At 42.7% G+C, this 141,821-nt stretch overlaps 9 protein-coding genes across 36 annotated transcripts in view; 2 read left to right on the forward strand and 7 right to left on the reverse strand.

Moving 5' to 3' along the window:
- The window catches only part of LOC110487281 (ral guanine nucleotide dissociation stimulator-like 1), an 18,329-nt gene extending 13,911 nt beyond the window's left edge, over positions 1-4,418 (reverse strand). For 2 of the 4 annotated variants that reach the window (XM_036949333.2, XM_036949332.2), the window contains exons 1-2: positions 4,272-4,418; positions 2,490-2,700 (exon numbers count right to left, since the gene is read on the reverse strand). In XM_036949333.2, the coding sequence (XP_036805228.1) occupies positions 2,490-2,669 (180 nt within the window). In that variant the 5' untranslated portion in view covers positions 2,670-2,700; positions 4,272-4,418. Of the gene's footprint in view, positions 180-2,489; positions 2,701-4,271 lie in introns of those variants that run through there. The other 2 variants (XM_090204473.1, XM_036949334.2) reach the window with 1 other exon arrangement.
- A 7,898-nt stretch (positions 4,419-12,316) lies between these two features.
- On the reverse strand, positions 12,317-21,387 carry LOC110485685 (outer dynein arm-docking complex subunit 3). Of its 2 annotated transcripts, XM_036949342.2 has the most exons (14): positions 21,056-21,387; positions 20,389-20,510; positions 20,089-20,166; positions 19,775-19,954; positions 19,559-19,594; positions 19,310-19,411; positions 19,002-19,127; positions 17,830-17,952; positions 15,345-15,491; positions 14,830-14,990; positions 14,386-14,542; positions 14,089-14,238; positions 12,996-13,080; positions 12,317-12,901 (listed from the first exon to the last, which is right to left on the reverse strand). In XM_036949342.2, the coding sequence occupies exons 1-14, from the start codon at positions 21,132-21,134 to the stop codon at positions 12,771-12,773; spliced, it is 1,677 nt and encodes a 558-aa protein (XP_036805237.1). In that variant the 5' UTR covers positions 21,135-21,387; the 3' UTR covers positions 12,317-12,770. The 2 variants fall into 2 exon arrangements, with proteins under 2 accessions (XP_036805237.1, XP_036805238.1); XM_036949343.2 differs by lacking the exon at positions 19,559-19,594 and having other exon boundaries at positions 21,056-21,305.
- A 49-nt stretch (positions 21,388-21,436) lies between these two features.
- On the reverse strand, positions 21,437-46,007 carry LOC149975672 (choline transporter-like protein 2). 4 transcript variants are annotated; one of them, XM_090204476.1, is made up of 20 exons: positions 45,319-46,007; positions 37,291-37,339; positions 37,084-37,157; positions 36,607-36,691; positions 34,435-34,636; positions 34,284-34,344; positions 34,023-34,149; positions 32,285-32,368; positions 30,082-30,194; positions 29,547-29,678; positions 28,758-28,950; positions 28,326-28,410; positions 27,856-28,118; positions 27,544-27,638; positions 27,242-27,345; positions 26,727-26,800; positions 26,446-26,516; positions 26,231-26,319; positions 25,902-25,986; positions 21,437-23,358 (listed from the first exon to the last, which is right to left on the reverse strand). In XM_090204476.1, the coding sequence occupies exons 1-20, from the start codon at positions 45,359-45,361 to the stop codon at positions 23,246-23,248; spliced, it is 2,142 nt and encodes a 713-aa protein (XP_090060602.1). In that variant the 5' UTR covers positions 45,362-46,007; the 3' UTR covers positions 21,437-23,245. The 4 variants fall into 4 exon arrangements, with proteins under 4 accessions (XP_090060602.1, XP_090060600.1, XP_090060603.1 ...); XM_090204474.1 differs by having other exon boundaries at positions 21,437-25,651; XM_090204477.1 differs by lacking the exon at positions 45,319-46,007 and adding an exon at positions 38,656-41,750.
- On the forward strand, positions 44,247-56,918 carry LOC110485681 (glutaryl-CoA dehydrogenase, mitochondrial). 3 transcript variants are annotated; one of them, XM_090204478.1, is made up of 14 exons: positions 44,279-44,468; positions 47,126-47,243; positions 51,031-51,193; positions 51,671-51,789; positions 51,922-51,957; positions 52,167-52,307; positions 52,839-52,901; positions 53,023-53,193; positions 53,787-53,916; positions 54,580-54,796; positions 55,025-55,128; positions 55,349-55,474; positions 55,679-55,839; positions 56,330-56,918. In XM_090204478.1, exons 4-14 carry the CDS (start codon positions 51,681-51,683, stop codon positions 56,401-56,403), a joined length of 1,332 nt encoding a protein of 443 aa, XP_090060604.1. In that variant the 5' UTR covers positions 44,279-44,468; positions 47,126-47,243; positions 51,031-51,193; positions 51,671-51,680; the 3' UTR covers positions 56,404-56,918. The 3 variants fall into 3 exon arrangements, with proteins under 3 accessions (XP_090060605.1, XP_090060604.1, XP_036805239.1); XM_090204479.1 differs by lacking the exon at positions 47,126-47,243 and having other exon boundaries at positions 44,247-44,468; XM_036949344.2 differs by lacking the exons at positions 44,279-44,468; positions 47,126-47,243 and having other exon boundaries at positions 50,985-51,193.
- A 214-nt stretch (positions 56,919-57,132) lies between these two features.
- Positions 57,133-61,071, reverse strand: LOC118938214 (synaptonemal complex central element protein 2-like). Its single transcript, XM_036940324.2, has 5 exons — positions 60,945-61,071; positions 60,363-60,445; positions 60,128-60,249; positions 59,805-59,919; positions 57,133-57,711 (listed from the first exon to the last, which is right to left on the reverse strand). The coding sequence occupies exons 2-5, from the start codon at positions 60,435-60,437 to the stop codon at positions 57,514-57,516; spliced, it is 510 nt and encodes a 169-aa protein (XP_036796219.2). The 5' UTR covers positions 60,438-60,445; positions 60,945-61,071; the 3' UTR covers positions 57,133-57,513.
- Positions 60,565-67,024, forward strand: LOC149975673 (uncharacterized). Of its 3 annotated transcripts, XM_090204481.1 has the most exons (4): positions 60,565-60,719; positions 63,282-63,576; positions 63,764-64,132; positions 65,292-67,024. In XM_090204481.1, the coding sequence occupies exons 3-4, from the start codon at positions 63,907-63,909 to the stop codon at positions 65,582-65,584; spliced, it is 519 nt and encodes a 172-aa protein (XP_090060607.1). In that variant the 5' UTR covers positions 60,565-60,719; positions 63,282-63,576; positions 63,764-63,906; the 3' UTR covers positions 65,585-67,024. The 3 variants fall into 3 exon arrangements, with proteins under 3 accessions (XP_090060607.1, XP_090060608.1, XP_090060606.1); XM_090204480.1 differs by lacking the exon at positions 63,282-63,576 and having other exon boundaries at positions 60,590-60,719; XM_090204482.1 differs by lacking the exons at positions 63,282-63,576; positions 63,764-64,132.
- A 4,434-nt stretch (positions 67,025-71,458) lies between these two features.
- On the reverse strand, positions 71,459-76,361 carry LOC110485686 (tartrate-resistant acid phosphatase type 5). 2 transcript variants are annotated; one of them, XM_036940319.2, is made up of 9 exons: positions 76,119-76,361; positions 75,521-75,664; positions 75,230-75,320; positions 74,611-74,810; positions 74,292-74,416; positions 73,674-73,836; positions 73,210-73,392; positions 72,238-72,387; positions 71,459-72,012 (listed from the first exon to the last, which is right to left on the reverse strand). In XM_036940319.2, exons 3-9 carry the CDS (start codon positions 75,318-75,320, stop codon positions 71,893-71,895), a joined length of 1,032 nt encoding a protein of 343 aa, XP_036796214.2. In that variant the 5' UTR covers positions 75,521-75,664; positions 76,119-76,361; the 3' UTR covers positions 71,459-71,892. The 2 variants fall into 2 exon arrangements, with proteins under 2 accessions (XP_036796214.2, XP_036796213.2); XM_036940318.2 differs by lacking the exon at positions 75,521-75,664 and having other exon boundaries at positions 76,119-76,341.
- A 2,252-nt stretch (positions 76,362-78,613) lies between these two features.
- LOC110485687 (interleukin enhancer-binding factor 3) lies at positions 78,614-94,629 on the reverse strand. Of its 15 annotated transcripts, none has more exons than XM_090204490.1 (20): positions 94,543-94,629; positions 93,784-93,944; positions 92,894-93,008; positions 91,710-91,927; positions 90,585-90,759; positions 90,117-90,294; positions 88,423-88,520; positions 87,695-87,790; positions 87,436-87,547; positions 87,200-87,297; positions 86,818-86,929; positions 86,541-86,669; positions 86,154-86,362; positions 85,627-85,746; positions 85,152-85,277; positions 84,670-84,837; positions 82,983-83,100; positions 82,687-82,725; positions 80,031-80,444; positions 78,614-79,395 (listed from the first exon to the last, which is right to left on the reverse strand). In XM_090204490.1, exons 2-20 carry the CDS (start codon positions 93,906-93,908, stop codon positions 79,262-79,264), a joined length of 2,784 nt encoding a protein of 927 aa, XP_090060616.1. In that variant the 5' UTR covers positions 93,909-93,944; positions 94,543-94,629; the 3' UTR covers positions 78,614-79,261. The 15 variants fall into 15 exon arrangements, with proteins under 15 accessions (XP_090060616.1, XP_090060614.1, XP_090060612.1 ...); XM_090204488.1 differs by having other exon boundaries at positions 80,046-80,444; positions 86,836-86,929; positions 94,543-94,620; XM_090204486.1 differs by having other exon boundaries at positions 86,836-86,929; positions 94,543-94,620.
- A 3,040-nt stretch (positions 94,630-97,669) lies between these two features.
- On the reverse strand, positions 97,670-103,911 carry LOC118940357 (prostaglandin E2 receptor EP1 subtype). Of its 2 annotated transcripts, none has more exons than XM_036949357.2 (5): positions 103,344-103,911; positions 101,006-101,133; positions 100,210-100,770; positions 99,534-99,794; positions 97,670-99,144 (listed from the first exon to the last, which is right to left on the reverse strand). In XM_036949357.2, the coding sequence occupies exons 2-5, from the start codon at positions 101,090-101,092 to the stop codon at positions 98,866-98,868; spliced, it is 1,188 nt and encodes a 395-aa protein (XP_036805252.1). In that variant the 5' UTR covers positions 101,093-101,133; positions 103,344-103,911; the 3' UTR covers positions 97,670-98,865. The 2 variants fall into 2 exon arrangements, with proteins under 2 accessions (XP_036805252.1, XP_036805253.1); XM_036949358.2 differs by lacking the exon at positions 103,344-103,911 and adding an exon at positions 102,907-102,998.
- Between the last annotated feature and the right edge of the window lie 37,910 nt (positions 103,912-141,821).

Consider the following 141,821-nt stretch of genomic DNA (forward strand, 5'->3'; position numbering starts at 1 on the left):
TTCTGAATTGCGTATAATAGAGTATATTTTATATACTGTATCAACTCAAACGACATTGATAGATTAATATACTTCTAAGCAGGCGTCAAACTCGATAGCCTAACCGCTACACAGCCTGTCTGTGTGAGCTTCGCTGTGAGCTGTGCGACAGCCGGTTTCTGTTCAAAGTCGCAGTGACTAATTGCACCTGAGCGCGAGAGCAGAGGCTGTACTAGCAGGTGAGGGCAGGGCGGGAATCTTGTTACCACGCGCTTTTACGTGAACATATTTGGTGATCGCAGTGTCACAAACTGACGGTAACAGGTCATGTCCTTCACAACTTTCACACTTGTAATGTTTTTTTCTGATTATTTAGGTAAATTAAAATAATTTAAAACAATGTAATAAACAAACATTTGCACCATCTTAGTAGGTATAGACGATGTCTGGTTACTGTAGGCCTACTATTGCCATAAAGGGAACATTAGCATTTTTTCCTTAAATGCATTAATCCACTTTCTATTATCTAGGCACAGTATGAGCTTTTTGCTATTAGTGTTTTGGGAATTCTTAAACCATCACAAGTCTGAGAATTCTTCAGGCAAGAACCATGGGCATGTAATGTGCTTCTCAGGTGACTGCTCCTGGTATCTCCTTCATACCTTACTGCCACTATTCTAAAATCCAGTCGGGACAGTTCTCAGGACTGCTCTCAACCCATGGTGTCTGTAAGAGGTATGGCATGGTTGGAAATTCCACAGGAAAACTAGTCTGTTTTGTTCCTATTGAGTGTTCCAAGCGAGTGTCACCTGTTGCTGTCCTGTTCTACTGGCTGGCTGAAAGTTCCAAAATGACTTAGAAGCAGACCATATTTATCACATGTAGAAACATGTAGGGTTTCTGTTGAGCTGAACAGTAGCTCTTTAGTCCCAATGTTCTTATAGCCTTGGCTTGTGCAAGCCAGAGCTAACAGCTCATATAGCAGGATCCTATCGCCTGTTTCTGTAGCGTGAGGCAGCTTAATGTACAAGTCCCCCCCCCCCCCCCCGGGCAGGACACTAGTCTATTGCAGGGCCTTACCCCCAACATATCTCCTTAATTCTGAGTACCACTCGAGACGCATCGGGTCCCGTTTTTACAGTCTTTGGTATGACTCGGCCAGGGATCGACTTCCCAACCTTTCACTACTCACATTTGATTATAAAATTGTCACTGTAGTCTAATCTACTTTTACCCCTAAATTGTCCCAATGAGAAAGCGCCTTGACCGCCCAATGATAAAGTGTCAACCATCTCTAGCTCAGCAGATGGCGTTTGATCAATGGCAGTTTCTATTATAAACCCCCCTCATTAGCAAACATTGGGTTTCAAAAGGAGAGAATGGGTAACTGTTGCTTAATGAGTCCCCCCCCCCCCCCCTCCTCATCTGAATATCTGAACCATGGCCATCCAATGCCACACTGCCAGTCCAGAGGCACAAAGAGAATGAGAGGGGGTAGCAGAGGGGGCAGGGTGAATAATTAACGTTAATGAGACACAGTGAATTCACAACAACGCACAACAATTGTCCGATTAGATGACTTCAAAACAAATTCATCTCGATTTTGTATAATCGACGACATGAGTAAACTGTCTTTTTGGAACAATATTTTTGTTGGTATGAAATACGGTTTACAACTGTGGGATATGTCCAAATGATAGCCCTTATCAGAAGAGGCGTGTTAAAACCAACACGCTTCAGAAGTGACAGACACACTTCCTGGTGGACTTCCTTCCTCCTCAGGGTCAAAATAGCTACTGTGTTCAACAACACAAACTACTGAAGAAAAAGGAAACAAAAGCAGCAGCATACATGAGAACCACATCTGTTCTGACGTAAAACCACCTCACACCGAGGTACAACATGACAGCTGTTATACAGCACAGTGATGACCCCTCCCTCTTACCATTTACGCAGTAACCGAACCTAGACAGTAAAGCTGGCACCTATAAATCTCAACCCTAGCTCTGCAACTGACGTCACTGGAGATGTCAGGCTCTTATAAATCAATCCTGGTAAGCGGAAGCTTCCAAAAGTAAGGCAACTGGATATTCTGACACAAGAAAAGTGTTTTCATGTCATATTCAGGAGGCTCCCACTCACTGGTTTCACTTGCCAATTCCCTGTAGGTCTAATACCTGACATTTATATGGTTTTAACGGAGCTACCAATCTAACTGACTGCTCAAATGTGTATGCACAATAACTATATAGGGTATCAGTCAGACAAAACCCTTCAGCCTCTACACATTCAGACTCAAGCAACTCTTTACCTAACTGGAAGGGGGAAAACACCATGCCACCAAATCTAACCTCCTAAATGAATACATTACCATTTGATAGGTACTTTACACAATACTGAGTCAGACAGACGTTTAATCCTCTACGCATTGACACGCAATGCAACCCACTCCACTCTCTTTGGCCCTTAGCTATAACGAAAGGTCAAACATCACCTTTCCACCAACTCACCTCAGTGACCTCTGTGTCCAGCAGCTGGAAGCGCCTCAGCCAGAGCCCCGGCTCCATGTCCGTCAGGACATCCACACGGTGGGTGTGTCGAAGGCACAGCAGTCTCTTCATCCTGCCTACCCGGGCTCTCAGGCCTCTGCCCTCCCCTCCACAGAGAGATAGTGTAGAACGCATCCTCATCCACAGGTAGTAGAGTCATCAAGGTTCTCACCTGACAAGGGGAGAGTAGAGAGAGCCCTTAACCACCACACTATAGTACAGCTATGTAGGACAAGGGACAACGAATGAATGATAGGTCTACAGGACAGAATGAAAGTCATCCTTTGTTATATGTTACAGTCCGATACTTTATTGCCAATTGTCCAGGAAATTCAGTAATCTTATGTTGCAAGGAAGAGGTTCAATAAAGAAGACAAAGGAGTCATTCAACATGGGAATTTCTTAGTGGTATTTAGAGGTCTGGATAGCAATTCCTGTACATTACCCTAACATATTCATTGGTTCATAGACGCACAATGACATCCATTTTCTGACCCAATTCCATGAAAAGGGAAAGTTGTGTACTTTTAGGGAAGAGGAAAAATACCTAAATTAAATTTTAGAAAACTCCTCCAGTCAATCTATGAAACCATGACCAAGTCAATCAAGAAGTCACCGTCCGTCCGCTTTGTTAATTCTAAACCCATATAATCCTTTGTTGACTCCACACCTTTGAGGCATTAACATAAGTGACAAAATATTATGGTTACAGTTTTGTCGTCACTTAAGTTGATCTAAATAATGGTCCACAATAGTGTACTGTGTGAACATGAGTGAGGCTGGTCATACACACCAATCTGATTCACTATAGTCTTTCACATGTATCTCAACCCGTCCCTTCACCCAAACGTGTAGACAACACATAGCCTGGTGCTAGACTATGTTCTGTAGCCAACAACATGGCAATGAACACACAGAGGAGTTGACTGAAGAACAAACAGACTATATTACCAGGCTAGGAAACACAAATAGAAAGTACAGTAACTTAATGCATTTGATTGGTGAGCTTTTCCTTAACCACAGTTTAACAGATCCGCCCAGATTCCTCTTTGGAGCCATAATGGCTGTACAGTTTCTCTCTGAGTCATGAAAATAACATTCCATATAGGGAAACTGTGTTGAGATGCCATATGATTTGGCAAGACTACAAACAGATCTGAGAACCACCCAACCTTTTCTTGCTAAGACAGATGAAGTAAATACAAACAGTACAGGAGATATATGTTGTGCCAACAAGAAGATGCCAGACAACATGTGTTGTCACAACATGCCCTTTTATAAATGGGGCTTCTTTTACCAGCTTTACGGAGAAATAGGGACAGGAGGCATAGCATGACTTAGGCTACCTATAACAATAATACCACAGCCATTTTTACCCATATAATCCTTTGACTCCACGCCTCCATCTTTGAGTCATTAACATAAGTGGTGCCAAAAATAAACACAATCAAATATTTAGAAGACAAAATGGAATGCTTCACAATAATAATGCTTCACAATAATGTATGAACATGAATGACACTATTGGTCATACCAATCTGATTGACCATAATATTTCACATGCATCTCAACCTGTCCCTTCCCCCAAAAGGTCTAGACAACACATCGCCTGGACCTAGGACTTTAAGAGTTCCTTAGCCAACTCTTCATGGCAATGAATGAACACAAGAGAGGAGTTGGCTAAAGCAAAAACAGACAAGCTTCCCAAGCTAGGAAACACAAATAGACAGTACAGTAACTTACTGCGTTCGATTGGCGAGTGTTTCCTAAACCGCAGTTTGACAGATCAGCTCAGATTGATCTCTGGAGCCATGATGGTTGTACAGTTTCTCTCAGAGTGATGACAAGAGCATTCCAGACAGGGAAACTGTGTTGATGGGGAGCTTGGAGCTGGAGAGAGTGGCATTGAATGGTCACTCAGTGATTGTTGATTGTACTGGTTGGAGCTTTAACAGCTGAACTATGGAGAGAGAGAGAGGGAAAGAGAGAAAGAAGGGCGGGTGGTCCCCTTTTTCCTCTTTCCCTGCTCCCCTCTTCTCCATTGTGTAATACGGTCCTGTATAAGTAATCTGTTGATTACAGATCTGTCAGGTCCAATATCTTTCCGCTTAACTTATCTCTTCATTAAAAGTGAGCGAGCCCCCAACTCCCTTTTGTTTTCTTGTTGGCAAACCATCACCACTGGAGAGATGAGCCATGCTACTGGCTCTCTGTGTGCATCCGGCCTGTATTTCTGACAATTAATATATAAGGAAATACTAGGCCTAAGGCCTACAACTATTAAGATTAAACAGTTTTTTGACCGTCAACTATATAGACAATAGTTTGTTTCTTACCTGCGAATTTCCCCACATTACACATTTGCATTGATTTCTAACCAGGGCTGATAGCATGTTTCATTATCATTTCACATGATGGTCATTTAATAAACATTGTTTTGATTAGAAGTCCATCCATACACACTGGCCTAATTGAGGGTGTGTGGAGTGGAAAGGGTAGTTCAATTTAGGAAAACACAGGTGTACAATGACTAATTGATTGCCTAGCTAATTATCTTAAAGAGGGAGGGTACCTGTTGGTTTCCCTCTCGCTCTCTCTCAAGTCATCAGGTTGAATAAGGGCATGAGGTAGCGTGCCTTGAATGATGTTCAGACAGGTTGTTAGAACGTACTCTTCAAGAGAATGAAGACATTTGGGAGGTGTGTCTCATTGGCTACGTTCACACAGGCAGCCTAATTCACAAAATATCTGAATTAGGCTGCCTGTGTGAACCTATGAGTTTTATATCCAAAACTAAGATTCAAAGCACACAAATCATGAATATTTTGAAGCTTAGATTAACGGTATAGGCCTATACATGAAAAGTGAAAATGCTTCCAAATCTTATTCCTTATGATGTATTCGTTTACAGGTATTTTTTTGTGCCATTTATGAATGTCATTCAATTAGTTTTTATTGGCTATAGAAGAAAAGGCCAAATTCAATATATTTTTTTATACAGTTACACTTTTAAGAATGAAAAGCCTGTTGTATTAGATGAAGTGCCCTTTAACCTCTATAGACCACATGGAGAATTCAATAAAACTGCAAAAAATGTATGTCACATTCGATCTATACATTTCATGTGTAGGCTAATGGGTGTGTCTGTGTGTATGGTGTGAGAGCAACCAATGGAAATATGGCCCGAGCTCTTTATTAGGCCCTTTGACATGAAGTCAATATTGTTTCCTGTTAGGAGAAAAAATATCAAGAATAACAAATATACACACCCATTATGCCCTGGCCTTTGTTCTGTCTCTCTGCTTGACATTCAGCTCTTACCCTCTGTAACTGCGTCATAACTTCAGAAACGTCAAACGCCCAATCTAAAGCGAGCACATCCTTCTTTCTTGTTGCGTCTTTCTTGTACCTCTTAAACATTGGTTGCTAAGGCCTGTTCCAGCCCTTTGAGTATCAATAATGAAATATCAGATAGATTTGCCGGTGCTACAAAACTACAAAAACTACTAATTGAAGCCTGTTCTCATTAACCAAGCAGGACTAAAGCGATTTCCAAGTACGTTTCTCCTCTGTACTCTTACAGTACACTGTCTGAAACATGTTGTGCACCATGCATGCCAGACACTCATACTGTCATACTGTCAAACTCACACAAACACACACAACAAAGAATGCTTAATCCCAATGACTCATTGTGCTGGTTTGAAAAAGCTTTTGTCCCTCTGCATGTCCCTCACCCCCAGCTGTCTGTCTGTCTGTTTCGTTACATAAGTCACACAGCCAGCATCATGTGAGCGAGCATGGAGAGAAGAAGGAAGAGAGAGAGGGACGGAGGGGAAGAGAGAGAGGGAAGGAGGGGAAGAGATAGGGAAGGAGGGGAAGAGAGAGAGAGAGAGGGAAGGAGGGGAAGAGAGATAGAGCACAACTCAAGCACAAACAACTGGGTTGTTACACCAAATGAGTGCCTTTGCATCCCTTTGATATTTTAAGTAGACATTGTGCATCAATATTGAATTTTAAAAGCCTGTTATATTAAATGAAGTGCCCTTTAGTATAGACCACATGGAGAATTCAATAAATCTGACTCACTAGTGCCAAAATGTCTCTCCGTGCATCCTCTGTGACATCTAGGAAGATTTTAACTCACTTAACCCCAACATTTCAAGTTTCTCTTGTTTTAATATGGTGAAACTTTAAATAAAAATATATATAAATACAATTCTCCAAAGAAACATTGAACATCTAATAGTCAAATCATAGTGTAAAAGTGGAGGCCTCCCGAGTGGAGCACTAGTGCCACTAGAGATCCTGGTTTGAGTCCAGGCTCAGTCACAGCCATCCGCAAACGGGAGACCCATGTGCTGTACACAATTGGCCCAGTGTCATCTGGGTTAGGGGATGGTCTGTCCTGCAGGGATGCTCTTGTCCCATTGTGCACTAGAGACTCCTGTGGCGGGCTGGGTGCAATGCACCCAATGCCAGGTGTACAGTGTTTCCTCTGACACATTGGTGCGGCTGGCTTCCGGGTTAAGCGGGTAATGTGTCAAGAAGCAATGTGGCTTGGCTGGGTTGTGTTTCTGAGGACACACACCTCCCCAAGTCTGTACGGGAGTTGCAGCGATGGGACGAGACTGTAACTACCAATTGGATACCACAAAAAAGGGGTAAAAATAAACGAAAGTAGAAGAGCTTTGTAGTAACCTGGTATATTTATGTTTACCAATAGATGGCAGTATTGACTCAAGACAGGTTTCTTTCCGCATCAGTAGCCGTTTTCTGTCTGTCATATATACCCATGCTTGAGAAAGCCTCAGGTAGCTTACGCCAGGTGCATTAGGGAATGTTATTCTAAGTTACAATTAAATACTAAATGTACTTATGTGTCCGGTGTCATCAATCTAAGAAGCATTTTAAGATACTGTTATACTCTTTTTGGCCAATTTTTGGGTGTTTTGTGGTGGAAAACTGAGTGGCTCAAGCAATAACACATCAACCCTCTTACCCAACTTGCATTCAATTGCACCTCCCTGTGGTTCACAACAAGCTTCCATTCCCCCTGCCACAAGGGAATATATGGCTGATTTAAGATGAAATTGTCAACCCTGTCACGGTCGACCCTGTTACTTTATTTGGCACTTAATAGGCATTTAGTATAGTATTCTTATGGTGGGAAAATGTGTTTTTATGAAGTTTTTATGAAGTTTTTATGAAGTTGAAAATGTTCAAATTAGGTGACCAAGTTACACTTCTCAAAAGGCAACGGATTGGTGGAACGACCCGCTTTAGATCAGTAGCGCGAGGTTCCCTGTAGTTCCTCAGAGGTGAGGTGTGTGTCTTTCCCGTAAGCCCACTGATGTTATACAGGATCTCATGTCAAACATGGACAACGGCACTCGTTTGTTAAGTAGTGTAGTGCATTGGATCGTAAGGTGACCCCTTTATTCACAATAGATGTGTTTAGACCATAAAGAGAGAAAAAGTCAAGAACAGAAAGAGGTGACCTGTTCTTATGAAACCAAGTGATGCTTTCATACTATTCACAATACCTTAGGTATATAGTGGATGTGTCAATATACTTGGTACCGGTAGTTTCATTCAAATACAGTATATTGTCAGGGTAAACACTTATTCAATTATTTTCAGTTTCAGAGTGTGTACAGTACACTAATTAAAGTTGGTGTTTGGTTTCATATTGTAAAGACATACAGTACAGAATGGCGTGATTGATGTGTAAAGACAGTGGGTCCAACATTCTAATGAAGCCAGAATATTATTTATATGTTTTATTTATTTAACCAGGCAAGTCAGTTAAGAACAAATGATTATTTACAATGACGGCCTACCCCGCCCAAACTCGGACAATTGTACGCCGCCCTATGGGACTCCCTATCACGGCCGGATGTGATTTGAACGAGGGACTCGCTGTGACGCCTCTTGCACTGAGATGCAGTGCCTTAGACCGCCGGGCCACTCCAGAGACCCAAGTGTGAGTAATAGTGAAGGAAATGTTTTCGTGGGTAGGCTACCATGTTTGGCATGACAATGACCATATGATTTGGCAAGACAGTACAAACAGATCTGAGAACAGCCTAGCTTTTCTTGCTAAAACAGAGGAAGTAAATAAGCAGTACAAAATAGAGAGAATATCTGTTGTGCCAACAAGATGCCGTATAACATTTCTGTTGTAACAACATGGCCTGTTATAAATGGAGTTTCTTTTACCAACTTTACGGAGAAATAGGGAAATGAACAGTGGTGGGCCGTCAGGGCCAGCAAGGCCTTCTCTGCTGGCCTAAACATCATCAGAATATATATATATTTTTAAATATATTTTCCCACAAATATGTATTAAATTATTCCCCAGAGTAAGAGCTATACTCTTAATTTCATAGCTTTCCTCTTGGTTGCACTGCTTCCAGCCCCAGGTTGAGATTTGGAGGGCTGGTCTTTATGTTAGATCTTTTATCCAATCATATTCAGCCATCATGTGTTGCCAGGGGTCTAAAATCTGCCCTCAGGCCTTCAGAATCAACAGTGCGGGCGCTTGTGGCTTAAAGTGAATGGAAATGAAAATTTAGTGTCAACCAATCAGCTTTAGAGTTGGCTATTGTACGCCTGCTGGCTGGCTCCAGTGTTACACAGGAGCCAGCTAGCAGGCGTAGTGCGTTGATTGGATTACCAATATTGAGAGGCAGGTCCTATATGGGCAGGTCTATGCAGAACCTCAGAACTAGGAAACTGAATTTGATAAACAAATTCATTTGCGTACTACTAAACTGTTTTTTCAACCCACAATGGCGGAAGGAGGAGAAGATATCGATTTGGTCGAGGATATAATTATAACGCCATTCTCAAGACAAACATTTCAAGAAAAGTTAGACATTGTCAGGAGAGGTCGCCCGACGCCGACGCTACAAAGCCTGTCACAGGCGGGAAAGGGGTTCGTTCACCACTTTCAAAGTTCCAACTACGAGCGCTATCAATGGCTTGCAGGCTCCGAGAAGCACTGCAAACTGTACTGCTGGGAATGCCTGTTATTTGCAAGTGATTGATTTGGTGTTTGGAGCCACACTGGCTTTGCAAACTTGAGTTGTCTAACCAAGGCAGCAACGAGACACCAAAGTACGGCTGGGCACTTACAAGCAATGGTGCTTTTGAAAACTTTTGGGGACACCCGAGTGGATCTACAGCTCAACGAACAAGCGCGCAGGGCAACGGAGCTGCACAATGAAAAGGTATTGTACTCTTCCCCTGCAATTCTCTGAATAAAAATGTCAATTTCAAGGTGACGCAACGTCTGGTTATACTGTGTTTCTGTCTAAATGTATAGTTTCTAGAGCCATGGCATCATAATGATGGTAATAAGAGGTGGATTAATTCGGGTGGGACTGTGTAGGACCTCACTGAAGGCCCAGGCCCCTGGCCCACGGCACGCCACTGGAACTTAAGCATAGCATGACTAATTCAACCGTTTTTTCTATTGTATATTCTACTAAATGAGGGATCATCAAGTAGATTCAGCCGCAGGAAGATTTTTTTCCTGAGTGGATGGTCAGGAGATCGGAACATAATTACAAATAAATTGAGGACCCGCAGTTGGGAAACCCTGTACAAAATTAGAGCAGGAGTGCCGCATTCAGTCTTCCCCGAGGTCAAGAGGGCCTCACTTTAAATTGATTATGTTTCCTCGCAGTCAAATTAGCAAAAATCTCTATCCATTGCTTTTGGAATTTTCCCATGCTCCCTGACTGTCTAGCTTTCGTTTCCGATGACGGTTATGAATCTGGGCAGAGTGAAGAGACTTCAGATGTAGGGCCATTATCATTTCCAAGGCTCAACTTTAAGGTTTGTCCACTTGCATGGTGCAAGTTTTAAAAAATCGGACAACCAGAATATATAGATTTCAGTAAAAAAATCACAATATCAAACCATTACTCCGATCAGAATTGGATCAGACAGCAGGGTATTTGCTATAGCCTATTTCAATAAATGTTATATTTACAAAAAGCAAGAGGACAATGTAGACAGCTAAGAGTCAGAATCTTTTTTTTAATCTTTATTGAATATCAGATGATCTGGGCCAATAGTCAAAGTATTTTTTTATAGCGGACACTCCGGTGTTTTATTGTTACAGAATCCCAAATGTTCTATTTCCTCTCCATTTTATATGAATATGACTTGGCCTAGTACACCATTCTTTCAGCTAAATGCATGCTAGGTTTCTCCTGCCGCGCAATTTCATGATCAAACATTGAATTCATCTAACGGAGTTCTAGGCTATCTCAGAAAGTTTGAAGTTGTTTTTGAATAACCCAAACACGTGGAAGGCCTAAGGTAATAATGAGAGAGATATAAGATACAATAGAAAGATATAAAAATCGAATGAGAATTTCGAACAAACCTTGACAGTTGACCAACGCATTATAAGACAGAAATGATGCATGCATTCTAGGAATGCGAACCCGAACGACCAAAAGCCTAATCCTACTAAGTGAAATATCATAAAAGCATGGACAAATTAAAGTTATGAAGAGTATTTTCCAAACGATTCTAATGAAGTGTTTAATGTCCTAAAGTTGCAGCTTTCAAATGGGAATAATTATGAAAGTCGGAGTCTATGCTATTTTCATTCTTAGCTTTATTTTGAATTACATATATTTTAGGCCACAAGAACAGAAATTGAGCAATACCAAGATGGACAAATATAATGAGTCAAAAGAAAACTTAGGCTTCCGCTGAGGAAAGCTTATGAAAGAAATGATGCATAGTTGGCCTAGACCTATTTCCATGTTATCCTAGCAATGTGAAACCTACCTACAACACATACTGGCATATAGTAAGTAGCCGAGATGTGAATCAGTGTATAGTTATCCAGTTGTGAGGAGAGCAGAGTTGCTCTGCAGTCCATGATGATTTACAACCCATCACAAGACCCACAGCCAGCGATCCTTGACTGTGTCACTGCTCCATCTGCACACTTCCGCACACACAGGGTCATACAGCAGTAATCATACAGGAGTAATCATACAGCATTAATCATACAACAGTAATCATACAGCAGTATTCATACAGCAGTAATCATACAGCAGTAATCATACAGCAGTAATCATACAGGAGTAATCATACAGGAGTAATCATACAGCAGTAATCATACAGCAGTAATCATACAGCAGTAATCATACAGGAGTAATCATACAGCATTAATCATACAACAGTAATCATACAGCAGTATTCATACAGCAGTAATCATACAGCAGTAATCATACAGCAGTAATCATACAGGAGTAATCATACAGGAGTAATCATACAGCAGTAATCATACAGCAGTAATCATACAGCAGTAATCATACAGCAGTAATCATACAGGAGTAATCATACAGGAGTAATCATACAGGAGTAATCAAAGAGGAGTAATAAAGGCCTAGTGCACTAATTTAATCACTCATTTATTAATAAAGTGATTTATTAGGGGGTGCTGCTGCACCCTCAGCACCCCTAATTCCCACGGATATGTGTACTTCACTCATTTTCACTCACCCTTTTGGCCTGTGATAAAGACCTTTTTGGGGGGGGACAAGTGACTTCAGTAAACAAGTAAAAAAATCTGTCCTACTTGTCCAAAGGCTAAAAAGGTTCATGTCAAGCCCTGATTCCTACAGTTTCAATATTTAAGTCATTTCAATGCAGATTAAAAAAAAGATATATTATACAAAAAAACCATCCCACGGGCTGTGTGTATGACACCCCTGCATTAGAGCGGTCTTACCTATCCAAAGATTGAGTCATTCTTCAAATCAAGCTTTTTATTGATTTTCATTCCTATTTTGATTACAATTTTATAATCTACAAATCAGTGGTGCAAGTGGGAAATTATTTTGTGTTGAACTGCTGTGTGATAAAATCAAATCTTGCTTCCATAAAGTAGGTAATGTGATGACTGCAAGGTACTATATGATCTGCCACCACAACGTTCCCCTAGCTACAGTATCATCCCAAATATACAATATACATTTACTGTGCATTCCATTAGTTAATAAGGAATATAATTATTTAGCTAACTGAAGAATTATATGTGAGGAGTAAGATTTCACTCAAGTCCCCTATGCCATCTAAGCAAATGTATTTTCACTCAATCCAGGGCATAAATATGACCTATGACCTCACACTAAACACAAACTCCCCATTCTAGCAATTATATTTCTATGGCTCTTGTGGCCTCTAGCCAGCCTAACTGATCTAGGATCAGAGCTTGCCCTTTTTCTTCTTGGTCCTGGTCTTCCTCTTAGTCTTGGAGTCGATGATGAGCTGAGACTGGTGCTTCAGTATCGCCCTGGTGATAATGTCACCTTCATCGTCCCCGCTCTCCTCCTCTTCTGAAAGAGAGGGAAAAGGGAGAGGGATCGCGAGATAAAGTGTGTCTGTGTATCTGTGGGTGTGTATGCAATTATGCGTCTGATCCCATCTCACCATCATATGGGTCCTGTCTCTGAGCCTCAGGCAGCTTGATGCGGGTGTTGCAATGGGGCAGCTTCCCCTCGATGCTGGCATGGAACTGACAGACACAAAACCACAGACACAGAGAGACATTTGTTCTCATCATAATAAGATGTCAAAGGGAACATGTTAGTCAAGAAGATCTGTTTATTCAACCATAGGAGTTGGCTATAAAGCACAAAGATCTGGGACCAGGGCTTATGCCTTAAAAATGTAAAGGCATACAACTTGAGACCAGTCAAAGCCAGCGTCATTAGAGAATCCCAGACAGACATTGCTACATCACAAGAGCTAATGGTGTACCACTACCCGCACCCTCTGACTCCTGAACAAACCGTACCCTCTGACTCCTGAACAAACCGTACCCTCTGACTCCTGAACAAACCGTACCCTCTGACTCCTGAACAAACCGTACCCTCTGACTCCTGAACAACCCGCACCCTCTGACTCCTGAACAACCCGCACCCTCTGACTCCTGAACAACCCGTACCCTCTGACTCCTGAACACAGTGTTCTCAAACACACACCAGGGGGTGACTTCAAGGTGGCCGGCTGGCTGTGACTCGTTAATAATCAAGATCAAACACCTAATGGCCGTATTTCCATCCAGGAACAGATAAGCTATTCAAGCACCAGTGCACAGATTAAAGAACATGGTCTGTATGTAGCATCTAGTCTGCCTGGCGTGGCTGGCAAAAACCTTGGAGTACAGTAGCGAATGGACGGAAAATAAGAAGATGGTTTCAGGTCACAAAGCTTTACCCTGGCAGGACCTATTTGAGTAGATGCTCCATGTACTGTCTGAAACACCTGTCTGTCTCTACAATACCACATTCACTGTTGGGAGCAGCAACCACCGAAAAAATAATGAGTTTACACATGTGTACTGTCAAATTGCCCTGGTCTAAGGGGCTTTTCCATTCATTCAATTTCTATGGCAACAACAGTCAATGTTTAACGAATAAGGAAGAGTCCTATCTCTGATCCTCTCCTCCATCATGGCAGCCATGTCCTTCCCTTCTCCCTCCCCTTACCCCCACCTCTCCTCCTCTCCCCTCCTCCTCACCTCCTCTTCCTCCATCTCCTTCATGATGGCGGCCAGGTCCTTCCCCTGGAGCTCCTCCTGCAATAACAGCAGCTTCTGCTCTGACTGGGACAGCAGTTCCACCACGTACTCCTCTGAGCCGGGGGGCAGCTGGGGCTCCGGTCGCTCACCCTGGAGGAGGGGAGGTGTTTGAGGACACAATTGACGTAATGTTTCTGAGCACCTTCACATTTATTTACGAGGTTTCAACTTGATCTAAAGAATCTGACAGGTCTCAGGTCAGTGTACATTATATTGTTAATGGAGTCTTCTCTGTACCAGCTTGATGTGCTGCAGTTTGTCAGATAGGTGTTCCACCCCGGCCCGGACCGTGTTCAGGGTACGGGTCAGCCAGTCCAGACGCTCCTTGGTGGCGTCGCGTCTCCCCTGCTCCGCCTGCAGGTGGCGCTTACAGTCCTCCAGCATCTGCTGACCACTGTAGAAGACAGTAAGAAATATCCATCAGAATGACTTTACAGACACACTCAACTCAACACTAGGAGAGGAACCTTTCAGACCAACTTCTGTACCACAAGTTGCTTGATTGGTCTTCTCCCACAAGTTCTCCCACAATTTACAATCTTCAAGGATCTGTTCTGAGGGTCACTGTTTTAATAAATAATACCTTCCATTGAAGGTGTCAGCATCCGCTTACAACTTCTCTGGTCTGCTACGTTTGCTGTGTAATCCCTAACCCTTGACCTCTAACCCCTGCCCACTGACCTGGAGAGCTTAGTCTCCCCGGAGTACTTGATGTCCTGGAAGTGTTCCTGCAGATGGTCCCTGTCCTCCTTCAGCTGTAGCAGGGTTCTCTGGTTCTCCTTCTTCAGATCCTCCAGGTGCTGCTGGGTGTCTCCCTGGGAGATGAACCTCTCCACCACCTCCTGCATAGGGACACGGATCAACACACACACACACACACACAGATATAGATTAATACACACACACACACACATACAGATATAGATTAATACACACACACACAGATATAGATTAATACACACACACACAAATATAGATTAATACACACACACATACAGATATAGATTGATACACACACACACAGATATAGATTAATACACACACACACACAAATAGCTGAAGAACACACAACACTTGCATACACACACATGGATACAGTAGGTGCATAGACAAACTAACACACATGTACCACGCACACACTTGCATACAAAGACACACAAAATGAAAGAATAATTTAAATGACCTCCTCTCCGTACCCGTGTGTCAGTGACCCCCGTGGCCTCCTTGATGCGTCTGAAGGCCTCTTCGAAGGTGGAGATGGCCCTCTCCTCCTCCCCTAGCCCGGTGGCACTGCGCTGGGCATCGCTACTCAGCTCGTCAGGCTGCATGGCTGCCCGCTGGGCCTGGAGGGAAGGGGGCAGACGTCAGGACATTTACTCTGTAGACTAAGTGATATGTAAGAAGTGTAGATACAGTGCCTTGCGAAAATATTCGGCCCCCTTGAACTTTGCGACCTTTTGCCACATTTCAGGCTTCAAACATAAAGATATAAAACAGTCTTTTTTTGTGAAGAATCAACAACAAGTGGGACACAATCATGAAGTGGAACGACATTTATTGGATATTTCAAACTTTTTTAACAATCAAAAACTGAAAAATTGGGCGTGCAAAATTATTCAGCCCCTTTACTTTCAGTGCAGCAAACTCTCTCCAGAAGTTCAGTGAGGATCTCTGAATGATCCAATGTTGACCTAAATGACTAATGATGATAAATACAATCCACCTGTGTGTAATCAAGTCTCCGTATAAATGCACCTGCACTGTGATAGTCTCAGAGGTCCGTTAAAAGCGCAGAGAGCATCATGAAGAACAAGGAACACACCAGGCAGGTCCGAGATACTGTTGTGAAGAAGTTTAAAGCCGGATTTGGATCCAAAAAGATTTCCCAAGCTTTAAACATCCCAAGGAGCACTGTGCAAGCGATAATATTGAAATGGAAGGAGTATCAGACCACTGCAAATCTACCAAGACCTGGCCGTCCCTCTAAACTTTCAGCTCATACAAGGAGAAGACTGATCAGAGATGCAGCCAAGAGGCCCATGATCACTCTGGATGAACTGCAGAGATCTACAGCTGAGGTGGGAGACTCTGTCCATAGGACAACAATCAGTCGTATATTGCACAAATCTGGCCTTTATGGAAGAGTGGCAAGAAGAAAGACATTTCTTAAAGATATCCATAAAAAGTGTAGTTTAAAGTTTGCCACAAGCCACCTGGGAGACACACCAAACATGTGGAAGAAGGTGCTCTGGTCAGATGAAACCAAAATTGAACTTTTTGGCAACAATGCAAAACGTTATGTTTGGCGTAAAAGCAACACAGCTGAACACACCATCCCCACTGTCAAACATGGTGGTGGCAGCATCATGGTTTGGGCCTGCTTTTCTTCAGCAGGGACAGTGAAGATGGTTAAAATTGATGGGAAGATGTATGGAGCCAAATACAGGACCATTCTGGAAGAAAACCTGATGGAGTCTGCAAAAGACCTGAGACTGGGACGGAGATTTGTCTTCCAACAAGACAATGATCCAAAACATAAAGCAAAATCTACAATGGAATGGTTCAAAAATAAACATATCCAGGCGTTAGAATGGCCAAGTCAAAGTCCAGACCTGAATCCAATCGAGAATCTGTGGAAAGAACTGAAAACTGCTGTTCACAAATGCTCTCCATCCAACCTCACTGAGCTCGAGCTGTTTTGCAAGGAGGAATGGGAAAAAATGTCTGTCTCTCGATGTGCAAAACTGATAGAGACATACCCCAAGCTACTTACAGCTGTAATCACAGCAAAAGGTGGCGCTACAAAGTATTAACTTAAGGGGGCTGAATAATTTTGCACGCCCAATTTTTCAGTTTTTGATTTGTTAAAAAAGTTTGAAATATCCAATAAATGTCGTTCCACTTCATGATTGTGTCCCACTTGTTGTTGATTCTTCACAAAAAAATACAGTTTTATATCTTTGTTTGAAGCCTGAAATGTGGCAAAAGGTCGCAAAGTTCAAGGGGGCCGAATACTTTCGCAAGGCACTGTATATAGCTAAATAGAATGGACACAGCACCTCATGTTATATTCCTTGATATGGGTACACCCAGTGCCGCGTCTCTATGCATAACACAACATTTATTTAGATTTGTTTTAGGAAGTCAGTCGGGGTCTTAACTTACTGTTAGTTACAATAGTAGAACACACAAGGTGCAATTTTGATATGTGGTTGTGTATCAGCAGTTTTTCTCTTGTTATGTCAGTCACTGACAGTCACTCAATTATCCATGTCAGCTAACATGTTAAGATTGTTAGGTAAGTTTCTATCTAAACCTTGTAGTATTCCTGGCTGAATTACTGACCGGGCACGCAAGGCACCTGCCCAGGGGCCAAAATTAGTAGAATCACATAAGTTTTAAAACGGCTAAATATTCTCTCTGCCCCATGGAAAAACATGTAGAATTGCAGGTCATTAACTTGACAATTTTCCAAGAGGGTGGCCACTGAAATGTTTTGCCCGCTAGGTGGGGGAAGCCCCCAACCAAATCTCGCATAGGGCCCCCGAAATGCTAGAAACGGCCCTGGGTACACCGTATATGGCAGCCGGTCCAGCCATCATGGAACGTTGACTTGAATAGGAAAATCCCTTCTTGTCATTGTTATTCTATGGATGTAAGTGTAAAGTGGTGGGGACCAACCCTTCTCTCCACTCTCTCAGCCTGAGCCTTACGGTCCTCTGCCTCTTTCTTGTAACGGGTGAGGATACACTCTCTGTCCTTCCTCTCCCTATACATCTGTTCTTCTTGACGCTGCAGCTCTGCCTGAGAGAGAGAGAAAGAGAGAGACCGAGAGAGTCAATTAACTACTGTCAATCGTACAAACAGCAAAGAAAAGCATTCAACTCACAACAAATAGCCGTAAACTCAGACAGCTGGACTTTACACGATGGACACATCAATGACTGTACGGTGATGCATGAGGGGGAGAGGTACGGGACAGTCCTCAGTTACAATAATAATACCCATGCTGGTCACCTTGGCAGTGTCTTTGGAGAGGAGTGTGTATGTGTGCTGGTCACCTTGGCAGTGTCTTTGGAGAGGCGTGTGTATGTGTGCTGGTCACCTTGACAGTGTCCCTGGAGAGGAGTGTGCATGTGTGCTGGTCACCTTGGCAGTGTCTTTGGAGAGGAGTGTGTATGTGTGCTGGTCACCTTGGCAGTGTCTTTGGAGAGGAGTGTGTATGTGTGCTGGTCACCTTGACAGTGTCTTTGGAGAGGAGTATGTATGTGTGCTGGTCACCTTGGCAGTGTATTTGGAGAGGAGTGTGTATGTGTGCTGGTCACCTTGGCAGTGTCTTTGGAGAGGAGTGTGTATGTGTGCTGGTCACCTTGGCAGTGTCTTTAGAGAGGAGTGTGTATGTGTGCTGGTCACCTTGGCAGTGTCTTTGGAGAGGAGTGTGTATGTGTGCTGGTCACCTTGGCAGTGTCTTTGGAGAGGAGTGTGTATGTGTGCTGGTCACCTTGGCAGTGTCTTTGGAGAGGAGTGTGTATGTGTGCTGGTCACCTTGCCAGTGTCTTTAGAGAGGAGTGTGTATGTGTGCTGGTCACCTTGGCAGTGTCTTTGGCGAGGAGTGTGTATGTGTGCTGGTCACCTTGACAGTGTCTTTAGAGAGGAGTGTGTATGTGTGCTGGTCACCTTGGCAGTGTCTTTGGAGAGGAGTGTGTATGTGTGCTGGTCACCTTGGCAGTGTCTTTGGAGAGGAGTGTGTATGTGTGCTGGTCACCTTGGCAGTGTCTTTGGAGAGGAGTGTGTATGTGTGCTGGTCACCTTGGCAGTGTCTTTAGAGAGGAGTGTGTATGTGTGCTGGTCACCTTGGCAGTGTCTTTGGAGAGCAGTGCGTCACTGTTCAGGACCTGCAGGTCCTTCAGCTCCTGTCTCTGTCTCAGGATCTCAGCCTCTAGTTTATCCAGCTGGGACTGGAAGGTCAGGCTCTCCTCCTAATTATAATATATGCCAATTAGCACACGCCTTTCTCCAAAGCTACTTACGTAAGTGAGTGCATACGTTTCCGTATGGGTAGCCCCAGCGGGAATTGAACCCACGACTTAGCCACTGAGCCACACAGGACAAAGAGATCTGGGACCAGCACAAAGAGATCTGGGACCAGGCTAGGACTAACCTGTAGGTGGGCCTTTAGTTTCAGATAGCCTCTCATGATGTGTTCAGCCTCCTGGCACTTCAGCTGGGCTTTCTCCAGACGATTCTCCAGCACCCGCAAGTTCTGGAAGACGACACACACACACACACACACTTATAGACGGTTGATTGATCCTGAGCAAGGCATGCTAAGTGTTTGAAAAGTTTCTGATTGTAGATAAGACTGGCTAGAATCAGAGGGGTGAGGCAGCGTGGAAGGAAAGAGCGTAACCTTTTGGGGATGCTCCTCAGCCGCCTCTCCTTCACTCTGTGGACCAAGGGCAACACATCAGTCACCTCCACTATATTTACTATTTTGTGTGTGTGTGTGTCTGTCAGTCAGTCTGTCAGTTAATCAATCAGTCAGTCAGTCGGTCCTGCACTACATAGAGAATAGGGTTCCATTCCAGTCGCACCCTCTGCTGCACTGTTTGTCTCTAAATAGTACCTTGGCCTCCTCGCTGCGTCTCTCCGTGTCTCTCTCTGGTCCCCTGTTCTCTAGCTTCATACTCTGGTACAGTGTCTGTAGGTCCTCCAGGCGACGACGGTGCGTCTGGGTGGTGTGCTTTAGAGCGTTCAGCTTCTTCATCTTGTCACACACCTTCTGGTCCAGCACCTTGAGAGCAGCCTGCTCACCAGGATGTAAAGTAGATCATCTTGATTATCCCCAATGGGCAATTTGCATTACAGATGATAGTCAATAATACATAAAAAATACACATACATCAAACTAACACAGCTATGTGTTTGCGATGTCCCCACCTTCCCTGACATGTTTCTGAAGGCAGCTTTCTCCATGCCTCGGCTTTGGAAGGCCTCCTTTATCACCTGCTCGTCCCCCTGGAAGAGAGAAAGAAAACGGTCTGTAACAGGGAAGGACTACCTCAACTTTTCCAATAATAAAGGCTTCTTTTCATTTTCAGTTCCAAAATGTTTTGTTACGATGTGCACTATTGAATATGACCATGCACTCCAACATTCTAACAGGGAAAAACAACCTGGGAAGTACAAGCTGGGCATTGAAACCAAAACATTTTTGATAGAATAACCGGTTTTACTTACAGCAAGAGCGTTAGCCAACTTCTTATGTAGTCTCTTGTTCTCCTGCCTCAGCTGAAGGATAGAATTCCTGTTTTTCTTGATGCTTGACTGAGACATTTCATAGTATGCACTTCTGTCGCCCTCTGTTGGGCGAATTCACAAATTCGTTATTTCAGCATTCTCTGACTGACTTTTGGCCTTCTCTTAGCCTTATTCAAAGAAACAGGGAACTTAACTAGCTGTTACATAAAAAGTTGAATGCCATTTATATTGTTGTGTCTCAAACTGTTCTCCATTACTCAGGGGGTGTTAATGGCTAGAAAGGTAGGCTAAATATCTCAACAGGCATTTTACTATTTCTAGCTAAGCCCATTTTGCTGGCAACATAGCCTACACATCACCTGACCTTGCAAAATGATTGCAACAAAGTAGCTAGTAGTTAACGTTCTATCGTTCATCATAGCTTCATGTGGCCATACATTTCTCAGCGAGAGTAAATGAACCTGTAAGTAACCTCACAGATGGAGGTAACGTTGGCGAAGAATCTTTAGTATAATGTTAGCAAGATAGCGCTAATGCAAAGTCTGAATTTGCTATTCAACATGGCGTTTACACACACAACTAGGCCTAGCTAGTTAACAAGCATAAGTTACCGGTCCTAGCTAGCCTGCTGCAAGTCTTAACCTACCAAGAAGTTGAATTTTCCTCTGCAGTTCTGTTATTTGGTCATGAAGGGGCAGCTTAATGGCCTCGGCGCTAAACGGCATTGTCAGTGTGCACTAGTCACAAACTAATAGTCGACTTTAGAAGTAGCTAGCTAGCATTAGATGCAAACTGACGCACTTTTAGGTAGTTTTGTCCTTGTATGAGCGGAATTCGCGTGAAAACACCGTCGTTCGGATGGCCTCTCGTTGCCTAGCAACATGTACACTGACTTTCCTATCAGGTCGAGGCTGGAGACCGAACACGAACCTGGAGAGCAAACCACAAAGCAGCACCGACTTGACTTCAGCTCACTTTAATTATGTATTTTTCTAGATACAATAACTTTAAATAATAATTTAGTATGTAGCAGTAAAAAAAACAACTTTATTATTTACAACACATCCTGCTCCAAAAACACACGTTAACACAATCCTTCTCTTGAAAATGAAATATACAAAAGCTTGCATTTGAGGTTAAGTAAATAGTCCATGGGCCAGCAGGCCAAATTTCACATATTTGTCTACTTTGGGGTGGCAAAGTCTAATGAGGATTTTCATTTAGGTTACATGTTGGTATGATACCCATGATTCTGAGGTAGGTAAATGTGTGCATTTTATGTTTTGACTTCTATGTGGTTAGTTGGTGCCACAGGATTGATGGTATGAAATAATGTTGTATTATCGGGGAACAATCTTTTCAAACAAATGGAATTTTCTACGTTATTCACTTCATAATACAACATATTAAGGTATGAAAAAAATGGAATGGTAATGACATCTCTATGGTCCAATCTTTCGGGGGTCAAAGGTCATAAATGTATGCATTTTGGGGTATATCAGGACAGAATGGGAAGTATAGAAATATCTAGTTCCGCCATTTGTAACAGTGTTGTTTCAACGATGAGTCAGTCTAGGTAAATCATTTCGAAGAGATGGCAAAAATGTACCAAATACCATGTTTTTACGATGAGATCCACCCAATGGAATGTTCTATTGTTGTTTGGTACAGTCATTTTCAATGAGCATGTGAACATTCCAACTTGCCTTAAAATGTATTTATCAGCCTGCAAACATTCTATTGCATAGATTCCCAAACAACAAGACATATAAAGGTGTGAAAAGCTTGGAAAGCTACTCTTTTGGAGTGGGCATCATATCTATTTGTTCTTAGGAATGGGGGGAATAAGATGAGACTATTAAACCTTTACCACTCCAAAGTGGACTACATTTTTCACTGGCCCATGGACTCCTTAACAAACCTTCAGTCCCAAAACTAATACTGCATTAGAACATGTTTTCTTTACTTTGGTAAGTTACAGTAAATCTACACTGCAATATGCAGCCATTATGCAAAGATCAACAGCAGCAATAGTGACAAATAATATTATTAACAAACCTGATGCAAAAATGATTTAGCATTTAAGCAAAACATTTTTGTAAATTAAACGTGAGAAAATCTATGTAATTCATTATACATTTGAGAAAACTGACAAAAACTTGGAGAATTCTCATGTAAAACGTGTGCTCAAATTGAACACATTATACAGAGTCAGCCACAAAACCCCAAAAAGGTAGCAAAGTTTTGTATATTCAAAGAGAGTTTCAAGAGGACTGCAGAAAGTAAAACGGCCTAGCCAAAGTAAAACGGCCTAGCCAAAGTAAAACGGCCTAGCCAAAGTAAAACGGCCTAGCCAAAGTAAAACGGCCTAGCCAAAGTAAAACGGCCTAGCCAAAGTAAAACGGCCTAGCCAAAGTAAAACGGCCTAGCCAAAGTAAAACAGCCTAGCCAAAGTAAAACAGCCTAGCCAAAGTAAAACGGCCTAGCCAAAGTAAAACGGCCTAGCCAAAGTAAAACAGCCTAGCCAAAGTAAAACAGCCTAGCCAAACAAAAGGCACAACAAAAAGCAACAACAAAAATGATAATAAAACAAGAACAGATTTACATCTTTTAAAAAAACCAAATACTATAAGCTCTGTCATAGACACCTTCTGTGGGAAACACAACGGATTATGTTGGCTACTCATTCAGCCCTCTCCGTTTGTGACGATGGCATCCTTCTGTAGCCGTACAGTATCATGATCACATTCGACACACACAGCACACTGCGCAGGCAAGGCGGCTTGACCGCATCTTTCTCTGTTCTCCTCACACGTACGCACGCACACACCAACAGCTAGTCTACAGTCTTGGCCTGATCCTCGTTGGACTTCTTCAGAATGGTGAGAAGGTTCTGAGACATGAAGTAGGGTCTCTCTGCAGTTCCGTCATTGCGTTCCAGGTCTTCCACTGGAAAATCAATGGATTGATGAGACAACAATAAGAGAAGCAACCATTGTCAAACTCAACATCTCTTCAGGTAAAACAGCATCCTATTCCTAACAACATAAAGGTTACCCAGACACCGTCTAAACTTAATCCTGTACTGAAAAGCATACGTTGATGAAAGTGCTTGTGTAGTCCAGGACTAAATTTATTAAATCTGTATCTGGGAAACTGTCCCAAAGTGAATAGAAACTCACCATTGTGTCATTCTCCCACTGTCCTATCGTCATTCAACATGATTACATTTGTCATTTACATGCAAAAAAAAAAACTATATATTGATCCATACAACAAACTTTAATCAACAGCTGCACCCAACAGAAGCAAACTGAGTGGAATGTATCATATATAAGTGAAATACTACATCAGCTAACATGTTTACAATGTGACACACACTGACAGAAACAGGTAGAAAACATTGACAGAAGGTTGCAAGGTTAGTTTTGATAAAGCACTCAAAGGCAATGTTACTGAAACACCATGCAGCACAGAGATAGGAAGAAGAGAAAGAGAGAGAGAGAGCGAGCGAGAAGGAGAGACAGATCGAGAGAAAGAAGAAAACAAAGGCAAATAGGGTCAGTAAACATTGAACAGGGCTTGCAGGGTCGTATTCATTAGGCCATGCAGCGGAAAACGTTTAAAAACATTTTGCAACGGGAAACAAAAACAAGTTCAGGTACGCCTCATAATGAGGCCGGAATGGAGTAAATGGAATGGCATCAAATACATGGAAACAATGTTTTTGATGTATTTGATACCATTCCACTGATTCCGCTCCAGCTATTACCAAGAGTCTGTCCTCCCCAATTAAGGTGCCACCAACCTCCTGTGGTTAATACGACCTAGATCTGAGAGGTTAAAACGATTGCGTCACAGCAACACAATCACAGCAGTTAAGCCAGTCTGAAATTCCAAGGCAAGTAGTTTGTGGAATTTCCCTACAATACATGTGTTCTTGGCTGGAAGAATCGTCTATATAATTGATACAGAACTTAATAAGCTAAATAAATAATTACACACAGATGTAATAAGACATAATAAGCATACCCTATTAATAAATACATACTATACATACACATTGATTCCATTGGAAATCACATTTTCATATCAAAGGATATCAAAGGATTTACCATTTGGTGTCAGCTGGTATCAATGTAAACATTGCTCATTTTCACCGTTAGTTGAAGTTTTGTTTTGATTGACTGTAAACATTGTAATAGTGAATTCATAGTGCATTCATTACTCATTACTTCATGATATTAAGACAATTAAATATTCATAATAACAATTGTAGTAGTCAGGCACAGGTTCAGCACTCACATATCTACAGATCCTCACGATAAAAAAAAACATCACTGTCTAAAACCAAACCAACACAATAAATGAATAATCAATAAATAAACATTATATTTTCAAGCTACAGAGATGCACTGGGTTTTTGATCAGCCTTTTACAACCACAGGACCTTATTAAAACCATCTACCTTTATGTTAAAACAACCCTATGTGTGAATACAATACATTAGCACTGTGAAAAGTCTTGCATTTAAAAGCTGGTCACACATTTAACTGGTTCAAATCACACAGTCGTTAGCATAGAATTACATATTAGCATAGAATTACATATTACGTCGTTAGTAACAGGTAGTGTATACTGGCTCCATACGGCACATGTTATATGAGGAAGGCCAGGAGCATTTCCTGACCTAGTTATGAGGTTTACCAAGCTTCACGTCTCCATGACAACGTAAACCACTACTCCTGGGGTGTAGAAGGATGGTCTTTAGGCTCCGCCTCTTGAGGTTTCTTTTCCTCTATCTCTTCCTTTTTAGGTTTTGTCGGCTGGTGATCCTTCTCTCCAGGCTTGCCCTCCTTTGATCCCTTTTCTTCCACTTCTTCCTCCTCTTCTGGTCCCTTCTCTTCCTCCTCCTCCTTCACTTCAGATTTCTCCTCTTGTGTTTCTTCCACTTCCGCCTCTTCGGTCTTCTCCTTCAGAGGTTGCTCCTCTTCGTTGGCCTGCATGAACACATCTTGGTGTTTCAGTTGTATCTCTCCATCTTGTTCTTTCAGCGGTACTTCCTCCTCCAGGCGAACTTCGTCCATCAGTGTAGGTTCTCTTGGGTCAGCGTCTGGCTGTTCCGTACCATCTTTGTTGTCCTCTTCCTCCGCCATTTTGGTTTTGGAGAGAATCTCGTGAAGCTCCGGAGACATGAAGTACGGCCTTTCTGGAGAGCCGTCGTTTCTCTCCAGGTCTTCGCCTTCGTTGTGTGTGTGTTTGATGAGTATTATGGGGTTATGTTTGTTCGGGTTAGTGGAAAAAAATAACAGAAGCAAAAAGTGTGGAATAAGAAATAGTGAAGTGTGGAATAAGGAGGGAAGAGACAAAGAGAAGGAAAAGTCAGAAACATGGCAGGCAAAAGAGGAATCTCAGGTAAAAAAGAGCATTTCCGATTTGGAAAGTTGTGTGAGTGACTAAAGAGTATACCAATAAAATAGGATATTACTTACAGAAGCAGAGGAAGAGTGTGTCCACACACATAGCATACACACTGAAGAATCCATGGGCAATCAGGTAGGATCCCACCACCACCGTCTAGGAAGAGAGAAACAGGCACACACACAGTGTTGGAATCAATACAAACAACACTTAGACACTCAAAGGCAGTATTTCTCAGCCTTGAGTCAGTAGACCGGCCCTGGGATAATGTTGACCAGTTTTAATGTAAGGATCCTATAAATAAGTATGACCTTTAGCTTACCAATCCCTAGCACAAAAAAACATTGAGAAACATGGATTGAAGTAACAGTATAAGAGTTCATTCAGGCTTGTCTCTCACCAGAATGGGAACCCAGTAGTAGTTGAGAGAGGGGGCAGTCTGCTCCACAGCCTTAATCCTCCCAGAGAAGAAGAAGAAAGAACAGATTCCTAGCAAGAGAAGAAGAGATGCATATTATTAGGATATGAGGGCTCACTGAAAAGTATCACAGATGGTGGGAAACTGTACAAGGTGTAAAGCAAGTCTCTCTGCTTGTGTTTCTGAGGATCACTTACCCACAATTCCAACGATGAGGAGCTTCCCCAAAAACAATAGGAAGTCAGTCACCTTGTCCAAGACAGCCACCCTGAGAAGCCAACAGAGAAATGAATCAAAAGAGACAGAAACCCAAAGAGATACATGAATACTGTCTATATGAATAGAGACGTGGAGTTAAAGATGCTATTGCTCTTCAGAAAAGGTCCCAGAGACTTGGGTTTGAGAAGGAGATGTGAAGGGTTTATGGAGGGTTTATGTAGGGTTTATGAAGGGCGTCTCAGTAGTCAACAACACTCACCTGATTATATTTCTCATGAGGAGGAAGAAGGCATCTCTGGCTGAGGTACAGAAGCTTTTACCATATATTGCCACCTAGGGGAAACGTGGTGTTACATACAGTGTCAATTCACACAGTCTTCAATTCACACAGTTCACAGTATCTTCAATTCACACAGTCTTCAATTCACACAGTCTTCAATTCACACAGTTCACACTGTCTTCAATTCACACAGTTCACACAGTCTTCAATTCACACAGTTCACAGTATCTTCAATTCACACAGTCTTCAATTCACACAGTTCACACAGTCTTCAATTCACACAGTTCACACAGTCTTCAATTCACACAGCTCACACTGCCTTCAATTCACACAGTTCACACTGCCTTTAATTCACACAGTTCACATTGCCTTCAATTCACACAGTTCACACTGTATTCAATTCACACAGTTCACATTGCCTTCAATTCACACAGTTCACACTGCCTTTAACACACAAATAACTTACATTCACACAGTTAGGTTGATGAACTCACCATGATGTAGGCGTTTCTGTTGAGGAACTTGATGAATTTCTCCAGGCACCAGAAGCAGCACTTCAGGCAGCTGAGCAGGAACTTGGCAAAGCGATTCTGGGCAGCTAGCGTGGTACATAACAACAAACAGGAGATCATGACATCTGTTCCTGTTCATTTAGATAACAACCACCTATTACAATGTAATAATTAGTAGTGACATTTTTTTTGTTGTCCATTTCCCACTGTATGATGTCAATGAGGAAGTATCCCAGTCATTCACATCTGAGAATGGAACAGGATATGTGAGAACACCACCTTACCTTTCAGCTTCTGGTCCAGGTACTCCAGCAGAACCCTGATGACCTGAACCAGAGACAGGATGAGGGAACCGAAGGCAAGGGAGCCTGTATGGTATCTAGACAGGGGGAAGAAGGTAAAATATTGTGTCCAAATGATTGGTCTCTCACTAACTCTCCATGCAACCCTTCTTTCTTTCTTTCTATCTTTCTTTCTTTCACCCTATCACTCACTCACGCCCCCCCCGCCCCCCACCCCACCCACGTGCACTGCTTACACACACACACACATGCATCCAAACCCCCACCCCCCATCCCACACACTACCCCTCCTACCTGAGGGCTCGACCAAGTGAGGAGCAGATGGGGTTGGCTGGGATGTCGTCGGGCTTCTTGAAGGCCCAGTAGTAGGATGCGAAGGCCCCAGCCAGGGTCACCTGACCCAGCGCCGTCACAAAGTTAGCACACCAGAAGAAGAGGAACACGTTGTAGAACTGGAACAGGATGAGGTATTTATGGTAGTAGGTCTCGCCTCCGTAGAAGGCAAACAGGCACTCGGCGTCCGGGCACTGGGCTGTGATGTTGGTGGTGTTGAACGTCTGAGGAAAGAGAGGGGAAATCTCTGTGATATTAGCACTTCTGCTGGTATTAAAGGAGTAGTCCACTTATATTCAATAAATTAGAAAAAAGGCTGTTTTTGAACACTATATACAGATAGAATAGAAGGAACATATAAAAGTTTACAAAAAATAAGCCTGATGTGTAAACAGGCAGATATGGAAGAACAGAGACATCTTGTGGCTCACCTCGGGATTGCAGGTGTTTCTGGAGTAATCGCACTCAGTGGTGTTGAACACTTTGTACACCTGCTCATTGGAGGTGGACAGGAAGCTGGGAAAGGTGGTCAAGGAGGTTCCATCACTAAGGAAGTAGATACTGAGACATGTCATACAGACGTGACCATCTGCATGGAAACTTTATGGCTACATTTAGATTCCGCAGTGATGACTTGTGGAGGAGTCGTCCTAGTTATTTTCCTTGACGGTCTCAGTCTGTCCACATTTCAATCTGCACGGTTCCCTTCACCATCTACAGCTATCTAGGCTAGCGCTACAACAAAACCTATAACTAAAAGTAATCTAGCACATTTCACACCATTACAAGGACCAATACAGGAACATTTCTTTCCCTTGACAGACATGTAAACATGAATAACATGATTGACAGCTGAAGGATACACAGCGGTGATGGCCCAGTAGGCTATGACCAGGGCCAGCAGGGCAAAGGTCAACAGTGGGTAGAACAGTGATGACATCACATGGCCAACAGCCCTGCTGGCCTCCTTGATGAGGGCGATGGCGATGAGGACTCTCTTCCTGAGGAAGATGAGCAGCAGGATGACAACCACCTCCACGATGGACAGGATGATCACTGACGAAGGAGCGGAGTGCAGTTAGAGTGTTGGTGTGTGTGTGTGTCTCAACTTGAGTTGAATGAGTTGATGTGAGAGAGTGAGGGAGAAAGAGTATAGAGAGGGAGAGATAGGGAGAGAGAGAGAGTGTGTAATTTCCCCAAATTTGACATCCTTATTCAAGGTTACAAAGACCTCTCTGATGAGAGTAGGCTGCCCGTCCTGTTGGGGGAGGATGCAGAGAGCTGTGGGTTGGCAGCGCACTACATTGCTGCCTGCCATAACATGAGGGACAGTGTCTGACAGACCAACCAACCTGCACATGTCCTCTATGCTTATTGTTATTGTTCAATGTATAGTTATTTTGACCCTTGACTATGGTTGTTACTGTTGTCCTGTTGACTACATTGATTATTATTATTTTAATTATGTTTATATTGTAAATCTCCAAAGTAAGCTTTGGCAATATGTACATTGTCACATCATGCCAATGAAGCAAATTCAAATGAATTGAGAGAGAAAGAGAAAGTGAGAGAGCAGAAGAGAGAGAAAAATAAATAGAGAGGGAAAGAGAAAGAGGGAGAGAGAAAGAGGGGGAATGAGTGCATGTACTCACTGAAAGCCAGCCAGGTCTGTCTGATCTGCAGGTAAACAGAGAAGTCTGTCTGCAGTCCCAGATCACGGATAGTGACGTCAGAACCCGGCTCTCCCTTCAGGCTGCGGTACTCCATGGCACAATGGAAGATCCCTAAACGTTTTAAAGGTAAGAGTCAGTGAAATGACGTTGCACAAGCAGCACCGCAGATATTGCGATGAGCAAGATTAAATACTTGGCTCTCACACAGTGACACAGTATCTGTACACGTGTACGGGGTTTTCTTCACACCGTTACAGCCTGGTAGCCATGGGACCAAATCAGCCGAGAAGTTTAGCCTTGCACTTCAACGCTCTTAGTTGTTTTGCGGAAATTGACCCACTCTGATGTTTACTTAGTGCACCTACGTCATATCACTGAGCCTACCTCTAACATTTCTTAATGGTTAACTTGATAAAGCACAATGTTGATTTTATTATTTTTAATGGTACTTTAAATAGGTAAAACAACAGTATGTTTTCAGTTAGATAGGTTTCGGGAAAGGGGAATATAATACCATATCCGATGACCAGTATCACCATGACGATCATGACCCAGATCATGATCCCAGCCAGGTAGCGCAGGAGGATTATGAAGATGAGACTGACCACCATGGCTATCACCAGACCACTGGAGGAGAGACAGGAAACCACATTCACATTCACAGAACCTTATTAAGATGAGACTGACCCCCCTCCCACACACTGTCACCAGACCACTGGAGGAGAGACAGGAAATAACATTCACAGAACCTTATTAAGATGAGACTGACCCCCCTCCCACACACTGTCACCAGACCACTGGAGGAGAGACAGGAAATCACATTCACAGAATCTTATTAAGATGAGACTGACCCCCCTCCCACACACTGTCACCAGACCACTGGAGGAGAGACAGGAAATCCCATTCACATTCACAGAACCTTATTAAGATGAGACTGACCCCCCTCCCACACACTGTCACCAGACCACTGGAGGAGAGACAGGAAATCCCATTCACATTCACAGAACCTTATTAAGATGAGACTGACCCCCCTCCCACACACTGTCACCAGACCACTGGAGGAGAGACAGGAAATAACATTCACAGAACCTTATTAAGATGAGACTGACCCCCCTCCCACACACTGTCACCAGACCACTGGAGGAGAGACAGGAAATAACATTCACAGAACCTTATTAAGATGAGACTGACCCCCCTCCCACACACTGTCACCAGACCACTGGAGGAGAGACAGGAAATAACATTCACAGAACCTTATTAAGATGAGACTGACCCCCTCCCACACACTGTCACCAGACCACTGGAGGAGAGACAGGAAATAACATTCACAGAACCTTATTAAGATGAGACTGACCCCCTCCCACACACTGTCACCAGACCACTGGAGGAGAGACAGGAAATAACATTCACAGAATCTTATTAAGATGAGACTGACCCCCCTCCCACACACTGTCACCAGACCACTGGAGGAGAGACAGGAAATAACATTCACAGAACCTTATTAAGATGAGACTGACCCCCTCCCACACACTGTCACCAGACCACTGGAGGAGAGACAGGAAATAACATTCACAGAACCTTATTAAGATGAGACTGACCCCCTCCCACACACTGTCACCAGACCACTGGAGGAGAGACAGGAAATAACATTCACAGAACCTTATTAAGATGAGACTGACCCCCTCCCACACACTGTCACCAGACCACTGGAGGAGAGACAGGAAATCACATTCACAGAACCTTATTAAGATGAGACTGACCCCCCTCCCACACACTGTCACCAGACCACTGGAGGAGAGACAGGAAATAACATTCACAGAACCTTATTAAGATGAGACTGACCCCACTCCCACACACTGTCACCAGACCACTGGAGGAGAGACAGGAAATAACATTCACAGAACCTTATTAAGATGAGACTGACCCCCTCCCACACACTGTCACCAGACCACTGGAGGAGAGACAGGAAATAACATTCACAGAACCTTATTAAGATGAGACTGACCCCCTCCCACACACTGTCACCAGACCACTGGAGGAGAGACAGGAAATCACATTCACAGAACCTTATTAAGATGAGACTGACCCCCCTCCCACACACTGTCACCAGACCACTGGAGGAGAGACAGGAAATAACATTCACAGAACCTTATTAAGATGAGACTGACCCCCCTCCCACACACTGTCACCAGACCACTGGAGGAATACAGATAATATTCAAATTCACAGAACCTTATTAAGATGAGACTGACCCCCCTCCCACACACTGTCACCAGACCACTGGAGGAGAGACAGGAAATAACATTCACAGAACCTTATTAAGATGAGACTGACCCCCCTCCCACACACTGTCACCAGACCACTGGAGGAATACAGATAATATTCAAATTCACAGAACCTTATTAAGATGAGACTGACCCCCCTCCCACACACTGTCACCAGACCACTGGAGGAGAGACAGGAAATCCCATTCACATTCACAGAACCTTATTAAGATGAGACTGACCCCCCTCCCACACACTGTCACCAGACCACTGGAGGAATACAGATAATATTCAAATTCACAGAACTTTGTTATTCCTGTGAGGGAACATTTATCTCTATGGGGAAATGTTGGCTCAGCAATACATTATTGGGATAATACAGGTAACTATAGAGTGTGCAACTTTCTTTATTGTCTTGTGTCATGAGTGTGTTTACCACGGAGAGACACTCACATCAGTATCCAGTACCAGGACACAGTGTAGTCCTCAAAGATCCTCATGGCTACCTGGCGAGCCTCAACAACCACATTGGACTTCCTGTAAGAACAACAAGTCCACTTAACACTTTGCTAACAATTGACAGACAGACAGGCGGGCGGACAGACAGACAGATTGATAGGTTGGTTGGTGGGTAGGTTGATTGATTGATTAATTCATACAGTACCAGTCAAAAGTTTGGACACACCTACTCATTCAAGGGTTTTTCTTTATTTTTACTATTTTCGACATTGTAGAATAATAGTGAAGACATCAAAACTATGAAATAACACATATGGAATCATGTAGTAACCAAATAAGTGTTTTCAAAGTAGACACACTTTGCCTTGATGACAGCATTGCACACTCTTGGCATTCTCTCAACCAGCTTCATGAGGTAGTCACCTGGAATGTATTTCAATGAACAGGTGTGGAAAGTTAAATTGTGGAATTTCTTTCCTTCTTAATGCATTTGAACCAATCAGTTGTGTTGTGACAAGATAGGGGTGGTATACAGAAGACCAAATCCATATCATGGCAAGAACAGCTTAAATAAGCAAAGTGAAACGACAGTCCATCATTACTTTAAGGCATGAAGGTCAGTCAATCAGGAACATTTCAAGAACTTTGAAAGTTTCTTCAAGTGTAGTTGCAAAAACAATCAAGCGTTATGATGAAACTGGCTCTCATGATGACAGCCACAGGAAAGGAAGACTCAGAGGATAAAGTCATTAGAGTTAACTGCACGTCAGAATGCAGCCCAAATAAATGCTTCATAGAGTTCAAGTAACAGACACGTCTCAACATCAGCTGTTCAGAGGAGACTGCGTGAATCAGGCCTTCATGGTCAAATTGCTGCAAAGAAACCACTACTAAAATACACCAATAATAAGAAAAAACTTGCTTAGGCCAAGAAACACAAGCAATGGGCATTAGACCAGTGGAAATCTCTCCTTTGGTCTGATGAGTCCAATTTTTAGGTTTTTGGTTCCAACCTCCATGTCTTTGTGAGACGCAGAGTGGGTGAACGAATGATCTCCACATGTGTGGTTCCCACCGTGAAGCATGGAGGAGGAGGTGTGATGTTGTGGGGGTGCTTTGCTGTTGACACTGTCAGTGATTTATTTAGAATTCAAGGCACACTTATCCAGCATGGCTACCATAGCATTCGGCAGCGATTCACCATCCCATCTGGTTTGCACTTAGTGGGACTATCGTTTGTTTTTCAACAGAACAATGACCCAATACACCTCCAGGCTGCGTAAGGGCTATTTGACCAAGGAGAGTGATGGAGTGATACATTAGATGACCTGGCCTCCACAATCCCCCGACCTCAACCCAATTGAGATGGTTTGGGATGAGTTGGACCGCAGAGTGAAGGAAAAGCAGCCAACAAATGCTCAGCATATGTGGGAACTCCTTCAAGACTGTTGGAAAAGCATTGCAGGTGAAGCTGGTTAAGAGAATGCCAAGAGTGTGCAAAGCTGTCCTCAAGGCAAAGGGTGGCTACTTTGAAGAATCTAATTTGTTTTTTTTTTAAATGTTTACTACATGATTCCTTATGTGTTATTTCATAGTTTTGATGTCTTCACTATTACACTACAATGTAGAAAACAGTCAAAATAAAGAAAAACCCTTGAATGAGTAGGTGTGTCCAAACTTTTGACTGGTACTGTACATTGACGGTGTTTCAGGTTGAGGCATGAGGACTCACTTTGAAGCGTCCAGAAAATCAGTGGCGTTCACCTTCTCTCCCTCCCCGTTGTCAAAAATAGTCTCGTTGCCAACGACAACCACACCACCTTTCATGGTACTGAGAGCTGGAAGGCACCGACGAGTGACTGGAGGGAGAGGAGAGAGAGTGGAGATCAAGAATCACTAACTGTGTGGCCACTATACATTTACTAAGTCTTTATAAAAACACACACACACACATACACATACAGTGCACGCTATGGCTCCTGAGAAGACTTACATGGTTTGCTGGACATGAGCATGGAAGGACACAGGCCATCCCTCAGGATCTCGGGAGCACTCTGCGAAACAAAACAAAGTCACCCTTAGTTACACATTATTTCCCTAACTACATACTTTGCCACTGCAAATGTATCTCCTCTGTCACCCACCATTTTGGAGAAGTCCACTCCTTCCTTGCAGAACTGCTTGTAGTACTCCTGCTCTCCTTTGTTCAGGTAGGCTTTCAGCAACGTCATGTGTTTGGTAGGACAGCTTTCCACACATAACTGAGTGGTGGGGCACTGGAACTCCAGCAGGGTCAGGGGACTGGCACACTTCAGGATGTTGAAGTAGAACAGGAGAGGTTTCTTCCTGTTAGAGACAGTTACAGTTGCAGTTGGAAGTTTACATACACCTTAACCAAATACATTTCAACTCAGTTTTCACAATTCCTGACATTTAATCCCAATAAAAATTCCCTGTCTTAGGTCAGTTAGGATCACCACTTTATTTTAAGAATGTGAAATTTCAGAATAGTAGTAGAGATAATTATTTATTTCAGCTTTTATTTCTGTCATCACATTCCCAGTGGGTCAGAAGTTCACATACACTCAATTAGTATTCAGTAGCATTGCCTTTAAATTGTTTAACTGGGTCAAACATTTCGGGTAGCCTTCCACAAGCTTCCCACAATATTGTCCATTTGGAAGACCCATTTGCGACCAAGCAAATGATGTCATGGCTTTAGAAGCTTTTGATAGGCTAATTGACATCATTTGAGTGTACCTTCAGACTCAGTGCCTCTTTGCTTGACATCATGGGAAAATCAAAAGAAATCAGCCAAGACCTCAGAAAAAAAAGTTGTAGACCTCCACAAGTCCGGTTCATCCTTGGGAGCAATTTCCAAACATCTGAATGTACCACGTTCATCTGTACAAACAATAGTACGCAAGTATAAACACCATGGGACCACGCAGCCGTCATACCGCTCAGGAAGGAGATGCGTTCTGTCTCCTAGAGATTAATGTACTTTGGTGCGAAAACTGCAAATCAATCCATGATCAACAGCAAAGGACCTTGTGAAGATGCTGGAGGAAACAGGTACAAAAGTATCTATATGCACAGTAAAACAAGTCCTATATCGACATGACCTGAAAGGCCGCTTAGCAAGGAAGAAGCCACTTCTCCAAATCCGCCATAAAAAAGCCAGACGGCAGTTTGCAACGACACATGGGGACAAAGATCGTACTTTTTGGAGAAATGTCCTCTGGTCTGATGAAACAAAAATAGAACTGTTTGGTCATAATGACCATTGTTATGTTTGGAGGAAAAAGGGGGAGGCTTGCAAGCTGAAAAACACCATCCCAACCGTGAAGCACGGGGGTGGCATCATCATGTTGTGGGGATGCTTTGCCGCAGGAGGGACTGGTGCACTTCACAAAATAGATGGCTCCATGAGGAACGAAAATTATGTGGATATATTGAAGCAACATCTGAAGACATCAGTCAGGAAGTTAAAGCTTGGTCGCAAATGGGTCTTCCAAATGGACAATGACACCAAGAATACTTCCAAAGTTGTGGCAAAATGGCTTAAGGACAACAAAGTCAAGGTATTTCTGTGGCCATCACAAAGCCCTGACCTCAATCCTATAGACAATTTGTGGGCAGAACTGAAAAATCGTGTGCGAGCAAGGAGGCCTACAATCCTGACTCAGTTACACCAGCTCTGTCTGGAGGAATGAGCCAAAATTCCCCTAACTTATTGTGGGAAGCTTGTGGAAGGCTACCCGAAACGTTTGACTCAAGTTAAACAATTTTAAGGCAATGCTACCAAAAACGAATTGAGTGTATGTAAACTTCTGATCCACTGGGAATGTGATGAAAGAAATAAAAGCTGAAATAAATCATTCTCTCTACTATTATTCTGACATTTCACATTCTTAAAATAAAGTGGTGATCCTAACTGACCTAAGACAGGGAATTTTTACTAGGATTAAACGTCATGAATTGTGAAAAACTGAGTTTAAATGTATTTGGCTAAGGTGTATGTAAACTTCCGACTTCAACTGTAGTAGTTCATATGTAGAGACAGTTATATAGTAGTTCATATTTACAGGAAGTACATATACAGCGGTTATAACACATCCTTCAGGATGTTCTTTTTTATCTTCACACAACAGGCTCCCCACAGAGCATCAGGATGATACCACAAAAGTCATATTAACACAAAGAGACAGATAATATCTTGACATGTGAATGGACAAGAGGAATTCTAAAGGATCAGTATTGAAGAGAGATGTTCAAAGGCAGAATAAATAGGGGGGGTAACGGAAGGTGCTTACTCAAGGGGGGTCCCGGCCTGGCCACAGAACTGTCCTCTGCTGTCAGTCGGGTAGATAACCTTCCTGGGGTCCCCCTGAGACCAGGCTGAAGTAGGAGGAAGTATAACAACACTGTAGTTCAGATACTGTCCAGTTATCATAACGACACACGATGGAATAGAATAGAATCACTTCAAATAGAATAGAATATCACTTTACTGTGTCTTGTTTGGGCCTTGTGTTTTGGTTAACCATGTCACATGACCTGGAATTGAAACTTTATTTAAAGCTTTTTCATCAAACTGCCCCCTTTTCTTTTTATGTCCGACGGCCCAGCACCATCCTCAGACAATTTCTTACATTTTTGGTCCAATTATCATTTCTGGAAAAGGCTTACAATAAAAGTGCAAATCCAGGTCATGTGACATGATTAACCAAAACACAGGGCCCTAGAACTGATGTAATGGCCAGTAATAGTGTAGTTGTGGAGACACTGACCCAGGATCCCCACAGCAAAGTATCCCAGGATGGCCAAGATGAAGAGAATACAGCAGAACACATCTGTGCAGCCCCTGGCAACCAGAGAGGGACGGAGAGAGAGATGGTTCGACTGCTATTTTTTGACGTTGAGCTTTATTAAGCTTTGCTATGTGGGTAATTGATAGAGTGAGGTTTGGCTGTCAAAGCTGATAATGAGATGATTACCTGTTGTGGATGGGTCCTTTGAAGGTAGGGTCAAACTTCCGTGCTTCACCTGTGAACAAGCAAAGAGAGAGACTTTATTATTTGTCTTTATATTTATACACAGGTGTGTGTGTGTGTGTGTGTGTTTATATGTGTGTATCAGTATATCTGTAAGTGTGTGTACACATTAACAACGCTGAGACATATTTTCCATAACAAAAGGATTCTCCCGCAAGACTGACATGCCTAGCAACCCACAAAATGGCTCCCTGGTGACTCAGAGCTCCCGGTGGACATTCTTAGGCGCCATAGTAACGCTATGGTAACACTTCAGAGACTAGGCAGGCGCCACATCAGACAGCGCATCTACTCAATTCACCATAGTCTGGTAGCAGAGCAAGACAATTACAATGTTGTAATACAGTCTGAATGGTCCTGATACAATGTATTCTACATAACATCTAGAAACCAACACAAAAAGCTCAATCACCCAAGAACATTTTTAGTTCTTACCAAGAGTGACTTACAGTACTGAGTGCGTACAGTGTCATTCTCCCCCCCCCCCCCCCGTGGGAATTAAACCCACAACCCTGGCATTGCCAACGCCATGCTCTACTAACTGAGCTACACAGTTCCACAATACGCAAATGATGTGGGGCAACATTGTATTTCCTGTTTTGCATCTAAGATCTTGACCCTTATCCTGTTATGACATATGGCCATGTGTCTTGTTAACGAACGTGTCACATTATTTTCTGAACATAGAGCACAGTGTGACTGAGAACATTGTTGCAGCTTCTTGTGGACATGATATACTGTTCTGTCAACGTGTGATATAACAGTGAGTCAGGCTTTCCATCCTGCTCAACAAAAAAATAGGAAACACCCCTTTTCTTCAGATGGCAGAACAGTTAGTTTGACTGTACAGTATTTAAGAACATTATTGTATGAGTGTTGGAAATCCCATTGTACACAACGGCTGCAATGTGATGACACACTGTAGCCTACACTCCTTGAAAAAAGGGTTCCAAAATAGTTATTCGGCTGTCCCCATAGGAGAACCCTTTTTGGTTCCAGGTAGAACCCTTTTTGGTTCTAAGAGTGTACACTATTTCACTGTGTCATCAGATCACACACGTTGCAACCATCGAACACCCAGTGTCCCATAGAATAAACCATATTGGTTTGTAAACAAAAGTGAGTTGCCTCAATCTCATTCATTTACTGTCTTTAATTACAGCCCATAATGTTCAGTTCAAAACATAAACAACGTCACAGACAACAACTGCAAAGGCTACTCCCATCATGCCCTCAATCAGTGAGAAGTGAAAGAAACAACAGGCACAAAGAAAACCGTTACACCGCCCTCCTGAATATTTACAATACCTTTATTCTTTGTCATTCTCACTCCTCAGTCACTCCTTTTCTGTCTTTTTCATCAACAGGTTGGCTGTATTCATGTGTTGTGCTGTGTTGCCTATATTTATTTCAGTACACTTTTAATGCGTTAAGTGTGTCTCGACTCCAGACCACCACCTCAGACCTCACTTCCTTCTTCCTGTGTATTGCAAAATAAAGAACGAGTCAAATCTTGTATCTCGCAGAGATACGCTCCCTCCATTCCCTCGCTCTCTTCATTTCTCCCTCTCTTTGCCTATTTTACTGGGCTGTTATCATGGGAATGGGTGGCACACAGGAGGGTTGGAGAGGTGAGAGAGAGAGAGAGAGGTAACAGTGTTTTTCTTTTCCCTCGACCAGGCATAACTTAACCTTTTTCACTCCTAAAATGACTTTGGTGAGTTCACCCTAATAGAGGGGATTTTAAAAGCTTTACAGGACTTGCATCTATCCTAAAATAGATGGGTGTGGATGCAAAAGTCTAGAAGACTAGAAAACGAAGCTAAACATCTATCACTCTCATGTAGGTCAAGTATGTAGACACTGATATAATATGATAATTCGTAAAACTCAACTGAAGTTCCTTCCTATTCAGGGGATAGCAACAGGCTATGCACCTAACTGGGTCGACTGCAAACACACAGTGTGTGGTGCACTGTGCATGACTTAGTTAGGTCTAGTGGTTCATCCAGAATGTTCCTTCAAATAACACATGCAACCTTATATCTGTAAAAAGCCTACAGGAAGAGGATCCTTCATATGAGTCGGCAGTTCTCTCGCTAGCCAGCGATGATGGGACTTCTCTGAACTTTCTAACTTCTTGTTTCAAAGTTAAGATGTATTTTTTTAACTTTTCACTCCTGATTGCCTTCACAACCGTGCTGAAAGTATCTATAACTAGACTACATATGATTTACAAACAATTGATTAACTATCAAATATATGATCTATAAGTCTATAGTCTATAAATGAGTTTTCAACAAAACACTGGCAATGTTTGTAGTCTACCCAGCATTTTATTTTGTACTGTATTGTATTTGAATGTCTATTTTAATGTGTATTTTATATTGCATTAGACAGGGCGCATTTGGAAAAGAGAGCTCTCAATATGTCTTCCCAGTCAAAATAAAGGTTCAATCAAAAATGAAAATGCAGCCTGCATAGACCACCATACATATCTGTGTCTGTTCTAGAAGGACATATGCCCTCCTACATGCTCTCCCTGGTCTGGCCATGACACCTTCCCGCCTTCCAACCTCCAAGGCCATGTGATAGACACACAGCTGATAGACACACACAATACTGACTAGTGTGTATTGACAGACTTCAGTCTGACAATGGGACCTAGAGTGGGAGAAGCCTGGAAGCAGATCTGTGCTGTCTTGTCAATTGTCACATGACATAAGCAATAAAGTTCAAACAGATCTGAGGCCAGCCTAGAAGAAAGCTTTTATCCAAAACGCTCAGTTCAGTGAGTCCTTTCACTATGTGACCGCAGCGGGAATTGAACCCACAACCCTGACATTGCTGGCATAACGCCCTTACCAGCTGAGCCACACAGTGCTGTCATGATGGACATGTTCCAGTTAAAGACCCAGTGGGACTATTGAATGTCCACTACCTAGACACTCTTAATGGGGTTGTGGTCTTAGTGATCTAATGGTTTAGTGTCTGCTGGTCTGTTGTGGTCTTAGTGATCTAATGGTTTAGTGTCTGCTGGTCTGTTGTGGTCTTAGTGATCTAATGGTTTAGTGTCTGCTGGTCTGTTGTGGTCTTAGTGATCTAATGGTTTAGTGTCTGCTGGTCTGTTGTGGTCTAGTGATCTAATGGTTTAGTGTCTGCTGGTCTGTTGTGGTCTAGTGATCTAATGGTTTAGTGTCTGCTGGTCTGTTGTGGTCTAGTGATCTAATGGTTTAGTGTCTGCTGGTCTGTTGTGGTCTAGTGATCTAATGGTTTAGTGTCTGCTGGTCTGTTGTGGTCTAGTGATCTAATGGTTTAGTGTCTGCTGGTCTGTTGTGGTCTAGTGATCTAATGGTTTAGTGTCTGCTGGTCTGTTGTGGTCTAGTGATCTAATGGTTTAGTGTCTGCTGGTCTGTTGTGGTCTAGCACACAGAGACAGGGCATTACTGCCATGGCTGGATGGCCATCATAACAGTAGCAGCAGATAGAAAGCCTCTCGTTCCAATTTTACTCAAAAACATGGCATTTGAGTGTCGATATGAATCTTGTATATTGATGAGTTATTACTAATTCCATGTGTCTGTACAGGAATAGTTTGGAAGGACTTCGCTAATAACACAGGCTACTATAGTGGCAGGTAGCCTAGTGGTTAAATTGTTGGGTCAGTATCAAAAGGTCACTGGTTCTAATACCTGAGCAGACAAGATGAAAAATATGTTGATGTGCCCTTGAGCAATGCACTTACACCTAACTTGCTCCAGGGGTGCTGTACTACTATGGCTGACCCTGTAAAACAACCCATTTCATTGCACCTATCTGGTGTAGGTGACAATTCAACAACAGTACATCATATTGATGTGTATATGGAATAGGTCATGGTGTAGTTTATACTGCACAACTCAACTGCTTCCAGAGTAAACTCTTCTTTGGCAGTAGCCTGAGAGAAGCCATCAGATATTCCTGAGACTGAAGGGGGGGGGGGGGGGGGGCGTGTCCAATTCCCTTTTCTGAAGTGTCTATACTTGCCGCTGGTTGCCAAATAAATCCAGCCCAAATCCTGCCTGCCGCTCCCCTCTCATTCCCCTACATGGCTCACTACGATCACACTAAGCAACTCTGTCTAACAGTTTTGCTGTGACCTGACAGCCAGAAACAGCATGACAAAGGATCATTGTGAAACAACACACTCACTCATATGCTGTGTGTGTGTGTGTGCCACTTGAGTTCATGAGTTGACTCAGTGCCCCTAGACTCAGTGTGATAAGTGGGTACATCAGACACTCAGCAACAGGCCTGTGCATGCTGCTACCGGCGGGTGCTTTAGACTAGACAAGACATCCAGCCGGCACACTGGCCCACTCATACACAGTCAGAGGATATTCATATAGACAAACAACATGGCAGGAAACTAGCCTGGTCCCTGGGCTGTTTGGTCTGTTTTGCTGTCTCCAGGTTGTTGGCAAAACAGCACAATGAGACATGATACCAGGGCCTGTATGTGTGCTGATCTAGGATCAGTTTCAATACTCCTACTCCAAGATAAACACTTCTAACTCCTAAATCAACACTCCTACCTCCTAGATCAGCACTCCTCCTCCTAGATCAGCACTCCTACCTCATAGATCAGTACTCCTTCCCCTAGACCAGCACTCCTTCCCTAGATCAGCACTCCTACCTCCTAGATCAGCACTCCTACCTCCTAGATCAGTACTCCTTCGCCTAGATCAGCACTCCTACCTCCTAGATCAGCACTCCTACCTCCTAGATCAGCACTCCTACCTCCTAGATCAGCATTCTACCTCCTAGATCAGCACTCTACCTCCTAGATCAGCACTCCTACCTCCTAGATCAGCACTCCTACCTCCTAGATCAGCACTCCTTCGCCTAGATCAGCACTCCTACCTCCTAGATCAGCACTCCTACCTCCTAGATCAGCACTCTACCTCCTAGATCAGCACTCTACCTCCTAGATCAGCACTCTACCTCCTAGATCAGCACTCTTACCTCCTAGATCAGCACTCCTACCTCCTAGATCAGCACTCTGACCTCCTAGATCAGCACTCCTCCTCCTAGATCAGCACTACTACCTCCTAGATCAGCACTCCTAGCTCCTAGATCAGCACTCCTCCTCCTAGATCAGCACTCCTCCTCCTAGATCAGCACTCCTACCTCCTAGATCAGCACTCCTCCTCCTAGATCAGCACTCCTCCTCCTATATCTGCACTCCTCCTCCTAGATCAGCACTCCTCTTTCTAGATCAGCACTCCTACCTTCTAGATCAGCACTCCTACCTTCTAGATCAGCACTCCTACCTCCTAGATCAGCACTCCTACCTCCTAGATCAGCACTCCTACCTCCTAGATCAGCACTCCTCCTCCTATATCAGCACTCCTCCTCCTATATCAGCACTCCTCCTCCTATATCAGCACTCCTCCTCCTAGATCAGCACTCCTCCTCTTAGATCAGCACTCCTCCTCTTAGATCAGCACTCCTACCTCCTAGATCAGCACTCCTACCTCCTAGATCAGCACTCCTCCTCCTAGATCAGCACTCCTACCTCATAGATCAGCACTCCTCCTCCTAGAGCAGCACTCCTACCTCCTAGATCAGCACTCCTCCTCCTAGATCAGCACTCCTCCTCCTATATCTGCACTCCTCCTCCTAGATCAGCACTCCTCTTTCTAGATCAGCACTCCTACCTTCTAGATCAGCACTCCTACCTTCTAGATCAGCACTCCTACCTCCTAGATCAGCACTCCTACCTCCTAGATCAGCACTCCTACCTCCTAGATCAGCACTCCTCCTCCTATATCAGCACTCCTCCTCCTATATCAGCACTCCTCCTCCTATATCAGCACTCCTCCTCTTAGATCAGCACTCCTCCTCTTAGATCAGCACTCCTACCTCCTAGATCAGCACTCCTACCTCCTAGATCAGCACTCCTCCTCCTAGATCAGCACTCCTACCTCATAGATCAGCACTCCTCCTCCTAGAGCAGCACTCCTACCTCCTAGATCAGCACTTCTACTCTGAGACACTTTATGGATACAGGCCCAGGCTAGCAGAAAACTGGGATCCAGGCTTTGACTCTCTATAGGTACCTGAAACATTGGTTTAAAGGCCTTCTGTTCAGTTTATGACATTTCTGGCTGATGTGTGATGTGGGGGCAGGGAGCTGGCTGAGGACAAGGCCTGTTTACATGGCAACAGGAAAGTCACAAGGATACTGTACTGACATCAGTGGCTCCTTAGATAAACCATAGAGCAGGGATCATCAACTAGATTCAGGACAATGTTTTCTTGAGCGGATGGTCGGTGGGCCGGAACATAGATACAAATCCTTTGTAGACTGCAAATTGACTGCAAGAAGCCCAAACAGATAATAGCATAATAATTTCAAACCTTGCTTACATTTGTATACGATCATGTCTCTCTATTATGCGTGGGAATACTTTGTAACAGATTTCCCAAATTAAAATCACTTGGAGCTGATTTTCTGGTGTTTTTACAGTCTTATGTCCACCAATGAAAATTCCAACAAAAAATGATGATTATTCAAATACATTTTTGTTTGGCTCAGATAACTTGGGTGGCCAAATAAAATCACCTGCCAGTTGGGGAACCCTGCCATAGAGAATGTGCCTAAAAGGCAACTATTGTCTGTCTCTCACTCCCTTTCTTACAAACTAGTCATACTGAATGGATATCAGTGAATCCAATTTAACATGACTTAGATTACATTGGAATTAATGACTGTAAGTCGCTTTGGATAAAAGTGTCTGTTAAATGGCATATATATATTATATATATTATTACAAACCTAGGCCTCTATCTTCATCATAATATGACTAGGGTGGGGCCTAAATGCTGAATTACCGACAACGTATTGTAAGCCTGCTATGTTGGTAATCAGTTGAGGTTTGAAGTGCAGGTCTATTCCAACATGTGATGACATTGACTGGAGGGATTAAGGCTAAACAGGATGGAGGACCTCGATGACTCAACAAATCTTCTGAACAACAACTCAACCCAAAGTCCAACCACCATTTGGAAGTGCAACTGCAGCGAAGGACAGGCTGACTATCTGTCTACCTCTTGAGAGACATGTGACATGCCACGCAGTGAGTGACGTTTTAGAAAGTCGTTATGGCAAAACTTAAATAAATCAGTGTTAATGATGCACTATAGCTGAGGGCCAATTGTTTCCGCTGCAGTGGTGTGTGTGTGAGTGTGTGTGTGTGAGTGTGAGTGTGTGTGTGTGTGAGTGTGTGTGTGAGTAATAACCATATGGCATTCTAGATATCACCACATGGGTGTTGTCACACAAACAACTTCTGCTTCTGTGAGAGAGCAGACTGAGCAAACCTCACCGTTATAAGCTGTCAATACACATCCACTCTATTGATTATTCTGTTATAGAAATGAATTGGCAATGAATTAATCATTGCCCGCAAAGCAACATTTGACTAATAGCTTTGTCCTATATACGTGTTCAAGTCAAATGGGCAAAGGCTGTAGAATAGACTATCCGACTTTGCTTTCTGATTCTTCTGATTCCATTTAGTGGGAACAATGGACCATGTGGGAGACATACTGGCCTAGGCCATAGGGGGGTATTCATTTCCATATGATCAGTGTACATAATAGGGCAACAATGAATATCACTTAGTCCTTAAATTGAACATAAACAGCGCATCTCTTGATAGATGTAGGCTGAAGCAGCACAGCTGCAAGCCTTTGATAAATGCAGGATTGATTATTTGTAAAGGGTATTTTTAATGGGAAACGTAAAATATTTTTCTGCACGCTGATTATGATGATGTTGCGATATAAATCTGTTTGGGAGTGGGACACACGCGGCCGGTCCCCACCCATCATTCACGAGTCATTGTTTCCATTTTTTTCCACCCACAACCCTTTTTTCAAAAATAACGGTGCGAAGAGAATGCGAAGAAAGGGAACATTTCTTACCATATTTCGAGTCCGGAGTCGGGTTCTTCTCGTTTAGCTCCATGGTTGAATACTTGGGTGTTCTCGCTGCTGCCTGCGGATCAAATTTTGGACAGTTACCATGGAAATGTCGAAGAAAAAAAACATCAATAACACAGTGAGCGATTCCCTATTCGCCGTCAAAACCGAACGTACTGTGTGTGGCAAGACCCATCCCAAATCATGATACATTCCATACCACGAGAGAGAGAGACAGTGGCCAATCAGCTATAAAAACTAACAACTGACAGCTTGCTCGGCCAATTAAATAATCCTGAAGGCCGGACCAAAACTATTTATTTCTTGCTGCCACTTCAAAGGAATGTGAAGAAGGGTTGTGCTGTCAGACACTGTGAATAGCCTATTTTAATGTACAAATCACTAGGCAAAAGTATTCTTTACAACATGCAAATAACATATAGAGACTGTAAGTTGTTAAAACTTAAAGGAAATCTCTCACAGCTTTGAGTGGAAAAATTCACTTGATAGCAAACAAAATCTAAAAGAATGCAAACAGTAAAAAGGTGCATGCAGTGAAGAGAGGAAGATAGAGAGCACTTAACAGAGAGAGAGAAAGCGAGAGAGAGAGAGTGAGAGAGAGGAAGAGATAGAGCACTTGTGTTAAAATAACAGAGAGAGAGAGAGAGAGAGAGAGAGAGAGAGAGAGGGAGGGGTTTCTGAGGCTTTTCACCTAAAGAGCAGAAACCCAGACTTCACCAAGGAAATCAGGAATATAGACATTGTCATCCTGCAAGAAACATGGTATAAAGGAGATGGACCGACTGGTTGCCCTCTAGGTGTTACACAGGGAAGAGACTCAGGGGGTATGCTAATTCCCACATTTTTGGGGGTCTTGCCTGTTTTGCATGTAATTTTGTCATTAATATGTGTTACATATCAGTTTGCAAACAATGTAAAATATATATATATATAATGGAGTTAATAGAGCCACATACAAACATGGTCTATTTTTGTTTTCTTGAGTAAGGCAGCTCCATAATGACAGTGTTTCAGCCTAGCTAAGTGCTTTCTGTGGTGGTGGATCAAGCCAACAGAACATACAGAGCTTTACGCCGCGATTGGCTCAGTGTTCTGTCACTCATGGGGACACTACTTCACCTCCAAGGCTAAGGGTAGACCTCGAACATTCTAGCACTTTGGATGCTGCCATAGAGTTAAATTAGAAGTTCCCATCCAAGAAGGCTCAAGGTCATTGGCCACAGATAAAATGACATCAAATCATGTTATATCTACAGTAGCATTGATCGGACTGATCATGTCAACTTCATACTTTCAAAATCTTAGCTAGCAGTCATCATCATGAATGAAGTCAACAATCTACTAGCAAATCCTTTTTAATCCTTGTCATACAAAGATATATAATGAAGAAAAAGTATAGATGAAACGTATTGGTGCTCATCGGGCCATTGGACATAAACATTACACAACAAGTTGGAAATCGTAAATTCAACAATGAGTGGTTTGGAAGGAATCAGTGACAGTGGCTGTGGGGTCCCAATTCTGGGATTTTCCAAATTTAAAATGATAAACGTTCAACATGGTCAATGAAGTGTGATTTGTGTCGTGCTCAAAACAACTGTTAACTCGTAACTGCAAAAACTTGACTTCAGTGAGTTCAAGACAACTGGGAAGTCGGGAATAAACAAGCTCTGACTGGGAAAATAAGTTTTGAACGGTCATCCAACTCGGAATTGTAAATCTGGCCTCTTTCTAGAACTACGACCTGAAGATCAATGATGTCATCATATTTCGACTGTGTTTTTTTCAGAGTTTCCAGATGTTTTGAAAGCACCATAAATCCAGAGAATGCCAAATTTTGATAGCAAAATTTGCCCACAAAGGACCCCCACACCACCTTCCTGTTCAAGTGAGCACAGCACAACAAGGTGAGTCCAAAAATGTATTGTATGCTGCTGTTAGTAGCCAATGTGCCTCACCCTAATAATTTGGTCTATTTACCCCTCTTAATTTCGCCTACTGTTCTGACTTGGTGGTGCACATGTAGCCTATAGCCTGTTTTAGAGAAAGATTTTAGAGAATATTGTAAGAGCTTTCATTGTGTGTTTATATTCCCCCTTTATTTATTCTATGGTTCTGACTTGGTGTACAGGGAGAACACTGTAAGAACGGCCCATGTTCTGAATTCTGTCGCTGTACATTTCAAAAGTGCTTAAAAAATGGTCATATTGACTATGTCCGTCCTAGCTCGCTCATTAATGTCTTAATCGAAATCACGGATTGCCTTTTATCCACTTGTCGTCCCCTTATGCCACAGTTTGTACATCTCAATTGTCATTAAAAACCATATTTGTTTAATAGCAGCTATGTTTTTTTAAGTCAGTAAATAAAGCTGAATTAACTGTTTCGCTGCCAGACAAGGCTCCGCTGATAGCCAGGTGTAGCAGTGGTAAGGTGTTGGGACTGCTGTTGGGACAGCTTTATGTAGGCCCTAACAGTTTGTGGGAACCGTTTGTCATCGTTATAGTACAGTTAATGTATTGTTTAGTGTTGTGTTGTGGCTTTGCTGGCATGCATCCCACTTTATTTATTTTTGCCCCACCAAGATTTACATGCTAAAATCGCCACTGCAAAGAACTATACCTACCTCGCCCTAAACATCAACACCACAGGTAACTTCAACCAGGCTGTGAACAATCTAAAAGACAAGGCAAGGGCCTTCTACGCCATCAAAAGGAACATAAAACTCGACATCACAATCAGGATCTGGCTAAAAATATTTCAATCAGTTATAGAACCCATTGCCCTCTATGGTTGTGTGGTCTGGGGTCCACTCAGCAACCAATAATTCACAAAATGGAACAAACACCGCAAAATATACTTTGTGTACAACGGAAAACCCCAAACAATGCATGCAGAGTATTAGGACTATACCCACCAGAAAAGAGCTGTTCAACTATACGACCACCTAAAAGGAAACAATGTCGACACGTTCCACCACAAAGCTCTCACCTGCAGAGAGACAAAACTAAAGAAAAGTCTCCTCAGCCAGCTGGCTCTGTTCACAAACATAAAACGACCCAACAGAGCTTCAGGACAGCAACACAATTACTTGACACACTGGAAATAATCAACCAATAAACAGAGAAAATTGGAACGCTATCTGTCCCTAAACAGAGAGTAAACAGTGGCAGAATACAGGACCACTGTGACTGACCCAAAATTAAGAAAATCCTTGACTATGTACAGACATTGAGCATAGCCTTGCTATTGATAGAGGTCGCCGTAGGCAGACCTGGCTCTCTCTCTCTCTCTCTCTCAGAGAGAGAGAGAGAGAGAGGACAGGCTATGTGCTCACTGCCCACAAAATGAGGTGGAAACTAAGCTGCACTTCCTAACCTTCCAAATGAATGACCACATTAGACATACATATTTCCCACAGATCACACAGACCCACAAAGAATTTGAAAACAATCAAACATTGATAAACTCCCATATTTGGTAGGTGAAATACTGCAGTGTGCATTCATAGCAACACGATTTGTGGCCCATTGCCTTGAGAAAAGGGCAACCAGTGGAGCACAAACAACATTGTAAATACCACCAATTTCATATTTATCTTCCCCTACTATTTGTACTACAATTATTTTGCACATTGCTAAAACACTGTACATAGCTGATAATATAACACTTGAAATGTCTTTATCTTTTTTAAAACCTTTTTCAGTGCAATATTTACTGTTAAATTCAAATAGTTTTTTGTTGATGTTGTTTTGTATCTTCTCACTTTTGTTTGTTGTTTATTTCACGTGTTTTGGCAATGTAAACACATGTTTCCCATGCCAATAAAGCCCCTTTCAATTGATTTAAGAGAGAGAGAGATCCTACCTCGGCAACCGTGTAGGCCGGGTGACATAGCAATTAGAGGCTATTGTGGTCAGCCCTAACAACCCTATCCTTGCTTTCAGGGGTGTCATGTGGATGAACTATGCCAAGATTCGTCTAACATAACATACCATGAATAATGAATGAGGTTACACTTCTTATATTTAGTTTCCTGGCCTTTGAATGCTTGGAAGTAATCATGTTTGCCTAATTAATCATTTCTGCATAGTGCATTTTATGTTGTTGTTCATTTGCATTGACAACTGTAATCATTATACACACATTTCATTCAGCAAACCGATCTATTCAAAGTATCGTGTTGAGCTATTTACTTTTTCTATATGAAAATATCCCAACCACACATGTTGTTCACCAAACAAACACATTTAGGCTTATGTCATTCAATTCTGATTAATGCCACATAGCCTAATATCAGTGGCGTAAAGTACTTCAGTAAAAATACTTTAAAGTACTACTTAAGTAGTTTTTGTGGGTATCTGTACTTTACTATTTATATTTTGGACAACTTTTACTTTTACTTCACTACATTCCTAAAGAAAAGTATATCATTTTTACTCCATACATTTTCCCTGACACCCAAAAGTACTCATTACATTAGCAGGACAGGAAAATTGTTATCAAGAGAACATCCCAGGTCATCCCTACTTATCTGGAGGACTCCTTAACACAAATGCTTTGTTTGTAAACTATTGCCTAAGTGTTCGAGTGTTCCCCTGGCTATCCATAAATTTAATAAACAAGAACATCGTGCTGTCTGGTTGCTTACTGTAGGGAATTTGAAACGATTTATACTTTTACTTTTGTTTGCAATTACATGTACTTTTGATACTTAAGTATATTTATAACCAAATACTTTTAGACTTTACTCAAGTAGTATTTTACTGGGTGACTTTCACTTTTACTTGAGTAATGTTCTATTAAAGATATCATTACTTTTACTCAAGTATGACAATTGTGTACTTTTTCCACCACTGCCTAATATAAAGCCTACATTTCACTTCTCAATATGTTTAATTAAAAACGTTCAACAAATATGTTTTTTGTTTTGTTTTTTAACAAATATGTGTATGATTATGGTAAATAAACCCTATAATTGCATAATACTTTTAATATTACACTCCTATACAGTTGTGGTCTCTTCGGGCTTGGTTTAAGATACAGTATTTTGAACCTAGTCTTCAGAAGCACATGGCCATTTGGCCATTTGTCACCTGTACCTATTTTTTAAAATAATCTAGTGGTGCATTCACGACAACTGGGAACTCTGAAATATACGAGGTCAAATAATCACGTCAGTGATCTTCAAGTCGGCCCTCTAGGCCGAGTTGGAATTCCGAGTTGGATGACCGTTCAAAATAATATTTCCCAGTCGGAGATCGTTTTTTTCCGAGTTTTCAGTTTTCTTGACCCCACTGAAGTCGGAGATTTACGAATTCCCAGTTGCCAGTTGTTTTGAAGGCGGCATATGACGAACATATTTAACGAATTGGCAAATCAAAAAATTCCGAGTAGCATTTGAACGCGGCATTTATAAACTCACAGCCAATGAGATGGGAAGGAAGTGTGCCAACGCCCCTCGGTCAGATGGCTATACATTAGCGCCATTTTGAGTGTGGCATTCTTCACTTTTGGAAAAAAGTCCAAAAAGAAAAATCAATGACAAAAAGTATTTAACCCACACATAACTTTATAAATCATTACACTCTAAATAGTTTTATAATGAAAATATATATGCATTTGTTTTTATGCTTTAATTCAAGGTTAACAAAATCAAAGTTTCATAACGCACTCTGTTGCATAATCTTCTAGGTGTCGTGTCTATTGGCTTGACTCGCTTATGATGAAAAGCTGTCTTCACGCAGCCATTTGACGTCACATTGCCGCGATTACAAAACAACCAGCATTGCATGAGATAAGGCCATCATCATTCGACGTTATCAGATCCTCGGAAATAATTATCAGACAAGAACAGGTACAGTAATGATACTATGTTGTGCATGAAGTTGCTCACTGCAATGTTACATTGTTGCGGAGGAAGACTTGTTTTTACTGCTACTGTTTAGACCCTGGTGTTCAACATGTGTTATACAATGTTTTGTAACAGGCTTGTGTAATGAAGGACAGCTACCATAACACATGACATTTCTTATCTTATTCGTTCAAATAGAGCTATGGGAGGAACACCAGGAAATTGATATTAAAACAAGAATCTGTACCATAGGATTTTCCCTTTTGATTATAACTGCCATTATTGGTACAGTATCTTACAGTATTGTCACTAAAATGCTTCAAATGTGATTGTTGACCATCACATTGTTTTAAATGTCATACATTTTTCTCAAAATAAATAATTCACTTGATAATATGATAATATCATGTTTTGTAAATGTATAATCTTTACTCTCCTTAGTGTACCATTAAATGTGTCCTGTGTTGTGATTTCTTTCAGACTGTGTACCATGGCTCTCAGAGGTGCTGTGACTCGTTTGCTCTCCAACGCTAGGAAACGTGCTGCAGTCTCAGCCTCCCGGGCACAGGGCACAGCAGCAGCGTCACTAGCCCAAAACGGTGAGTTTACATGTGAGCAACAAATAACATAGAATGGGATTGTATTAAAGTGACATTTTTAAGTTTTTAGAATGTATTGCTGCTTTTGTGTTGGTCTCGGTTGATGACTTATTGTGCCGTTGACTCTTTCAGAAGCCGAAGTGGTCGCCAAGAAGCCAGTAAAAGCACGTAAGTCATTTATACAAGTTAAACTCGTAAAGCTACAGTATTGGACAAACCGCATCTTGTGTACATTACCAATGTATTACATATGTAAACTTAACCGCTAGATGCCACTGGCTACACATGGTGTATTATATTATGAAACGTGGTGGTGGACAGTATGACATCACCATGTTTGTGTCACCTCATGTTCTAATTCCCATGGCCCTCTACAGCCAAGGTGCAGTTTAACTGGCGTGACGCCCTGGAGCTGGACGGCCTGCTGACAGAGGAGGAGGTGATGATCAGAGACTCTTTCAGGACCTACTGCCAGGAGAAACTAATGCCACGCATCATCATGGCCAACAGACACGAACGTAAGAACTGGCACAGTGTGTAAGCACAGACACAGGCTGAGGCATGGTCATGGCCAACAGACACGAACGTAAGCACTGGCACAGTGTGTAAGCACAGACATAGGCTGAGGCATGGTCATGGCCAACAGACACGAACGTAAGCACTGGCACAGTGTGTAAGCACAGACATAGGCTGAGGCATGGTCATGGCCAACAGACACGAACGTAAGCACTGGCACAGTGTGTAAGCACAGACATAGGCTGAGGCATGGTCATGGCCAACAGCGACAAGCTGAGGCACTGACAAATGGCCAGCGGACACGAACGTCAGCACTGACACATGGCCAACGGAGATAAATGTCAGCACTGACACATGGCCAACAGAGACACACGTAAACACTGACATTTGGCCAACAGACACAAATGTAAACACAGGCTGAGGTGCTATTCCTGGAGAGAAGACTTCTCATGTCACACAATGAACTTCTCTATAAACTATTTATTCATGCTCACTTTTTGTTTGTTTATTTCCCCCCCCCCCCCCCCCCACAGATTTCCACCGTGAGATTGTCTCAGAGATGGGAGAGCTGGGTGTCTTGGGGCCAACCATCCAAGGTAAATAACACATGAAACATGCATCATCCTGTTATTGATGTGTTCATACTCAATCTTCATGCTCAACTCGATTAGTCCACTAACTGTCCATCTTCCTCAACTTTGTCTCTTCTTCACCCAGGTTATGGTTGTGCCGGAACCAGCTACGTGGCCTACGGGCTCATTGCCAGGGAGGTGGAGAGGGTGGACAGTGGCTACCGGTCAGTCATGAGTGTCCAGTCCTCACTGGTCATGCACCCCATCAACGCCTACGGCACAGAGGAACAGAAGGAGAAGTGGCTACCCAGGCTAGGTAAGCAATAACTACTATATATTCCATAGTAAAATGACACATAGTATAGAAACTAGATCTGGGCGATATGGAAAAAAATCCATATCCGGATAAATTGACTGAAGTATCACAATAACAATAAATTCATAACTTTTTTACATTACCCTTAAAACTACTACTTCTTTAGATGTTGTAGCTATCGATTGAAGAAAGGAAAAACCCGCACTCGCTCAACTATCAATTGTCCCATTAGCAATAGCCCATATTAGCAGACTTACTTCATTTCAAACTTCACATTCCTCTAGTAAAGGATTCTTATCGTTATTATCGATATCAATGTCCTCAATAAATGGTTGGTTCGGTCAGTATCAATAATTTTCGGTTTAGAAACGGTGTTGCGTTTCAGTTCATAAGTATGTAGAAAAATAACATAGATGAACAAACAACAAGTGTTTATACATAGTTCATATTGGCACATAGACAAAAGTCTAAGTTGTTGTACAAAGTAAATGTGGTGTGAAAGTGAGAATGAAACTAATGCAGACTGAAGCAGAGCTCATATTCCAGTTAGATAAGGCCTCTTCGTAATCCCATCTCTCTCTGTAATGCTGCAGCTCGTGGGGAGATCTTGGGCTGTTTCGGCCTGACTGAGCCCAACCACGGCAGTGACCCCGCGGGCATGGAGACCAAGGCCAAGTACAACCCCTCCAGTAGCACCTTCACCATCAGCGGAGCCAAGACATGGTAAGGTTCTTCTAACCTGGGTACCAGTCCATCTATCTGACCAGTCGGCATGTATGTCTGACTGGGGAGGTTCTAGTCTGGGTTAACATACGTTTCTGCTTTAGTTCACTTCTTTGAAAGGCCAGGCTAGGTAGGTAGAGTAGTTATGAGTCAACTATAAAATGTCCCAATGGGGAGACATATCCCTTCAGTTATATGGCTGCTGAAAAAGGCAGGTGTAACAAACAGTACTTCCACAATGTTTGTTGTCTCCACTGTGGGAACCTTAGGTGGCATGACATGAAGGTTAGATGTACGTGTGACCGTCTCATTATGGAAAGAACGCTATGAGAGGGACCTCATGCACAGCTTCATGCATAGCCATCCATATATAGATGCAGTAACCTTACACCAGTTGTTGGCAAAGCCCACGCCAGACTGTTGGCACTGTTACGTCTCTATATATGTTTCGTAATGCAAGCAGTAACCCCATTGCCCTTGTATTAAAACTCAGGGCCATAATTATGAGCTCTTCTAGTTGGCCCTTTAGCTTTTCCCTGCCTGCCCCCCCCCCCCCCACCATATTATATACGCTTACCCTCATATATGCTGTAGTTGAACCTATAATACCCTAACTCTCACTATGGGTAACTGACTTAGCGTATTCTCTCCCCTATTCCCCAGGATCACCAACTCACCCGTGGCAGACATCGCGGTGGTCTGGGCCAAGTGTGAGGATGGCAGGATCAGAGGCTTCATCCTGGAGCGTGGCATGAAGGGCCTGGCAACGCCTAAGATCGAGGGCAAGTTCTCTCTGCGGGCGTCGGCCACGGGCATGATCCTGATGGACGAGGTGGAGGTGCCCCAAGAGAATATGTTGCCCAACGTCTCTGGACTGGCTGTGAGTAAGCCTAACTGTTGGACTCAAACACATAATGCTGTTTAGAAATACTGTAAATAAAATGATGTACTATCGGAACAATTCTGACTCAATCAAAGTTACTGGCCGAGATACTGTATGTTTAGAGAACTCTTGAGATGTGACCTAGAAAACACAGTCAGTTCTCTAAAGATGAAGAAAGGGTGCTCTGTTAAAATATAATACTGTACATGTCTCATTTCTGGTCAGGGTCCCTTCGGCTGCCTGAATAACGCCCGCTACGGTATCGCCTGGGGAGCTCTAGGTGCTGCCGAGTTCTGCTTCCACGCTGCCCGCCAGTACACACTGGACAGGTAAACACCTCTCTCCCTACTCATTATGTCATCAACTCTATTCATTCAGAGCACTTTTTGGTATGAACGGATGAAGTAGCTTGTTCAGGAAGACATTAGCTCAGTAGTAAAGAGTATTGAAGGGAGTCAAGCTGCCATTCTGACTCTTCTTACAGTATTTTAGGACCCTATTCTATGTCGCTGACATCTGATTCGTTCTCTTTTGTTTTGGTCCATTCAGGATCCAGTTTGGCGTGCCCCTGGCCAGGAACCAGCTGATGCAGAAGAAGATGGCTGACATGCTGACAGAGATCACCATCGGCCTGCAGTCCTGTCTGGCCCTAGGCAGACTCATCGACGACAAGAAGTGAGTGGAGTCCCCACTGAGTGAGCGAAATGTTTGCTTTTGGATGTGAGGAGAGACTGCAGTGTGTGTTTATGCATTGGTCTGTGTACTAGTTTCAGTTTTAATATGTGAAGAGAGACTATCTCTGTGTGTGTACTGTATGTGTCCATCTTTCTTCATTATATTAAACACCGACCTCTATCCTGTGTGTCTTCCCTCCCTCAGAGCGGCCCCTGAGATGATCTCCATGCTGAAGAGGAACAGCTGTGGGAAGTCCCTGGACATCGCCAGGCAGGCCCGAGACATGTTGGGAGGCAACGGCATCGCAGACGAGTACCACATTATCAGACACGTCATGAACCTGGAGGCCGTCAACACATACGAAGGTGAGGAGAAGATTGATTGAATATGGTATTTAAAGGATGGAAAGGTTGGATAGGAGAACAGGTGATTGGAACATGAGCAGAAAGTAGTCTGGCTTGGAGAGGGACAATGAGACTGGATGACCAACAGAGGTCAGTAGTGTACAAATGAAGTGTTACAGTTACTTGTTGGTTTTGTGGTATAATTCTCAGTCAGTGGAGGCTGCTGAGGGAAGGACGGCTCATAATAATGTCTGGAACGGAGTCAATGGAATGGTATCAACCACATGGAAACCATGTCTTTGATACCATTCCACTTATTCAGCTCCAGCCATTACCACGAGCCTGTCCTCCTCAATTAAGATGCCACCAACCTCCTGTGCTCTCAGTATGTATGTATAATATAGCCCTACAATATCTAATGTAATTTAAATTAAAAAGTTTAGCCTTAATTGCACATTTCTCTTATCAAATAATCTACCCACAATGCCGTTGTGTTTGCTTGTTCTTCTAGGTACCCATGACATCCATGCCTTGATCCTGGGCCGAGCCATCACTGGACTGCAGTCATTCACTGTTGAGAAGTAAACTCTCCTCCTTGTCCTCCTATTACAACGGACTGAATAACGGACTTAAAGTAGACTGGGAAAGCCTTGAGCTGCCCATCTATCTGCCTTCTGAGAAGTAATCACTGAGGGTGTTGTGCCTGACTGCTGATGGACTTCCATCCCCAAGTGCCTCTGTTTGGTGAGAGAATATTAAAGTACAAGTCAACCTGAAAGAAACACTGGGTCCAAATATGAGACGGTTTTGTTTTGCTTATGTACCTGTACTCAATCAATCTACGATTGAAATACAATGTCAGCTTGAATGTTGATACAGTAGCTTCAGTCTCCTACTACGAAGGGATGTCACAATGGCATGTAGCATGTTGATAAGGGATCTGTATCGATTAGAAAGATATGTTATGGAATAAGTTCACTTAATGGGTGAGAGGTTGTACAGTATGTATGTGTATCTTTAGAGATTTGTTCACAACTGGTCTATTTGATTTATTTCTAGGTGAAAGAAATTAACTGTACATAAAGCATATTTTGAAATTATGAATTGTACAATTTCGTAATTGTGATACCGAAATCAGTGCCCTGTTTGAGGACAGAGAATATCCCAATTCAATGATCTGCCATATCGAAATAGTCATAGGATTAGGGACTAATTTGCAAATGATTTTTTTTCTCATTATTTCACATTATCTGGTCAAAAAAGCCATTGACACACAATCACACTAACTGAAATGACAAAGAAGCGAGCCTTGGCTTTGTAACAACACACTCAGGTTTATTAACCAAAACAGCACTTACAAAAGCACCAGACTTAAAACTACAGAGCAGGTATATTTAATCAGCTAGTTAACCCTTGAACCAGCACCGTTATACTATAACCAACCACTGCACGGGGCTGGCACAGTACAGTGGGGTCATCAATGGCTTTCCAAAGGCTGTCAAACTACATTTAGAAAAAAGGGTTCCAAAAGTGTTCTTCGGCTGTCCCCACAGGAGAACCCTTTTTGGTTTCCATGTAGAACCCTCTGTGTAAAGGGTTCTTTATGGAACCCAAAAGGGTACTACAACCAAGAAGGGTTCTCCTATGGGGACAGGCAAAGAACCCCTTTGGAACCCTTTATTTCTAAGAGTGTAGTCACTCAGTACTCCGGTGCAGAGTCAGGCCCCTGTTGAGTCCTGCCAGGGCCTGGGAGACGGTGTGGAGCTCAGTGTTGAGCTTACTGCAGCTCTCCAGCACCAGAGTCAGCTCCCGGAGCGTGGCCTGCATGGCATGGCTGTTTTCCTCATAGACAGTGTACATGTGCTCCTTCATCTGCCCGCAGATCTCACCCACCTGATGGAGAGCATTGACATGGAATAGTATGTAGAGTACGCTATAATGAAACTGTTGGACACTCTATGACAATGTAGTACAACACAACGGCCTACAAATATAACATAATATAACACTCATTTATACATATGTGCATTTAGTTACTTGAAGTAAATACACATTGGGAAAGTACATTTTGAATTGTTGAGCAACTGGTGTGATAACTATGCCCTATGTACATAGTCATTGAAAACTGGTCACTTTAATGATGTTTACATACTGTTTTACCCACTTCATATGTATATACAGTATTCTAGTCTAGGCTTTTACTATATACAGTGCCTTGCGAAAGTATTCGGCCCCCTTGAACTTTGCGACCTTTTGCCACATTTCAGGCTTCAAACATAAAGATATAAAACTGTATTTTTTTTGTGAAGAATCAACAACAAGTGGGACACAATCATGAAGTGGAACGACATTTATTGGATATTTCAAAATTTTTTAACAAATCAAAAACTGAAAAATTGGGCGTGCAAAATTATTCAGCCCCCTTAAGTTAATACTTTGTAGCGCCACCTTTTGCTGCGATTACAGCTGTAAGTCAGGTCTGGACTTCTGGACTTTGACTTGGCCATTCTAACACCTGGATATGTTTATTTTTGAACCATTCCATTGTAGATTTTGCTTTATGTTTTGGATCATTGTCTTGTTGGAAGACAACTCTCCGTCCCAGTCTCAGGTCTTTTGCAGACTCCATCAGGTTTTCTTCCAGAATGGTCCTGTATTTGGCTCCATCCATCTTCCCATCAATTTTAACCATCTTCCCTGTCCCTGCTGAAGAAAAGCAGGCCCAAACCATGATGCTGCCACCACCATGTTTGACAGTGGGGATGGTGTGTTCAGGGTGATGAGCTGTGTTGCTTTTACGCCAAACATAACGTTTTGCATTGTTGCCAAAAAGTTCAATTTTGGTTTCATCTGACCAGAGCACCTTCTTCCACATGTTTGGTGTGTCTCCCAGGTGGCTTGTGGTAAACTTTAAACAACACTTTTTATGGATATCTTTAAGAAATGGCTTTCTTCTTGCCACTCTTCCATAAAGGCCAGATTTGTGCAATATACAACTGATTGTTGTCCTATGGACAGAGTCTCCCACTTCAGTTATAGATCCTGCAGTTCATCCAGAGTGATCATGGGCCTCTTGGCTGCATCTCTGATCAGTCTTCTCCTTGTATGAGCTGAAAGTTTAGAGGGACGGCCAGGTCTTGGTAGATTTGCAGTGGTCTGATACTCCTTCCATTTCAATATTATCGCTTGCACAGTGCTCCTTGGGATGTTTAAAGCTTGGGAAATCTTTTTGTATCCAAATACGGCTTTAAACTTCTTCACAACAGTATCTCGGACCTGCCTGGTGTGTTCCTTGTTCTTCATGATGCTCTCTGCGCTTTTAACGGACCTCTGAGACTATCACAGTGCAGGTGCATTTATACGGAGACTTGATTACACACAGGTGGATTGTATTTATCATCATTAGTCATTTAGGTCAACATTGGATCATTCAGAGATCCTCACTGAACTTCTGGAGAGAGTTTGCTGCACTGAAAGTAAAGGGGCTGAATAATTTTGCACGCCCAATTTTTCAGTTTTTGATTGTTAAAAAAGTTTGAAATATCCAATAAATGTTGTTCCACTTCATGATTGTGTCCCACTTGTTGTTGATTCTTCACAAAAAAATACAGTTTTATATCTTTATGTTTGAAGCCTGAAATGTGGCAAAAGGTCGCAAAGTTCAAGGGGGCCGAATACTTTCGCAAGGCACTGTAACTACTACTTTACACACCTTTTCTATGCATATACTGTCCATAATGCCTATACACACCAACACATACATATATATTTATATTCTGGACTCTGACATTGCTCGTTGTAATATTTTTATATTTCTTAATTCCTTTTTTATTTTGGGGATTTGCGTGTATTGTTAGGTATTACTACACTGTTGGAGCTAGGAACATAAGCATTTTGCTACACCCGCAATAACATCTGCTAAATATGTGTACACGACCAATAAAATGTGGTTTGATAAACCGTGATGTTGGCAGTTAGCTACATACCTTTTCCACTAGCTTGTCCTGAAAGTTGTCCATAATCGTCTGGTCCATGGTGCGGCTGTCGTTTATCTTCCCAACCAGGTCCTGGACCTTCTTGCCAATGTCATCTATCCTGGAACTTAAAGCAAAAAAGAACATTTAGTTAATTCATCTTAAATCAACATTAACGCATTGGTTGACTTTCCACAGATGACGGGACTTTCCTTTGAGTTTCTTCCTTTACTATATGTCCCCAAACCGCGCAATAAATGAGCTGAAACGGAGACCGGAGTAGGACTTGAACTATTCATAAACAAATAAAGAGTCTTGGCTAGGGACTTAAATACCTTATCTGGTGTTCCTGACTCTCATCCGTGCTCATGGTCATGGATGAAGATCTCTCACTGGTTGAGTCGTGGTCAGTGCCAAGACCTTCATCAGGGTCCACCTGGGAGCAGGAGACATTCATCTGCAATCACAAGAACATACAGCGGAACTATTAGAATCAACGATGTAAATCCGATTTAACTATCTACTGTAACTAGATATATAATGTCAGAAAAGGTCAATCAATAGCTGTACCTGGGTCGTCTCATGTCTGGGTTTAGGAGTTGATTGTGAGGTGGAAGGCAGCTTGTCAAAGAAAAAGGCATCCATTTGCAGATCTTCAGATTACATATGAGAAGTAAATGTGAATGTTCAGACTTTCGCCTTATATCTGGAGGTACAATGGCAATGCACTTCGCGTGACAGGACAGTGGGGGTCGCTATTTCAGCTAACGTTAACTAACTGTTAGGTAGGTAACGTTAGTGGGTGGATAAGAAATGAACTAGCCAGCTGTGACAGTAGGTTGGACAGGAAACATTTGACTAAATGCACTGGAATGAAAAACGACGAACCCTATAGAAGACAGCTATTTGAAAAGTATGCTTCTACAGGTAACATTACTTAGTTGGCTAGCTTACGTTATTGCATTTTGTCTTGTACTGCCGTTACATTGATTAAAACCTGTAGCTCGCTTACAGCAACGATGCGACTTGTTTACAAGCTAACGTTAGCTAGCTAGTTTTGGTACTATATCCTGGCTTGCAAGCTAGTTAATAATGGTACGACCTTGTTACAATTCTCTGAGTATAATGTTTCAAAAATAGCTAGCTACTTACTACAAACGTCGTGTAAGAAAAATAAGCCTTTGATTTTGAGATGGAATGTCAAATTGCGCGCCTGTTTGTTTCCCGGGAAAATAGCTACCTAACATTAGCCTCGAGCGCTACTCGGGCAATACTGAGAGCCTTTCAGGGTCAGCTTTTTATTTTGAGGGAATAACATTTGATTTGAGTTAACACAACCACAGTCGGACATTATACAATTCTGCTGATTGTTAATCTAGCTTACCTATAAGTAAAATTCTGTAGTGAATGAAGTAAAACATTTCCTGTTTTACTTCTGAATAGTGTACCAAAGTATGAGACCTAATACCCATAAAACCTGGCAGCAATTGTTTTTCCACCATACATTTTTTTCCATAGGGGATTTTTAGAAACACTTAAAATAAGGGCTGTGTTTTGTGTAGGCTTAAATATTTGTGTTATTTGTTTAAGTTAACCTCTATTTAACTAGGCAAGTCAGTTTAGAACAAATTCTTATTTACAATGACGACCTATGCCAGACAGCACTGTGCAAATTGTGTACCACCCTATGGGACTATAGAATTATCACATCTATATGTGATACGGCCTGGATTTGAACCAGGGACTATAGTGAAACCTCTTGCACTGAGATGCAGTGCCTTAATCCGCTGCTCCACTCGGGCTTACCCAGGCATGACTTTTCATAACCATGTAAATCTCTCTAGGACAAGGTGACTACTATTACAACTTTCCAGAGTAAGTTGAAAGCTGGACTGAGTTCCCCCCCTGCCGAGCCCGCTCCCCACAGTTTGGGAACCGCTGGTCTAGTGGACTCCACTCCATAGTGAAGGAAGTTTATGTTGATTCCACCAACGGAGTGGTGCAGAGACCAGGCTTTGTGGAATCTAGCTCAGACTACATTGATATGCCCCAAGGTCAATAAAATAATAATGAAACGCCTACCTTGTACTTATGTTTGTCCTCTGTAGTTGCATGCCTGTATTTTTTTGGTGAAATCCATATTTTTTCAATATTTCAGCAAACAAAGAAATACACACAACTACAGAGGACAAACATAGGTACAAGGTAGTCATTTCATAATATATATATATATTTTAAGTATTCACCTTGGGGGAATCAATGTAGTCGCAGCTAGATTCCAGTCATCAGAAACTTTTCACAATGGAGTGGAGTTTAGTCCGCTATCCGTTGTCATGTGTTGCTGATAACTCAGGGTGACTTCCAGAGCGTGACGAGGGGATGAGTAAACTCATCAACTTCGAGACAGAATCGTGACTTGAATGATACAATTCATGTTCCACTTATAAATAATGAAATGAGCATGAAACTCAAATGAACAAATCCCCCCTGTCGTTTTACAAGATATAACCCTTGGAAATAGTTAATCATTTCATTTGGGAGGTATTTCATCTTTTACACGTGAAATATAGAAATATGACAGTCAAATGCACAAGGCATATAATTAGGCACACCTCTCAATTTTTGTGTGAAATTACGCAAACTCAAAAATACTGCGGTGCCTTATGGGATTCCACTTCGTTCTGGTCGAAGTGGTTGTTGGAGGGTCTAATTTAGAGCTGGGCGAAATATGGAGAAAAATCCATATTGCAAAAAATTGCCTAAATTGATGCGATAACAATACATAGAACAATAAGTTTATAATGATGTGCAGCACAGTTTTTTTTTAAATCATCCTTTAAACTACTACTAGTTTGATGGTTGTAGCCATTGTCCCATTTACAATCACACATATTAGCAAACATATTTAATTTCAAACTTCACATTTTAGTATAGGCTACTTATCATAATGAACGTTATCAGCAAAATAGCTGCGATAAGTTATCGGTATGGTCGGTGTTCGGTTTATTGTCCCAGCTCTAGTCTAATTAGGCCCTTCCGTACTCCCTACATCATTTTCACTCCCTCAGCTTTGAGGGACACTTGTGCATATGGTGGAGGCGTGTGTGAACGCAAATGGAGGCCCGAGGGGAATGGGGAAGGGGGTGATTTGGGAATCGATCATTACCTTTGTGCTAAGGAAGGAAGCAAATTTAGCCAATTCTGACTTTGTAGCTGTGGAATCTAGTGGAAATCACTGCACCATCTTAAGCACCGCCTTCAGTGAATAATAAATGACGAAAACCAAAAACCAGGAACTACTGCTGCTCGTAATCACAATTCTACGTGAGCCTTGACAGATTCTCACCGTTTCATTTGTCCACGAGAGATTATCTGATTGTCAACCGACACTACCTTCTTTTGCATTGACTTCTGTTCTGATCCTCTGGTTTGATCATGGGGGAGTGGATTAGGGGGCGGGACTACCCGAGGTTTCTTGTTCTCTCACAGTAATCCGCCAATCCTGTCTCGGTGAGCTATTCTCTCATCACTGTTACCAGAGGGTACTGCCAGAGCGCCTTCAGCACCCTGGACAGTGACCTACGCTAGATCAAGCTCTCCTGCTAAGGAACCTCCCCTGCTTGCTCACCTAGGCAACACTGGAACACTTTTTCAAAGGGTTATATGTGATCACATATCCCAATATGATCGAACATAAAAGAACAGGTGGTTGTGAAGACATGATCAAAGTTGAGGATTTTGGTGGACAGCATTCACTTTACAATTGAATAACTGGAATTCCAAGGTGAGCGTTTGATGTTTTTCCCCCAGCCTATTTGTGTTTAGAGGTGGTACTTGAAATCAGTCTCTATCAATGACTCATTTTCTTTTCATGATATTGAGTGAATAATATGCCACACATTTGCTTTTGTGTCCATTTGTTGAAATTAATACACAGTCAGTTAATGTACTTCTTATTCTGTGAATTTAAGTCTGCATGCAGCATTGACTCATTGAAAGGCTTGGATAAGAGAATCCTACAACCTCGGGACATTGTGGAGTAACTTTGTGGACGTTGTGAAGGAACTCATCGCAGAAAACATCCAGCATTACAAAGCAGCGGATCACCGCCAACATGGACGTCGTGAAAAGTTTGAACTTAACAGACAAAGCAGGACATTTGATCAAAATCCTTATTAATGATGAGGATATTCTCTATAAGGAATATAAGCCTCCTCCTAGGGACATTATCCAGCTGCCTAAATCCATGCTATATCTGCTGATGGCAGCTGTCGTGGTGGTGGCTGTGGCTTACGCTATTGTCGGTCACCTCATCAAGGACCTGGCCCTGGACATAGCAGGTAGTTGGGGGGGGTTGGGGGACTTTAAGGACAAGGGATGTTACTTGAGATTGGGATTAACCTAACGGGTTACCTGCGCTCAGTACTATATTGATCAGAGTTTTAAAGAAAATCAAGGACCTGGCCCTGCAAATAGCTGACAGTTAATCTCTTGGGGGGGAATTTAAGGACAAGGAATGTTACTCGAGATTGTGATTAGCTTAACAGGTAACCCGCACATACTGTGATAGTGTTCTAGTTTAAAGTTCCAGTACTATATTGATCAGAGTTTTAAGTAGAAAGAACATACTGTATGTAGTGTACACTGGAGTGTATCAATCTATTGATGGATAATTGTACATTTGAGATATGTTTTAGCCTATTAGGTTTCTGACTGTACAGCAGTTGAAAGGGGGTTACCTAGAGGATAAGGAATGAGATTCAGACTAACATGTTGACTGCACACATCAGCACTGTAGGTTAGAGTGGAGTATTAATAGATCATTGCAATTGCAGAATTTCTTAGAGAAGATACTTTAGCCTAGTGATACTTAGCCTAGTGGTTAGAGCGTTGGACTAGTAACCGGAAGGTTGTGAGTTCAAACCCCCGAGCTGACAAGGTACAAATCTGTCGTTCTGCCCCTGAACAGGCAGTTAACCCACTGTTCCCAGGCCGTCATTGAAAATAAGAATTTGTTCTTAACTGACTTGCCTGGTTAAAATAAAGGTAAAATAAATAAAAAAACTTTGGACCCATTGACTTTATGTTAGCAGGTCTCTGGGAAACGATTTTGACTTAAAGCAAATGTAATGCTTTTGTGGGAGAATCTACTGTATAGGAGGGATTGTGTAATACCGGCCCCCATTCGTTTCTATCCTACTAATCACAGAGAGCCGCGGATAGCCTATGCTCCTTGAGGCATGATCGGCCTAAGTAGGTTCAAAGTAGGCCCTAAATCACACCATCCACCTCTCTCTATCCAAAGACTGCCTGCTGAAGACAATTTGTACCCATTGAGTTTCTATTGTTTATCAGGCCTCTGTGAAAGATTTGGATGTGATAATAGCCTACATTTTATGAACTGCAGAAACCTAGGAGAAAGGAGTCATATCTCTAACCCCCATTCATTTATATGCTACTAATCACACCATCTATCCCCACTTCTCTCTCTCCACACAGACTGCCTTCTGGGTCCCGTGGAGCCTGATCCCCTGAAGGATGGTGACCTGAAGCCCTGTGGTCCTTCCCACATGCCCCCCATCATGACCAACTCCCACCACAACGCCTTCCACGTCTGGGACACAGACAACATCATCATCCCCATGACCCCCATCGAGGGGAGCCCTCTGGCCAGCCCGCTGCTGAATGTCATAACCCACATACCCTCCTTCTTCCCGCACTCGCTCAGCGTCAACAGCCCTGCGTTGAGCCATTCCCTACATGGCCGAGAGATGAGAGAGTCGGACGCCTAAGGCCGACCACTGGAGGCAGGTAGCCAAGCGGTATGAGCTTTGGGCCAGTAACCGAAATGTCGCTAGTAATGGCCAACTCTGGCCTTGACCCCATTCTCCGAGGGTGTCTCAGGGAAAGTGGGATATGCAAAATCACATTTTCCAATTCACACACTTGTACATGTGCGAATTAGGACAAATATTAGCACCCACCCACAAGATATGGTGAAATAGCCACAGAGAGAGCAAGAGGCCTAGGGACCACCCATGGGATGATGCAATAAGTACTTTATCAAAGGTGACCCACCTGCTCTAAAGATGGAGGATTGTTTAGCATGAGTGTCTTGTCTAAAATCATCTGAAGCCATTCAAGGCACGGTGCAATAACACTCATTTTAATGGTTATTTTGAGGACAGTAGGATTACAGTCAGAAAGGTACATTTTAATCCAGTAAACCATATTTAGTTAGCTATTCCATTAGCGGTTATTCTGGTGTTCATCTTAATTTGATTAATATGGCTCATGTCATTTCCAGTACCAAACCTGTAGCATTCTAGCAGATCTCTATGCTGTACAAATCCTGTAGCATGCTAGCAGATCCCCATAGACTTCCAGTCATTGCGCTAACGCTTGTTAGCATTGGCTTGTGAAACTACCTCTAACTTCCTTCATACTCTTACTGGACACAGACATAAAAGTGGTATCCACAAGTTCATCTAACTCGGGGGAAGTAGATAAAGGGCCTCATTTCCAAAATCCCGAAGTATAACCGTACCAAACTTCCTTGTTTAGCCTCAACACATTCCATCCCAAAATGTCAGAGGAACAAAAGAAAGACTTTTGAATGTTTTGGGCACATCATTGTGTATTCACCAGGTGAAAAGAAAATCACGGGACATCGTAGGACTGCACACAATCGATTGACGGTTTCATGACCCTTTTGTAATTTCACCAACTTGGTTGGAGAATTACAGATATCGGCCAAGCTTAATGTATATGGATGGACCTTTTCTGGAGTTGGCCCAAGTGGACATATTCTTCACATCTTTCCTATCAAGGAAACCCCAGTTGAACAGGCAGGGATACTGCCTCACTTGGCCAGGTTTCCCTTGGCAAAGAGGTCTTCTGATCTCAATGGAACAATCTGGTTAACAAAAGGTGAAACTAAAGGGGGTTCTGATTTAAAACCAAAGTTGGTGGGAGCAGTGCAATGATGGAAACGGAGTGATGGAAGCGTTACCTATCATCCCTCTTTAAAGCCTGAAGGGATAGCTTCAGATTGACTGGCTGTTGTGTATTAATGGCCATGGGACAAGGAGAGGGATGCCAGACTTCCCCTGTGAACTGTCCATCGGATTTGTGCCAAGTCACCACACTTCCTTCCTCTCTTTGACACCAACAGACTAGTGACTTCCTCCTCGAGCATTTAAACATTAAAACTACCAATAAACACAGAAAAATAGCCACATCTGAGTATTTTATAATGAATCTGTTCAGTAGGCCTATATATCTATTATCTATATCTATCTATATCTGTTATTTCTTTACCCGTTCTTTACCCGTGTCAAAGGCAGATGGTGGCATCTTCTTTGGGGAGAACGGTCTCATAACTATGTCTAGAACAGAATGAATGGAATGGTATCAACCACATGGTTTCCATGTGTTTGTTACCATTACATTGACTCCATTGCAGCCATTATTATGAGCACTCCTCCCCTCACCAGCCTCCTGTAGTCAAACGTTATGGTAAAGTGAGTGTGGGTTAGCCATTCAAAACTTTCAACTTAAAGAGGACTTTGTGTAAATATATGTTCGTGCGAATATGGTATTAGATTTGTTCTGTTTGATAACACCTGATACTAAGGTTATTTCCAGGCTTCAGCAGGATTAGATTAGTTGATTTACTAATTAACTAGTAGGGTTGAATTAATTCAGTTAGTAGGGGTGAGGTTAGGTTAAGGTGAGTCTGTGTGATTCCCATACAGGTGGCCTGGGAAGATGTTCGTGATAGGCCTATCTAAACAGTATTTTAAGTGGAAACACACTACCTTAAGCAAACAAATATTAGAGGGTAATCACACAGTAGTAGAATTAAAGTACAGTGTAGTATATTTCAATCCTGTTGCTTCCTGTGGCTAGTTATGTTCCATAATTTATGTAGTTCTCCAGAAAGGCATAGTGTTACACAACTTAAAACAAACAATTATTATTTAAGCTGGATGTTACCTGATATTGCATGTAGGATTTGATACTGTTATGCTATTTTATAGCTTTTATCGTCAAGCATGATGCCGACTGCGCTCATCCATCTGTGCGGGTCTTTCAAGTGCCTGTCTTCCTTTATTGAGAGAGCAGAAGAGGGGGATTAAAGAGTAAAGATTACACACACAGCTTAGCCCTCTATAATACAGACTCCTTTTATTACTTTTCAGCCAGGGAATTAGAGGCTCAGAGAGCAGTTTAATCTGAGGCAGAAGCTCAGAACCTCACAGACAGCTGTTATAGAATGATCTTATCAGGACTGCAGCTTAGTGTACCAACGGGAAATGAGATGTATTGTCACGTTAGTCTTGATGAATCCATACACAGTGTTCTCCCATCTCAACTATTGACTGAACTCTGGCATAGTCTGCCATCCTAACTGAGCTTCTGGAGAGGAAGGTAACTAACTGTTCAGGGATGTGACCATGAGACCAATGGTGATTAAAACGGCTGTTTCCTTCCTCTCTGGCAGCTCAGTTAGGATGGCAGAACGTCACACTATTACTATGGAGACAGAACAGAAGTTCATCTGAGTTCATTTCATCCCCAGTTTTGGAGGACAAAGCTCAATCTCATATAGGTTAAACCTATCAAACTATTAGTGTTACTGTCAATTGGATTATAAGCCTTGACTCAGCTGTTTGACCATGACCAGATGATATGAACCAACTACTCTGTGCACATTTTAATAGGAAACTATATATGAGAGAATGTGTGTAAATTGACAAGAAATATCAAAGACGACACCTGCAGGACCTCTTGGGGTGGTGAGGTATATCACATTGTCTTGGGCAGTCAGCACATGCCTGAAGCTACCTGCAGTATTAAGAGCAGATCAAGGCCTAATAAAAATCAAAAGCCCAGCAGTGACACTGTTTAGACACGTTGGTGTTGGGAATAGGTATCGCCCCACACCGCTAAAGAGGGCTTAATGCAGGACTAATGAGGACTCCGCAAAGGTCGTTCTGACTCAGACTAACTGGGACACCGCTGGAGTCCCACTTGAATGTTCTAGAACTTATTCTAGAATTTTTATGTCAAATTTCTAGAATGTCAATGTGCGAGAGACAGTCTTACTGGATTTTTAACCACTCATAAACGTGTTTATACAAGGAAAATTAATGTTAAACTTGGTTATCCAGTAAAGATCAGGCCCGGATGTCAGTCCACAGTGGGAGAATAGGCCTGCTAGGTAGAGATACAGTATAACCAAGTGCGGCAGAGGACATTTTGGGATAATCCTAAAACGGATTGGAGATTGGAACATGTGACGAGTGGATTACCGATCCCTGCAGTTTGGGACATTGTAGTGACTGGCAGGTTTGGCCAAACTGGAGGATTCACATTTTTCTACACCTGTGATGGTGCATGGAAAGTCGTGCTGTGATTTAACTATTGTAGTGACTGCCAAATTATAGAAAAAGCACAGCTGGTTTGGGGGAACATTGTGTTTAAACAAGTGGTCTTTGACATCCTCAGCTATATGAGTAATGAAAAGTCTTCATAATGTTGCAGTTAACATAATACTGGAAGAGATAAAGTTTCATGGCGTTGCAGTAAACATGCTACAGTATCTAATAATGTAAACATGCTACAGTATCTAATAATGTAAACATGCTATAGTACCTAATAATGTAAATGTTACAGTACCTAATGTAAACATTCTACAGTATCTAATAATGTAAACGTGCTACTGTATCTAATGTAAACGTGCTATAGTACCTAATAATGTAAACATGCTACAGTACCTAAATAATGTAAACTTGCTAAAGTACCTAATAATGTAGACATGCTACAGTACCTAAATAATGTAAACTTGCTAAAGTACCTAATAATGTAAACATGCTACAGTGTTTAACAATATAAGGGGCGTCAGGTAACCTAGTGGTTAGAGCGTTGGACTAGTAACCGAAAGGTTGCAAGACGGAATTCCACGAGCTGACAAGGTAAAAATCAGTTGTTCTGCACCTGAACAAGACAGTTAACCCACTGTTCCTAACCTGAACAAGACAGTTAACCCACTGTTCCTAACCTGAACAAGACAGTTAACCCACTGTTCCTAACCTGAACAAGACAGTTAACCCACTGTTCCTAACCCATCATTGAAAATAATTTGTTCTGAACTGACTTGCCTAGTTAAACATGCTACAGTATCTAATAGTGTTTCACAAGGGCTACAAAGTCAGGTTGAAAAACATTAATTAAATGTATCTATTCATTAATTACATTAACAATTCAGACATCTCGATATCGTCTCAGATTAGTCGAAACAGAATGTTGTAACAAACCCTACCCATGACCCTCAAAGGGTCATCACTCAACTCTTGTTTGGTATTTAAACTTGACTGCTGATATGCAAAACATTTTGGGACTGAATCAACAGTGGACTAATGAAAAACATACCAAAATATCATTTTGGAGTGGAATTCCACTTTAAGGTTTTGACCCCATGCTATGAGGACCTGGTTCCATGGTGTGACTGACTCAGCCATCTGGCTACATGACCTGTTCTCGGTAAGTCTCTGGCCCTATCCCGTTCTGTCCCTGTCCTGCTCTCAGGTCCACTAAGCTCAGCTCCCTACTGTACCTGCCAATACCGTGACGTGACGATTGCAACCGGATGATCCAGGCCTGCCTGGCTACTCCACAATTGGCTTATATTTAACCTCTAACCATTTTTATTTTCAAGTGTACTTCATGATTTGCATGCATACATTGGTAAACAAATGGATTGTGCAATGTGGCCAAGGATAAGACGACAAGGTATTGTAGGCTACCTCACACTAACCCACTCAACATGCATTGACATCAACCTAGGACAATACACACTATAATACTGGTACGGTGTGTTTGAGTTCAATCCTATTGGTGGGTCTTGACGGTGCCAACACCATTCAGCCCTGATCCCTATTGTTCTTCTATTGGCAGCAGAGCAGAGGCTCGCTTCATCAATGGACAAAAGTGCATGGTCAGCAGCACAACCAGACACATCCTACTCCCTCATTTTATCTGGTTCATATGCAGTCAATGAACTAAAGCAGACCAGACCCAGACGCTAAAGCATTGGTGCCTACAGTATGGGAGTGCCACCCCTTAAGAGGACAGTAACTGACCATTTTGTGCCATATTAAGACTGTGAGCGGGACATCAGTTAGCCACCATCTTTAAAAAGAGCATGGTCAGCAGCACTCACCCACCTCTGCTCCCTACAGCCAGGGGGTTCAGGGAGAGACTGAGGCATGTATTTTAGATCTAAATAGAGCAAATGTTGTTTGAAAAGAAGTGGAGCAACCGTCAATCTGTCCAACTATCTAAGACCAATTTGATCACGACGTTTGGACTTACATGAACACCCTTCAGTTGAGTTATTACAGTCATCAACCCTTGTCAGAGCCTGGCCTTTTTGAGTCAATTAATTTAGGACACTGGCAAACGCGTTTTCCCTGATTCTTAACTGCAGTGCAGTGAAATAGCCTAGTCACCAGAGGGCAGCATGTACAAGGATAAATAGATGATTTGGTCCTTCAATGCCAATGTAATGGGCTAATCCTGAGACCCAATGATCAATATAGCAAAAGCCTTGAAAGATTTAACAGATTGGCATCAATATGTACAAACTACAGGAAAACAAATCCAAAAGGTTATTTATTCTTTAAGTGAACATAAATAAAAAAAATCGTACAACATCCTTTCCTTATTTATTAAAAAACATTTTTCTCCTTCATGCTACATTCAGGCAAACTCATAATGCCTAAGTTGTTTTCTAAAAACTCAACCTGAACTCCATCCATCCACCAAACATGAGCTATAATACCTGCCCGTCTGTATCCACACCTCAGCCGTCCATCCTATTGTACATGGTCAATATCTAGCCCTTACGAAGGACTACATCTGGGTAAATTGTAATTTGACAGAATTGAACTGCTAAAGTATTGTAAAATAAATCTATGTAGTTCTTAATTTAAGGGCTCGGTCATATATATATATACACATACACACATATATATATATATACACACACACAGGTCAATTGTGACCGTCTATTTCGTCATCTCTTCCACTAGGGCTAATCCTTGTCGTCGCTGCCATTTTGGTCATTGTCGATGTCCCTGCGTGGCAAGACAGTGCGGTACAGAGACGTCCCTTTAGCCTGGATGAAGGTGAGGGTCATCTTGTTCTTGGTTACCTTCAATACAATACAACTTTATTGATCCCCCCCTCTGGGAATGGCAAATGTACGTCTGAAATGGCACCCTATTCCCCATGTAGTGCACTATTGATCAGAGACTATTGAGAATAGGCTGCCATGTGACACATCCAAAGTCAGTCTGCAAGTATCAAAACCACAAACAGTATACAGATACGACAATTCATTAAAACAGTAGAATGGACAATTCTATTTATGACTGACCTCTCCGTGGACAAAGCCTCCCAGGGTAGAGGCCTGGCCTGTAAAAAACTTGAGGGTGTCTTTGGGGACATGGTGCCAGTGACGCGTGTCTGGGTCCAGGAAGTTACCGGCACCGCTCACAACATAGCCCACACCAGACTCCTTCAGGTACTGAGGAGAGAATAGGGAGGGAGGGAGGGGGGGGGGTCAGTCAGGGTCATTCACCCTTTTTTTCAATTTTCACCTAAAATGACATACCTAACTACTTGTAGCTCAGGCCCTGAAGCAAGGATATGCATATGCATATTCATGGTACCATTTGAAAGGAAACACTTTGAAGTTTGTGGAAATGTGAAAGGAATCTAAAAGACTATAACACAATAGATCTGGTAAAAGATAATACTAAGAAGAAAAAAAGTTATTTTGTATTTTTTTGTACCTTCATCTTTGAAATGCAAAAGAAAGGCCATAATGTATTATTCCAGCCCAGGTGCAATTTAGGTGTCACTAGATTGCAGCAGTGTCTGAAAAGTTTTAGACTGATCCAATGAACCATTGCATTTCTGTTCAGAATTTTGTATCAAGACTGTCCAAATGTGCCTGATTTCTTTATTAATAACTTTATTTTCAAAATTGTGCACTCTCCTCAAACAGAATGGTATTATTTCACTGTAAAAGCTACTGTAAGTTGGTCAGTGCAGTTAGATTAACAAAAATATTTAAGCTTTCTACCAATATCAGATATGTCTATGTCCTGGGAAATGATCTTGCTAATCGCATTAGCCTACATTAGCTCAACCGTCCCGTGGAAAGGACACTGATCCCGAGGGAGTTTTAACATTATCCATCAATAAATCGAGAATGCTAAAGTGACACGCTAAAGTAAACAATCCATCTTCCATATGGCCTTCCTTTATCTAACAGCAACCCTCTGGTTGATAGAATAGTTCAGGAGAAGACTATGCGAAATTAAGTTTCAAAACCTCCGCAAACCTGCAGGTTGTGATCATGACCACAGAAGTATGCAGTGGCCTTGTGCTTGACCAGAAGGGGGCGTAGTCTCTTCAGGAGGCACTCTGTGGGGCCGTGCTCGGACACTGACCACACCGGGTAGTGACCAGCCACAAGCAGGAAGTCAGCCTTGGACTGGGCCATCCTCTTTTGCAGCCAGGTCAGCTGGTAGGTGGATACAGTAAATTAAGACTTAGTTCTTGATCATTTCCTCTATTACATTGTTTTGGGGATTTCTGATGGAGAATTTGTCAGCAGTTGGAATTAATTAACCATAAGGACAAGGAAGAATAACAAGTGTAAAAAGTACATCCAGTTGCAACAATGGTCAGGTTGACAGGGTCGGTGGAACAAAGTCAGTCAGTAGAATCTCAAATCTTAAAGTGACTTTAAAAGTTCAAGCCAAAAAACATTTTATTTAACAAAGCCCAGAATAATCTGTGTACCTGTCGGTTGGCCTCAATGGTGCTGAGGGGTCCGCGAGGCTTCTCATCATCGTAGTCGTCAGAGTTACCACACAGCATCACTGTATCCAGCATCATGATGCTCAGAGTGCGCTTCGTGTTGGGGATACGGAAGTTCAGCTCGTAGTAGTAGTGAGGGAACCGCCTGAGGGGGGATTGAGGCTCAATGAATGAAGACTGATCAATGAAGGTTAAGATAGAAACAGCTCAGTGAAACAGTCTGCATCCCAAATGACACCCTAATCCCAACATAGTGTACTATTTTAGACATTTGGGATTCAGACTAGGGTTATGCAATGAAAAGACTGATTCTGCTGCATGATAAAACATTAATGATGAACAGATACGAAAAAATGTAAAGGTTTTATGCTGTCAAAGACTTGCATATGGTCTAAGCAAAGAGTGGATAAATGAAGATGTCCCACTCAGGCCGTTTACCATTGAAAAAAAGGGTCACAGTTCGGTTCTGCTGAAGGAGTGGCTGTCCCATAGGCACCAATGCATTATCAGCTGGGTCTTGTCTGCTTAGTTCATGAACCAGAAAAGAGGAGCGAGTGAGATGTCTCGCCTCTGTCTCTGGTCTAAGTGTCGGTTTCTTACCATCTGTCAGACTTGCGGCTGTAGTCGATCTGAGCCTTGACGTTGCCCGCGTGGTCGTGGTTTCCAGCCAGGATGTACCAGGGAATGTTGAGAGAGTCAGCCGTGTACACGCGCTCAAAGGTATCCTGAGAGGGCAAAGGTCATTTTAGATTGATAAACAAGCGCATTCCGTTTGCAAACCATACACATTTAAAATTCCTCAAGATGTAACACAGACACAGCAACTAACCATTCGGATCAGAAAAACATTCACAGCAAAGAAAGTAAGGATATTTGATCCATTCTGCCATAGCTGGAGTAACTCTGCTTAACAACTGACCTGGAATCTTGGGGAATCTGCACTGTTCACTCCAGAGTAGTAGAAGTTATCACCCAGGGCAAGAACAAAGTCTGCGCCCATCTGCTCTGCTATCTTGCCCATCTCCCAGGCTGTAGCCTTCTCCACCGGTGTGATGTAGGGAGGGTAGGGCACCCCGCCCCAGTCCCCCAGAGCCAGGAACCGGATGGACGTTTGGTTCTCTGGGGGAGAAACCACCATACATGTAGAATTATAACCATTTAACAGACACTTTTAACAAAAGAAATGTACAGTTCAAGTGTACGAGGCCCATGCAGGAATCAAACCCATTACATCCTCCAAATGCATAGCGTCTCAAAATGTAGTGTATACACACACACACAACTTACTATAACAGATTGATTTGTAGCCAAATGGGATGCGTCAGCAGAAGTATAACTGAAATAGCAGTGGAGACTGGTGGGAGGAGCTATAGGAGGACGGGCTCATTGTAATGTCTGGAATGGAATCAATGGAACGGAGTCGAACATGGGTTTTCCATATATTTGATACCATTCCATTTATTCCAGTCCAGCCATTACATGAGACCCGTCCTCTTATAGCACCTCCCACCAGCCACCACTGTTCTAAATGTACATACTACTGCTTTGCTCCAGGTCCTGGAAGGCAGTGGGGAGGCAGTGGACCACAGGGAGGGCAGTCAGCAGGAGGGTGAACAGGTGAAGGGCCATCTGAAGGACAAAAACAATTCATGATAACTTGCTTTGGTTTTATGTGACAAAATCCAAGTCCAATGTTAGGAATACAGATGACAAAGCACAAACTACAGATTGAAACTAAAACATGCAAACACTGCCAACTCAGCACAAGCAATAACCTTACATTGCACCAACTAAGCAAGAAAACTACCACAAGTAACCAAGGCTCTTACATCATGTGTTGACAGACTCAATTCTCTATCTTCCCCAGAGTAAGCACCACTTCTTGTAAATCCAAAATGGCTGCTTATTGATTGTTTAGTGAGTTAACCAATCCCAGCTGGGACTCGCTGTTGCCAATCAGAGTTCTAGTACCACTGTGGCAGGGAAGACAGTAATACAGCTTGTCAGAGTTGACCATTCATAGCCGGTTAGGATAATTAGGTTAATGTTAGGGTTAGCTAAAATGCTAACAAATTCAACTTTTGAATCCAATTTGACATAAGCTGTATCCGGTCGAACCATGACCCAGGGAAGGGTCATGACTCGTGATCTCATCTCTCTCATGCCCGTTGCATTAGAAGTGTCAAAGAATTGAATCTAGCAGAAGTTTTGTACCTAGCAAATTATTTTAAATAACCTACATCTCACCTACAGAACTACTTCTCCAAAACCTAGATACGGAGCAGTCAACTTTACATGGAATAAAAACAGAAAATGCAGATCAAAACAAATAGCCAGCCATATTCCTTATGAAAAAATCCTGAAAGTGCTGTTTCTCCTACACTGAAACCCTACAAGTTGATAAGAATGTAATGTAAATACACTCACTGTGATAAGTGATGGTGGTGAGTTGTCCTGAGTGTCCTACTGCAGCTGGGTCAACTCGAGTCAGTCTCCACTCTTCTTTTATCAGCTCCTGTCTGTCTGTCCTGATAGAACCAAGGTAACCCCAGGGCCAGCCCCTCCCAACCCCCAGCCACAACCCCCGCCCCACCCCCAGCCACAACCCCAGGCCAGTCTGTGATCAAACCCAGACCACAACCATGCCACTGGAGCATGACAGTTGCTCACACCCTTGTCAGTCTTGGGACCAGAGAAGGAGTGCTGGCAGCATGTGACTGACATTGGTTATAAAAGCTAATGGTCAGACTCCACATTTTCCACCTCAGTGTTTCTCCTTATCTCTCAAACTTCCTTCTTCCCCCCTCTCCTCCGTTTGCTCTCTCTCTCCTTATCCTCTGTTCACCGGTATCTTGAAGGCTTGATGGATTGCTTTTGAGCAAGGGGTCTTCTTCCTTTTCTTGGAATGCCCCCCCCCCCCAATCATATATTTACAATGCTACATGCCCCCCCCCCCCCCAATCATATGTTTAGAATCATATGTTTACAAAGTTACATGCTTATAAATCACAGCTAGTTTCACTTCACTGATGTTTACTACTGTACATTTACCTCTATGACCCCACCAGGCCCCACCTAGCAGCATTGTGTGACCTTGCCATATTCACTCATCTGTCAATGTATGGGCAGATTCTCAGAAACATGACCTGAGGTCCTGAGGTCAAAAGAGCTGCACATCAATGATCTAACATGTCAAACCACAGATTATCCATTATATTGACCAGATACTCAATTGGCCGCTCTAACAATGAAAATAAATGTCTTCAAAATGGACGGGATCAGTTGGGACCCATTCTAGCTAATGTGTTTGGACACACCTACTCATTCCAGGGTATTCTTTATTTTTACATTGTAGAATAACACTTTTCTGGCTACTACATGATTCCATGTGTTATTTCACAGTTTTTTTTGTCTTTACTATTATTCCACAATGTAGAAAATAGTAAATAAAGAAAAACACTTGAATATGGTCCAAACTAGGTGTCCAAACTTTTGATTGGTACGGTCTATCTATATATCTACACACACGTATGTAGCAGCATTGTATAGATAGATAACTATATTGATGACTTTTTCCAATGCTACTTTTAACTTATCCAATCACAGCTGTGAAACACAGGAGGGACTTACATGGTCTCCATGTTTGCAGCAGACACGATCACAGTTCAATAGAAAATGCTGGTGGCGAGTGATTGATCCGTTTGATTAACTCCAATAGTGTTTTTTTCTCAAATTTGCCAGGATGTTACCTGTCCTACTTATATCAGTAGACTCAGAACAACCTAAGCATTACAAAATGTACATTAGATCAAATAAGCAACACGCCGCAAATAAGCCATTACATTTTTTGTTAACCAAATTCGACACTCATTGACCTCCACACAAAAACTACTAGCTTGGCGAGCGAAAAAACACCACCTGATGGAGAAAACAGATTTTGGGCCGTTATCCCTCTCGCATCGCCTCTTCCTCTCTGCTCAAGCTGATTCCATGTTAGGCTGTGGATTCGTTCCTCCCTTTTACTTGATTGATTAATTAAAGGTCACTAATTAGTAAGGAACTCGCCCCACCTGGTAGTCTGGGTCTTAAACAACAAAAACAGCAGACAATAGGCCCTTCATGGAATGAGTGACACCCCTGTAGTAGTAGAACAGGACAGAGAATATGTATGGAGGTTAATCAGAATTGTGGAAAAAAGCTGTGAATAAAACAATATTGCATGTATATGGGACTATATTTAAATGTAAAATGTACACCACAATGGATGTTTTTAATTTATGTCATATGGTTTTTGAAGAATGATTAACTGATTGTTGTAAGTTGCAAATAAACTCTTCTAGCTATAGTACATACAGTGGGGTATGGTAGGCCAGGCTCTAGAACCACAATGAGGAAGTGCATTCAGTGGCTATTGGCTAAGAGTAGAAACTAAAGCATTGCATTCCTTCAAAGCATTTGGGTCATTGGCTCACAATTCATGAGCCATGATCGGCATCTTAATGTTAGTGATGAACATCCCTGGTATTTTAAAGTGATGCTCAAGATGAGCATAGTCTTTCTAGGGATTTAAAATGTAACCACTGCCAGTCAGGTCAACTATAGGATTTAGTCTATATTCAATACAGAACTAAAGGTAATAAATAACAAGTTGGCTCGCAGCATGAAAACATGTGAGGGGATCGGTCGCCATGTGGAGAAGAAGCCTAAACACAGTAGACCTGGATTCAATAACTACTTGATACCTTTCAAATACTTTGAGCGTTTGCTTTAGGCTGCCTGGAGTTTGAGTTTGCACTTTTGGGACCTTTCTATTGTTTGCATTGCAACAGGCAAGATTAATCAAGCACAGATAAAAGTATGACATTTTTTCAAATAGTATTTAAACCCAGGTCTGAAAAAAAGTGGTCAGTATGACACTTTACTCCAAAATAAAAGTAATTTATTCTTACAAACAACCAGATACAAGCCTTTTACCGAAACCTTCCAATGAAACAGCAATTAACACATTTCCATTGCTCTTTCACATAAAAATGCAAGTTACTGTCAACTTGTTTTTTTACCACACTGCTGGTTAATATAATAACAGTTAAAACATAACAGTGATTCAAATTAAAATTGAAAATAAAAATGTAAAGAAAACAAGTCTTTGAAATAAGAACAGATTCTCCGTTTACATTCACATTCAACCTCGGGTGGCTTGACAACAGAAAAAGTGTCAAAAAGAAACAGGAAAAAAAAGAAAGAAACTTGAACAAAACAAGAAGTCTATGACCCAAGACAGCATCATCCTGAAAGCACTATTATTATTATTTCCTTTTTGTAATCCCTATACAGAACTCAACTACTTGTTAGACACATGTAGGTTACATTTACCACATGGTAAATAAAGAAATAGATAGTCTGGTCTATGAAATAATGTGATGGTGAAAATGACTTGAGGGTTTAGGATTCATCAATATTAGATCAATATAATGAAAGTAGAGAAAGACATGAGGGTCTTCTTTTCCTCTGGGGGAAGGCTTTAGAGGGTTGGTGGGGGGCTTGAGAGAGGGATGTGTGTGTGGTACCCCCTATTTGTACTGATAGTTCATGTTTCCGTATGCCGTGGGGTAGGAGGTCTGCTGGGTCTGGGGAGTAGCAGCCGCCCCATAGCCCTGGGAGGAGGCGTTCCCATACATGCTGAAGCTCGATTGGTTGCCGTAGCCTACGGACCAATGAAACATCAATAAGAACAAGACATTAAATAATCAACCAATCAGATGCTCTACTAACACTCTTTAAACCATTATTAAGACCACATTTGGATATCAAGTGACTAAAGACAGAACCAATATCAGAAATAATACCAGATAAAAATCTATATATTAGTATACACACACACATACAGTGCCTTCAGAAAGTATTCCCACTCCTTGACCTTTTTCACATGTTGTTGTGTTACAGCCTGAATCTAAAATCGAATAAACGTGAATTTGTTTGTCACTGGCCTATACACAATACCCCATAATGTCAAAGTGGAATTATGTTTTTAGAAATGTAAACATTTGAAAAGCTGAAATGTCTTGAGCTAATAAGTATTCAACCCCTTCGTTATGACAAGGCTAAATTACATTCCAGTATTTAATAAGTTGCATGGACTCACTCTGTGTGCAATAATGGTGTTTAACATGATTTTTGAATGACTTCCTCATCTCTGTACCCCACACATCATTATTATCATCTGTAAGAACACTTTCTGAAGGCACTGTTACATCGAGCAGTTACCGGTATATGAATGCGTGTATGAGTGTGTGTGGCGGTAGGGGCCTCCTTTGGCCCCTTATATAGATTTCCACTCACCAAATCCCCACTCACCGTAACTGTACATTTGGCCCCCGGTGACAGAGCTGGGGTAGGCTGTACTGTACATAGAGTAGTCCACCTGTTGTTGCTGGGTCTGTTGGGCTTGAGACTGAGCTGCAGTCAGCAGACTCTTCTTATCCCCTCCGTAGCCATAACTATAGGGGCTCTGCTGGTCCAGGGGAGGGGGCACCGACTGGTAGTCACCCAGGGAAGATGCACCGACCTGGGCTTGGGCGGTCATGGCGGCCGAGGTGGCGGAGGCGGTTATGGCCGGTGTGGTGTAGGATGATTCGGGGTAGAAGGTGCCGTAGCCGGTGGTGTTGCCGCTGGCATCTGCCTCTGTGGAGGCGTCACCGGTGGAGGCGGTTGTTGTGGAAGCAGCCTCTGTTGCACCCATACTGTACAGATTGTCTGAGGGAGAGATGGACAATGACGTTACGATAGTGTGATTGGTGAAAGGAGGACATTTAGTATTGGTTGGAGGGAACACTTAGCAAATGCTTTGAAGGGGATATCTGTATAGTGATAGTGTATAGTGATCTCAGCCAAACAACTTCAAATAGGAAGTAAAAATACTGTTTATTTTCCTTTGAATTAGTCTTATTATACACTGCTCAAAAAAATAAAGGGAACACTTAAACAACACAATGTAACTCCAAGTCAATCCCACTTCTGTGAAATCAAACTGTCCACTTAGGAAGCAACACTGATTGATAATAAATTTCACATGCTGTTGTGAAAATGGAATAGACAACAGGAAATTATAGGCAAATAGCAAGACACCCCCAATAAAGGAGTGGTTCTGCAGGTGGTGACCACAGACCACTTCTCAGTTCCTATGCTTCCTGGCTGATGTTTTGGTCACTTTTGAATGCTGGCGGTGCTTTCACTCTAGTTTTAACATGAGACGGAGTCTACAACCCACACAAGTGGCTCAGGTTGTGCAGCTCATCCAGGATGGCACATCAATGCGAGCTGTGGCAAGAAGGTTTGCTGTGTCTGTCAGCGTAATGTCCAGAGCACGGAGGCGCTACCATTAGACAGGCCAGTACATCAGGAGACGTGGAGGAGGCCGTAGGAGGGCAACAACCCAGCAGCAGGACCGCTACCTCCACCTTTGTGCAAGGAGGAGCAGGAGGAGCACTGCCAGAGCCCTGCAAAATGACCTCCAGCAGGCCACAAATGTGCATATGTCTGCTCAAACGGTCAGAAACAGACTCCATGAGGGTGGTATGAGGGCCCAACGTCCACAGGTGGGGGTTGTGCTTACAGCCCAACACCGTGCAGGACATTTGGCATTTGCCAGAGAACACCAAGTTTGGCAAGATTCGCCACTGGCGCCCTGTGCTCTTCACAGATGAAAGCAGGTTCACACTGAGCACATGTGACAGACGTGACAGAGTCTGGAGACGCCGTGGAGAACGTTTTGCTGCCTATAACATCCTCCAGCATGACCTGTTTGGCGGTGGGTCAGTCATGATGTGGGGTGGCATTTCTTTGGGTGCTCGCCAGAGGTAGCCTGACTGCCATTAGGTACCGAGATGTGATCCTCAGACCCCTTGTGAGACCATATGCTGGTGTGGTTGGCCCTGGGTTCCTCCTAATGCAAGACAATGCTAGACCTCATGTGGCTGGAGTGTGTCAGCAGTTCCTGTAAGAGGAAGGCATTGATGCTATGGATTGTCCCGCCCGTTCCCCAGACCTGAATCCAATTGAGCACATCTGGGACATCATGTCTCGCTCCATCCACCAACGCCACGTTGCACCACAGACTGTCCAGGAGTTGGCGGATGCTTTAGTCCAGGTCTGGGAGGAGATCCCTCAGGAGACCATCCCCCACCTCATCAGGAGCATGCCCAGTCATTATAGGGAGGTCATACAGGCACGTGGAGGCCACACACACTACTGAGCCTCATTTTGACTTATTTTAAGGACATTACATCAAAGTTGGATCAGCCTGTAGTGTGGTTTTCCACTTTAATTTTGAGTGTGACTCCAAATCCAGACCTCCATGGGTTGATACATTTGATTTCCATTGATAATTTGTGTGATTTTGTTGTCAGCACATTCAACTATGTAAAGAAAAAAATATTTAATAAGAATATTTCATTCATTCAGATCTAGGATGTGTTATTTTAGTGTTTTAGTGTATTTTTTTGAGCAGTGTACACTATTATTATTATTATGACAAATGCTCAACATTGTGTTGCAGCCCAGCCCCAGCATTTAAGTCAACATGATGGAGAGAGATGCTAGGGTTTAAATAAGAGAAGCAATGTGTAAGTGTTAAGACTCAACTTAGAGGCCAAGGAGGACAGAAAGCAAAGCTACCAGTCAGGGCCCCCTTATCCCACTTCTGGGGCCCCATTCCTCCCTTCTTTGAAGTAGGCCTAATCACTAATTCAATCATTACACATGATTATACAGGTGATGCAAGGGGGGCACATGGCTATCTAATTCATGGATTTCTAGTGATTATACTTGAAGGAAGGAAGTACTTTTGAAGGAATTCAAATGGGTACCAGTGACTCAATAGAATATAGTGGCTATAGAATAGATAAGGCTAAATAGATAAGTTACCAAACACAAATGAACACACCTAACCTATCACTCATTAGTTCCCTTGACAACAGTGTGGAGAGAAGACACTTACGATAACCAGAGCCAGCACTGCTTCCATAACGGTAGCTTGCTGTTAACAAGAAAAGAGATATACATTTATTACCTTAACGCAAAGGAGCCCAAAAGAGTTGGACGATTTCCTAACAAGCTCTCTAGAACAGTCCGACTATAGGCTTATTGTCTAATCATAAACTTATTTACTAAATAATCTAAAATAAGCCATATTTGAATGATTTTCTGATAAGAGCATGTTCTCACAGAGATGAGGTTAAAGGCCTTAAGGCCCGTCTAGATCTTGAGACAGACAGTCCAAGTGAAGCGTCCTACTTTGGTTGTAGCTGCTGCCAGTTGTAGGCTTTCCTCGACCCCTGCCTCGCCCGCGGCCCCGGTTGTTAGGCTCCGTGTCAGTTGGAATGCCTCGAATAGTGCCAAAGCCTGGGATATGCTGTTGAGGGAGGGTCAGAGGTCACTAAAGAGTTCCTAATCATGGTGTGTGTGGATTAATTCATGGCTATTCCTAGTCATGATTCTATAGTATTGTGAGGTGCATTACAGTGTGTGTACGAAAGATAAACTCAGCAAAAAAAGAAACATCCCTTTTTCAGGACCCTGTCTTTCAAAGATATTTGGATTTTTACAAACTAACTTCACAGATCTTCATTGTAAAGGCTTTAAACACTGTTTCCCATGCTTGTTCAATGAACCATAAACAATTAATGAACATGCATCTGTGGAATGGTTGTTAAGACACTAACAGACGGAAATTAAGGTCACAGTTATGAAAACTTAGGACACTAAAGAGGCCTTTCTACTGACTCTGAAAAACACCCACAGAAAGATGCCCAGGGTCCCTGCTCATCTGTGTGAACGTGCCTTAGGCATACTGCAAGGAGGCATGAGGACTGCAGATGTGGCCAGGGCAATAAATTGTAATGTCCGTACTGTGAGACACCTAAGACAGCACGGACAGCTGATCAACCTCGCAGTGGCAGACCATGTGTAACAACACCTGCACAGGATCGGTACATCCGAACAGCACACCTGCGGGACAGATACAGGATGGCAACAACAACTGCCCGAGGAACGCACAATCCCTCCATCAGTGCTCTGACTGTCTGCAATAGGCTGAGAGAAGCTGAACTGAGGGCTTGTAGGCCTGTTGTAAGGCAGGTCCTCACCAGACATCACCGGCAACAACGTCGCCTATGGGCACAAATCCACCGTCGCTGGATCAGACAGGACTGGCAAAAAGTGCTCTTCAGTGACGAGTCCCGGTTTTGTCTCACCCGGGGAGATGGTCGGATTCGTGTTAATCATCGAAGGAATGAGCGTTACACCTAGGCCTACACTCAGGAGCAGGATCGATTTGGAGGTGGAGGGTCCGTAATGGTCTGGGGCGGTGTGTCACAGCATCATCGGACTGAGCTGGTTGTCATTGCAGGCAGACATCCTCCTCCCTCATGTGGTACCCTTCCTGCAGGCTCATCCTGACATGACCCTCTAGCATGACAATGCCAACAGCCATACAGCTCGTTCTGTGCGTGATTTTCCTGCAAGACAGGAAGGTCAGTGTTCTGCCAAGGCCAGCGAAGAGCCCAGATCTCAATCCCATTGAGCACATCTGGGACCTGTTGGATCGGAGGGAGAGGGCTAGGGCCATTCCCCGCAGAAATGTCCGGGAACTTGCAGGTGCCTTGGTGGAAGAGTGGGGTAACATCTCACAACAAGAACTGGCAAATCTGGTGCAGTCCATTAGGAGATGCACTGCAGTACTTAATGCAGCTGGTGGCCACACCAGATACTGAATGTTACTTTTGATTTTGACCCCCCCCTTTGTTCAGGGACACATTACTCCATTTCTGTTAGTCACATGCCTGTGGAACTTGTTCAGTTTATATCTCAGTTGTTGAATCTTATGTTCATACAAATATTTACATGTTAAGTTTGCTGAAAATAAACGCAGTTGACAGTGAGAGGACATTTATTTTTTTGCTGAGTTTATATAATGTCTTACCATGGAAGTGTATGTGACTGGTTTCTTCTTCTTGGGGTCAGAGTGAGGGTTATAGTAGGGCCCCGCCCCCTCTGGGAAAAGTTTGTCCAAAGCAGCTAAGGCTGCGTAGGCTTTGGCCTCCTTCTTGTTGGAGCCTCGACCTTTGAACTTCTGTCCATCTACCTCCACCTGTGAGTGGCAGAGGTGGTAACAAAGAGACATGCTGGTTACTGTGTTTCCACATCCTGCTCTGTCAACTACATCTGGGCCCATATTCATAAAGCGTCTCAGAGTGGTAGTGCTGATCTAAGATCGTAATGAATAAGATTCTACATAAACATGGGGGACCTGATCCTAGATCACTATTTCTACTCTGAGATGCTTTGTTGATACAAGCCCCGACCTTACTGGTTATTCATCTACTGTAGTTTCCAAATCCTTGCGCAATGAATCAATAGAATTGTCCCAAGCGTGCAAACCCCGCCCCTCTGCCACTGACTGACCTCCATGACGAAGCACTTGTCATGGCTGCCCCCGGTCTCAGCAGAGAGCTCGTACTTCAGGCTGCGTCTCTTCTCGTTCAGCTCCATCACTGGGTTCTTCCCGTGCTTAGTGAGGATGGGACCGTTCTGATAGTATGGAAGACATAGCAGAACAGTCAAGTCCAATGAACATCATCAACAACAACTCTATTGCAACATAACTGCTTTATGAAAGTATACTGTGAGATTCTGGCATTTAAGACCTTGTTCTACGTACCCAGAGGCAGATAAACTCACGGATACCATTTTTATGTTGTTACATGCAGTAGGAAGGAAGGAAGTGGTGGTTTCACAAGCTAATGCTAACTATCGTTAGCGCAATGACTGGAAGTCTACAGGTACAGTAGCAATGCTTTGTGCTGCTTTATGAAAGTATATTAAGTCAACGATTTAAAAAAGTAACAGGGAAAAGCCAGAGAACATAGAGAATGACTACCTCGTCAGATGCCATGGACGCATCACTTGCTGTAGGTGTGGATGGTACGTTGGCTCCTCCCTCTTCGCCTGGTTCAATCTTCACATCCGCCCCAGTGGGCAGGCCCAACTTCTGCAGGACCTGAGACGGACAGAGAGAGAGAGGACTTGGTGGACGGCAGCCATTATAAAACAGAGTCAATACAGACGACAAGGCATTCAATGCAAAATCAGTGGATTACATTCTTGGAGAACAACGACATAACACTTTGATGAAAGCAAGCGAAGGTTACAGAGAGAGGAGAAACACTACTCTTTCTTTCAAAGAGAGTAACATTTGATTCCAGGGACCATCTTGTGTTGTACCAGTTAACCATCATCTTAAAGGGATAGTGCGAGATGTGTCTAGTTACCCAGATACCATTTCTACGTGCAGTATGAAGGAACTTGCAGGTAGATTTGCACGCTAATGCTAACTAGTGTTAGCGCAATGACTGGAAGTCTATTGGTACAGCTAGCATGTTTTCGCCTAGGCATACAACCCCTTACCTTGGCAGCTAGGTGGAGTTTGGCGGTGCGTTTGGACGGCCCTGAGGCCTCGTATGTATCGCCGTCCACGTCTACAGACATGGTGAACACCGGGAAGTGCACTGGACCGCTCTGACCCGTCAGACGGTACTGCAGACCAGGCTTGTGCTGGTTGAGACGCATCAGGGCGTTCATGGCCATAGGAGAGTCCCCGGGCTTCTCTTCTGTGGCTGGGGGAAGGGAGGGTGACAGAAAGAGAGACCGGGAGGGATAGTGAGAAAGAAATAGATGGGGGAGAAAGAGGGAGAGAGCATATCAGAACAGGAACAAATGTAACCTCCTCAGAAAGAGCCTCAATGGTAGAATAGCTATGAAATATCCCATTCGAAGACCACTTCGGATACATACACGACTTCCTAGGAAATTTTGGATATTTCTGGAACTTCTGAGACTTCCTCTTCTTGCTGTCATCTCCCCCTTTGTCCGCGGCATCATGAGGTCTCTTGGGAGGGTAGGTGGAACTGGCCAGGATCTGAGCTGGTAGGGACATTGAAAAGGAACAAGGTTCAGGAAAAGTTCAAATTCACAACACATCAAGACTACTACTAGACAGCTAATATGAAAGTCACATTTGAGAAGCATGGGACAGGCCAGGAAGATTGCCAAAAACTGAGGAGATACTAACAACCGTAGTTTCTGAGACCTGGTCCTATGGTCCTCCTTGGTTCCCTGGCAGGCAGGGAATCCATCCCTAGCACCTTGTACAGCTGTCCGAACGCAGACAACCTTAGGGCATGCTGACAGGGAAAAGCAAACATAGAACACAGTCAATCACAAAAGGAAGCACATGGGAGAGATTAACACAATTGATATTTGATATTCTACCTGGGGCGTGTTAAGGACGCAACATAACAGAACTTTCAGCGAAAAAAATCTTGTGTAGAACAGATATTATCGTTTTTCAAGTAGAGTAGGGAATCATGTCAGCTCTGTTTGTTACAATTCTACCTGGAACATTATAGGCATAAATATTTCACCTAACCGAATAAAACTAAAGCCTGTTTTACCTGGGCACTCTGTGTAATGTCCTCACGTTGCTGAGTGTCCAGGTGGCTGATGGCGTCCACCTTCTCCTTCTCACAAGGGTCCTTGATACCCGGACCGTCTTTGAACAACAGAAGAACATTTGAATTAGTTTAATTTGGTGGACGTCATTTCTATATTGTTCTGAGAGGTGTTCTGCAAGGCTAAGCTCTATTTTCTCTATTTACCCAATACAGGTCTTTAGGGATAAAAGACTTACCAGCCATCAGGATTCCAGACGCCAAGCACTCGAGAACTCTGCGGAAAGACTCTCCTGCTCCCATTGGCCGATCGCATGTTCCAATGGCCTTCTCACACAGCAGCTCTAAAGGCTTGACAGAACAGAGAGAGAACAGTAGATAATGAATCTAGTTCAGACCTGGATCCCACCGCTGCCACCCAATGTAATAATTTATTGTATGACATGTATATCATTATAGTCAATATTACATGTATTAGAGTAGTTTGACTTGACTCACCCATCCTCTGAGTGGAGCCCAGGTGGGGACGCGGTTACACAGGTCTCTCATGATACGGATCACGATGGCGGCCGACTTCAGGTCGTTGACCTTCGCCTGAGAGAGACAAGCACGGGCCGAGCGGAGTCAAAAAGGGTGCGATATCCAACAACCTACCTACCTACCTAGAGCACTGGCAAATCAAATAAATAAAAGGGGTGCAATATTCCAGTAGCCTCGCGAGCCGCATGATCCCGCGAGCTTACATGATGCAGGCAGCTCACGAGGCTAATATTCCTGGACAGCACAAAGGAAAAGCCTGATACGAGTCGAATTGAACCAGTTGTGTAAGTACTGAGTCATCAGGAATATTGCACCCAGAGGTAGCATAGGAAGGTTAGTGCAGTATTCCTCCAATATACCATTGGAGCCAAACACTTAATTAGGAGGGAAAGGGGATACCTAGTCAGCTGCACAACTTAATGTATTCAAACGAAATGTGCATTTAACCCAACCCCTCTAAACGAGCGATGGTTACATAGTGTGTAGGGACCCTTAAAAACAACGTAGCTACAATATCAGTTGTACTAGCAAATAACAGCAATATAGTTCCAAGGAAGACAGAATGAAATCATAGAAAACAATGAGGCATTGTGAGAGCATACAAACTCACAACTCATTATGGGACAAGGCAGAATAAAAAGGCACATTTGAACACTTTATTTGACAAGTAAAGACGGGATGCAAACCTGGAACCACTTGGCGTGGCGGAGAGATGCCAAGGCAGTTAGGCATTTCTGCCTGTCCAGAACGTCCGCCGGCGCATCGCTGTCGACCGTTAGCTTTTCTATTGGTCGATGGGTGGGATAAGAAGACAAGGTACGGTTTGACCAAGGGGGGTTTCTGTCTCGAGGCTTGGGGAGGAGGTAGCTTTTCCCAAGGCAGGACAATGACTTCTACATCTGCATTGCTTGCTGTTTGGGGTTTTAGACTGGGTTTCTGTACAGCACTTTGTGACATCGGCTGGTGTAAAAAGGGCTTTATGAATAAATTTGATTGAAGGGGACTCCCCGCATTTATAGAGAATGGATTTACCCACCCACCCACCCTGTAGCAAAAAACTCTATGCTAGGTCTAAGTGATGAGAGTGTACTCTAGCCATCAGATTCACAGTGGGTACCAGAGCATAATATTTCTCAATATAAGGTTTTGCTGGGGGGATTTCTTAGTCTTAATCAAGCCTAGTCTTAGTACCCCTTAACTGGGTCATGCTGCTCTGCACCTTTCCGAGACAGAATGAGAGGCCAGTTGGTCAAAGGTCCAGCGTCCCTAAAAACTGACACACTAGAAGGCTTAGTAAGAGAGAATCAATCAGGTTTGGAATTACTGTACAAGGCAGTTGGAATCAGAATGCATTTGTGGTCGGCTCGGTACTGCAGCAAAACTGATAACTGCTTGGCTTCAGCTTGGCTTCCCCCAGCAACCAAATCTGGCCTTGATCCAAGACAAGGCCATTCTCTTGGAGGACGTAGCTACTAAAGCGGATTGAACTCAAAATGCCCTTTTCCTGACTTTTAATTAGATCACATTCATCCCCTTTGCCTCTCTCACATACACCCCCATGCATCACACATATTGCTCTCTCACATACACTTTCCCTTCCATATCCTTTCCTCAACCAGGCAGGTCAAAGGAAGGATCCAAAAACATTACCTGTCATGCCGATCAGTTTTGCTGCAATACGAGCCTCACGTTACACTGTTCTGCATTAAAAACACATGCAATCAAATCTATATCCGCGCAATGGCTGGCATTCTCAGAAAAGCCTTCATTTCTTAACTTGAACAATACAATTAACTGTAAATTAAGTCGTACATTACTGTTATTAAAATCACCAAAAACATTATTACACAATGCATTATTAACGACTAAAAGAGGCATTGTATCGATGAAGATTTTCGCCGTTTTGTTACATAATTACAGCGAATAGAAGAACTCCAGTGAAGAACCAATCAGATTGTTTGTTCACTGGCATCGGTTCTAAAGCAGCCACTGTGCAGGTTCCACTAATCTCTATATTGACTGATCAGTTATTTAAATGGTGTCTCAGTGTATGGATCAGTAGGGAGCTGCACGGTAACATGCTTTAAGTGAATAGTAACACATAGATTATCAGCTGTTGCTGTAGCTGATCTGAAGTTGCCTGCTGTTAAGTGCAGTCCAGCGCTGCCTACATTCAGCAAAGCACTATGTTGTGGAACATTGCAGATAGAAGTATCACACATAATATCTATTGGTGCACATATCTATCACAAATAGATCTCTACATCATATTTCTATCCGAGACGTCCCACAACGCTGTGCCCTGAACACAGCCGTGGTTGTGCTGGGTAGTCCCAGCCTCCTGGCCAGGTTGGAGGCTGGTCCCTGGGGGGGGTCATACCTCCAGGTGGTTCCTCCAGGGGGGTGGTAGCTCCGGCACCCTCTGGCTCAGCCTCCATGCGGATCATGGGGGAGGTCAGGTGAATGGTTAGGGTCAGGACGGGCTCCTTGATGCTCTTGATCACAATCTCCGCCTCCTCTGGAATCTGGGTGACCTCATACTTGTCCTCTGTGACGAGCTTTAGTAGAGTTGGAATGATGGGAAAATAAATCAGTTAGGATTTTGGCTTACAGTACAGAAAGAGAGACAATATTAGCATAGAGGCAGCACCTTTCACAACCAAAAATACCTTTTAAATATAGGTCCTATTGCAACTCTCTCGGTCCCTCTCATACTCTCACTTCAAAATTACCAAAGAGAGACAACGTTAACATCATCGAAGGATATCGGTCTCCATTGAGAAAGTGGTCTTCTGAGTGCAATGGGACTTCCTGGTTGAGTAAAGGTTCAACAAAATAGATACACTACCTCAATCTGGGTGGAGAGGTTCTCAGCCACCTTCTTGAGCAGGGTGACGGTGGGTTTCTCAGTGCAGAGCAGCACCAGCTCCAGGTCCATGTCTCCCTTCAGCAGCAGGCCCTTGGCCACCAGGCCCACCCTCATCACCCCACGCAGGATACGCTCTGGGGGGGGAGCCACCTCGCTGGGACAGGGGAGGGAGAACCAAGGAAATGCTTATTCAGAGACAAATGCAATAAGTAATTCTACAAGATATGAAGAAGCACACATATCCAGGATTAGATATACTGTTATCCTTCACTTTCTTTCTCTCGCTCTCTAAAAATGCATCTTGTCTTCCTATATTGAAGTATTCATGACATTTTAGACTTTTAGCAGACGCTCTTATCCAGAATGACTTACAGGAGCAATTAGGGTTAAGTGCCTTGCTCAAGAGCACCAACAGATTTTTCACCTAGTCAGCTTGGGGATTCGAACCAGCGACCTTTCGGTTACTGACGAAACGCTCTTAACCACTAAGCTACCTGCAGCCTAAGAGTCACATATCTTAATTGCTTGGATTAGTGAAAGTAATAGGATGTTAATCCTGCTCTCAGCTATCCAATCATGTATCAATCTGTGCTTAACTCAAGGAAATGATGAAGGAAGCGTTTCCAAACAAATCAAATCAAACTTTGTCACATGCGCCAAATACAACAAGTGTAGACTTTAACGTGAAATGCTTACTTACAAGCCCAACAGTGCAGTTCAAGAAGAGTTAAGAAAATATTTAGTAGACTAAAGTAAAAAGTAATAATAAAAAGTAACACAATAACAAGGCTATATACAGGGGGCACTGGTACCAAGTCAGTGTGCGGGTGTACAAGTTAGTTGAGGTAATTTGTACACATAGGTGGGGGTGAAGTGACTATGCACAGATAATAAACAGCAGTGTACAAAAGGGGGGAGGGGGTAGAAGCTGTTGAGGAGCCTTTTGGTCCTAGACTTGGTGCTCCGGTACCGCTTGCCATGCGATAGCAGAGAGAACAGTCTATGACTTGGATGAATGGAGTCTCTGACAATTTTATGGGCTTTCCTCTGACACCGCCTGGCATAGGTCCTACAGTACCAGGGTCTTTGGTCAGTCTTTCTTACCTCTCCTCTGCCCCCTCCACAGGTACAGGCGCCACACCGACTCCGGCCTCCACATCCAGCAGGTCGGAGACGGTCTTGAGGGCACACTCCACGTGGGAGATGACTGTCTGCACCGCCTCCAGCTCCTCAGACGATGGATACACCGCCGCGTGCTTCGCCATCATGTGGCGGTCGTCGCTCACGAAGATACGCATGGGAGGCGTGCGCACCGGAGGGGCCTGGAAGAGAGAAGGTAAGATGGAAAAGGGTACGCGAGATGTGGGTCGTGGTCAGTTGGGCACACAGTAAGAAAACTGAAATCTATGTTCTTATTGTAATAAATCAACCGTGCGTCTTGCCTTTTTGAATGCCCAGCCATCTTTAGACAGCTGTTCGTTCCACAGCACAAAATTCTAAAACAGGCTAGTTTTGTCTCCTCTAGTCTCTCCTTATATTGGCTGTTAGTTGTGAAGCAGGCTTATTTTACTTTAATGCTTTTGGGTAAAGTTCATTAACTTTAAATAAAACATTGTGGTATTAAAACAGTTATGTTATTTTCATAGCAGTCTTCATCCATAATCGTCGGTTACACAGTCATACAGTTACCGAGCCAGCCCTAAGCACTGCTTTCATTTGTTCCAATGGAATAGGATGTGTGTGAATGATTTGGAAAACCAGTATGACTAGTAAGTACAAATAGACCGAGGGGAAAAACTGACTGGAAAATTATAGTTACTGTATCATCTACAACTTCTGCAATTACATGCCTCTTAGCAAGAGGGGAAATAAAATATTTTATTAATGGCCATCATGTTGGAAACAAATCATAGGACCATTTGTCCAACATATCAAAGTAGGTGCAATTGGCTGCTCGTGTTGGCCTATAAACAGTATGCACCGCAGAGGAGGCTGGTGAGGGGAGGACGGCTCATAGTAATGGCTAGAACAGAGTTAATGGTATTAAACACATCAAACAGTTTCCAAGTGCTGGATACCATCCCATTCACTCCATTCCAGCCATTATAATGAACCAGCCTCCTGTGCTGTACAGGTGAATTCAAGTAGAATTCAACACAACACCTAGGGATAATTCTGATTCTCCAATCCTTGTGTTCATTCGGAGGTGACAGGCATTAGCCCGGGCTACATTCACACACACAGGGAATTTGTATCGACGTGGAAACGGTCGAGGTGGAAGTTTGAACCTCAGTTTGGGGTCGGTTCTCCTCGATCTCCTGTATGGCGGCGATGTACTCATCGTACTGCCTCAGCTCCTCCTCGTAACAGAGACAGTCATACCAGTAGCGTAGCTCCTCATATCTGGGAGGGGAGAGAGACAAAGTAGTTAGAATAGAAACCAATTACAGTACTAAGTTTACCTCTGTAGATTCAACATCGACCAATTTTGGCAGAGATTAGTGCAACATTTGGAGAGAATTGAAATGCCCTGTGTGTAGAAATACTACATTGTAGTTGTCATAATGTAACATTATTATAACCAGGTGGAGTAAGAGTAAAAGTCATGGATGAGAGAAGGCACTGCTCTTCAGTCAGTGTCCCTTGCATTTCCCCCCACTAATGGTAAAAGGAAAATGCCACCCAGAAACTCTTCGTCTGTTGTTGATTTAGTCCCAAAATATTTTTTGCATGTCAGAAATATAGTTTTCCAGACATATAACTTTCAAAATACATAAATACAGCCGGTATGATGGAAAAGGGTACGTGAGATGTGGGTCGTGGTCAGTTGGGCACACAGTAAGAAAACTATTTATAAAGGAAAACTGAAATCTATGTTCTTATTGTAATAAATCAACTGTGCGTCTTGCCTTTTTGAATGCCCAGCCATCTTTAGACAGCTTTTTGCACCATATAATGCAAATCCATCATACTGGCTATATTTTTGTATTTTGAATGTTTTTGTCTGGAAAACTCTATATTTCTGACATGCATAATACTTTGGGACTATATCAACAATGGACTAATGAAACAAATAGCCAAATATAGTTTTAGGTGGAGTTTTCCTTTAAGGTTAGGATTGGGATGTGGACCCTAGAGCTGTACCTCATTGAAACTTCACCCGGGAGCGATACAGTACCTGTCAAAGTCGTGTGGTAGCAGGCGATGGCCTCGCTGTATCAGGCTGTCCCAGTACAGGAGCTCTTCATAGGCCTGGCGTTCGTCCCAGACTGCATCTGGCACTGGCTCTGCTGCCATAGCCATGAGCTTGTCTTTTAACTGCCACCTGTGTGACACCTGCTGTAGCCATGGTAACAGAAACATTGAAAATCACTCTCTCTACAATGCACCACCTCATGATAAACACATGGCAAAGAAAACTATATACAGTTTGTATAAGAACATTTGGTGAAACTTTAGTGTGACGTACGGCAGGCTTATACACCACGTGACATCCCTGCGGTAACTACCTTGCTAACATTCGTAAACATACCAGGCAGTTGCACAAAAACGTGCAGGTAATATATACAATTTAAAAATCGAAGTGTAGGTAAACTATGCTAACTAACTGTTTGTTTACCACCAAATGTGTAAGCAGCTGTCCATACAGCTTTTGGTAATTTGGTTTTAAAACTAAATTAAACACGCTGCAAACCAATTGGGCTAACATAATTTGTTTTCAACCTTCGGTGCCGACGCCATTTTTATGGCAAGATAGCTAGCATGATACTACCAGATCAGAGACCGTACCAGATGCTGTGGTTAGCAAGGTAAGCTACAACATTTTTGACGTTTAATTCAGCACATAACTGCAATTAAATGCATCGCTAGCAGAACGTTTGTGTTCATTTACAAACACTAAAGCAACAACCTTTTCTATATCGTTAAAAACACTCACCTGAGAAGGAAGGAGGCACTGTAATTGGGCTGTTTGCGCTGTTTGGGGGCGTGGAGCTGCGCGGTGTCGCGCAATAATGACGATGTTTTTTTTTTTTTTTACCTTGTTTTGGTTCTTCAACTCATCCAGTGGGTGGCGGCAATACACCTTTAGTGGTTGTAGTCCGCCATTGTCCCACAAATGAAGAATCCAGCAACACCAGGTGCATATGAAATGTTCTGGACAGTCCTGAATTTGGCCACCTCATTCTCTTAGCTTCATGGTTCCCACCACAATTGCAACATGTCACATTTTTCTCACTTTTAAAACACATGATATGATCTTTTCCACAACTTGGACATCTCGGCTTCTCCCTTCTGCAAACACTTGAAACGTGACCAAAAGCTTTACAATGGCCACACTCCATTGGTCTTGGGATAAATGCTCTGACTCTGTAGTTTATATACCCCAACTGCACTTGAGTAGGGAGAGTCTCCATATCAACAAATAAAGGAACAGATAAACTCTTCACTTTTTCACCATTCATCACACAATTCATCCGATGTGCATCAATCACCCCAGGAATATTTTGAATCTCTTCAAAATCAACTTCTCACGAGATGCCAACTATAACCCCCTTGAGGGGTGCCCGATTCCGAAGAGACACACACGACACTTCAAACTTATCAAATTGGGTGAGACGCAACACACGTTCCTTCTGATCTGCAGAAGCACAACAAATCTAAACAACAGCTAGGTGTTATTTGAGATATCTAAACTGGTGAAGATACAGTTGAATTCTGAAGTTTACATACACCTTAGCCAAATACATTTAAACTGAGTTTTTCACAATTCCTGACATTTAATCCTAGTAACAATTACCTGTCTTAGGTCAGTTAGGATCACCACTTTATTTTATGAATGTGAAATGTCAGAATTAAGTAGAGAGAAGGATTTATTTCAGATTTTCTTTCTTTCATCACATTTCCAGTGGGTCAGAAGTTTACATACACTCAATTAGTATTTGCTAGCATTGCCTTTAAATTGTTTAACTTGGGTCAAATGTTTCGGGTAGCCTTCCACAAGCTTCCCACAATAAATTTGGTGAATTTTGGCCCATTCCTCCTGACAGAGCTGGTGTAACTGAGTCAGGTTTGTAGGCCTTCTTGCTCAGACACACTTTTTTTAGTTCTGCCCACAAATTTTCTATGGGATTGAGGTCAGGGTTTTGTGATGGTCACTCCAATACCTTGACTTTGTTGTCCTTAAGCCATTTTGCCACAAATTTGGAAGTATGTTTGGGGTCAATATCCATTTGGAAGACCCATTTGCAACCAAGCTTTAACTTCCTGACTGATGTCTTGAGATGTTGCTTCAATATATCCACATGATTTTCCTCCCTCATGATGCCATCTATTTTGTGGAGTGCACCAGACCCTCCTGCAGCAAAGCACCCCCACAACATGATGCTGCCACCGCCGTGCTTCACAGTTGGGATGGTGTTCTTCTGCTTGCAAGCCTCCCCCTTTTTCCTTCAAACATAACTATGGTCATTATGGCCAAACAGTTCTATTTTGTTTCATCAGACAAGAGGACATTTCTCCAAAAAGTACAATCTTTGTCCCCATGTGCAGTTGCAAATTGTAGCCTGGCTTTTTTTATGGCGGTTTAGGAGCAGTGGCTTCTTCCTTGCTGAGCGGCCTGTCAGGTTATGTCGATATAAGACTATTTTTTACTGTGGATATAGATACTTTTGTACCTGTTTCCTCCAGCATCTTCACAAGGTCCTTTGCTGTTGTTCTGTGATTGATTTGCACTTTTCGCACCAAAGTACGTTCATCTCTAGGAGAGAGAACGTGTCTCCTTCCTGAGCAGTATGACGGCTGCGTGGTCCCATGGTGTTTATACTTGCATCCTATTGGTTGCACAGATGAATGTGGTACCTTCAGGCGTTTGGAAATTGCTCCCTCAGATCAACCAGACTTGTGGAGGTCTACAATTTTTTTCTGAGGTCTTGGCTGATTTCTTTTGATTTTCCCATGATGTCAAGCAAAGAGGCACTGAGTTTGAAGGTAGGCCTTGAAATACCTCCACAGGTACACCTCCAATTGACTCAAATTATGTCACTTAGCCCATCAAAAGCTTCTAAAGCCATGACATAATTTTCTGGAATTTTCCAAGCTATTTAAAGGCACAATCAACTTAGTGTATGTAAACTTCTGACCCACTAGAATTGTGATACAGTGAATTATAAGTGAAATATTCTGTCTGTAAACAATTGTTGGAAAAATGACTTGTGTCATGCACAAAGTAAATGTCCTAACTGACTTGCCAAAACTATAGTTTGTTAACAAAACATTTGTGGAGTGGTTGAAAAACTAGTTTTAATGACTTCAACCTAAGTGTATATAAACTTTCGACTTCAATTGTACATACGTGGCTACCACAATTTTATTCAGTGTGGCTTGGAGTCAAACATTTTATAGGAAAGAACTATGAGTGTTATTTATTGACTGCCATGGTCGATATAATTTGCTATTTAATTTACTGACTCTAAACCAGCATTCCTTTCTTGCTCTTGTCCCATGGGAATCACATTTCGAGCATAGTTTCCAGCATCTTATCATTTGAATGAAAAAAAAGACCAAGTCAGACAGAATATATGAATTGTAGACAAGACTGCGGGGCCCTGAGAAATAAATAAATCAAGTGTTGGACTTAGAACTGAACAGGGATGTTTTATGAGGTGTTATCATGACCCTCAGTCCTGGTTTGCTGGGTTGGCTTGTGTTGTTGCATGTGTTTTGGGAATTTGGTGTTTTGCTGACTTTGGCCTTTCTCCAAACGTATGATTTAAAAGCTGTGTCAAATATACAGTTATGTGAGAGGAAAGTTTTCAGAGAACTACGTAGGCGGTAAGCAGGCTGCAGCATTTATCTTCAGTTTCCTATCAAACAAAATTCACTTGAGCATAATAGTCACTGTTTACTAGAATGGACCCAGTTACACCATTTCATTTCTTTGCATCGTGTGTTTTTCCACCGTATATTCAGGATACTGTACACCGTTTGAACATACTGTATTATTGTAATACTGTATTTAATACCTTGGCGGAGAGGAGAAAAAAAAGGACAACAACGGTATCTAATTCAGTCAAAACATTCTTCTTTATTTCATCACCTTCAATTACTTTCCATAACTTCTTTACACGTCCCCAGAGAATTGAGGAAAAGCAATAAATATTTAGAACTTGTTCAATATTTGACATGAAGTAGCATTTGTATACATCAGAAGCTCAGGAAAAAATCGTAGTTCTCCCTTTACTTAACAAGCAATCTCAATCTTAGCATAACATTTACATAGCATACAACTCCGTTTTTTTTGGAGTCGTTCTGGAATCGTTAGACATCGATGATGTTAAAATGTAATTGTTAAACCTTAACCAACAGACTTCAGAATAATCAAATGTAACATTCCACAAATGAGATCCAATATGTTGAATGAATTGTGATATTCTTCTGTGCTACATTCTATTCATGAAGATATGTAGCTAGGCTTTGAACTTCTGATCTCTCAGATAGCTGCACATCTTCATAAGCTTCAAGCCTTTGACCTACTCACTATGCGAGTGTGTTTCTCAACTCTCCATCTGTGGGGTATTGTGTTTCCCAACTCTCCGTCTGTGGGGTATTGTGTTTCCCAACTCTCCGTCTGTGGGGTATTGTGTTTCCCAACTCTCCGTCTGTGGAGTAGTGTGCTTCCCAACTCTCCATCTGTGGGGTATTGTGTTTCTCAACTTTCCATCTGTGGGGTATTGTGTTTCTCAATTCTCGGTCTGTGGGATAAGGCAGACTGACTGGTCCAAAAGACCGTTTCTCGGACACCAGGTATGTCCGTACTTAATTCCTAGTTTTAATTTAAGAGATATCCAAAGGAGGATGATCTTAGCTTGCCAGTCACTGTGATAAAGAAGATTGAGAGATACTGCCATGGCTGAAGAACATGTAATCCTCATTTTTCAGAGCATCGTATCCTTCACTATACGGGATAACAGAAATGTCCTCTTTTTCTGTCGGTGACCACCACAAGTACCAAGGACCACGCTCGCTGCATGATGAGTAACCTTGCCTGAGACCTAAAGAGTTGCTTTGGCTCCCTGGTCAATACTAGGCTTTAGCTTAGCGGGCTAATGCAGTCTTCTTCTGGCATTCACTTGAACACCGTCGGTCACACAGTCATATCCTGTTGACTGTATTCTTCTCCAAGCTTTTACTCTGAAAGGGGTTCCACTCCCAGCGTAGCAGCACACTCCCCTTCAAATCGGCCTGGCGCTTGGTTATGATCTCATATCCTGTTAACGGGACTGTTCTCCGAGCTCTTGCTCTGAAACGAGTTCCCCTCCCAGCGTCGGAGCACACTCCCATTCAAATCGGCCTGGCGCTTGGTGATGAGGTAGATCTTGCGGAGGACGGCCCGACGTAGCAGTATATAGACCCAGGGGTCCAGGATCTGGTTCCAGGAAGCCAGCCTCACGCCCATCAAATTCAACGTCTCGTAGGTGGCCATGTCAGCTTTATCAATGGAGCCCCTATAGGAGCGCATCACCGACATGAGCCCGAAGATCTGGGGCATAAGAGAAGAGATATAATTGTTCATTGTTGTACTTTGATCCCGAAGCATCATGCAACCTATTTTTTTTGATGGGGCATTGATGGCCTAATTCGATTTCTTTCAAATAATTATGCGTAAAATAAACTATCCTGTGTATTTTCAGTGTACAAATGGATCAAACTGAAGGGGCCTGTGCTGGGGGACTTTTTTCTAGATGTGTAGCGGGCGTAGGGAATAGTTGTTGGGTGACTTTTTTCTAGATGTGTAGCGGGCGTAGGGAATAGTTGTTGGGTGACTTTTTTCTAGATGTGTAGCGGGCGTAGGGAATAGGCATGGTGTGGTGGATGGAATCAGTGGCATCAGCATCTACACTTGTTCATGTCCTAGATTGTCCCACTCACCAGCAGAGGGCTCCAGCAGATACAGGACGTGACCATGATGCCCACCAGCTGCACCACCATCTCTATATCATGGCTCTTGGCCACTGAGCGGTGGCTGTGGGACGATGAGTAGCCCGATGGCCTCCGTCTCAGCCTGGCCAGAACCAGGGTCAGCCCGCTGATGGTGTTACACACTAGGGCCACCCCCAGCGACGTCAGGCCCAGCCCGGAGAAGAGCGTAACAAAGGCTACGTCCGCTTCCTGGGTGTCGTTCGCTAAGACCTTGATGAAGGAGAAGACAGACATTTAGTCGTTGTTGTATATAACTCTGTACTTTATCCTGTCTTATTGTACACTAGTGTTATTTCTATTAAGCTTTTGGTGGTAGTTTTAATGGTGCTAGTTTTACTAAACGTCACATTGTTTAAATTACTGCCATAGAACTTTGAGAATGTTCAACCTAAAGCATTAGGGGAGCTCAGTATCTGGCTGCCAGGGCTGGGGTCAATTCCAATTGAATTAAATCAATAAATAATACATTAAAAAACAGCATCTATTTTTAATTACTTCTTAATAAACGGAGGAGTAGAAGCTATTTATTTCAAATGTTTTTCCATTTCTTCATTTTTTTATTAAAATCACTTTCTGAAGTGACAGCTGTCAATTTTAATTGACCCCAGCCCTGCTGGCTACTGACCTTGATAAAACACCAGCTGTTGGGGTGCTGGTAGGTGTATGACCCCAGCTGGAAACAGGGCAGCAGGGCCACGCAGAGGGCCACCAGCCAGATACCAGAGAGAGACAGCTTGGTACGGGTGGTGGTAACTAAGGAGGAGTGGAGCAGTGGCTGCGTGACACCCAGACAGCGCTCGGCGGCCATCGCACAGCCCAGGAACAGCGGGCACAGACCGAAGAACACCATAGATCCCCCCAGGAACTGGCACATGGGGTCGGTCGAGCCGTTTGAGGAAGCGGCGGCCGCCTCGGGGAACACCCCTCCAGAGAGGTAAAGCCGGAGGACCAGCGCTCCCGGGATGATGTGCCCAAAAAAGTCTGTGAGTACCAGGGAGCTGGCGAAGAGGAGGAAGGTGGCTTTGGAGCGTCGGCGCTGGTGGGAGTAGGCGTTGGCCAGGATGAACAAAGCCACGATGTTGGAGATGACGCCCAGGGTCATGGAGAGAGCGGCTGCAATCGGGCCTCCGGACATAGGTCTGTCCGAGGTGAGGTTCCCCTGGTGAGCCAGACTCTCCATTTCCACCTATACAATATGCAATATGCAATACAACTTTATGTCCAATCACAATCTGAACACAATCTGAACAATCTGAACTGTGTCTTTTTGCTGTCTTATTTTATCCAAACCACCGGACATCACACATACACACACACAGAAGTGACACCAGCCTCCCTCCATTAGCTAGTTCTGGCCCCCGGGACTTTAACCAGTGACCTTCCGGTTACTGTTCCACTTCTCTAATATCTGGCCTACCTACCATCTCCGTGTCCCACTGGCTGAGGTTGGAGAGGGGGTCGAGGGCCCCCGGGGGCCCGGAGAGGTTGTAGTGATTCATGGCTAGCATCACTGGGCTTTGAAGGTCAGGAACCCCATCACTGAGAGAGGCTGGGAAGAGAAGGCGAAAGACAATATGATTATAGTGGTATTTCAGGCTTCAATGACCTGTAAGTAACATGGGGGAATGGGGTCATCGTATAGGTAGCAATATAAATGGAAAACACACACAGTCAATACTAGAATTCAGACTCTCAAGTTTCAGCAACACATGTCTTCTTCCCTATCTAGCTAACTACTAGCTATAACATATCATGACGATGAGGAACTCATGAATGACACCACAGAATCAGATGTGTCCAAATTCACACTGTTCTCTGTCCTATTTAACCCACATAGATAGAATATGGTTTAAAGCCCATTTAAACTTAAACTTGACAAAAAAATAGCTATTTGCACCTCAGAGAACATCTGTACCTTAGATACTGTTTGCATTGACTCTCCACACATCCAACCCTTACACACAAGCACAAACACACAAGCACAAACATACACACACACACACACACACACACACACACACACACACACACACACTTAACACTGCTGTTCTATTATATACCATTTATTCAACTGCGCAACCAAGACACTCTCCACTTTATATTTGTAACACAGTCATACTTGACATAACACATTCATTATCTATACTGTACATTATATTGTGTACATATCAGTTTTACTATGAATACTACCTTCCTCTAATTACTCATTCTTTTTTATTTACTTTTTATTTTGATTGATATTGTACTGCATTGTTGAGCGTCTATCAGGCAAGCATTTCACTTCGACTTTTATACCTGCTGTAAACTGTGTACATGACGAATGATGATTTGACTTTATTTTAAATGTTTATTTGAGGTAATAGCGCCTAACCCCTAACCACAGGTCTAGGATCTGCTCATTCTACCCCAATTCCCAAACATAACTATTAAGGAATCATTAAACAATATCTGATACTGTATCAGCGGTTAGAGACACAAAACAGCTGCTCAATTCACACTAAGGTTGTACAATTGAAAAACAACGCATTTGACACAATAGTTGTGATACAACTGATATTTTTGTGATACAACTGAGAGGTTGTCTGCACACAAATATAGACACAACCATTCTGCAGTATCTCCACACACTGGTGTAATGACTTTTCTGCTGAAAAACTCTCTGTTGTCTCACACAATCTGTTGTACATCAGTCATACGCCACTGACGGCTTAGAACTAAGGGCAAGTTATAACAGTTCCCTGTTGACAAGCGCACAACTATTGAGACACATTCCATGAGCAGCTTCAATCCCTCAGGCTCTATTCTAGATCAGGGAGGCGGCAGGCAACACACGTTCTCGCTCTCTCTCTCTTGACAAAATGGTTTCCTCACATTAACACTTGTCTTTGGGAAGCATGGAAACATGGACATCACATTGAGGCTTTTTAAACCGCCTCAAATGATCTGCGTTCGTTGGTGTAAAAGCAGACTTTCAAGCAATACATCTTAAGCAAAAACACACATTTCTGACAACTCTACACACGTGTTTGTGCTTCAGCCGTGTGTCTATATTGTATTGATGTGGCAGACAGTCTAGAGGCTATGTTTCTAATACAGATCTGTCTGTTTTTTTCACTGGTCTAATGTCACTGATAGAGGTGATATATGCTGCCAAGATTATTCTACCCAACTCATTGAATAACTAGGCTGTTCTATTCTACTCAATTATATTCTATTATTTTCTGTTCTACTATAGTAAAAACAAATCCCAACAGGTCGTTTTGCACCTGTTTACATTCAGTATAAATGCATATATGCGTCATGAATAGACCTACATACTCACTAAACTTGAGGAAAACAGTTCTCCAGGCTCAGCTCACCCTTACTGTAAATGTAACTCAAATAGTTTTTCGTATCAAGACACTGAGGATGAATCAGAAAACATCCAAAGACATTTTCTGGGTTGACCTGTCACCTTTCACTATCATCCTAATCACCCTACTCGATGACTAATGATGACCTTATCACCGAGTCACCCTGTAATTATTATTGAGTTGAAGGTGTGTTTAGCTATTTTGAATATGCACTACCATGCCAAACATACCACTGACATGTCTTTGTGGCTCTGAAACATTCTTAGCATCATTTCTTTGAGGAGGGTCATTTTTTTCCAAAACTGTCCATTTGCTTACCCTTTATTAATACTGTTGCCATACACAAAAAATAAAATAAAAAGCCATAACAATTATGATAAGAAAATATTTCATGAATAATCATTACCATTACAGATAGGGATGAATAATTCCAGTCAATGGTGATGTCCACCCTGTCAACGGAATAGTCCGCGGTGTTTTTTCTAAATCCAGATTGCAGATAGATATAATCCAAAGAAACACATTCACCAAAGTCTTCCTAAACCGAGTGGGGCAGAATAAAAGTACTCTAAAAGAAGAACCATTGTTCCATGATATCTCTTCGGCAGGATGATGACATTGAGTTCATATTCCCCACTGTTCTCGGAAAACAAAAGTTCAACAACTTCCCAACAGAATTGCCTTCACTGCTTTTAAATCCGTTTGATTGGAGTTTCATGACCGGAGAGTGAGCGCGAGGAATATTCCAGCGCTGCGGAAAGGCTGAACCGCAGGTTCTCTGACGCGTGCTTCTCAATAGCGTTTTATATAGCGCAGTGTCCTAATGGATAGGTAGCCCATGGGCGGCCCCGTGAGTCAAGTTTAAGTGATATTATTTTCAGACATAGAAGAACACTTCTTCATGTCATTTGTCCATGTTTACATGTACGTTTTACGATCACTGTTATACTAGGCTACTGTAGCCAATGTGAGTCACATTACTTTTGAATGTCAGTCTGTATATCCATGGTTCCATAACCAGCTGCCAAACATCTATAGTTTAAAACAGAAATATTTAAATGTTTGGTTGTTTTTAAATAGCCATTATTGATTCATTTGATCATTATTGCTCAGTAAAAATGGCATGAACATGTGATCAATAACCCATCATTATAAGAGGTGAAACACTACATGCAGTAGGTTAGACAGTATCGTGCAGCCTGTATAGGAAAGTGTCAAATGATACTTCTACTTACTGGTATACAGTAACTCAGGCTATTTTCTGTGCTCCTGTAAAAATACATTTGTTGCAAGTGTTTTTAACTACTGCATCTCAGAGTATGCCTTGAGGTATTGTAGCAAACAATGTATATGTTTTATTGTCACATACACCAGATAGGTGCAGGGAAATGGGTTGTTTTACAGGGTCAGCCATAGTATTACGGCACCCCTGGAGCAAATGAAGGTTAACTGCCTTGCTCAAGGGCTCATAAACAGATGTCTCACCTTGTCGGCTCGGGTATTCAAAAGAGCGACCTTTCGGTTACTGGCCCAACGCTCTATTCGCTAGGCTACCTGCCGCCCTAGTGAGATCTATCTGATTTCTCTAGATCAGTGTTCTTTTTCCAGGTCCTAGGATCAATGCGTGGTTTCCAATTGATGATAAAGTGCAAACCGAGAGGAGAGGTAGCATTTCTCTCTTGCTACGCTGACGCTGCATATGAAACATGATGTTATAAATAACTAGAGGTGTCAACTATCAGGCCAGACCCAGTAAAAGTTGAATACTTTGCTGAGGACATACTGTAGGCCTATGAGGTAGGCAGACTGGTTCTCTAGTGGCTTTTTACTCTCCTATCTAAATGTATGATATAGGCTAATATTAGGCAAATCTATTCTAAACCAGACACTTAATTCATGCAGTGATTTTTTATTTTACCTTTATTTAACCAGGCAAGTCAGTTAAGAACAAATTCTTATTTTCAATGACGGCCTGGGAACAGTGGGTTAACTGCCTGTTCAGGGGCAGAACGACAGATTTGTATCTTGTCAGCTCGGGGGGTTTGAACTCACAACCTTCCGGTTACTAGTCCAACGCTCTAACCACTAGGCTACCCTGCCGCCCCGATTGATTATGACAGGCTTTATTAGCCTGCTATAGATAGCCCAGATATCAAGGGAATTAATTCACTCTGATCAGCCCAAGAATGATTAATATTTATACTACTTACTGTAGGCCTGTGTCTTATCCCACTCAGGTTTTAAATACATTGAATGTAATTTTACTACTCACTCATATGGTTACCCAGGGACCATGCAGCTTAGTTAGGGAAATATTTTCCTTCCATTACTACTAACATTATTCCTTTAGTGCTGAAACTGTCTGTCTTTCTCTCTATTTGATTGACAGCTTAGCCTAAAAAGAGGTGATAGGAGGAATGTGTCAGGTGGTCCAACCAAAGCGTGGCGCTCGTCTCGAACTGCCCACTGGAGACAGGTGCGCGTGTTTGTTTAATTAAATAATTATTTGGCAACGCCAGGGCAGACAGGCTTGTGGCTTGGCATTGGATTATGGGCAATAAGAAGTGGATGGAAAGGAGTTCAGAGAGAGAGAAAGAGAGGAGGGTGAGGAAGAGAGAAAGAGACAGAAAGAGAGAGAGACAGAAAGAGAGGAGGGCGAGGAAGAGACAGAAAGAGACAGAAAGAGAGAGAGACAGAAAGAGAGGAGGGCGAGGAAGAGACAGAAAGAGACAGAAAGAGAGAGAGAGAGAAAGAGAGGAGGGCGAGGAAGAGAGAAAGAGACAGAAAGAGAGAGAGAAAGAGAGGGCGAGGAAGAGAGAAAGAGACAGAAAGAGAGAGAGGAGAAAGAGACAAAGAGAGAGACAGAGAGAGAGGACATTCATGTTTGGTATGGTTCTGAGGGAATACTCTGAGACATTGGTTTGGTATTCCATTGGACTGGCCCAGGTCTACTAGACCTTCCAAATGATTCAAAACATCTCTCACAAAGAGAGGCTTTGTGAAGGCTGAAATGGCGAGAAAGATGTCTGGCTGAAGAGTAGTCTATCAAGAAAACCAGAGCACAACGTGAGAACCTCAACATCTGTTAGAGTGAAAGAAGGTGGGAGACGGCGAGAATGATCAAACGCACAATCAGAAAAACAACCTGCGTGTGAAAAGTAAATGGAATGCCGCATAAAAAACTGAAAAGGGAATTTAACGAGGTGCAACAAAGGAGGGTTTTGACCTTCTGATCTAAAAAATCACCGAAGCAATCTGAGGTGAAATCATCTCCTGAAATTCACTTCCCATTTCCTTTTTTAAATTCCTTATTCCATTTTAATGTGACATCGGACCTGAAAAACAACCCCTGTGTGAAAGTAAATGGAATGTAACATTGAGGTACAGTATATTAGTTGTCACCTCTTTTAATATAAAAAACGATTAACCTCCGAAGCAAGAAACATGAAAACATCTCCTTCATTTCACTTCCTACTTTCTCTTTAATTCCTTTCCCATTTTAACGTGACATTCCTGAAAATCAATCAATCAATGACATTTAATTATAAAGCCTTTTTTACATTTTTACAGCACGGTGGCTAGAAAAAGGCTCCTAGGATGAAACCTAGAGAGGAGCCAGGCTCTGAGGGGTGGCCAGTCCTCTTCTGGCTGTGCCAGGTGGAGACTATAAGAGTAGATGGCCATTAAGGCCAGAAAAGAACGACATCGGTACCAGCCAGACTACCTTCACCTCACACATCCGCACCAAACGGGCTTAACAGTGGCAGGAGGTGGTTTCTCTTTCAACGTTCCTCAGTAGGAGGCCAGGATCTGATAACACAAGCAGGAATTGCGTGACAACCGACTACCTTGATCATCAAGAAGCGCGAAACAGCGTTGGAAGGTCAAAGGATTTGAACGCCTCAAACCTTCCCCATTAGGAACATGTCTGCGTCCCAAGTGGCATCCTATTCTCCACACAGTGCCCTACTTTTGACCAGGACCCATAGGGCTCCATAGGTTGCCTTTTGCGATGCACCTCATCTCTAAGAGGGCCACAGTTGTGGGAATATTGATCTTGGAAGTTGGATTCGGAATGCAGGACCAAGAAGAAGACAACTTTCGTTATTTTTTTAACAGCTGGGGTTGTCGGAGTCAGACCCGTAGAGCAGTAGTCAAGTCAAGCACTTGGCCCCGAGGAGACGTCCCCCCCCCCCGGCCCCATTTTTCTATGAAAAATGTTCCCCATTCCGATTTTCTTGGTAATTTGCGCTCGCAAACTTTGCCATTTGGCCTGTGCATCGGCCCCGTTGTCCTTTCCAACACCCAGTCTGGCTCTGAGGCCTCCTCGGGCTCCCTCGGCTCCTCAATCTCCCCACTGACCACAAAGTGGTCCTGAAAACCACTGACTGCTCTCCTCTCTCTTCCCCCCTTTTCTTTCTCAACAGCGAACCTGCCGGCCTTTGAACCGCTCTCCGATGGAGCAGCGAAATGGAGGGTTGGAAAAGCCAGGCAAAAGGTTTCGGATAAAGATCTCTCTCTGTTCGTATCAAGTTGGAAATGCTAGACTAAAGAAAAGCACAGTTAAGTCCTCTTTGGTCACTGCATACAGCTTGCGTGCGCGGCACTTCGTCCAAATCTGCATCCCATGCGGTAAGAAAAAAACATAGTCTGTCCGTATCGCTGAACACCCCATATCTCAACCTGTCTCAGGCGTTTTAGTGTCACCCCCAAACCCAAGAATAGAGATGGTTGTGCGTCTCCGATCAGTTTCTGATGATAGTTCCTTCTGTGCAGTCTCTCCAGTCTTCATTTGCACTAAATTCTTCAATATCTTACGCAATAAACCCACCTGATGTTGAATGAATATGAATTAAATGAACCCTATCAGATGCGGTGCAGTAGCTGCTGACACCATGTCTAATGTGACTTTATAATGTGCTATTCTGTCTGTATTTTGCCTTCAGAACAACCTCTCCAACTGCAGAAGTCTTGATGCCCAGGCAACAGCAGCTGCAGTCCTAAATAATTTGAACAGCTTTGTTTGCCAAACTGTCCACATGCACACAGCACCGTGAGTGTTATTTTGAATCAAACAATATGCAGTCATTCAATTTATTCACAGAGACAAGCAGAAACCACAAACCATGTCATAATCTGTCCCGCAAACGTTTTACAGTGAGATGTTTTGCTGTCATGATTGGAAAGCCATATGCTATCTAGCCACTCTAAAATCAACAGGATAAATTGGACGCCTACTGGAATGTCTACAGTACATCACAATATGCAAATCAGCATCGTTGACGCTAAGCACTTAGTCCATTCATAAAGAGATGACAATGATGAGTGGAATGGAAGGAAGATGGAAGCTTGTTGGTTCTGGAACGGTTGGTTGGGTTCTTTCGGTTCCGCTGGCAAGCTAGGCTACCTCACTACTTTTCTCTGTGGGAGGAGGGTGACAGTCTGACAGACAGACACTCAGACAGACAGAGACAGTAGTGGTTCTTAGATTTACCACAGCGATGGATTCATGGAATATTCCACACTTTCTATCCATCACGCGGTGTTTATCTACAAGCACTGAGCACTTACACATTTCAATCCCCCGACCTGGGGTATGCTAATATAGGTGTTTATCGTGGCCAGGCCTTCTCTCCACCAGAACCCCATGTTGAAACCAAGAGCAGAGACAAAGAGGAGAAAATGGGTTTATTGATATTCTGGGCACTTAGGGCTGAAATGCACTCTGGGTAGTCTTAGGCTTTGTCCCAAATGGGCTTTCCCTATATAGTGCACTACTTTTGACCAGAGCCCTATGCACTATGTAGGGAATAGGGTGCCATTTGGGCAGTAGGCCTTGTAGTTTCTGAACAGCACTGTCAGTGATGGATTGCCTTGGCTCCCACAGCTGACCATGGAGGAATGGACATGGGCTGATACAAGACAGGTGTGCATCAAGGAAAGGCTTGCCAATTAAAAATACACCTGTGTCGAGTTCACAATCAAATTCCTTTCAAGGGCAAACATTTCCAGTAGTCAGTTTAGTTAGATCTTGTCAAAGAAAAGGGTCACGCATGTGTTTTTGATCAATCACTGCACTAATTATCAGTATATTCATATTTCAGTAACCAACAATCACACCCCAAAAAAACTATTATAATAAGATTGTACCCCCCCACAATGTTTAAAAAAAAAAATGTTTAAGATTGTACCCCCCCACAATGTTTAAAAAAAAAAATGTTTTACCTGTCTCCATTACCAATGAGAGGGGAGGTTAGCATTTGGGGGGGGGGGGGGGGTATGATCTTTGTTTTTCTCTAACTTTCTCTTTCATCATTCTTCACGATTCATTCATGGTTATCCATCCACATTAATGTAGAAGTGTTCAGAAACATAAAACAGAAATATTTACAATAAAACTGACTCCAAAATGACACAATACATGATTCACTATTCTGTTCCTATTGGGCAAAACATCATCTGAAACACAATCAAAACAAATGCATCCAACAAGTTTGAAGAGTCAACTTGAAGTAGTCATTGCGGGCTAGGAATATGGGACCAAATACTAAACTAATATACAACAAAAAATAGAAAATGAACATCAAACATATTTTAAAACCATATAATTATGTTGGAAAGCAATTACCTACATGGTAACAATTTTATTTTTTATCTTTATTTAACTAGGCAAGTCAGTTAAGAACAAATTCTTATTTTCAATGATGGCCTAGGAAGTGGGTTAACTGCTCAGGGGCAGAACAACAGAGGCCTTGTCAGCTCAGGGGTTTGAACTTGCAACCTTCTGGTTACTAGTCCAACGCTCTAACCACTAGGCTACCCTGCTGCCCCAAACATAACTCATGTACAAACCAGATGTTGAGGACAAGCGGAGGACAAGTTATGTTGTTTAGTGGGTCAGTTTAGTATTTCGCTAACACGGAAAACAGCTGTCGTCATCATCCCAAGAGGTTTGAACCCACAGATATAGATAAATAGATGTAGCTCTAGGTTTGAACCGATAGATGTAGGATCTTAATTTGATCAGTTGCAGGTGAACTTTCCTGCAATTCAGGACATTTAAAAACGTATAGTGTATTTGAGGTTTAAAAAGGCTTCTGAAATGTGTAACTTCCACATTGAAATTTCAGACTTGATTTACCCTAACGAAAAATGTACCAACCCCTTCAAAAATGTCCAACATTTACAATCCACGTAATAATTATCATTTCCTGTTGCTGCATGGATTATTTTCCTGTTGTAGCAAACTGGCTCAAATTAAGATATGGCATCTGTTCAACAGCATCGACTTGATTCTAGTTTCTCTCTCCACTCCACAACGTCGCCAAGTAGAGTGATATGAGCTCAAAGCAACACAAGCTGTTACGTGGAGTCCCTGACATTTGTATAAAAGACCCGATCTCAATATTGTATTTAGCTTTCACACTAGCACACCTAACCAAAGCCCACTGTTATCCTGAACATCGCTGAAAGCTAAACCCTTTGTTCGTCTTCATACTTACTCAATGCACTGTGGCTTGTCGAAATGGTGCGCCGAAAAACGGTTTTATTATTTATTGCTTATGAATTTGGACCAAAGCCTCTGGCGCTCTTGGTGGTTCATACTTTGAATGAGGCCCAGTAGAATTTCAACGAGGGTTCGAGATGGAGGGGAGGAGAGGCCAAGATGGATTTAAGCTGTGGGTCAGTGTGGCATTTTTTCTCTCTCTTTGCAATAACAACAATTAGCCTGAAATTCCACGGATATAATAGTATGCAAACCAAATGCTTAAAATGTTTAAGCCTGACACTTTAGCCCGATTCCAGATCTGGGATCAGTCTAAAGTGTCAGGCTGCCGAGCTGCCAGAAAGGGATTTTCAACCGTTATTTAATGTGTCACTAGAGGTACTACTAGACTGATTCCAGATCTGTTTGTGCTGTCTAGCCAACTCCTATGGTCATACATGAAAACACAAACAGATCTGGGATCAGTCTAAAACACGGGTTCTCAATCCTGGTCCTGGGGACCCAAAGGGGTGCACATTTTTGTTCATTAAAATGCTTTGATGATTAGAGTCAGGTGTGTAGTGCCTGGGCAAAAACAAACATGTGCACCCCTTTGGGTCCCCAGGACCAGGATTGAGAACCATAGGTCTAAAGTGTCAGGCTGCCGAGCTGCCAGAAAGGAATTTGCATCCGTTATGAAATGTGTCACTAGAGGTACTACTAGACTGATTCCAGATCTGTGTGTGCTGTCTAGCCAACTCCTATGGTCATACATGAAAACACAAGCAGATCTGCAATCAGTCTAGTAGTCCCTCTAGTGACACATTTCATAACGGATGCAAATTCCTTTCTGGCAGCTCAGCAGCATTTTGAGGAAAACCATGAACTTGTCTTTTCTAAATATCATTAGACTGTCTTATTATGCGTGTGATTTGTGTTGTGATGGCTAACTCTCTCTAATGCCCATATGCTCCTGTCAACACATTTCATCACTTCTCACTTTTCTGGCCAAAGATCTGAAACCGAAACAAGGACTGTATCTATCTATTCTATTGTAAAATATAAACATTATTATATTGTCTTAGTATGCGTCAGATTTTTGTTGTAATAGCTAAGCTAGAGTCATTCCCACATTCCCACATGCTGTTATGTTGTCTCACATTTCTCCATCTTCACTTTCCCTTTTCTGGCAACAGACCATATCTGAGTAAACATTAGTTACATTTATCTATTGTGAAACATAAATAAACAATTCCAGAAAAGTAAGCGTGGAAGTATGTAAATCATTTCCTGTTACTCCCTTGTAGCCTACCAATAAGGCTTCAGTGTGGGCGGCAAGGTTTGAGGTCAAATTACTGTACCTTTGACCTCGAAGGTTGCACAAATGACGTTTTAGATTCAAATGAGAGAAAAGGAAACCTGAGCTGATGCCACAGTTGTTTCTCCTCCATTTGGTTACACAGCTGATCATATGGAGATGGACCTTTACAGTGAGTATATAGTGTTATCCTTCTGAACTATCCTTATCATTTAACAAGCAGGACATACAGCCATTAAACACTCCTTTAACTTGGTTATACATTTTATACCATGCCATCCATTGGCCTAGATATATGAATACTTACTTTGTAAAATACTTATGTCAAAAAATATATATATATATTTATATATATATATAAATATATATATATATTTTTTAGCAACCTATTTTCTTTTTAAATCACGTGTCAAACTCATTCCACGGAGGGCTGAGTGTCTGCAGGTTTTCCCTCCTCACCTTGAATTTGATTGATGTATTAAGGTCACTGATTAGTAAGGAACTCCCCTCACCTGGTTGTCTAGGTCTTAATTGATGTATTAAGGTCACTGATTAATAAGGAACTCCCCTCACCTGGTTGTCTAGGTCTTAATTGATGTATTAAGGTCACTGATTAATAAGGAACTCCCCTCACCTGGTTGTCTAGGTCTTAATTGATGTATTAAGGTCACTGATTAATAAGGAACTCCCCTCACCTGGTTGTCTAGGTCTTAATTGATGTATTAAGGTCACTGATTAATAAGGAACTCCCCTCACCTGGTTGTCTAGGTCTTAATTGATGTATTAAGGTCACTGATTAATAAGGAACTCCCCTCACCTGGTTGTCTAGGTCTTAATTGATGTATTAAGGTCACTGATTAATAAGGAACTCCCCTCACCTGGTTGTCTAGGTCTTAATTGATGTATTAAGGTCACTGATTAATAAGGAACTCCCCTCACCTGGTTGTCTAGGTCTTAATTGATGTATTAAGGTCACTGATTAATAAGGAACTCCCCTCACCTGGTTGTCTAGGTCTTAATTGATGTATTAAGGTCACTGATTAATAAGGAACTCCCCTCACCTGGTTGTCTAGGTCTTAATTGATGTATTAAGGTCACTGATTAATAAGGAACTCCCCTCACCTGGTTGTCTAGGTCTTAATTGAAAGGAAAAACCAAAAACCAACCGAGACTAGGCCCTCCATGGAATGAGTTGGACACCTCTGAATTTAAGTCAATCAACAATGGCAGTCAGTAATTTAATCCCAGTTCATATGCAGCAGTAGGAGAGAAGCCGTAACCCTGTTGATCCAGTGGAAGCATGTATGGCTTTGAGGTCTGTGTCTGCAGTATCACTTACCTCCTGCATGAATCAGATTTAGATCCTATACTAGGACGCATGCACACACACACACACACACACATTATGTTCTTCTAGTTGGGACCTAAAATAACACACACACAAACACACACTCCAGCATAAATCATCCCCATCCTGTACTAAGACAGACCGACCAGAGAGACAGACCGACCAGAGAGACAGACCGACCAGAGAGACCGACCAATCAGAGTGAGAAAGACCGACCACAGAGAGAGACAGACCGACCACAGAGAGAGAGACAGACCGACCAGAGAGACAGACCGACCAGAGAGACCGACCAACCAGAGAGAGACAAACCGACCACAGAGAGAGACAGACCGACCAGAGAGACAGACCGACCAGAGAGACAGACCGACCAGAAAGACAGACCAACCAGAGAGACAAACCGAGCAGAGAGACAGACTGACCAGAGAGACAGACTGACCAGAGAGACAGACTGACCAGAGAGACAGACCGACCAGAGAGACAGACCGACCAGAGAGACAGACCGACCACAGCTGGGAGATCTTCAGAAGAATTCTTCACAGTTAATATTTTTCCACTGTTGAGACCACAGATTATGGGTTTGAAGGAGGGGGGGGTCAAAAGTGCAAAGTGTGTGTGTGTGTGCGCATGTGTGTTGAAGCTGACAGTCAAAGCTGAAACAGGGGAGTGATTGGGAGGTCAATAGCCCCAGCTCATCCCTCTATCCTTCCATCCCCAAATTCCTTTTTTCCGTTCATCTCTCCATCCAAAAACCGCTGTCTAGTACGCCACACGCACATAAAAATATCAGGATTTCTGAAAAAAGAAAACATCCCTTCTTCCCCCTTTTCCTTCCACATCTCTGTCCTCCAGATGGAAAGGCCATGTGGGGCTTGTGGGTTTGGATGGTGTGGGATAAGCGGAGCTTGGAACATGGAATGCCAGCGCCTCCGAGAGAATAATAACTGATTGATATTGGTGACGTGCCACCAGGCGGTTTGTGAAGTGTTGAGAGAGAGAGAGATGGGGATAACATGGTCAACAAACTAGTGGGATGATGAAGACTAAATAAGACGTAGCTAAGAACAGACAGACAAAAATAGCTCTCAATCCGTCACGGCAATCCTGGATAATATATCTAGATCAGGCCACTTGTCTTCAAGCGGTTGACTCATTTGTTGCTTTCCTCATGGATCGACCTGTGATCTTTATAGCGATGTGGTCGTTTTAGAAAGCAGGCACGTGATCAATCGATACAGAACCCGTGGCATCAAGAAGTTACTGGTGTGTGTGAGGTGTTCGCGTTCCTCTAATTGACATGATGAAGACAGTTCCTGCTGGCAGTTGCCTTCCCTCCTGAGACATACAGTACAGTACGTTGACCTATAGGTGGGTTGATAACTCTCCACCAATCACTGAAGATGAGTGTGACTGTGAATTGTAATAATAAGTAAACCCATCCTTCAAGGACAAGAACAGAACTTATCCAATGTGAACAACGTAAACAAGGACCCAACAAGCTTTTGGTTTTGCTATTCAGGTCTCATATAAACCAGGCATCTTTTGATGAGCTTCATTGACCTTTACTTTCAGTTTAACAGCCATTTGACAGCCACCGGAGTGCTCCAATATCACACTTCCACTCTATGCTTTATAAAGTCACTGACTGGCTCTTTATCTTTCCAGACTAAACCAATAATAGCTTTTCACATACTTCCATAGCTTTCTAATGGGCACCATCTTCCTTAAACATTGGTTCATTATTGTCGGTCATCTTGGCCCTCGCCAAACAAAACCTAACCAGCATCCCTAAACAAACACACCACATCTCTCTCTTTCTCTATCTCGCTCTCTCAGTTTTTATCCTTCTCTCTCTCCTGCTCTCTCACTCTCTCCCTCCCTCTCTCTTCCTTTCACTCTCAATATCTTTCTTTCTGTCTCTTTATCGATCTCTCTCTGCCTCTCCTTCTCCTTTCTCCATGAGAACTTGACTCTCATAATGTTTACTGTTCACACTGAACAGTTTGGCTCATGAAATGGCAGCAACCACTATTGTTTTGCTTTTCTTGGCCCCATGCATTAGCCCCAGGCAGACCTGGGTTCAAATACTATTCGAAATCATTGAAATGACTTCAGCTGGACTTGATTGAGATTGCCTGACGCAATGGAACCAAAAGAATAGTCGTAAAAGTGCAACCTGCAAACCCCGCCCTTCTGGCACTTCAGGACGAAGAAGATTAAAAATAGTATTTGAACCCAGATCTGGCTGGCATTGCTTAAAAATCCTTCACAGATTACCTATTGGCTATTACACGTTGTTCATGTGTGGATCGGCATGCCAGTAGAAAGAGACTTGGAAGTGGAACATGGAGTCAGAACGTAGGACAAGAATTGGAGTTTAAAGATTTTTGTTGTTGTTGCCTTTCTCTGCAGTCTTGACATATCTTCCTTCCCCATTCAGGAAGACAGCCCAGAAGAAGGAAATACATTAAGAATACATTGCCAATCTGCCTTCACAGCAGAGATAAGAGTGAATTGCTTTTGCAGTAAATGTCAGAGGGTGCGTTGATGCATGACACCCCCCCACCGCTATACCTTATGGTCGTGCCGTGTTTGACTTCTCCATCGGTGGCTTTGCTGACGTTGGTAAGAACAACATTGGTGGTAACGGTCTGTGGGAGGTAGGAGGTGGCAGTGACTAAGGAATGTCCTGTCGACACACACACAAACACACACTCTGTCAAGGAATATAAAGGTAGGAGGTGGCAGTGACTAAGGAATGTCCTGTCGACACACACACAAACACACACACTGTCAAGGGATATAAAGGTAGAGGAAGCAGTGATTCAAGTGGACCTGCAGAACAGAGAGATTTAAGAACTGAAAGCTGCCTGCTAGCAGAGTCAACATTCAGCTAATTAATGACTAATGCCATGGTACCAACACACGTAGAAACACACACACACACACAGGAATGCACATGCCCTACACTACATGCACGGCGCCGAACACACACTACACACACACAATATTACACACATATTTGTAGGCATGCACATAGGCGACAGAGAGCAAATATAGTATATATTATCGACCTAAATATAGTATCGACTCAAATATAGTATAGACTCAAATATAGTATCGACTCAAATATAGTATCGACTCAAATATAGTATCGACTCAAATATAGTATAAACTCAATTATATACCACGGGTATGACAAAACATTTATTTTTACTGCTCTAATTACGTTAGTAACCAGTTTATAATAGCAATAAGGCACCTCTGGGTTTGTGATATATGGCCTAAGAACATCCCTTAGCCGTGGTATATTGGCCATATACAGTGCCTTGCGAAAGTATTCGGCCCCCTTGAACTTTGCGACCTTTTGCCACATTTCAGGCTTCAAACATAAAGATCTAAAACTGTATTTTTTTGTGAAGAATCAACAACAAGTGGGACACAATCATGAAGTGGAACGACATTTATTGGATATTTCAAACTTTTTTAACAAATCAAAAACTGAAAAATTGGGCGTGCAAAATTATTCAGCCCCCTTAAGTTAATACTTTGTAGCACCACCTTTTGCTGTGATTACAGCTGTAAGTCGCTTGGGGTATGTCTCTATCAGTTTTGCACATCGAGAGACTGACATTTTTTCCCATTCCTCCTTGCAAAACAGCTCGAGCTCAGTGAGGTTGGATGGAGAGCATTTGTGAACAGCAGTTTTCAGTTCTTTCCACAGATTCTCGATTTGATTCAGGTCTGGACTTTGACTTGGCCATTCTAACACCTGGATATGTTTATTTTTGAACCATTCCATTGTAGATTTTGCTTTATGTTTTGGATCATTGTCTTGTTGGAAGACAAATCTCCGTCCCAGTCTCAGGTCTTTTGCAGACTCCATCAGGTTTTCTTCCAGAATGGTCCTGTATTTGGCTCCATCCATCTTCCCATTCATTTTTAACCATCTTCCCTGTCCCTGCTGAAGAAAAGCAGGCCCAAACCATGATGCTGCCACCACCATGTTTGACAGTGGGGATGGTGTGTTCAGCTGTGTTACTTTTACGCCAAACATAAAGTTTTGCATTGTTGCCAAAAAGTTCAATTTTGGTTTCATCTGACCAGAGCACCTTCTTCCACATGTTTGGTGTGTCTCCCAGGTGGCTTGTGGCAAACTTTAAACGACACTTTTTATGGATATCTTTAAGAAATGGCTTTCTTCTTGCCACTCTTCCATAAAGGCCAGATTTGTGGAATATACGACTGACTGATTGTTGTCCTATGGACAGAGTCTCCCACCTCAGCTGTAGATCTCTGCAGTTCATCCAGAGTGATCATGGGCCTCTTAGCTGCATCTCTGATCAGTCTTCTCCTTGTATGAGCTGAAAGTTTAGAGGGACGGCCAGGTCTTGGTAGATTTGCAGTGGTCTGATACTCCTTCCATTTCAATATTAGCGCTTGCACAGTGCTCCTTGGGATGTTTAAAGCTTGGGAAATCTTTTTGTATCCAAATCCGGCTTTAAACTTCTTCACAACAGTATCTCGGACCTGCCTGGTGTGTTCCTTGTTCTTCATGATGCTCTCTGCGCTTTTAACGGACCTCTGAGACTATCACAGTACAGGTGCATTTATACAGAGACTTGATTACACACAGGTGGATTGTATTTATCATCATTAGTCATTTAGGTCAACATTGGATCATTCAGAGATCCTCACTGAACTTCTGGAGAGAGTTTGCTGCACTGAAAGTAAAGGGGCTGAATAATTTTGCACGGCCAATTTTTCCATTTTTGATTTGTTAAAAAAGTTTGAAATATCCAATAAATGTCGTTCCACTTCATGACTGTGTCCCACTTGTTGTTGATTCTTCACAAAAAAATACAATTTTATATCTTTATGTTTGAAGCCTGAAATGTGGCAAAATGTCGCAAAGTTCAAGGGGGCCGAATACTTTCGCAAGGCACTGTACCACACCTCCTCAGGCCTTATTGGTTAATTATCCATTAGGCCATTCTCCATGGGGAGACAAACAAGATCGATGACGAGGCACTCAGACATCAATGTAGAATAATTACTGAAATAAGCCCCTGCGAGTATCTTATGAAAACAAAGAGACTGAACCTGGCCTGAAATGACCATGACATACACACACGCGCACACACACACAAGCATTAGTGTGTGCACACACACACACGAACTCACACACTAACACAGGAACCATTAGCCAAGAACACTGAGAGCCAGACGGTATCGAACGTGTCCCGAATCCAAGTGGAACGGTTACTGTGTAAATCTGCAGGACAGAAATGAGATGAGAATTAGAGCTCAGAGGTAGAAGGAGATGTAATGAGATAGTTACAGATGTAGGATCTTAATTTGATCGCCCTGTCGCAGGAGAACTTTCCTGCAAAGCATGAAATTTAAAAACTTGGAATGAATTTGTGTTTCAAAAAGGCTTCTGAAGTTTGACATTTCAGACTTGATTTTCCCTTATGAAAAATGTATCGACCCATACAAAAATGTCCATGAATGATAATCCACAAATATAATTCACATTTCCTGTTGCTGCAGGATTATTTTCCTGCTGTAGCAAACTGGCTCAAATGAAGATCCTATGTCTGTAAGGGGATAATTATGAAGACTCATAAGAACATGGGTCTAATGATCAGTTGCTCATGAGGGGGCACTTTGGGCAGAGCAAAACGTGATTGAGGGTTGAATACCAAAAAGGTTGAAAAACACTAGTACAGCCGTATCAACAACTTAACAATTCAACTTGATTATCTTTTTCAAAACTAATTTATCTTTTCCTTTGCCCCATTAGTAAGCCATTTGTTTGAATGACCACTACACTTGAGATGAATGGCCACTACACTTGAGATGAATGACCACTACACTTGAGATGAATGACCACTACACTTGAGATGAATGACCACTACACTTGAGATGAATGACCACTACACTTGAGATGAATGACCACTATACTTGAGATGAATGACCACTACACTTGAGATGAATGACCACTACACTTGAGATGAATGACCACTACACTTGAGATGAATGACCACTACACTTGAGATGAATGACCACTACACTTGAGATGAAAAAAAATCGGAATTATTTTGTGGATTATAATTAGTGGACATTTATGTAGGTGAAGATACATTTTTAGTTAGGGCAAATTAAGCCCAACATTTTTATTTAGAAATTACACATTTTAGAAGCCTTTTAAAACTTTGAAAACACTACAGGTTTGCATTTCCTGCTGTACAGCAAATTAGGATCTGACACCTGTAGCATATTGTGAAACTGTCTGTTCTCAACACCACTGGTCTGTCCCTGAAATTGAGCCCTGTTGACAAAATTAGTCTGCAGGGGTGTGCCAGAGACCGTGTTTGCCTCAGTTTGGCAGTAATCAGTGTTGAGTTGAGCCCTAATGGTAGACATGTGTCTATTGGTTCTCTTGTTGATTTGACACACTCGTGTTCTGGTTTCACTTACTTATATCCAGTTTGTCTTAAACTGCATTATGTGGATCGGCTAACGATGTCCTCTGATTATCTCCATTTGATTGTGATTCTATTTAATAATTAGGGTGTGCTTATATAGTTCAGTTTCATTGTATGTACAAGTGGGTAACCTGTACTGGTGTGAGGTGTGAAATTGGAATGTGTTTTTGGCATATCCCATTCCCCCCGGAGACACCGTCAGTGAGTGGGGTCACAGCCAGGGATCAGCCATTATTGATGGTCGACCCTGGAGCAATAAGGGTTCATTTCCTTGCTCAAGGGCAGAATGACATTATGTTGTCGGCTCAAGGATTCGATCCAGAATCCTTTGGGTTACTGGCCCAACGCTCCTAACCTGCCAGGTTACCTGCCACTAAATCACATACAGAGTGAGATCTATCACTAGATTTCTTTGACAGTACTCCTCTATGCTTTCTGATACTCCCAACATGTTTTGGTGAGATATTTAGCCTATGCTCAGATCCGCAGATATATTGTAATGAAGCCTCTGAACTAATGAGCGAGACCGAAACTGATGTTCTTTTAACGTTCCCGAATTTCCATAAATAACCACAGGAAGATGTCTCCCACCCTGTCTAAGAATGTGTCTAAGAATTCTGTAAGGATTGCCGCAGTACAATAACATTGGCAAGCTAGTGACTTGAAGATGATGTCCTCTTGTAGCCTACCATTGACATTGATGTGTCTTTAATACCAGTGCCAGCAGTGCAAGAAATCATACTTCCCTACATTTGATCCACTTCACCAGCTGTACTTGGAATTGAGTGGCAATTTGCCTCACAAATAGTTTGATCATGATAGTAGATCCAGGCAATTGGCTGTATCAGAATTGGTGGCTGCAGGCTAAGTGTATCATGTGTCAACCTGGTCTCAGACCATTTAGTATTATTCTGTACGTAAATCCAAGACAAACAATATGTTACGTTTTGTATGGTATGTATTAATTTGAAGATGTGGCCAATTACAATTCATATTAAATGAGGTTACGAATTTACAAACATACAATAATGTTACGAATTTGCTGAACGTATGATATGTTACGAATTGTATGATATGTTATGACTGCTGAAAAATTAATCAAAAGGCCACCGGCCTATTTACATCCACCCCTTTTTATACTGCTGCTACTCGCTGTTTATTATCTATGTATAGTCACTTTACCCCAACCTACATGTAATAACTACCTCGACTAACCTGTACCCCCGCACATTGACACATTGACCAGTACCCCCCTGAATATAGCCCTGTTATTGTTATGTAATTTTATTGTGTAACTTTTTTTTTTTTTACTTTAGTTAATTTAGAAAATATATTCTTAATTCAATTTCTTGAACTGCATTGTTGGTTAAGGGCTTGTAAGTAAGCATTTCTCGGTAAGGTCTGTTGTATTCGTCTGTTGTATTCGGCACATGTGACAAATAAAATTTGATTTGATTTGAATTCTAGCTAGGTGGCTAACGTTAGGTAGGTGGCTAACGGTAGCGGGGCTAGGGGTTAGGGTTAGGGGTTAGGGTTGAGTTTAGGAGTTAAGTTAAAGTGTTAAGGTTAGGGTTAGGGGAAGGGTTAGCTAAAAGGATTAGGGTTAGGATTAGGGGAAGGGTGAGCTAACATTCTAAGTAGTTGCAAAGTAGCTAAAAAGTAGTAAGTAGTAGAAAAGTTGCTAATTAGCTAAAATGCTAAAGTTGTCCATTATGAAATTCGAACTTGCAACCTTTGGGTTATACGCCCATCCATCCACCCGACCAATCACCTTCTTTTTGTTTTTTCTTTAAGTAACTATCTGTCTTATGTAACCATACCAAACATAACATAGCATACTTTTATTTTTATTTAATTTGCTAAATGAAGTTTCTCAGATTTACGTATACAATAATATGAAATTCTCTGAGACCAGGTTGCATGTGGATGCAGGCAATGGTCCATATCATCACATAGAGATGAGAACGCATAGCTCACTATTCTCCACCACTTCCAAGGTCCATATCATCACATAGAGATGAGAACGCATAGCTCACTATTCTCCACAACTTCCAAGGTCCATATCATCACATAGAGATGAGAACGCATAGCTCACTATTCTCCACCACTTCCAAGGTCAAGCTGTAACACGCGTCTCTTAGGACACCCATTTGAACATGTTCAAAATAGCCCCCCCACCCCCCCATCTCTCTCGTTCTCTCTCCCTCTCTCTCTGAAGATAGACTAAGCTGTGTTAAACTAATGTTCACTGATTTTAATAACACAGAGTATGTTGACATCTATCATGCTGTGTTGAGCTTACCTCAGCCCAAGTTTATTCTCTCTCTCTCTCTCTTTCTCTCTCTCTCTCTCTCTCTGTCTCTCTCGCTCTCTCTCTCTCTCAATATTTATCATGCTGTGTTGAGCTTACCTCAGCCCAAGTTTATTCTCTTTCTCTCTCTCTCTCTCTCTCTCTCTCTCTCTCTCTCTCTCTCTCTCTCTCTCTCTCTCTCTCTCTCTCTCTCTCTCTCAATATTTATCATGCTGTGTTGAGCTTACCTCAGCCCAAGTTTATTCTCTCTCTCTCTCTCTTTCTCTCTCTCTCTCTCTCAATATTTATCATGCTGTGTTGAGCTTACCTCAGCTCACGTTCATTCTCTCAATTCAATTTAAGGGCTTTATGGCATGGGAAACATATGCTTACATTGTCAAAGCAAGTGGAATAGATAATAAACACTTTGTGAAATAAACAATAAAACAAATTACAGTAAACATTACACTTACAAAAGTTCCAAAAGAATGAAGACATTTCAAATGTCATATTATGTCTATATTTTTTATATAATTTTTTACTTAACCTTTATTTATTTATTTACAGTGTTGTAATGATGTGCAAATATTTAAAGTACAAAAGGGAGAGTTTATCAAAATTTGGATTTGTTTTTGAATTCTTTCTGAGTCTGTAATCTGAGGGAAATATGTGTCTCTAATATGGTCATACATTTGGCAGAAGATTAGGAAGTGCAGCTCAGTTTCCACCTCATTTTGTGGGGAGTGGGCACCTAGCTTGTCTTCTCTTGAAGATGCCTATCCCACGGTAGTTATTGGGGTCAAATTTGTCTCCGCTTTTGTGGATTGGGGTGATCAGTCCTTGGTTCCTAATATTGGGGAATATGCCAGAACCAAGGACCATGTTAAAGAGGTTTAGTATAAAAGAGGTTTAGTATAAAAGAGGTTTAGTTTCATTTCATTTAGGATACCATCAACCCCACAGGCCTTTTTGGGTTGGAGGGTTTGTATTTTGTCCTGTAGTTCATTCAATGTCATTGGAGAGTCCAATGGGTTCTCGTAGTCTTTAATAGTTGATTCTAAGATTTGTATTTGATCATGTACGTACATGTTTTTGCTGTTTGTTCTTTGTTATGGAGGCAAAAAGATTGGAGAAGTCATACGTCTCCGTTTTGGATATAACTCTTCGGGTTGTTGTTTGTTTAGAGTTTTCCAATTCTCACAGAAGTGGTTAGATTCTATGAATTATTCAGTTATGTTGACTTGATGTCTGATGTGCTGTTCCCCCATAGTGTTTTTCAAATCAAATCCAATTGTATTTGTCATATAACAGGTGAAATGCTTCCTTTACAAGCCCTTAACCAACAATGCAGTTTTAAGAAATAAAAGTAACAAATAATTAAAGAGCAGCAGTAAAATAACAATAGCGAGGCTATATACAGGGGGTACCGTTACAGAGTCAATGTCCGGGGGCACCGGTTAGTCGAGGTAATTGAGTGAATATGTGAATGTAGGTAGAGTTTTTAAAGTGACTTAAGCATAGATAATAACAGAGAGTAGCAGCAGCGTTAAAGAGGGGGGCAATGCAAATCGTCTGGGTAGCCATTTGATTAGATGTTCAGGAGTCTTATGGCTTGGAGGTAGAAGCTGTCTAGAAGCCTCTTGGACCTAGATTTGGCGCTCCGGTACCGCTTGCCGTGCGGTAGCAGAGAGAACAGTCTATGACTAGGGTGGCTGGAGTCTTTGACAATTTTTAGGGCCTTCCTCTGACACTTCCTGGTATAGAGGTCCTAGATGGCAGGAAGCTTGGCCCCAGTGATGTACTGGGCAGTACACACTACCCTCTGTAGTGCCTTGCGGTCAGTTGCCGAGCAGTTGCCATACCAGGCAGTGATGCAAATATTTGAGTGATTTACCATAGTGAAGGCGTAGGCTCAGGTTTTCTGGGTCTCCATGTTTTTGGTTGTATAGGTTTCTCAATCATTTTCTTAGGTTGTCTGCTTGAAATGTTTAGATTTGATAGGGAATCTGAGTGGTCAAATATACTGTTTAGGTTTTCTACTGCCAAATTTACACCTTCACTATTACAGTAAAATATTTTGTCCGGGAAATTGTCTGGAAGGGATTGAATTTGTTGTTGCCTAATATTTTTTGGGTAGATTTCCACACTGCTTTCCTGTCATCTACAGCATTTCTTAATACTATTCAGTTCCTTTGGCTTTGATGCCTCATGATTGAGCAAAGCTCTGTTCAAGTACTGTGATTTTGCTGTGATCTGATAGTGGTGTCAGTGGGCTGACTGTGAACGCTCTAAGAGACTCTGGGTTGAGGTCAGTGATATAGTCTACAGTACTACTGCCAAGAGATGAGCTATATGTGTACCTACCATAGGAGTCCCATCAAAGCCTACCATTGACTATGTACATACCCAGCATCCGACAGAGCTGCAGGAGTTGTGACCTATTTTTGTTGGTTATGTTGTCGTAGTTGTGTCCAGTGGGGCATATGGGGGAGGGAATGCTGTCACCTCCAGATAGGTGTTTGTCCCCTTGTGTGCTGAGGGTGTCAGGTTCTTGTCCAGTTCTGGCATTTAGGTCGCCACAGACTAGTGCATGTCCCTGGGCCTGGAAATTGTTGATCTCCCGCTCTAGGTTGGAGAAGCTGTCATCGTTAAAGTATGGGGATTCTATTGGGGGGATAAAGGTAGCACACATGAGGACATTTTTCTCTGTTGAGATCATTTCCTTATTCATTTCTAGCCAGATGTAAAATGTTCCTGTTTTGACTAATTTAATAGAGTGGTTTAGGTCTGCTCTATACCAAATAAGCATACCTCATGAGTCTCTTCCCTGTTTCACAACTGGTAGTTTGGTGGATGGGACTACCAGCTCTCTGTAACCTAGAGGGCAACCAGTGGGTCCGTCTCCTTCATACCATGTTTCTTGTAGGATGACAATGTCTGTATTTCCAATTTCTTTGATGAAATCTGTGTTCCTGCTCTTTAGGCCAAAGGAAGATGACCTCAGACTTTGTATATTCCAGGATGAGATGGTAAAAGCTTTATGTTCTATAGTGTCTAGTGTTGTTTTTGTTTGATTTAGGCCCGGACCATCCCAGTAGGTGTGAGCAGAGCATGTTGAGCATCTGATACATACCTCTTAGGTTGCAGGATGGGGGATGGGCGGGTGTAATAGTGGGGGTTGGGCCTGTTGCTCTGCTCACGGCCTGGACATTATGACCTGCTGTCATGTTGAGGTCCTTGCCTCAGGGGCGGGAGGCATGGGGTGGGCAGAAGGGGCATAGATCTGATATGGGGGGGCAATATAGAGTGTGGCCAGGGTTTGCTCTCACTCAATATTTATCATGCTTGAGCTTACCTCAGCCCAAGTTCATTCTCTCTCTCTCTCTCTCTCTCTCTCTCTCTCTCTCTCTGTCTCTCTGTCTCTCTGTCTCTCTGTCTCTCTGTCTCTCTGTCTCTCTGTCTCTGTCTCTGTCTCTCTGTCTCTCTCTCTCTGTCTCTCTCTCTCTGTCTCTCTCTCTCTGTCTCTCTCTCTCTGTCTCTCTCTCTCTGTCTCTCTCTCTGTCTCTCTGTCTCTCTCTCTCTTTCTCTCTCTCTGTCTGTGTGTCAATTCAATTCAAAGCGGCTTTATTGGCACGGGAAACATGTTTACATTGCCAAAGCAAGTGAAAAACACCAAACAATAAGAACAAAAACCAACAAAGTAAATTAAACAAAACAATCAGACATTAACAGTAAACATGACACACAATGTTTACATTACACACAATGTTTACAGCAACAAAAAACATTACACACACAATCTCTCTCTTTCTCTCTCTCTCTCACTCTCTCTCTCTGAATAAAACTGGCATCAACAGAAAGCTGGTGTTGGAGTGGACCCTTTGTAACAGAGTACAACTCACTGAACAGCACCACAATCCGGTAATAAAAACTATGCTGTGCAAGTACAACTGTCAAAGTTTGACATTGTCATTCATTTGGGATGTGAATGTAAATGAGCCTATAAGGATACTGGCTGGATAGATATTGTATGTTGTTTTAATGGAATCAGGACTATTATCGGTGAAAGGTTTCAGTTATTCAAATCTTCAAAAGACTTGGTTCACACAAGCACCTTGTTGTCGATGTTAGCTGATGTTATAATCCGTATGGAAACCCCATCGAGGACTTCAGCAGGAGTTCTCAATCACTCAACGTAGATCCCAATGATAGAATAATATTACTTCAATGTAGTGCCACCATGATTAATAACAATAGTACTGTACAATCAGAGATGCTTCTGAATTGTTTGTTGTGAGGAGGAATCTCTATTTCAGAACGTCTTTGATGATAAGGATGACACTTATCTTCTGATGCTGGGTTCTGGTGTTTATGCTCACTGCTTGTCTCTTACACACAGACTGTGGTTATCTGCCCTCTCCTCAACCCTCTTGAGGCCCTGATACAGGGTCAAAGCTGAATCCTCACTGTGCTCTGTGCCAAAACATTAGTGCTGTCCAGGGACCAAGCCTGGCGGAACCAGACTGAATGCTGCTCTGACTCACGAGCAGGCGAGTTCTGACTGGTTTAGCCAGGCTAGGGTCCAAGCCAAGGCATTGCCCTACTGAACTGGAAATCACTGTCTGCGGTTTTATTAGGTTACATATGGATATCATATATTATTGCACCATAGTCATGGTTACTGTTGCTATTATTAAGGTCACATCTCCTGGCATGTCGAATATGTCAATATTTATGTCTGCAGTTTCTATGAATAAATCTAGAAGGGAATGAACTTTATCTAATTGAACTCTCTCTAAATTATTTATGATTTATGATTTTTCTCTCATTTAGTGTCAAAATCAGTTGCTCTTATGATGTTGATGTAGAGTTGAATTAAGGATAATTTGACCCAGATTGGAAATACTACTAACCTTTTTGACAGTAAAAAGCAGTTTGAAGTCAATACAGTGGTTAGCGTAGTTGTTGTACATTGTTTTCCAGAGGACATTGTGGAGCCACGTTTATATCAGCAACGATGGAATGTGATATTAACATCTACCAGCACTTTGTCTTACATTTTAACAATATTTTTTTACTAACATGGTTCAAAAGTAAATGCGCTCTTTACATTGATTTTATGTTTTTATTTTGAGACTTTAACGTTTGTAAAACTGTTTCAAAATGTACAAAAATCAGCCAAGTGTAATTGGGAAAGGTTTAGGCCTCCCTTCATTTTATGGCTCTCATAACATTGTTTGATAAATTCTTGGCGTGCTCGACAAAACATACTTTTTTACTTTTGCTGTCCATCTTTCTTTCTTTCTTTCTGAACTCAAATCAAATCGAATCTTTTGTAGTCAACTGTTATTCAGTTCTGAACTCTCTTTGTATTGATATTTGTATTGATTCTGGGCTCCATGTTGCATTGTGTTCAGTTCCAATCCAGTCCAGGCATTTGTCAAATTTCTCTGTCTTTATTGATGAACCTTTACAGACTTGCCGCAGTGTTTTATATGTAAACCCCTAACACGTCCATGTAGGTGGCCCCGGTGGAGAGAGGCACCAGTCAGAGGAACAAGTGCTGGACTAATGTGTAAGGAAGAAATATAGAGCTGACATGTAGGTGGCCCCGGTGGAGAGAGGCACCAGTCAGAGGAACAAGTGCTGGACTAATGTGTAAGGAAGAAATATAGAGCTGACATGTAGGTGGCCCCGGTGGAGAGAGGCACCAGTCAGAGGAACAAGTGCTGGACTAATGTGTAAGGAAGAAATATAGAGCTGACATGTAGGTGGCCCCGGTGGAGAGAGGCACCAGTCTGAGGAACAAGTGCTGGACTAATGTGTAAGGAAGAAATATAGAGCTGACATGTAGGTGGCCCCGGTGGAGAGAGGCACCAGTCTGAGGAACAAGTGCTGGACTAATGTGTAAGGAAGAAATATAGAGCTGACATGTAGGTGGCCCCGGTGGAGAGAGACACCAGTCAGAGGAACAAGTGCTGGACTAATGTGTAAGGAAGAAATATAGAGCTGACATGTAGGTGGCCCCGGTGGAGAGAGGCACCAGTCTGAGGAACAAGTGCTGGACTAATGTGTAAGGAAGAAATATAGAGCTGACATGTAGGTGGCCCCGGTGGAGAGAGGCACCAGTCAGAGGAACAAGTGCTGGACTAATGTGTAAGGAAGAAATATAGAGCTGACATGTAGGTGGCCCCGGTGGAGAGAGGCACCAGTCTGAGGAACAAGTGCTGGACTAATGTGTAAGGAAGAAATATAGAGCTGACATGTAGGTGGCCCCGGTGGAGAGAGGCACCAGTCTGAGGAACAAGTGCTGGACTAATGTGTAAGGAAGAAATATAGAGCTGACATGTAGGTGGCCCCGGTGGAGAGAGACACCAGTCAGAGGAACAAGTGCTGGACTAATGTGTAAGGAAGAAATATAGAGCTGACATGTAGGTGGCCCCGGTGGAGAGAGGCACCAGTCTGAGGAACAAGTGCTGGACTAATGTGTAAGGAAGAAATATAGAGCTGACATGTAGGTGGCCCCGGTGGAGAGAGGCACCAGTCTGAGGAACAAGTGCTGGACTAATGTGTAAGGAAGAAATATAGAGCTGACATGTAGGTGGCCCCGGTGGAGAGAGACACCAGTCAGAGGAACAAGTGCTGGACTAATGTGTAAGGAAGAAATATAGAGCTGACATGTAGGTGGCCCCGGTGGAGAGAGGCACCAGTCTGAGGAACAAGTGCTGGACTAATGTGTAAGGAAGAAATATAGAGCTGACATGTAGGTGGCCCCGGTGGAGAGAGGCACCAGTCAGAGGAACAAGTGCTGGACTAATGTGTAAGGAAGAAATATAGAGCTGACATGTAGGTGGCCCCGGTGGAGAGAGGCACCAGTCAGAGGAACAAGTGCTGGACTAATGTGTAAGGAAGAAATATAGAGCTGACATGTAGGTGGCCCCGGTGGAGAGAGGCACCAGTCAGAGGAACAAGTGCTGGACTAATGTGTAAGGAAGAAATATAGAGCTGACATGTAGGTGGCCCCGGTGGAGAGAGGCACCAGTCTGAGGAACAAGTGCTGGACTAATGTGTAAGGTAGAAATATAGAGCTGACAGTAGTGATAACAAGACGGGAAGACAGTAATACAGTAAAACTGTAGTAATACTGTAGTAAGAACACATACGGGGCTTATAGAAACTCTACACCCTCTGGAACTTTTATCACATTTTGTTGCATTAAAGTAGGATTGAAATAGATTTAATTGATCTAAACAAAATGTTCCATAATGTCAAATTGAAAAGAAAAATTGACAATTATTTACAAATTCAATTACTAAAATATAGTTGTTGCATAAATATTCACCCCTTTGTTTAGGCAAGCCCAAATTAGTTCAGAAGTCCAATTCTGCTCAACAAATCACAAAATAAGAAATGGTCCCCAGTCAAGTATTGAATTTCAAGCACAGATTCAACTACAAAGACCAGGGAGATTTTCAGAAGCCTCATAAAGAAGGGCAGATCAAATCAAATCAAATGTATTTATATAGCCCTTCTTACATCAGCTGATATCTCAAAGTGCTGTACAGAAACCCAGCCTAAAACCCCAATCAGCAAGCAATGCAGGTGTAGAAGCACGGTGGCTAGGAAAAACTCCCTAGAAAGGCCAAAACCTAGGAAGAAACCTAGAGAGGAACCAGGCTATGAGGGGTGGCCAGTCCTCTTCGGGTGGAGATTATAACAGAACATGGCCAAGATGTTCAAATGTTCATAAATGACCAGCATGGTCAAATAATAATAATTACAGTAGTTGTCGAGGGTGCAGCCAGTCAGCACCTCAGGAGTAAATGTCCGTTGGCTTTTCATAGCCGATCATTCAGAGTATCTCTACCACTCCTGTTGTCTCTAGAGAGTTGAAAACAGCAGGTCTGGGACAGGTAGCGCATCCGGTGAACAGGTCAGGATTCCATAGCCGCATGCAGAACAGTTGAAACTGGTGGACTGGGGACAGCAAGGAGTCATCATGCCAGGTATGCCTGAGGCATGGTCCTAGGGCTCAGGTTCTCCGAGAGAGAGAAGGAGAGAATTGGAGAGAGCATACATAAATTCACACAGGACACCGTATAAGACAGGAGAAGTACTCCAGATATAACAGACTGACCCTAGCCCCCCGACACATAAATTACTGCAGCATAAATACTGGAGGCTGAGACAGGAGGGGTCAGGAGACACTGTGGCCCCATCCGATGATACCCCCGGACAGGGACAAACAGGCAGGATATGATTGGTAGATGGGTAACAACAACAAATCAGACATTGAACATCTATTTTAAGCAAGGTCAAGTTAATCATTATGCTGTGGATGATGTATTAAACTACCCAGACACATTAAAGATGGCCTAAATGCAAAGTGTTATGTTTGGGGCAAATCCAACACAGTACATCACAGAGTAACTGCCTACCTATTTTCAAGCATGGTGGTGGCTGCATCATGGTTTGGGTATGCGTGACATCGGCAACGACGGGGGAGTTTTTCAGGATCAAAAGAAATGGGATGGAGCTAAGCACAGGCAAAATCCTAGAGGAAAACCTTCAGTCTGCTTTACACCAGACACTGGAAGAGGAATTCACCTTTCAGCAGGACAATAACCTACAAAACAAGGCAAAATCTACACTAGACTTGCTTAGCAAGAACACAGTAATGTTCCTGAGTGGCCAAGTTACAGTTTTAAATTTGCTTGAAAAGACTTGAAAATTGCTGTCTAGCCATGATCTCCAACACCTTGACAGAATTTTGAAAAGAATAATGGTCAAATATTGCAAAATACAGGTGTGCAAATCACGAGACTTACCCAGAAGGAATTGCTGCCAAAGGTGTTTCATATAGGCGGTGAATACTTATCTAATCAAAGTATATTGGTGCTTTATTTTGAATGAATCTTTAAAAAATGTTCACATTTTTCTTCCGCTTTGACAGTGTAATGTCAGAGTATACTTTCTATAGGCACTGTACATACGAGAGAGAAAGAGAGAGAGAGAGAGGGAGGGAGAGAGAGAGGGAGAGGGAGAGAGAGAGAGAGGGAGGGAGAGAGGGAGAGGGAGAGAGATAGAGCGCATTCATGCACACATGCTTGTGCAAGTCTGTTTCAGGTGTGTCTCTGTGTCTGTCTCTGTACAATAACAACCATGTTGCAGGTTGCCAGGCCGACACTCCTTGGCATCCCGGGACAGTGTAAACCTAAAACACATGGCCTGGCTTCGAGTCACCTGGCGCTTCGCTGGGATGGCAGAGGCTGTACAGTATGTGGGATGGGCACTGCCACAACTAGAACACTGTTCTGCTTGGCCACATGTACAGCAGTGGAGGCTGCTGAGGGGAGGACGGCTCATGATAATAGCTGGAATGGATTCAGTCGGTTCCATTCATTACTATGAGCCGTCCTCCCCTCTGCAGCCTCCTCTGATGTACTCTTGGTGTAACGTGGTCTCTGGTCTACTTTTCTGTGTTTTTCCATATGTCTATTAGCAGTTCAGCTATGGCTATGTTCCAATGTCCATACTAGCATACCACCTAGAAAGCATGAAAAATGTATTGCTTCATTCTAGGTAATAACTAGAATGGGGTGGCAGGTAGCCTAGTGGTTAGAGTGTTGCGCCAGTAACTGAAAGGTTGCTGGATCGAATCCCCGAGCTGACAGTTAACACACTGTTCCCCGGTAGGCTGTCATTGTAAATAAGAATTTGTTCTTAACTGACTTGCCTAGTTCAATAAAGATTCAATTTAATAATACAAAATAAAAAAAATAAGCTAGTATTGCGTAGTGTAAATGTTGGAAAAGAGCCTATTTCTCGATTGTTGAGATTGACACTTAGGTTGGAGTCATTAAAATGTGTTTTTCAATCACTACCAATTTCTTGTTAACAAACTATAGTTTTGGCAAGTCGGTCAGGACATCTACTTTGTGCATGACACAAGTAATTTTCCAATAATTGTTTACGGACAGATTATTTCACTTATAATTCACTGTATCACAATTCCAGTGGGTCAGAAGTTTACATACACTAAGTTGACTGTGCCTTTAAACAGCTTGGAAAATTCCAGAAAATGATGTCATGGCTTTAGAAGCTTCTGCTAGGCTAATTGACATAATTTGAGTCAATTGGAGGTGTACCTGTGGATGTATTTCAAGGCCTACCTTCCAACTCAGTGCCTCTTTGCTTTACATCATGGGAAACTTCAAAGAAATCAGCCAAGACCTCAGAATTTTTTTTTTTAGACCTCCAGAAGTCTGGTTCATCCTTGGGAGCAATTTCCAAACGCCTGAAGGTACCACGTTGATCTGTACAAACAGTAGTACACAAGTATAAACACCATGGGACCACGCAGCCATCATACCGCTCAGAAAGGAGACGCGCTCTGTCTCCTAGAGATGAACGTACTTTGGTGCGAAAAGTGCAAATCAATCCCAGAACAACAGCAAAGGACCTTGTGAAGATGCTGGAGGAAACAGGTACAACAGTATCTATATCCACAGTAAAACAATTCCTATGTTGACATAACCTGAAAGGCCATTCAGCCAGGAAGAAGCCGCTGCTCCAAAACCACCATAAAAAAGTCAGACTACGGTTTGCAACTGCACATGAGGACAAAGATTGTACATTTTGGTCTGAGGACACAAAAATAGAACTGTTTGGCCGTAATGACCATCGTTATGTTTGGAGGAAAAAGGGGGATGCTTGCAAGCCAAAGAACACCATCCCAACCGTGAAGCACGGGGGTGGCAGCATCATGTTGTGGGGGTGCTTTGCTGCAGGAGGGACTGGTGCACTTCACAAAATGTATGGCATCATGAGGATGGAAAATGATGTGGATATATTCAAGCAACATTTCAAGACACCAGTTAAAGCTTGGTCGGAAATGGGTCTTCCAAATTGACAATGACCCCAAGCATACTTCCAAAGTTTTGGCAAAATGGCTTAAGGACAACAAAGTCAAGGTATTGGAGTGGCCATCACAAAGCACTGAACTCAATCCTATAGAACATTTGAGGGCAGAACTGAAAAAGCGTGTGCGAGCAAGGAGGCCTGCAAACCTGACTCAGTTACACCAGGAGGAATGGGCCAAAATTCACCCAACTTACTGTGGGAAGCTTGTGGAAGACTACCCAAAACGTTTGACCCAAGTTAAACAATTTAAAGGCAATGCTAGCAAATACTAATTGAGTGTATGTAAACTTCTGACCCACTGGGAATGTGATGAAAGAAATAAAAGCTGAAATAAATCATTCTCTCTGCTATTATTCTGACATTTCACATTCTTAAAATAAAGTGGTGATCCTAACTGACCTAAAACAGGGAATTTTTACTGGGATTAAAAGTCAGGAATTGTGAAACTGAGTTTAAATGTATTTGGCTATGGTGTATGTAAACTTCCGACTTCAACTGCAAATAGGCTAAGCTGCTAAATTGTTGAGGGAATGAATTGAGGGAATGAAGCATAAAACAGGAGAAACACGAGATCAGATTGCATTGATTCATTACAACTTTAACAAATAAATTCATCCAAGGTGTTTCTAGCATTGCTGGCCCAGAAATGACATTATTCATATTTCACACACAAAAATGACGACTTACTCTACCGAACTCTCGTCTCTAACATTGTCTGGCAACTTCAAGCTTCAACCATTTGAAAATATGGCAGGTTTAACCCTTAGTATTTCACAGTTGCATGATAGACAAAAATGCCATGCATTTTACACTGTAAACAGTCAAATGACATGGTTTTGTAATTGAATTCAACATTGCTGGCTACAAACACCAACAACACAATTTATTGTATATCATATTACTTATAACAACATTAAATTGTGACTGCCTCCCTGTATTGATTCATTAATATAACGAAGCATTGTTTGAATCATTACTCATAACAGGGCCTGATTACAAACATGACTCACACTGTAGGCCTATCTATTGGCCCTTTCCCAAAGAGAAACCAGGAAATCTATTTCAACTCTTCCTTTCCGATAAACTCTCTGTCTATGTTGTTTTGGCTCATGAATTTTCCTCTCATGAACCATTTCACCCATGTTGGCATTCCCGCCCACAATGATTGGGTCCTTTCCATCTTATCAAAATCAAATCAAATCAAATCAAATCAAATTTTATTTGTCACATACACATGGTTAGCAGATGTTAATGCGAGTGTAGCGAAATGCTTGTGCTTCTAGTTCCGACAATGCAGTAATAACAAGTAATCTAACTAACAATTCCAAAACTACTGTCTTGTACACAGTGTAAGGGGATAAAGAATATGTACATAAGGATATATGAATGAGTGATGGTACAGAGCAGCATAGGCAAGATACAGTAGATGGTATCGGGTACAGTATGTACAAATGAGATGAGTATGTAAACAAAGTGGCATAGTATAGTATAAAGTGGCTAGTGATACATGTATTACATAAGGATACCGTCGATGCTATAGAGTACAGTATATCCGTATGCGTATGAGATGAATAATGTAGGGTAAGTAACATTTATATAAGGTAGCATTGTTTAAAGTGGCTAGTGATATATTTACATCATTTCCCATCAATTCCCATTATTAAAGTGGCTGGAGTTGAGTCAGTGTCAGTGTGTTGGCAGCAGCCACTCAGTGTTAGTGGTGGCTGTTTAACAGTCTGATGGCCTTGAGATAGAAGCTGTTTTTCAGTCTCTCGGTCCCAGCTTTGATGCACCTGTACTGACCTCGCCTTCTGGATGATAGCGGGGTGAACAGGCAGTGGCTCGGGTGGTTGATGTCCTTGATGATCTTTATGGCCTTCCTGTGACATCGGGTGGTGTAGGTGTCCTGGAGGGCAGGTAGTTTGCCCCCGGTGATGCGTTGTGCAGACCTCACTACCCTCTGGAGAGCCTTACGGTTGAGGGCGGTGCAGTTGCCATACCAGGCGGTGATACAGCCCGCCAGGATGCTCTCGATTGTGCATCTGTAGAAGTTTGTGAGTGCTTTTGGTGACAAGCCGAATTTCTTCAGCCTCCTGAGGTTGAAGAGGCGCTGCTGCGCCTTCTTCACGATGCTGTCTGTGTGAGTGGACCAATTCAGTTTGTCTGTGATGTGTATGCCGAGGAACTTAAAACTTGCTACCCTCTCCACTACTGTTCCATCGATGTGGATAGGGGGGTGTTCCCTCTGCTGTTTCCTGAAGTCCACAATCATCTCCTTAGTTTTGTTGACGTTGAGTGTGAGGTTGTTTTCCTGACACCACACTCCGAGGGCCCTCACCTCCTCCCTGTAGGCCGTCTCATCGTTGTTGGTAATCAAGCCTACCACTGTTGTGTCGTCCGCAAACTTGATGATTGAGTTGGAGGCGTGCGTGGCCACGCAGTCGTGGGTGAACAGGGAGTACAGGAGAGGGCTCAGAACGCAACCTTGTGGGGCCCCAGTGTTGAGGATACAGTTATCTCTACAGTTATCTCTATAGTAGACATGCATGCATGCACACAAGCACACACACACAATTTTGTGATTCTTTTTATACCATGCCATCCTTTGGCATAGATATATGAATACTTACTTTGTAAAAGACTTATGTCAAAATCATAATATTTGTGGTCAGCCCCCCCCCCCCCGAAAAAATCAACCTATTTTCCTTTTAAATCAACTCTTTCCACGGAGGGCTGAGTGTCTGCAGGTTTTCGTTCCTCCTTTGTACTTGATTAAAGAATTAAGGTCACTGATTAGTAAGGATCTCCCCTCACCTGGTTGTCTAGGTCTTAATTGAAAGGGAAAACCAAAAACCAGCACACACACGCACGCACACACATACACACACACACATTTTATGTACAGTACCACTGAGAGAGTTTAGTAACATAAACAGGATGGTACGATATGGATATTGGATACATGGATGATGTTCTCCAAGTAGGCCTATAGATCTAATTTACATGTCATTCAGTATACAATCAATAAAACACGTACGTTCGGCATATAAAAGATTGCACAATCTATCTGCTGATGTTGAATCCAAGTATTAGCCTGTATAATATGGAAAGCAATAAGCTCAAAACAAGGCAGCTCTGTATATAAAACATGAATATGTTTAAGATTGCACAATTCATCTGTTCTTTTTGATCACCAGTATTCATTTCAGTCAGTTTCCTACAGTTAGGGACAGTCAGCCATTCTGGGACAGATATAAGTATTCATTTCAGTCAGTTTCCTACAGTTAGGGACAGCCAGCCATTCTGGGACAGATATAAGTATTCATTTCAGTCAGTTTCCTACAGTTAGGGACAGCCAGCCATTCTGGGACAGATATAAGTATTCATTTCAGTCAGTTTCCTACAGTTAGGGACAGCCAGCCATTCTGGGACAGATATAAGTATTCATTTCAGTCAGTTTCCTACAGTTAGGGACAGCCAGCCATTCTGGGACAGATATAAGTATTCATTTCAGTCAGTTTCCTACAGTTAGGGACAGCCAGCCATTCTGGGACAGATATAAGTACTCATTTCAGTCAGTTTCCTACAGTTAGGGACAGCCAGCCATTCTGGGACAGATACACGTATTCATTTCAGTCAGTTTCCTACAGTTAGGGACAGCCAGCCATTCTGGGACAGATATAAGTATACATTTCAGTCAGTTTCCTACAGTTAGGGACAGCCAGCCATTCTGGGACAGATATAAGTATTCATTTCAGTCAGTTTCCTACAGTTAGGGACAGCCAGCCATTCTGGGACAGATATAAGTATTCATTTCAGTCAGTTTCCTGCAGTTAGGGACAGCCAGCCATTCTGGGACAGATATATATATTAATTCTAACTGAAACACTGACTACGTCTGAAATGGCACCCTTTTCGCCATGTAGTGCACTACTTTTGACTAGCACCCTGTGGGAGCCTTATGGGCCCTGGTCAAAAGAAGTGAACTACATAGGGAATAGGTTGCCATTTGAGGGGCATGCACTGTCTGAATGTACCCTCAGTAACCGAGTGGAATGAAGGTTTCTGAAGAACAATAAATCCTAAATTGAAACTCATGAATCACATTGGGATTTCCACACAGTAAACTTGTGAGCGCTTCGTCTAAAGCCCCCTCCATAAAAAAACGAACATTTAGTGTTTTTGATTAGGTCAGACAAATCAATGTCCCAATACGGCACTGCTTATTCCCGCTCCACCAGATGACCCCTATTCCAGGGGCCTTGTTCAAATCTGGAAGGAGAAAACAAGCTAATGTGCTGCCAGCATAGTTAATGCGTTGGCCTAGTTTCTGATTTTACTGGAATAAGTGGTGTAGTTTGTAATGAGCTAATATTCCCTGTTAGTGTTCCATACCATTAGCATTCCCCTTCATGAGATGTTCATACAATGGAGTTACGGGGGAGGCTATTGTGTTGAGCAAGCCCAGCTTACATAGCTTCTCACATACGTAGCTTCTCACATAAAGTACAGTTCAGGGTTGGGGGTCAATTCCATTTCGATTCAATCAATTCAGGAGGTAAATTGAAAGTCCAATGAATTTTTGTTTACTTTATGGATTGACTGAATTGAAATGGAATTGACCCCAACACTGAACTGCATCATAATGGAGAAGCTATTGACCAATGGCGTTGGGAAATGATAGGCCTATGTGATTCCCTGCACTCCTGCACACATCCTGAACTAAGAAAGGCTGTGTGAAGTATCTGGACTGAACAAGTCTGTTACTATATACTAAATTAGGAGTATTCAACTCTTACCCTACGAGGTCCGGAGCCTGCTGGTTTTCTGTTGTTACCCTACGAGGTCCGGAGCCTGCGGGTTTTCTGTTGTTACCCTACGAGGTCTGGAGCCTGCTGGTTTTCTGTTGTTACCCTACGAGGTCTGGAGCCTGCTGGTTTTCTGTTGTTACCCTACGAGGTCCGGAGCCTGCTGGTTTTCTGTTGTTACCCTACGAGGTCCGGAGCCTGCTGGTTTTCTGTTGTTACCCTACGAGGTCCGGAGCCTGCTGGTTTTCTGTTGTTACCCTACGAGGTCCGGAGCCTGCTGGTTTTCTGTTGTTACCCTACGAGGTCCGGAGCCTGCGGGTTTTCTGTTGTTACCCTACGAGGTCCGGAGCCTGCTGGTTTTCTGTTGTTACCCTACGAGGTCCGGAGCCTGCTGGTTTTCTGTTGTTACCCTACGAGGTCCGGAGCCTGCGGGTTTTCTGTTGTTACCCTACGAGGTCCGGAGCCTGCTGGTTTTCTGTTCTACCTGGTTTTCTGTTCCGGAGCCTGCTGGTTTTCTGTTCTACCTGATCATTAACTGCACACACCTGGTGTCCCAGGTCTAAATCTGTCTCTGATTAGATGGGAACAATAAAAAAAATGCAGTGGAACTGGCTTTGAGTTGAGTTTGAGGGTACTAGATGCAGACGGACAGTTAGTTGCTTAGTAGCGTAGGAGGGACGACAGGACTGGGTGGTTCTCTGCAGCTGCATCCTCCATGATCAGCCCAGAACTCTGTATGGGCTGGGGGGCTATTTACCGTCACACAGTCCCAGAAAATGAAAGATAGAAGAATGATTCATTGCAAGAGAAAATAAAAAATAAGCATGTTAGACTGTTGCATGAAGTAAAAACTATTCTTCTGGCACAACGTTGTTTGTTTTCCTGCTAGGGTAAAGGTTGAAGTTCGTCTGTCGATATGCTCCTTTTGTTACCATATATGTGTCTGGTCACGGCCTACTAGACCAGATGGAGACAACTGGATATTTTAGACAAAAATAAACAGAGAGAGAGAGAGAGATCAGCCATATTTATCTCATGACTGACGAGACACTGTTAGAGTCTCCTACCTGTTTTATCTCATGTTTTAGAACAGTCCGATTGTTTTTGACGACAGTCACCAAACTGGCTGGGGTCTGGAAAATCTGACTGCATAAATGACCATTGGCCCATGGAATTGATTTAATCAGCGTTATACCAATATAAAATACACTCGCTATCCCTCATCCCCAGTCCCAAACACTCCTCACATCATCCAACCTTCGCATCCAAGAGCAAAGAGGAAAAATTAAGGTCCCTTTGGTCAATTTACCAGGAGAGGAAATTAGATTTAGCAAGGGTCACTCAAACGTCAACGGCCGGTGCCTTGGACTATAATTCCTTAAGCATTAGGGTCACTTTTAATTTACTGAACACACAATATTTTTCTGGCTCAAGCTATCATAGCAGAGAGGGAGAGGGAGAGGGAGAGGGAGAGGGAGAGGGAGAGGGAGAGGGGGAGAGAGAGAGAGGGAGAGAGAGAGAGAGGGAGAGAGAGAGAGAGAGAGAGAGAGAGAGAGAGCCTTTAGACATAGATCAGATGATCACTACACCACAGCTGCATAATGAATGATGCCAATACGAACCTGCCTGTCTCCTTTGAACTAGACCCGCAGTCTGAGTGCTCTGGCACTCTCTGCTTTACAAGGCCAATGAAGTGAAATATGGGGTGTACAAAATCAGAATAATGCGCCCACCAAACTCTGGAGCATGTAAACCAATCGTCTCTCATGTTTCCCAAATATATTTTCAGCTTGTATGGGAATTAGGTAGCTATGTGGCTAACGTTCGTATGTATTCTTGTCTAGCTGGGTTTATTAAAAAACCTGGTATTGGAATTAAGCTCGTTGGGTTTTCATTGAAACACCTGTTGGATTTCACCATCGAGTCCCAATTATGAGATGAACCTGGTCCATTTTTAGACCACTGTCATGGTCATGGTCATGGTGTCACGCGGGACTAGGTGGGTGAAGGAATCAGACGCAGAGAGTTCCACTGGGGAAAAGTGCTCTTTACTTCGGCACACAAAATGATAAGCCCAACAATACAGGGCGCGGACAACAACGTGACAACCCAAAAAACACAGGGTGCCAAGTTCAGAAAATAAATCCACCTCTACCTAAAATGCACACACGTAACATAAAGACAATCCACCTCTACCTAAAATGCACACACGTAACATAAAGACAATCCCGCACAAAACAAGGGCGGGTCTACCTACTAAATATAGGGAAGCTCATTAAACCAAACAACAGAAACACAGGTGAAACTAATAAGACAAAACAAACAGACAAACGAAAAAGGGATTGGTGGCGGCTAGTAGCACCGCCCGAACAGGCAGGGGAGCCAACTTCGGCGGAAGTCGTGACACATGGTCATGGATACACAATTTCAGGAGATCATTTACTAACATGAGTTCAGGCCATTACCAGTTCATTAAAAATAATAATGATTCTCATAAAATAATCCAACATTACATCATTTTAGAACAGTAAAAGCAAAATTGGGTTTATTCGTTGTCCACTGGATGTGAAAAACGTGATTTTGATCATTCAGCATCTCTATCCAGCCCTTGTTTTGGTTTTCACCACGAGGAAACATACACTGAACACATATCTAAACACAACCAGACAGCAACAATAAAACCCGCATCTTCTTGTTTCTCGTTGTCTAACCTCAGTCTGTAGAACAGGGCCATAGAGCCACACACACACACACAACCTTCGCACCATAGACTGCAAACCCAAAGTGAGATGCTGTAGAAATGTGAAAGTATTTAATGCATTAGGTAAACCTTCCTCCCATTTGGAAAGGCAGGCTCATAAATCACACTTTCCCCCTGTCCTCACGGTTCGCTGTAGAGGAGTTATTAGTCCGTGGTGGCCATTACGGTCATTAGTTCATGTCCCTGGCACGAGCTGCAGCAGTTTCACAACCGTTGAGACCAACTGTCCTGAGGCTGGGTCTGGTGTTGAGGCCCCCCAGGGGGTTAGGATCAGGTCCACTGCACTAACTGAATAATTATGCATAAAAATGTAGGAGGGGGGAAAAAGAGGGGAAGAGAGAGAATGCGACAGAGAGCGAGAGAGTGAGAGTGTTTAGGAGTCTTTAGGAGTGGTTCACAAAGTATGAGACATTGGCAACAGTGTGTCTGTTGGCCTGTTTGTTTTGCTATCTAGTAGATGTCCAAATCCTTCTCCGGAGTCCCAATGGTTCATCATTTAGCCCGGAGGAAACTCAGATACCCAGATATAATCTCCAGGGCGCTCTTGCAAAATACATTTGATTTCTTAGGAATTAAACTGCACTCTGTTCTTTCAGAGCCTGACAGTTAAGAGTGGTCAACGACAAGCTCATAGAAATATAATTAGGCCTACTAGATTGGATAAAGTCCCTCCGATCAAGGCAATTTGGCTGGTACTGGTACACTTATGGGTACACTCAATATGGCTAACATGGTGTTGTGATGCATCATTACTATGGTCATTCTAAGTCTATGCACAGCCCCACGTCCCTGCTCTGCAGTGAGGGGGGGGGGGGGGGGGGGGGGGGGCAGAGAGACAGAAGGGAGAGAGACAGATAGAGGGGATGCAGAGGAAGCACATGGAAAGGCTGCTATGAGGGCTGATTTACAGTAACTGAACTGGAGAATGATGAGCGAGAAAAGAAGAGAAAACCCCATGTTTACATTGTCACCTACTCTCGTTCTCCCTGCATCCACTTCCTGCTTGGCTTCAAATTGATCCCTTCCTCTTCCCCAACGGCCATTAAGCACCTTGTAAATTACACCTTTCCAAACGAACGTATCTACCCAGAGCCCTGACATAACGTAAACACAATGTATTATTAACGCTCAATTACTGTCTCTGAGCCTCCAGTGGCTTAGGCTAGAAGTGATCTCCTGTAGACAGCAGTAAATGATCTGTAGAGCGAATTATACCCCCCCCCCCCCCCCCCCGAGTTATGGTCCTTATAAAGTGGTAGTGGCGTTCCACGTGACAGACTTTCCTATAGAGGCCTAGAAACCTTTCTATACCGAAGACGAAGAAGGTTATCTAACAGAGAAGCGGAGAGAACACTGATGAACAAATTATTCTCAAAGAACACGAGTCATCTCTAATTCAGGAGCCAAACTTTGCTTGGGTCTCCTTCTCCTCGGCCAAGTCCCCGAACAAGAGTAGGAGTCA

The sequence above is a fragment of the Oncorhynchus mykiss genome, chromosome 17 (assembly GCF_057628025.1).
Source record: "Oncorhynchus mykiss isolate SJ-2025 chromosome 17, ASM5762802v1, whole genome shotgun sequence".
In the NCBI taxonomy this organism is placed as follows: Eukaryota; Metazoa; Chordata; class Actinopteri; order Salmoniformes; family Salmonidae; genus Oncorhynchus; species Oncorhynchus mykiss.

What these genes read in the sequence shown, in the direction of transcription:
- LOC110485685 (XM_036949342.2), bottom strand. Translation starts at nt 21,134, where the DNA reads ATGCCGTTTAGCGCCGAGGCCATTAAGCTGCCCCTTCATGACCAAATA. An exon ending in GGGGAGACTAAGCTCTCCAG is followed by an intron (nt 14,543 to 14,829) that starts GTCAGTGGGCAG and finishes TGTCTTCTACAG; the next exon opens with TGGTCAGCAGATGCTGGAGG. An exon ending in AACTGCAGCACATCAAGCTG is followed by an intron (nt 14,239 to 14,385) that starts GTACAGAGAAGA and finishes CCCCTCCTCCAG; the next exon opens with GGTGAGCGACCGGAGCCCCA.
- LOC149975672 (XM_090204474.1), bottom strand. Translation starts at nt 45,361, where the DNA reads ATGGAGCTAAACGAGAAGAACCCGACTCCGGACTCGAAATATG. An exon ending in CCTGGACCAGAAGCTGAAAG is followed by an intron (nt 27,346 to 27,543) that starts GTAAGGTGGTGT and finishes GTACCACGCTAG; the next exon opens with CTGCCCAGAATCGCTTTGCC. An exon ending in ACAGAAACGCCTACATCATG is followed by an intron (nt 26,801 to 27,241) that starts GTGAGTTCATCA and finishes CGTTTCCCCTAG; the next exon opens with GTGGCAATATATGGTAAAAG.
- LOC110485681 (XM_090204479.1), top strand. Translation starts at nt 51,681, where the DNA reads ATGGCTCTCAGAGGTGCTGTGACTCGTTTGCTCTCCAACGCTAGGAAA. An exon ending in GAAGTGGCTACCCAGGCTAG is followed by an intron (nt 53,194 to 53,786) that starts GTAAGCAATAAC and finishes GTAATGCTGCAG; the next exon opens with CTCGTGGGGAGATCTTGGGC. An exon ending in CCAACGTCTCTGGACTGGCT is followed by an intron (nt 54,797 to 55,024) that starts GTGAGTAAGCCT and finishes ATTTCTGGTCAG; the next exon opens with GGTCCCTTCGGCTGCCTGAA.
- LOC118938214 (XM_036940324.2), bottom strand. Translation starts at nt 60,437, where the DNA reads ATGGATGCCTTTTTCTTTGACAAGCTGCCTTCCACCTCACAATCAACT. An exon ending in AGTCAGGAACACCAGATAAG is followed by an intron (nt 59,920 to 60,127) that starts GTATTTAAGTCC and finishes TTTTGCTTTAAG; the next exon opens with TTCCAGGATAGATGACATTG. An exon ending in AGGACAAGCTAGTGGAAAAG is followed by an intron (nt 57,712 to 59,804) that starts GTATGTAGCTAA and finishes GCTCTCCATCAG; the next exon opens with GTGGGTGAGATCTGCGGGCA.
- LOC149975673 (XM_090204481.1), top strand. Translation starts at nt 63,907, where the DNA reads ATGGACGTCGTGAAAAGTTTGAACTTAACAGACAAAGCAGGACATTTG. An exon ending in CCTGGCCCTGGACATAGCAG is followed by an intron (nt 64,133 to 65,291) that starts GTAGTTGGGGGG and finishes CTCTCCACACAG; the next exon opens with ACTGCCTTCTGGGTCCCGTG.
- LOC110485686 (XM_036940319.2), bottom strand. Translation starts at nt 75,320, where the DNA reads ATGGCCCTTCACCTGTTCACCCTCCTGCTGACTGCCCTCCCTGTGGTC. An exon ending in CAGATTCCCCAAGATTCCAG is followed by an intron (nt 74,417 to 74,610) that starts GTCAGTTGTTAA and finishes TTGCCCTCTCAG; the next exon opens with GATACCTTTGAGCGCGTGTA. An exon ending in GAGGCTTTGTCCACGGAGAG is followed by an intron (nt 72,013 to 72,237) that starts GTCAGTCATAAA and finishes ATTGTATTGAAG; the next exon opens with GTAACCAAGAACAAGATGAC.
- LOC110485687 (XM_090204490.1), bottom strand. Translation starts at nt 93,908, where the DNA reads ATGGCTATGGCAGCAGAGCCAGTGCCAGATGCAGTCTGGGACGAACGC. An exon ending in GCCACGCCAAGTGGTTCCAG is followed by an intron (nt 87,791 to 88,422) that starts GTTTGCATCCCG and finishes TGTCTCTCTCAG; the next exon opens with GCGAAGGTCAACGACCTGAA. An exon ending in GGGCTCCACTCAGAGGATGG is followed by an intron (nt 87,548 to 87,694) that starts GTGAGTCAAGTC and finishes TGTTCTGTCAAG; the next exon opens with CCTTTAGAGCTGCTGTGTGA.
- LOC118940357 (XM_036949357.2), bottom strand. Translation starts at nt 101,092, where the DNA reads ATGCTAGCCATGAATCACTACAACCTCTCCGGGCCCCCGGGGGCCCTC. An exon ending in ACAGCTGGTGTTTTATCAAG is followed by an intron (nt 99,795 to 100,209) that starts GTCAGTAGCCAG and finishes TCCTTCATCAAG; the next exon opens with GTCTTAGCGAACGACACCCA. An exon ending in TCTGCTGGAGCCCTCTGCTG is followed by an intron (nt 99,145 to 99,533) that starts GTGAGTGGGACA and finishes CTTATGCCCCAG; the next exon opens with ATCTTCGGGCTCATGTCGGT.